This window comes from Ranitomeya imitator, chromosome 5 (assembly GCF_032444005.1).
Source record: "Ranitomeya imitator isolate aRanImi1 chromosome 5, aRanImi1.pri, whole genome shotgun sequence".
In the NCBI taxonomy this organism is placed as follows: domain Eukaryota; kingdom Metazoa; phylum Chordata; class Amphibia; order Anura; family Dendrobatidae; genus Ranitomeya; species Ranitomeya imitator.
In genome coordinates, this window is record NC_091286.1 from 5,701,551 (window position 1) to 5,823,446 (window position 121,896).

The 121,896-nt window shown below is 53.4% G+C and overlaps 1 protein-coding gene across 3 annotated transcripts; it reads left to right on the forward strand.

Moving 5' to 3' along the window:
• Positions 1 to 49,231: 49,231 nt before the first annotated feature.
• On the forward strand, positions 49,232 to 114,087 carry SLC29A1 (solute carrier family 29 member 1 (Augustine blood group)). Of its 3 annotated transcripts, XM_069768253.1 has the most exons (13): positions 49,232 to 49,338; positions 86,982 to 87,038; positions 87,131 to 87,212; positions 92,838 to 93,064; positions 93,140 to 93,279; positions 95,961 to 96,095; positions 96,628 to 96,725; positions 97,054 to 97,147; positions 97,272 to 97,339; positions 103,878 to 103,986; positions 104,220 to 104,305; positions 105,128 to 105,327; positions 111,500 to 114,087. In XM_069768253.1, exons 2-13 carry the CDS (start codon positions 87,016 to 87,018, stop codon positions 111,609 to 111,611), a joined length of 1,374 nt encoding a protein of 457 aa, XP_069624354.1. In that variant the 5' UTR covers positions 49,232 to 49,338; positions 86,982 to 87,015; the 3' UTR covers positions 111,612 to 114,087. The 3 variants fall into 3 exon arrangements, with proteins under 3 accessions (XP_069624354.1, XP_069624355.1, XP_069624353.1); XM_069768254.1 differs by lacking the exon at positions 49,232 to 49,338 and having other exon boundaries at positions 86,741 to 87,048; XM_069768252.1 differs by lacking the exon at positions 49,232 to 49,338 and having other exon boundaries at positions 86,741 to 87,038.
• The last annotated feature ends 7,809 nt before the right edge of the window (positions 114,088 to 121,896 follow it).

Consider the following 121,896-nt stretch of genomic DNA (forward strand, 5'->3'; position numbering starts at 1 on the left):
TATATACACTGCACAGTACCACTCCTCCTGTATATATACACTGCACAGTACCACTCCTCCTGTATATATACACTGCACAGTACCACTCCTCCTGTATATATACACTGCACAGTACCACTCCTCCGGTCCTGTATATATACACTGCACAGTACCACTCCTCCTGTCCTGTATATATACAATGCACAGTACCACTCCTCCTGTATATATACACTGCACAGTACCACTCCTCCTGTATATATACACTGCACAGTACCACTCCTCCTGTATATATACACTGCACAGTACCACTCCTCCTGTATATATACACTGCACAGTACCACTCCTCCTGTATATATACACTGCACAGTACCACTCCTCCTGTATATATACACTGCACAGTACCACTCCTCCTGTCCTGTATATATACACTGCACAGTACCACTCCTCCTGTATATATACACTGCACAGTACCGCTCCTCCTGTATATATACACTGCACAGTACCACTCCTCCTGTATATATACACCGCACAGTACCACTCCTCCTGTATATATACACTGCACAGTACCACTCCTCCTGTATATATACACTGCACAGTACCACTCCTCCTGTATATATACACTGCACAGTACCGCTCCTCCTGTATATATACACTGCACAGTACCACTCCTCCTGTATATATACACTGCACAGCACCAATCCTCCTGTATATATACACTGCACAGTACCGCTCCTCCTGTCCTGTATATATACACTGCACAGTACCGCTCCTCCTGTATATATACACTGCACAGTACCACTCCGCCTGTATATATACACTGCACAGTACCACTCGTCCTGTATATATACACTGCACAGTACCACTGCCCTGTATATATACACTGCACAGTACCACTCCTCCTGTATATATACACTGCACAGTACCACTCCTCCTGTATATATACACTGCACAGTACCACTCCTCCTGTATATATACACTGCACAGTACCGCTCCTCCTGTATATATACACTGCACAGTACCACTTCTCCTGTATATATACACTGCACAGTACCACTCCTCCTGTATATATACACTGCACAGTACCACTCCTCCTGTATATATACACTGCACAGTACCACTCCTCCTGTCCTGTATATATACACTGCACAGTACCACTCCTCCTGTATATATACACTGCACAGTACCACTCCTCCTGTATATATACACTGCACAGTACCACTCCTCCTGTCCTGTATATATACACTGCACAGTACCACTCCGCCTGTATATATACACTGCACAGTACCACTCGTCCTGTATATATACACTGCACAGTACCACTCCTCCTGTATATATACACTGCACAGTACCACTCCTCCTGTATATATACACTGCACAGTACCACTCCTCCTGTATATATACACTGCACAATACCACTCCTCTTGTATATATACACTGCACAGTACCACTGCCCTGTATATATACACTGCACAGTACCACTCCTCCTGTATATATACACTGCACAGTACCACTCCTCCTGTATATATACACTGCACAGTACCACTCCTCCTGTATATATACACTGCACAGTACCGCTCCTCCTGTATATATACACTGCACAGTACCACTTCTCCTGTATATATACACTGCACAGTACCACTCCTCCTGTATATATACACTGCACAGTACCACTCCTCCTGTATATATACACTGCACAGTACCACTCCTCCTGTCCTGTATATATACACTGCACAGTACCACTCCTCCTGTATATATACACTGCACAGTACCAATCCTCCTGTATATATACACTGCACAGTACCACTCCTCCTGTATATATACACTGCACAGTACCACTCCTCCTGTATATATACACTGCACAGTACCACTCCTCCTGTATATATACACTGCACAGTACCACTCCTCCTGTATATATACACTGCACAGTACCACTCCTCCTGTATATATACACTGCACAGTACCACTCCTCCTGTATATATACACCGCACAGTACCACTCCTCCTGTATATATACACTGCACAGTACCACTCCTCCTGTATATATACACTGCACAGTACCGCTCCTCCTGTATATATACACTGCACAGTACCACTTTTCCTGTATATATACACTGCACAGTACCACTCCTCCTGTATATATACACTGCACAGTACCACTCCTCCTGTATATATACACTGCACAGTACCACTCCTCCTCCTCTATATATATACACTGCACAGTACCACTCCTCCTCCTGTATATATACACTGCACAGTACCACTCCTCCTGTATATATACACTGCACAGTACCACTCCTCCTCCTGTATATATACACTGCACAGTACCACTCCTCCTGTATATATACACTGCACAGTACCACTCCTCCTGTATATATACACTGCACAGTACCAATCCTCCTGTATATATACACTGCACAGTACCGCTCCTCCTGTCCTGTATATATACACTGCACAGTACCACTCCTCCTGTATATATACACTGCACAGTACCACTCCTCCTGTATATATACACTGCACAGTACCAATCCTCCTGTATATATACACTGCACAGTACCGCTCCTCCTGTCCTGTATATATACACTGCACAGTACCACTCCTCCTGTATATATACACTGCACAGTACCACTCCTCCTGTATATATACACTGCACAGTACCACTCCTCCTGTATATATACACTGCACAGTACCACTCCTCCTGTATATATACACTGCACAGTACCGCTCCTCCTGTATATATACACTGCACAGTACCACTCCTCCTGTATATATACACTGCACAGTACCACTCCTCCTGTATATATACACTGCACAGTACCAATCCTCCTGTATATATACACTGCACAGTACCGCTCCTCCTGTCCTGTATATATACACTGCACAGTACCACTCCGCCTGTATATATACACTGCACAGTACCACTCGTCCTGTATATATACACTGCACAGTACCACTCGTCCTGTATATATACACTGCACAGTACCACTCCTCCTGTATATATACACTGCACAGTACCACTCCTCCTGTATATATACACTGCACAGTACCACTCCTCCTGTATATATACACTGCACAGTATCACTCCTCCTGTATATATACACTGCACAGTACCACTCCTCCTGTATATATACACTGCACAATACCACTCCTCCTGAATATATACACTGCACAGTACCACTTCTCCTGTATATATACACTGCACAGTACCACTCCTCCTGTATATATACACTGCACAGTACCACTCCTCCTGTATATAGACACTGCACAGTACCACTCCTCCTGTATATATACACTGCACAGTACCACTCCTCCTGTATATATACACTGCACAATACCACTCCTCCTGAATATATACACTGCACAGTACCACTCCTCCTGTATATATACACTGCACAGTACCAATCCTCCTGTATATATACACTGCACAGTACCACTCCTCCTGTATATATACACTGCACAGTACCACTCCTCCTGTATATATACACTGCACAGTACCACTCCTCCTGTATATATACACTGCACAGTACCACTCCTCCTGTATATATACACTGCACAGTACCACTCCTCCTGTATATATATATACACTGCACAGTACCACTCCTCCTGTATATATACGCTGCACAGTACCACTCCTCCTCCTGTATATATATATACACTGCATAGTACCACTCCTCCTCCTGTATATATACACTGCACAGTACCACTCCTCCTGTATATATACACTGCACAGTACCACTCCTCCTCCTGTATATATACACTGCACAGTACCACTCCTCCTGTATATATACACTGCACAGTACCGCTCCTCCTGTATATATACACTGCACAGTACCACTCCTCCTGCATATATATACACTGCACAGTACCACTCCTCCTGTATATATACACTGCACAGTACCAATCCTCCTGTATATATACACTGCACAGTACCACTCCTCCTGTCCTGTATATATACACTGCACAGTACCACTCCTCCTGTATATATACACTGCACAGTACCACTCCTCCTGTATATATACACTGCACAGTACCACTCCTCCTGTATATATACACTGCACAGTACCACTCCTCCTGTATATATACACTGCACAGTACCGCTCCTCCTGTATATATACACTGCACAGTACCACTCCTCCTGTATATATACACTGCACAGTACCACTCCTCCTGTATATATACACTGCACAGTACCAATCCTCCTGTATATATACACTGCACAGTACCGCTCCTCCTGTCCTGTATATATACACTGCACAGTACCACTCCGCCTGTATATATACACTGCACAGTACCACTCGTCCTGTATATATACACTGCACAGTACCACTCCTCCTGTATATATACACTGCACAGTACCACTCCTCCTGTATATATACACTGCACAGTACCACTCCTCCTGTATATATACACTGCACAGTACCACTCCTCCTGTATATATACACTGCACAATACCACTCCTCCTGTATATATACACTGCACAGTACCACTGCCCTGTATATATACACTGCACAGTACCACTCCTCCTGTATATATACACTGCACAGTACCACTCCTCCTGTATATACACACTGCACAGTACCACTCCTCCTGTATATACACACTGCACAGTACCACTCCTCCTGTATATATACACTGCACAGTACCACTCCTCCTGTATATATACACTGCACAGTACCACTCCTCCTGTATATATACACTGCACAGTACCACTCCTCCTGTATATATACACTGCACAGTACCACTCCTCCTGTATATATACACTGCACAGTACCACTCCTCCTGTATATATACACTGCACAGTACCACTCCTCCTGTATATATACACTGCACAGTACCACTCCTCCTGTATATATACACTGCACAGTACCGCTCCTCCTGTATATATACACTGCACAGTACCACTCCTCCTGTATATATACACTGCACAGTATCACTCCTACTGTATATATACACTGCACAGTACCACTCCTCCTGTATATATACACTACACAGTACCCTCCTCCTGTATATATATACACTGCACAGTACCACTCCTCCTTTATATATACACTGCACAGTACCCTCCTCCTGTATATATATACACTGCACAGTACCACTCCTCCTGTATATATACACTGCACAGTACCACTCCTCCTGTATATATACACTGCACAGTACCACTCCTCCTGTATATATACACTACACAGTACCCTCCTCCTGTATATATATACACTGCACAGTACCACTCCTCCTGTATATATACACTGCACAGTACCACTCCTCCTGTATATATACACTGCACAGTACCACTCCTCCTCCTGTATATATACACTGCACAGTACCACTCCTCCTGTATATATACACTGCACAGTACCGCTCCTCCTGTATATACACACTGCACAGTACCACTCCTCCTGTATATATACACTGCACAGTACCACTCCTCCTGTATATATACACTGCACAGTACCAATCCTCCTGTATATATACACTGCACAGTACCACTCCTCCTGTCCTGTATATATACACTGCACAGTACCACTCCTCCTGTATATATATACTGCACAGTACCACTCCTCCTGTATATATACACTGCACAGTACCACTCCTCCTGTATATATACACTGCACAGTACCACTCCTCCTGTATATATACACTGCACAGTACCGCTCCTCCTGTATATATACACTGCACAGTACCACTCCTCCTGTATATATACACTTCACAGTACCACTCCTCCTGTATATATACACTGCACAGTACCAATCCTCCTGTATATATACACTGCACAGTACCGCTCCTCCTGTCCTGTATATATACACTGCAGAGTACCACTCCGCCTGTATATATACACTGCACAGTACCACTCGTCCTGTATATATACACTGCACAGTACCACTCCTCCTGTATATATACACTGCACAGTACCACTCCTCCTGTATATATACACTGCACAGTACCACTCCTCCTGTATATATACACTGCACAGTACCGCTCCTCCTGTATATATACACTGCACAGCACCACTCCTCCTGTATATATACACTGCACAGCACCACTCCTCCTGTATATATACACTGCACAGTACCCCTCCTCCTGTATATATACACTGCACAGTACCACTCCTCCTGTATATATACACTGCACAGTACCACTCCTCCTGTATATATACACTGCACAGTACCCCTCCTCCTGTATATATACACTGCACAGTACCACTCCTCCTGTATATATACACTGCACAGTACCCCTCCTCCTGTATATATACACTGCACAGTACCCTCCTCCTGTATATATACACTGCACAGTACCACTCCTCCTGTATATATACACTGCACAGTACCCCTCCTCCTGTATATATACACTGCACAGTACCACTCCTCCTGTATATATACACTGCACAGTACCCCTCCTCCTGTATATATACACTGCACAGTACCACTCCTCCTGTATATATACACTGCACAGTACCCTCCTCCTGTATATATACACTGCACAGTACCGCTCCTCCTGTATATATACACTGCACAGTACCACTCCTCCTGTATATATATACACTGCACAGTACCACTCCTCCTGTATATATACACTGCACAGTACCCCTCCTCCTGTATATATACACTGCACAGCACCACTCCTCCTGTATATATACACTGCACAGTACCACTCCTCCTGTATATATACACTGCACAGTACCACTCCTCCTGTATATATACACTGCACAGTACCACTCCTCCTGTATATATACACTGCACAGTACCACTCCTCCTGTATATATACACTGCACAGTACCCCTCCTCCTGTATATATACACTGCAAAGTACCACTCCTCCTGTATATATACACTGCACAGTACCCCTCCTCCTGTATATATACACTGCACAGTACCCTCCTCCTGTATATATACACTGCACAGTACCCCTCCTCCTGTATATATACACTGCACAGCACCACTCCTCCTGTATATATACACTGCACAGTACCACTCCTCCTGTATATATACACTGCACAGTACCACTCCTCCTGTATATATACACTGCACAGTACCACTCCTCCTGTATATATACACTGCACAGTACCACTCCTCCTGTATATATACACTGCACAGTACCACTCCTCCTGTATATATACACTGCACAGTACCGCTCCTCCTGTATATATACACTGCACAGTACCACTCCTCCTGTATATATACACTGCACAGTACCACTCCTCCTGTCCTGTATATATATATACACTGCACAGTACCGCTCCTCCTGTCCTGTATATACACTGCACAGTACCACTCCTCCTGTATATATACACTGCACAGTACCACTCCTCCTGTATATATACACTGCACAGTACCACTCCTCCTCCTGTATATATACACTGCACAGTACCACTCCTCCTGTATATATACACTGCACAGTACCACTCCTCCTGTATATATACACTGCACAGTACCACTCCTCCTGTATATATACACTGCACAGTACCACTCCTCTTGTATATATACACTGCACAGTACCACTCCTCCTGTATATATACACTGCACAGTACCGCTCCTCCTGTATATATACACTGCACAGTACCACTCCTCCTGTATATATACACTGCACAGTACCACTCCTCCTGTATATATACACTGCACAGTACCAATCCTCCTGTATATATACACTGCACAGTACCGCTCCTCCTGTCCTGTATATATACACTGCACAGTACCACTCTGCCTGTATATATACACTGCACAGTACCACTCGTCCTGTATATATACACTGCACAGTACCACTCCTCCTGTATATATACACTGCACAGTACCACTCCTCCTGTATATATACACTGCACAGTACCACTCCTCCTGTATATATACACTGCACAGTACCACTCCTCCTGTATATATACACTGCACAGTACCACTCCTCCTGTATATATACACTGCACAGTACCGCTCCTCCTGTATATATACACTGCACAGTACCACTCCTCCTGTATATATACACTGCACAGTATCACTCCTACTGTATATATACACTGCACAGTACCACTCCTCCTGTATATATACACTACACAGTACCCTCCTCCTGTATATATATACACTGCACAGTACCACTCCTCCTTTATATATACACTGCACAGTACCCTCCTCCTGTATATATATACACTGCACAGTACCACTCCTCCTGTATATATACACTGCACAGTACCACTCCTCCTGTATATATACACTGCACAGTACCACTCCTCCTGTATATATACACTACACAGTACCCTCCTCCTGTATATATATACACTGCACAGTACCACTCCTCCTGTATATATACACTGCACAGTACCACTCCTCCTGTATATATACACTGCACAGTACCACTCCTCCTCCTGTATATATACACTGCACAGTACCACTCCTCCTGTATATATACACTGCACAGTACCTCTCCTCCTGTATATACACACTGCACAGTACCACTCCTCCTGTATATATACACTGCACAGTACCACTCCTCCTGTATATATACACTGCACAGTACCAATCCTCCTGTATATATACACTGCACAGTACCACTCCTCCTGTCCTGTATATATACACTGCACAGTACCACTCCTCCTGTATATATATACTGCACAGTACCACTCCTCCTGTATATATACACTGCACAGTACCACTCCTCCTGTATATATACACTGCACAGTACCGCTCCTCCTGTATATATACACTGCACAGTACCACTCCTCCTGTATATATACACTTCACAGTACCACTCCTCCTGTATATATACACTGCACAGTACCAATCCTCCTGTATATATACACTGCACAGTACCGCTCCTCCTGTCCTGTATATATACACTGCACAGTACCACTCCGCCTGTATATATACACTGCACAGTACCACTCGTCCTGTATATATACACTGCACAGTACCACTCCTCCTGTATATATACACTGCACAGTACCACTCCTCCTGTATATATACACTGCACAGTACCACTCCTCCTGTATATATACACTGCACAGTACCACTCCTCCTGTATATATACACTGCACAATACCACTCCTCCTGTATATATACACTGCACAGTACCACTGCCCTGTATATATACACTGCACAGTACCACTCCTCCTGTATATATACACTGCACAGTACCACTCCTCCTGTATATATACACTGCACAGTACCACTCCTCCTGTATATACACACTGCACAGTACCACTCCTCCTGTATATATACACTGCACAGTACCACTCCTCCTGTATATATACACTGCACAGTACCACTCCTCCTGTATATATACACTGCACAGTACCACTCCTCCTGTATATATACACTGCACAGTACCACTCCTCCTGTATATATACACTGCACAGTACCACTCCTCCTGTATATATACACTGCACAGTACCACTCCTCCTGTATATATACACTGCACAGTACCGCTCCTCCTGTATATATACACTGCACAGTACCACTCCTCCTGTATATATACACTGCACAGTACCACTCCTCCTGTATATATACACTGCACAGTACCACTCCTCCTGTATATATACACTGCACAGTACCGCTCCTCCTGTATATATACACTGCACAGTACCACTCCTCCTGTATATATACACTACACAGTACCCTCCTCCTGTATATATACACTACACAGTACCCTCCTCCTGTATATATACACTGCACAGTACCACTCCTCCTGTATATATACACTGCACAGTACCACTCCTCCTGTATATATACACTGCACAGTACCCTCCTCCTGTATATATATATACACTGCACAGTACCACTCCTCCTGTATATATACACTGCACAGTACCACTCCTCCTGTATATATACACTGCACAGTACCCTCCTCCTGTATATATATACACTGCACAGTACCACTCCTCCTGTATATATACACTACACAGTACCCTCCTCCTGTATATATATACACTGCACAGTACCACTCCTCCTGTATATATACACTGCACAGTACCACTCCTCCTGTATATATACACTGCACAGTACCACTCCTCCTGTATATATACACTGCACAGTACCGCTCCTCCTGTATATATACATTGCACAGTACCACTCCTCCTGAATATATACACTGCACAGTACCACTTCTCCTGTATATATACACTGCACAGTACCACTCCTCCTGTATATATACACTGCACAGTACCACTCCTCCTGTATATATACACTGTACAGTACCACTCCTCCTGTATATATACACTGCACAGTACCACTCCTCCAGTCCTGTATATATACACTGCACAGTACCACTCCTCCTGTATATATACACTGCACAGTACCACTCCTCCTGTATATATACACTGCACAGTACCACTCCTCCTGTCCTGTATATATACACTGCACAGTACCACTCCTCCTGTATATATACACTGCACAGTACCAATCCTCCTGTATATATACACTGCACAGTACCACTCCTCCTGTATATATACACTGCACAGTACCACTCCTCCTGTATATATACACTGCACAGTACCACTCCTCCTGTATATATACACTGCACAGTACCACTCCTCCTGTATATATACACTGCACAGTACCACTCCTCTATATATATACACTGCACAGTACCACTCCTCCTGTATATATACACTGCACAGTACCACCCCTCCTGTATATATACACTGCACAGTACCACTCCTCCTGTATATATATACTGCACAGTACCACTCCTCCTGTATATATACACTGCACAGTACCACTCCTCCTGTATATATACACTGCACAGTACCACTCCTCCTGTATATATATACTGCACAGTACCACTCCTCCTGTATATATATACTGCACAGTACCACTCCTCCTGTATATATACCCTGCACAGTACCACTCCTCCTGTATATATACACTGCACAGCACCACTCCTCCTGTATATATACACTGCACAGTACCACTCCTCCTGTATATATACACTGCACAGTACCACTCCTCCTGTATATATACACTGCACAGTACCACTCCTCCTGTATATATACACTGCACAGTATCACTCCTCCTGTATATATACACTGCACAGTACCACTCCTCCTGTATATATACACTGCACAGTACCACTCCTCCTCTATATATACACTGCACAGTACCGCTCCTCCTGTATATATACACTGCACAGTACCACTCCTCCTGTATATATACACTGCACAGTATCACTCCTCCTGTATATATACACTGCACAGTACCACTCCTCCTGTATATATACACTGCACAGTACCACTCCTCCTGTATATATACACTGCACAGTATCACTCCTCCTGTATATATACACTGCACAGTACCACTCCTCCTGTATATATACACTGCACAGTACCACTCCTCCTGTATATATACACTGCACAGTACCACCCCTCCTGTATATATACACTGCACAGTACCACTCCTCCTGTATATATATACTGCACAGTACCACTCCTCCTGTATATATACACTGCACAGTACCACTCCTCCTGTATATATACACTGCACAGTACCACTCCTCCTGTATATATATACTGCACAGTACCACTCCTCCTGTATATATATACTGCACAGTACCACTCCTCCTGTATATATACCCTGCACAGTACCACTCCTCCTGTATATATACACTGCACAGCACCACTCCTCCTGTATATATACACTGCACAGTACCACTCCTCCTGTATATATACACTGCACAGTACCACTCCTCCTGTATATATACACTGCACAGTACCACTCCTCCTGTATATATACACTGCACAGTATCACTCCTCCTGTATATATACACTGCACAGTACCACTCCTCCTGTATATATACACTGCACAGTACCACTCCTCCTCTATATATACACTGCACAGTACCGCTCCTCCTGTATATATACACTGCACAGTACCACTCCTCCTGTATATATACACTGCACAGTATCACTCCTCCTGTATATATACACTGCACAGTACCACTCCTCCTGTATATATACACTGCACAGTACCACTCCTCCTGTATATATACACTGCACAGTATCACTCCTCCTGTATATATACACTGCACAGTACCACTCCTCCTGTATATATACACTGCACAGTACCACTCCTCCTGTATATATACACTGCACAGTACCACCCCTCCTGTATATATACACTGCACAGTACCACTCCTCCTGTATATATATACTGCACAGTACCACTCCTCCTGTATATATACACTGCACAGTACCACTCCTCCTGTATATATACACTGCACAGTACCACTCCTCCTGTATATATATACTGCACAGTACCACTCCTCCTGTATATATATACTGCACAGTACCACTCCTCCTGTATATATACCCTGCACAGTACCACTCCTCCTGTATATATACACTGCACAGCACCACTCCTCCTGTATATATACACTGCACAGTACCACTCCTCCTGTATATATACACTGCACAGTACCACTCCTCCTGTATATATACACTGCACAGTACCACTCCTCCTGTATATATACACTGCACAGTATCACTCCTCCTGTATATATACACTGCACAGTACCACTCCTCCTGTATATATACACTGCACAGTACCACTCCTCCTCTATATATACACTGCACAGTACCGCTCCTCCTGTATATATACACTGCACAGTACCACTCCTCCTGTATATATACACTGCACAGTATCACTCCTCCTGTATATATACACTGCACAGTACCACTCCTCCTGTATATATACACTGCACAGTACCACTCCTCCTGTATATATACACTGCACAGTATCACTCCTCCTGTATATATACACTGCACAGTACCACTCCTCCTGTATATATACACTGCACAGTACCACTCCTCCTGTCCTGTATATATACACTGCACAGTACGACTCCTCCTGTATATATACACTGCACAGTACCACTCCTCCTGTATATATACACTGCACAGTACCACTCCTCCTGTATATATACACTGCACAGTACCACTCCTCCTGTATATATACACTGCACAGTACCACTCCTCCTGTATATATACACTGCACAGTACCACTCCTCCTGTATATATACACTGCACAGTACCACTCCTCCTGTCCTGTATATATACACTGCACAGTACCACTCCTCCTGTATATATACACTGCACAGTACCACTCCTCCTCTATATATACACTGCACAGTACCACTCCTCCTGTATATATACACTGCACAGTACCGCTCCTCCTGTATATATATACACGGCACAGTACCACTCCTCCTGTATATATACACTGCACAGTACCACTCCTCCTGTATATATACACGGCACAGTACCACTCCTCCTGTATATATACACTGAACAGTACCGCTCCTCCTGTATATATACACGGCACAGTACCACTCCTCCTGTATATATACACTGCACAGTACCACTCCTCCTGTATATATACACTGCACAGTACCGCTCCTCCTGTATATATACACGGCACAGTACCACTCCTCCTGTATATATACACTGCACAGTACCGCTCCTCCTGTATATATACACTGCACAGTACCACTCCTCCTGAATATATACACTGCACAGTACCACTCCTCCTCCTGTATATATACACTGCACAGTACCACTCCTCCTGTATATATACACTGCACAGTACCACTCCTCCTGTCCTGTATATATACACTGCACAGTACCACTCCTCCTGTATATATACACTGCACAGTACCGCTCCTCCTCCTGTATATATACACTGCACAGTACCACTCCTCCTGTATATATACACTGCACAGTACCACTCCTCCTGTATATATACACTGCACAGTACCAATCCTCCTGTATATATACACTGCACAGTACCGCTCCTCCTGTCCTGTATATATACACTGCACAGTACCGCTCCTCCTGTCCTGTATATATACACTGCACAGTACCACTCCTCCTGTATATATACACTGCACAGTACCACTCCTCCTGTATATATACACTGCACAGTACCACTCCTCCTGTCCTGTATATATACACTGCACAGTACCACTCCTCCTGTATATATACACTGCACAGTACCACTCCTCCTGTATATATACACTGCACAGTACCACTCCTCCTGTATATATACACTGCACAGTACCACTCCTCCTGTATATATACACTGCACAGTACCACTCCTCCTGTATATATACACTGCACAGTACCACTCCTCCTGTATATATACACTGCACAGTACCGCTCCTCCTGTATATATACACTGCACAGTACCGCTCCTCCTGTATATATACACTGCACAGTACCACTCCTCCTGTATATATACACTGCACAGTACCACTCCGCCTGTATATATACACTGCACAGTACCACTCGTCCTGTATATATACACTGCACAGTACCACTCCTCCTGTATATATACACTGCACAGTACCACTCCTCCTGTATATATACACTGCACAGTACCACTCCTCCTGTATATATACACTGCACAGTACCACTCCTCCTGTATATATACACTGCACAATACCACTCCTCCTGTATATATACACTGCACAGTACCACTGCCCTGTATATATACACTGCACAGTACCACTCCTCCTGTATATATACACTGCACAGTACCACTCCTCCTGTATATATACACTGCACAGTACCACTCCTCCTGTATATATACACTGCACAGTACCACTCCTCCTGTATATATACACTGCACAGTACCACTCCTCCTGTATATATACACTGCACAGTACCACTCCTCCTGTATATATACACTGCACAGTACCACTCCTCCTGTATATATACACTGCACAGTACCACTCCTCCTGTATATATACACTGCACAGTACCACTCCTCCTGTATATATACACTGCACAGTACCACTCCTCCTGTATATATACACTGCACAGTACCACTCCTCCTGTATATATACACTGCACAGTACCGCTCCTCCTGTATATATACACTGCACAGTACCACTCCTCCTGAATATATACACTGCACAGTACCACTTCTCCTGTATATATACACTGCACAGTACCACTCCTCCTGTATATATACACTGCACAGTACCACTCCTCCTGTATATATACACTGCACAGTACCACTCCTCCTGTCCTGTATATATACACTGCACAGTACCACTCCTCCTGTATATATACACTGCACAGTACCAATCCTCCTGTATATATACACTGCACAGTACCACTCCTCCTGTATATATACACTGCACAGTACCACTCCTCCTGTATATATACACTGCACAGTACCACTCCTCCTGTATATATACACTGCACAGTACCACTCCTCCTGTATATATACACTGCACAGTACCACTCCTCCTGTATATATACACTGCACAGTACCACTCCTCCTGTATATATACACTGCACAGTACCACTCCTCCTGTATATATACACTGCACAGTACCACTCCTCTATATATATACACTGCACAGTACCACTCCTCCTGTATATATACACTGCGCAGTACCACTCGTCCTGTATATATACACTGCACAATACCACTCCTCCTGTATATATACACTGCACAGTACCACTCCTCCTGTATATATACACTGCACAGTACCACTCCTCCTGTATATATACACTGCACAGTACCACTCCTCCTGTATATATACACGGCACAGTACCACTCCTCCTGTATATATACACTGCACAGTACCACTCCTCCTGTATATATACACTGCACAGTACCGCTCCTCCTGTATATATACACGGCACAGTACCACTCCTCCTGTATATATACACTACACAGCACCACTCCTCCTGTATATATACACTACACAGCACCACTCCTCCTGTATATATACACTGCACAGCACCACTCCTCCTGTATATATACACTGCACAGTACCACTCCTCCTGTCCTGTATATATACACTGCACAGTACCACTCCTCCTGTATATATACACTGCACAGTACCACTCCTCCTGTCCTGTATATATACACGGCACAGTACCACTCCTCCTGTATATATACACTGCACAGTACCGCTCCTCCTGTATATATACACTGCACAGTACCACTCCTCCTGTATATATACACTGCACAGTACCACTCCTCCTGTATATATACACTGCACAGTACCACTCCTCCTGTATATATACACTGCACAGTACCACTCCTCCTGTATATATACACTGCACAGTACCACTCCTCCTGTATATATACACTGCACAGTACCACTCCTCCTGTATATATACACTGCACAGTACCGCTCCTCCTGTATATATACACTGCACAGTACCACTCCTCCTGTATATATACACTGCACAGTACCACTCCTCCTGTATATATACACTGCACAGTACCACTCCTCCTGTATATATACACTGCACAGTACCACTCCTCCTGTATATATACACTGCACAGTACCACTCCTCCTGTATATATACACTGCACAGTATCACTCCTCATGTATATATACACTGCACAGTACCACTCCTCCTGTATATATACACTGCACAGTACCACTCCTCCTCTATATATACACTGCACAGTACCGCTCCTCCTGTATATATACACTGCACAGTACCACTCCTCCTGTATATATACACTGCACAGTACCACTCCTCCTGTATATGTACACTGCACAGTACCACTCCTCCTGTCCTGTATATATACACTACACAGCACCACTCCTCCTGTCCTGTATATATACACTGCACAGTACCACTCCTCCTGTATATATATACACTGCACAGTACCACTCCTACTGTATATATACACTGCACAGTACCACTCCTCCTGTCCTGTATATATACACTGCACAGTACCACTCCTCCTGTCCTGTATATATACACTGCACAGTACCACTCCTCCTGTCCTGTATAAATACACTGCACAGTACCACTCCTCCTGTATATATACACGGCACAGTACCACTCCTCCTGTATATATACACTGCACAGTACCACTCCTCCTGTATATATACACTGCACAGTACCGCTCCTCCTGTATATATACACTGCACAGTATCACTCCTGCTGTATATATACACTGCACAGTATCACTCCTCCTGTATATATACACTGCACAGTACCACTCTCCTGTATATATACACTGCACAGTACCGCTCCTCCTGTATATATACACTGCACAGTACCACTCCTCCTGTATATATACACTGCACAGTACCACTCCTGTATATATACACTGCACAGTACCACTCCTCCTGTATATATACACTGCACAGTACCACTCCTGTATATATACACTGCACAGTACCACTCCTCCTGTATATATACACTGCACAGTACCACTCCTCCTGTATATATACACTGCACAGTACCGCTCCTCCTGTATATATACACTGCACAGTACCACTCCTCCTGTATATATACACTGCACAGTACCGCTCCTCCTGTATATATACACTGCACAGTACCACTCCTCCTGTATATATACACTGCACAGCACCACTCCTCCTGTATATATACACTGCACAGTACCACTCCTCCTGTATATATACACTGCACAGTACCACTCCTCCTGTATATATACACTGCACAGTACCACTCCTCCTGTATATATACACTGCACAGCACCACTCCTCCTGTATATATACACTGCACAGTACCGCTCCTCCTGTATATATACACTGCACAGTATCACTCCTGCTGTCCTGTATATATACACTGCACAGTACCACTCCTCCTGTATATATACACTGCACAGTACCACTCTCCTGTATATATACACTGCACAGTACCACTCCTCCTGTATATATACACTGCACAGTACCACTCCTCCTGTATATATACACTGCACAGTACCACTCCTCCTGTCCTGTATATATACACTGCACAGTACCGCTCCTCCTGTATATATACACTGCACAGTACCACTCCTCCTGTATATATACACTGCACAGTACCACTCCTCCTGTATATATACACTGCACAGTACCACTCCTCCTGTATATATACACTGCACAGTACCGCTCCTCCTGTATATATACACTGCACAGTACCACTCTCCTATATATATACACTGCACAGTACCACTCCTCCTGTATATATACACTGCACAGTACCACTCCTCCTGTATATATACACTGCACAGTACCACTCCTCCTGTATATATACACTGCACAGTACCGCTCCTCCTGTATATATACTCTGCACAGTACCACTCCTCCTGTATATATACACTGCACAGCACCACTCCTCCTGTATATATACACTGCACAGCACCACTCCTCCTGTATATATATACACTGCACAGCACCACTCCTCCTGTATATATACACTGCACAGTACCACTCCTCCTGTATATATACACTGCACAGTACCACTCCTCCTGTATATATACACTGCACAGTACCACTCCTCCTGTATATATACACTGCACAGTACCACTCCTCCTGTATATATACACTGCACAGTACCACTCCTCCTGTATATATACACTGCACAGTACCGCTCCTCCTGTATATATACACTGCACAGTACCACTCCTCCTGTATATATACTCTGCACAGTATCACTCCTCCTGTATATATACACTGCACAGTACCACTCCTCCTGTCCTGTATATATACACTGCACAGTACCACTCCTCCTGTATATATACACTGCACAGTACCACTCCTCCTGTATATATACACTGCACAGTATCACTCCTACTGTATATATACACTGCACAGTACCACTCCTCCTGTATATATACACTGTACAGTACCACTCCTCCTGTATATATACACTGCACAGTACCACTCCTCCTGTATATATACACTGCACAGTACCACTCCTCCTGTATATATACACTGTACAGTACCACTCCTCCTGTATATATACACTGCACAGTATCACTCCTACTGTATATATACACTGCACAGTACCACTCCTCCTGTCCTGTATATATACACTGCACAGTACCACTCTTCCTGTATATATACACTGCACAGTACCACTCCTCCTGTATATATACACTGCACAGTATCACTCCTACTGTATATATACACTGCACAGTACCACTCCTCCTGTCCTGTATATATACACTGCACAGTACCACTCTTCCTGTATATATACACTGCACCGTACCACTCCTCCTGTCCTGTATATATACACTGCACAGTACCACTCTTCCTGTATATATACACTGCACAGTACCACTCCTCCTGTCCTGTATATATACACTGCACAGTACCACTCTTCCTGTATATATACACTGCACAGTACCACTCCTCCTGTATATATACACTGCACAGTACCACTCCTCCTGTCCTGTATATATACACTGCACAGTACCACTCCTCCTGTATATATACACTGCACAGTACCACTCCTCCTGTATATATACACTGTACAGTACCACTCCTCCTGTATATATACACTGCACAGTACCACTCCTCCTCTATATATACACTGCACAGTACCACTCCTCCTGTATATATACACTGCACAGTACCGCTTCTCCTGTATATATACACTGCACAGTACCACTCCTCCTGTATATATACACTGCACAGTACCACTCCTCCTGTATATATACACTGCACAGTACCACTCCTCCTGTATATATACACTGCACAGTACCACTCCTCCTGTATATATACACTGCACAGTACCGCTCCTCCTGTATATATACACTGCACAGCACCACTCCTCCTGTATATATACACTGCACAGTACCACTCCTCCTGTATATATACACTGCACAGTACCACTCCTCCTGTATATATACACTGCACAGTACCACTCCTCCTGTATATATACACTGCACAGTACCGCTCCTCCTGTATATATACTCTGCACAGTACCACTCCTCCTGTATATATACACTGCACAGCACCACTCCTCCTGTATATATACACTGCACAGCACCACTCCTCCTGTATATATATACACTGCACAGCACCACTCCTCCTGTATATATACACTGCACAGTACCACTCCTCCTGTATATATACACTGCACAGTACCACTCCTCCTGTATATATACACTGCACAGTACCACTCCTCCTGTATATATACACTGCACAGTACCACTCCTCCTGTATATATACACTGCACAGTACCACTCCTCCTGTATATATACACTGCACAGTACCGCTCCTCCTGTATATATACACTGCACAGTACCACTCCTCCTGTATATATACTCTGCACAGTATCACTCCTCCTGTATATATACACTGCACAGTACCACTCCTCCTGTCCTGTATATATACACTGCACAGTACCACTCCTCCTGTATATATACACTGCACAGTACCACTCCTCCTGTATATATACACTGCACAGTATCACTCCTACTGTATATATACACTGCACAGTACCACTCCTCCTGTATATATACACTGTACAGTACCACTCCTCCTGTATATATACACTGCACAGTACCACTCCTCCTGTATATATACACTGCACAGTACCACTCCTCCTGTATATATACACTGTACAGTACCACTCCTCCTGTATATATACACTGCACAGTATCACTCCTACTGTATATATACACTGCACAGTACCACTCCTCCTGTCCTGTATATATACACTGCACAGTACCACTCTTCCTGTATATATACACTGCACAGTACCACTCCTCCTGTATATATACACTGCACAGTATCACTCCTACTGTATATATACACTGCACAGTACCACTCCTCCTGTCCTGTATATATACACTGCACAGTACCACTCTTCCTGTATATATACACTGCACCGTACCACTCCTCCTGTCCTGTATATATACACTGCACAGTACCACTCTTCCTGTATATATACACTGCACAGTACCACTCCTCCTGTCCTGTATATATACACTGCACAGTACCACTCTTCCTGTATATATACACTGCACAGTACCACTCCTCCTGTATATATACACTGCACAGTACCACTCCTCCTGTCCTGTATATATACACTGCACAGTACCACTCCTCCTGTATATATACACTGCACAGTACCACTCCTCCTGTATATATACACTGTACAGTACCACTCCTCCTGTATATATACACTGCACAGTACCACTCCTCCTCTATATATACACTGCACAGTACCACTCCTCCTGTATATATACACTGCACAGTACCGCTTCTCCTGTATATATACACTGCACAGTACCACTCCTCCTGTATATACACTGCACAGTACCACTCCTCCTGAATATATACACTGCACAGTACCACTCCTCCTGTATATATACACTGCACAGTACCACTCCTCCTGTATATATACACTGCACAGCACCACTCCTCCTGTATATATACACTGCACAGTACCACTCCTCCTGTATATATACACTGCACAGTACCACTCCTCCTGTGTATATACACTGCACAGCACCACTCCTCCTGTATATATACACTGCACAGCACCACTCCTCCTGTATATATACACTGCACAGTACCACTCCTCCTGTATATATACACTGCACAGTACCACTCCTCCTGTATATATACACTGCACAGTACCACTCCTCCTGTATATATACACTGCACAGCACCACTCCTCCTGTATATATACACTGCACAGCACCACTCCTCCTGTATATATACACTGCACAGTACCACTCCTCCTGTATATATACACTGTACAGTACCACTCCTCCTGTATATATACACTGCACAGTACCACTCCTCCTGTATATATACACTGCACAGCACCACTCCTCCTGTATATATACACTGCACAGTACAGAACCTCCTGTATATATACACTGCACAGTACCACTCCTCCTGTATATATACACTGCACAGTACCACTCCTCCTGTATATATACACTGCACAGTACCACTCCTCCTGTATATATACACTGCACAGCACCACTCCTCCTGTATATATACACTGCACAGTACCACTCCTCCTGTATATATACACTGCACAGTACCACTCCTCCTGTATATATACACTGCACAGTACCACTCCTCCTGTATATATACACTGCACAGCACCACTCCTCCTGTATATATACACTGCACAGCACCACTCCTCCTGTATATATACACTGCACAGTACCACTCCTCCTGTATATATACACTGTACAGTACCACTCCTCCTGTATATATACACTGCACAGTACCACTCCTCCTGTCCTGTATATATACACTGCACAGTACCACTCCTCCTGTATATATACACTGCACAGTACCACTCCTCCTGTCCTGTATATATACACTGCACAGTACCACTCCTCCTGAATATATACACTGCACAGTACCACTCCTCCTGAATATATACACTGCACAGTACCACTCCTCCTGTATATATACACTGCACAGTACCACTCCTCCTGTATATATACACTGCACAGTACCACTCCTCCTGTATATATACACTGCACAGCACCACTCCTCCTGTATATATACACTGCACAGTACCACTCCTCCTGTGTATATACACTGCACAGCACCACTCCTCCTGTATATATACACTGCACAGCACCACTCCTCCTGTATATATACACTGCACAGTACCACTCCTCCTGTATATATACACTGCACAGTACCACTCCTCCTGTATATATACACTGCACAGTACCACTCCTCCTGTATATATACACTGCACAGCACCACTCCTCCTGTATATATACACTGCACAGCACCACTCCTCCTGTATATATACACTGCACAGTACCACTCCTCCTGTATATATACACTGTACAGTACCACTCCTCCTGTATATATACACTGCACAGTACCACTCCTCCTGTATATATATACACTGCACAGCACCACTCCTCCTGTATATATACACTGCACAGTACAGAACCTCCTGTATATATACACTGCACAGTACCACTCCTCCTGTATATATACACTGCACAGTACCACTCCTCCTGTCCTGTATATATACACTGCACAGTACCACTCCTCCTGTATATATACACTGCACAGTACCACTCCTCCTGTATATATACACTGCACAGTACCACTCCTCCTGTATATATACACTGCACAGCACCACTCCTCCTGTATATATACACTGCACAGTACCACTCCTCCTGTATATATACACTGCACAGTACCACTCCTCCTGTATATATACACTGCACAGCACCACTCCTCCTGTATATATACACTGCACAGCACCACTCCTCCTGTATATATACACTGCACAGTACCACTCCTCCTGTATATATACACTGCACAGTACCACTCCTCCTGTATATATACACTGCACAGTACCACTCCTCCTGTATATATACACTGCACAGCACCACTCCTCCTGTATATATACACTGCACAGCACCACTCCTCCTGTATATATACACTGCACAGTACCACTCCTCCTGTATATATACACTGTACAGTACCACTCCTCCTGTATATATACACTGCACAGTACCACTCCTCCTGTCCTGTATATATACACTGCACAGTACCACTCCTCCTGTATATATACACTGCACAGTACCACTCCTCCTGTCCTGTATATATACACTGCACAGTACCACTCCTCCTGTATATATACACTGCACAGTACCACTCCTCCTGTATATATACACTGCACAGTACCACTCCTCCTGTATATATACACTGCACAGTATCACTCCTACTGTATATATACACTGCACAGTACCACTCCTCCTGTATATATACACTGCACAGTACCACTCCTCCTGTATATATACACTGCACAGTACCACTCCTCCTGTATATATACACTGCACAGTACCGCTCCTCCTGTATATATACACTGCACAGTACCACTCCTCCTGTATATATACACTGCACAGTACCACTCCTCCTGTATATATACACTGCACAGTACCACTCCTCCTGTATATATACACTGCACAGTACCACTCCTCCTGTATATATATACACTGCACAGTACCACTCCTCCTGTATATATACACTGCACAGTACCACTCCTCCTCCTGTATATATACACTGCACAGTACCGCTCCTCCTGTCCTGTATATATACACTGCACAGTACCACTCCTCCTGTATATATACACTGCACAGTACCACTCCTCCTGTCCTGTATATATACACTGCACAGTACCACTCCTCCTGTATATATACACTGCACAGTACCGCTCCTCCTGTATATATACTCTGCACAGCACCACTCCTCCTGTATATACATACACTGCACAGCACCACTCCTCCTGTATATATACACTGCACAGTACAGAACCTCCTGTATATATACACTGCACAGTACCACTCCTCCTGTATATATACACTGCACAGTACCGCTCCTCCTGTATATATACACTGCACAGTACCGCTCCTCCTGTATATATACACTGCACAGTACCACTCCTCCTGTATATATACACTGCACAGTACCACTTCTCCTGTATATATACACTGCACAGTACCACTCCTCCTGTATATACACACTGCACAGTACCACTCCTCCTGTATATATACACTGCACAGTACCGCTCCTCCTGTATATATACACTGCACAGTACCACTCCTCCTGTATATATACACTGCACAGTACCACTCCTCCTGTCCTGTATATATACTCTGCACAGCACCACTCCTCCTGTATATACATACACTGCACAGCACCACTCCTCCTGTATATATATACACTGCACAGTACCACTCCTCCTGTATATATACACTGCACAGCACCACTCCTCCTGTATATATACACTGCACAGCACCGCTCCTCCTGTATATATACACTGCACAGTACCACTCCTCCTGTATATATACACTGCACAGCACCACTCCTCCTGTATATATACACTGCACAGCACCACTCCTCCTGTGCGATCTTTTCTCCATCTATGACATCTTACCATCCAGGGAAGTTGTGGCCCTTTGTATCTGGGATGTTTGGAGGAGCCGAGGTGAGAGGTGCTTCCTTTCGCCTCCTCCGCAGGCTCTTCCACCGCTCGGCCACTTCCTATTTCTCAGGGAAGTCTGGATCCATGTTTATTTTGAGCGCTGTTGGAGAAGTAGAGCAGCATTCTCCTCCACAGGAGGTAAAGTCACCAGAACAAAGAGGCGGATGCGTATCCAGACTGAGACCTGTCCTGAGCCCGGATGCTGTGCGGTTCACCAGTGGATTACGCTCCTCTAGAAGCACCAGATAATAATCCCACTATGCTGACATAAGGAACAGGACTTAAAGGAGAACTGTCACATATTTCCCACAACAGAGAGGAGCCAGTAGACCGCAGCGTCTTATTTCTCCTACTCCTGCACTGGTTAGAAGCACTTCACCTTATTAAACAGTGTAAATTTCTTTTGGCAGTCCAGGGGTTAATCTGCTCAGTTGAGAGCTCCTGGAAGCTTCCCTGCATTAAGGCTCTCAGCTGTTCCCTGTTAGCCACTCCCATCTCCTATATAATCCGGGCCCTGGCTAGCACTCATTGTCAGAGATGGCTTATGCTGCATGGCTGGAGGTCGTTTTTGGTTATTATTGGAGAAGGCGTTTGGTGGATTTATTTGTGACTGGTTTTGCTTGTGTGCAAATTCCCCTACTTCTTCTACTTTTTGTTTTACCCCATCCTCCACGCCCCGACACATTCCTCTATTGTCTGAGTATATTTGTATGTTTGGTATTTTCTTATATCCCTGTTTTTTACCTTCCTCGTCTGGTTGGTGTTTTACGGTGCACTGCTGCTCCCCTCTTCCCTGTATGGGGGAAGGGTACAGACTGAGGGCAGATTCAGGAGCTAAGGCAAGTTACGTGGTCATGGCACCTTCATCATCAGAAGTAATCCGGGGAACAGGGTGAGCTAAGGCGCCCCTAGTGAGTCGTCCACTAGGGCAGTGGGTATACTCGGTACCGGGTCCGGTCACAACTAAAGGGGTGGTTACAGTGGCAGCGACCCGATCCGTGGCCCTGGGTGCCCAAGTAAAAGGGAAATTCTTTAAAGGGGTTGGGGAAATAATGAAAGTTTGTGACGCCACTTGTGGATCTCGGTCAGAGGTGACCGACGTTGCTTAAGGGGGTCCTCTGGGGGTGATGGTGCTGCAGCAAAGATGGTGTCGCTTCCCACAGGTGAAGCGGGGTCTCTGTTATGATCCGGTGGTTTAGGAACAACATGAGACAAGCTCTGAAGGAGGTGGTATCTGTACTGACCGCAAACCCTGAACCTAGCAGCGCAACTAAATATAGCCGTGGGGGGTACCTGACGCTCCCTAGACCCATCGGCACAGCCTAAGATCTAACTTCCCCTAAAGATGGAAACAGGAAACCTATCTTGCCTCAGAGAAAATCCCCAAAGGAAAGATAGCCCCCCACAAATATTGACGGTGAGAGGAGGGGAAAATAACATACGCAGAGATGAAATCAGATTTTAGCATAGGAGGCCAGTCTAGCTTGATAGATAGGACAGGAAAAGATACTGTGCGGTCAGTATAAAAACTACAAAACAATCCACACAGAGTTTACAAAATCTCCACACCTGACTAAAGGTGTGGAGGGTAAATCTGCTTCCCAGAGCTTCCAGCTAACAGAAAAAATCCATACTGACAAGCTGGACAAAAATAGAATGCACAGAACAATAAGTCCACAACATGTGGACTGAAATGAGCAAAGCCAGAACTTATCTTAGCAGAACTGGTCAGGAAACCAGGAGAATCCAAGCAGAGATGTGAATCCAGCCAGAGAACATTGACAAGTGGCATAGGCTGAAGACTAGAGCCAGGTTAAATAGCAGAGCCAGGAGAGACGATTAGTGAAAGCAGCTGTTAAAGCTAAACCCAAGGAGCGGCAGTTCCACTCAAAACCACCAGAGGGAGCCCAAGGGCAGAATTCACAAAAGTGCCATTTACAACCACCGGAGGGAGCCCAAGAACGGAATTCACAACAGGTCTCCAGGTGTGTTTGGCAGGGATGGTGAATGCCGGCAAATAAATGGAGGACACAGGGTTGCAGTCTTTACCTGGTTTACTGATGTTAAACAGCCTCAGGCCAGGGTACCGGCAACAGGCGTCAATGATGTCCAAGCAGCCTCAAGACTAGAGGAAATCCCTTTGCCAGGTCAGTTTGGGAGCCTTCCACTTTGCACTGATTACTAGTCTCTTGCTGCCTGTGGCGTCCTGACAAGGTCCTCGGTTACTCTTTGTCCTGGGACAGTTCCTGCATGGTAGGCATTTTGAGCCGTCTCTTTGGGGTCTCTATACACGGTGACTCCGGGCTCTGGATGCTGCTGTACCTCAGGTGTAATCTGGACAAGTCCCTTTTAGTTTCCTGCCCTCTGGTTCTGCCGTGGGACTTGTAGTTCCTCACGACCTTGTGCTCCTGGTTCTTGCGCTCTAGCTTAGAAGGACCCAATCGCAGCCCTACTCTAGCTCAAGTTCCTCTGTGCTCCTTCACTGTCTGCTACCAACTGACCTAACACCTCCTCCAGACCAGGATCTATATAGAGAAGTTCCCCTTAAACCGGGTTTAGAGCTCCCCCTTCTGGCCTGGAGTCAGAAAGTGTTGCATGTAAGATTACCTGCCAAAGGGATCCCACCTGTCTCCAGACATGGCATCACCCTCCCCGAGAGGAAGGCAGCACCACTGTGGTACCCGGACTCCTGAGGTGCCACACTAGCATTAGGGACAGGGAAGGAGCCCGTTCCCGGGATGCCCAACATCAGAGTTGTGATATTAGCGCTGACCGAAACCATTTTCTGATCCATTATGGATCCTATCATTGCTCTGACAGGGCAACTGCAGCAGCTCAGCCTGGAAATGGGAGATCTACACACTATTGTTTTGCAGCTTCCGAACACATCAGGTTTGGGGACCATGACTGCCAGTCAAACCATACTGGGGCCCAAGGTCGCTTTGCCTGACAGGTTCTCTGGGGGTGAGACACGTTTGTTGCTTTCAGGGAGGCCTGTAAACTGTACTTCAGGTTATGTCCTTGTTCCTCAGGAACCGATGGAAGGCTTGGGTCACGGAAAACCTGGTCTGAGTCATCGGAGGAACCTATGCAGTTGGGTGGGGTGACTCGTTCTGGAAGGAAGTCTGTTCTTTGATGCAAAGGGGAGTGTGTTTTTACTGTGGTTGAAAGGGCCATTTTGTGGGCATGTGTCCTTCCTGATCTCACTGTAAACAGCTGCCAGAAAACTAAGGAGCCTGGGTTGCGGGGAGGTTAGCAACCCGGGTGTACTCATAACCTCTGTGGGTAGGACACAATTTTTTCTGCCAGCCAAGATTCATCTGGAAGAAAATAAGGTGCTTATTTTGGCCTTTCTGGGCTAGGTTTATCCAGGTCTGAGGCCTCTAACTAGATACACTGCCCAGACCCACACCCATAATCACCATTGACTTCACTCACATATAACAGAGGAATCCACCAGGGTGTGAAGGTAGGGGAAGAAGCAAAAGCAGAGAAGGATAAGGAATTACCACCCATACAAACCAAGCAACAGTCACAGATAACTCCTTCAACTCTCCTTCTCATAAGAACTCCTCTCCCTCCGTTAACCATGCAGCAAATGCTAGCTTTGACAAGGATTAGTAACAAAGCCCAGATTATATAGGGAAAAGGAGTGCCTAACCGAGCTCAGCTGTGAGCACAGGAATCTCCTACATGGCCGATTAACCCCTGTTCTGACAGAATAAACATTTAAAATGAAGAAGTGCTTCTTCTCAGCGGAGTAGGAGCAATCAGACGCTGCGTTCTTCTGGCTCCACACTGTCGCGGTAACCCCGTGACACTCACTCTGCACAACCCTGTGGTAGATTGGCAGACTCAGGAGGTGGTAAAGTGGAGTGAGCATTGACACATCTTGGTCAGCCGGCTTGATCGGCTGGATGCACAGTCTCTGCCTACTTGATCAAGAACTATAATAGGTTGAAACATTACATCAACGGTGGAATAAAACATCTTTAATTTTTCACCTGGACTGGACGCTGTTCTCAATTTTCTTGATTGCTGTGCCTAAATTCCTGTCTGACTTTGGGGATGTGTTCTCGGAGCAGGGGTGCCAACAACTTCCTCTCCATCGTCTTTATGACTGCGCCGTTAATCTTGTTCCCGATGCCAAGCTGCCGAAAAGCAGACTGTACATCATCTCTGGTCCAGAGAGAAAGGCAATGAAGAACTATATCATGGAAAGTTTGAAAAAGGGTCATATCAGACCATCGTCATCCCCCATTGCTGCAGGGTTTTTCTTTGTAAAGAAGAAAGATGGAGGGTTACGCCCCTGCCTAGATTTCCGCGAACTCAATCAGATCACAGTCTGGGATCCATATCCGCTCCCTCTCATCCCGGATCTCTTTAATCATATTATAGGAGCAAAATGGTTTTCAAAACTGGATCTCAGGAAGGCGTATAATCTCATTTGTATTAACGAGGGGGATGAGTGGAAAACAGCTTTCAATACTCCTGAGGGACACTATGAGAACCTGGTGATGCTATTTGGGTTGATGAACACGGCCGCCATCTTTCAGCACTTTGTAAATTACATCTTTAGTCACCTGGTAGGTAGATTTGTTATCTATCTTGATGGCATATTAATTTATTCATCTGACTTTGAGTCACATCAGGTTCAGGCAGGTCTTACAAAACCAGAGAAATGTATATTCTCGGTTGAGGAGATTACTTTTCTAGGATATGTGCTATCGTCCACTGGTTTCACATGGATCCAGTAAAAGTCCAGGCGGTACTGGATTGGGATCGTCCAGAGGATTTGAAGGTTTTTGGGCTTCGCCAACTACTATCGTAAGTTCATCAAAAACTTTTCATATCTGACAGATATGTCTTGGAAGGGCATGGACTTTTCCAATTGGTCCAGTCTGGTAAGCCAGCCATTTGATACCTTGAAGGAGTGTTTTGCATCTGCCCCGATCCTTATACCGCCTGACGTCACTCAGCCCTTTATTGTTGAAGTTGACGAGTCTGAAGTGGGGAAACAAGAAAAAAAAGGCTTGGTATCGTGTTAGCCAGATTTAAAAAGAACGATTTCAGTGGGAAAAACAATATACGGTAATCTTGTATTTATGATACCTTTTAATGGCCAACAAAAATAAAAACAATGTTACACGCCAGCTTTCAAGACATTTAGGTCTCTTCCTCAAGCATGGTAGAACAAAATTTCTGAAGGAGCACAAATATATGCACAAAAAATACAAACAAGAAAACAGAGGCATGGCATAATAAATGTACATTTACTATGAATAAAGGCTGTTATTTGCAGCCTGCCGACTATCCTCTATTTGCAGCCTGCCAACTGTCCGCTATTCGCAGTCTGCCAACTGTCCGCTATTCGCAGCCTGCAGACTATCCTCTATTCGCAGCATGCCGACTGTCATTCTTAGCATGCCTACCATCCTCTATTCGCAGCCTGCAGACTATCCTCTATTCTCAGCATGCCGACTGTCATTCTCAGCATGCCTACCATCCTCTATTTGCAGTGGGCCGACTGTCCTCTATTTTCAGCCCAGTGACTTGGTCATCAGCATTCTTCCCTTTATCTGTGATGCTGGAATGAAGCACACTTGTTAACCCCTTCCCGACCTTTGACGCATACGCTGCGTCATGAAAGTCGGTGCCATTCCGACCCATGACGCAGCATATGCGTCATGGAAAGATCGCGTCCCTGCAGGCCGGGTGAAAGGGTTAACTCCCATTTCACCCGATCTGCAGGGACAGGGGGAGTGGTAGTTTAGCCCAGGGGGGGTGGCTTCACCCCCTCGTGGCTACGATCGCTCTGATTGGCTGTTGAAAGTGAAACTGCCAATCAGAGCGATTTGTAATATTTCACCTAAAAAACTGGTGAAATATTACAATCCAGCCATGGCCGATGCTGCAATATCATCGGCCATGGCTGGAAACACTTATGTGCACCCACCCCACCCCTCCGATCGCCCCCCCAGCCCCCCGATCTGTGGTCCGCTCCCCTCCGTCCTGTGCTCCGCTCCCCCGTCCTCCTGTCCGCTTCCCCGTGCACCAATCACACCCCCTGTGCTGCAATCAAACCCCCCCGCACTCCGATCCCCCCCCCGCACACAGCGACCCCCCCCGTGCTCCGATCCACCCCCCCCGCACAGCGATCCCTCACCCCGTGCTCCAATCCTTCCCCGTGCTCCAATCCTCCCTCCCGTGTTCCGATCCACCACCCCCCATGATCCGATCCACCCCCCCGTGCTCCGACGCCCCCCCCGTGCCCTGATCTCCCCCCCCTTATACTTACCTGGCCGCCCGAGGTCCGTCCGTCTTCCTTCCTGGGCGCCGCCATCTTCCAAAATGGCGGGCGCATGTGCAGTGCGCCCGCCGAATCTGCCGACCGGCAGATTCGTTCCAGAGTGAATTTTGATCACTGAGATATATCCTATCTCAGTGATCAAAATAAAAAAAATAGTAAATGACCCCCCCTTTGTCACCCCCATAGATAGGGACAATAAAAAAAATAAAGAATTTTTTTTTTTTTCACTAAGGTTGGGGTAAGAACTAGGGTTAGGGTTAGGGGTAGGGTTAGGGGTAGGGTTAGGGGTAGGGGTAGGGTTAGGGCTAGGGTTAGGGGTAGGGGTAGGGTTAGGGCTAGGGTTAGGGTTAGGGGTAGGGTTAGGGCTAGGGTTAGGGTTTCGGTATGTGCACACGTATTCTGGTCCTATGCGGATTTTTCCGCAGCGGATTTGAAAAATCCACAGTGCTAAACCGCTGCCGATTTATCGTGGATTTACCGCGGTTTTTCTGCTCATTTCACTGCGGTTTTACAACTGCGATTTTCTATTGGAGCAGTTCTAAAACCGCTGCGGAATCCGCAGAAAGAAGTGACATGCTGCGGAATGTAAACCGCTGCGTTTCCGTGCAGTTTTTCCGCAGCATGTGTACAGCGATTTTTGGTTCCCATAGGTTCACATTGAACTGTACACTCATGGGAAACTGCTGCGGATCCGCAGCGTTTTCCGCAGCGTGTGCACATACCTTTAGAATTAGGCTATGTGCACACGGTGCGGATTGGCCGCTGCGGATCCGCAGCAGTGTTCCATCGGGTTTACAGTACCATGTAAACATATGGAAAACCAAATCCGCTGTGCCCATGGTGCAGAAAATACCGCGCGGGAACGCTGCGTTGTATTTTCCGCAGCATGCCAATTCTTTGTGCGGATTCCGCAGCGTTTTACACCTGTTCCTCAATAGGAATCCACAGGTGAAATCCGCACAAAAAACACTGGAAATCCACGGTAAATCCACAGGTAAAACGCAGTGCCTTTTACCCGCGGATTTTTCAAAAATGATGCTGAAAAATCTCATACGAATCCGCAACGTTGGCACATAGCCTTAGAGTTGGGTTGGAATTAGGGTTGTGGTTAGGGTTAGGGGTGTGTTGGGGTTAGGGTTGTGGTTAGGGGTGTGTTGGGGTTAGGGTTGTGATTAGGGTTACGGCTACAGTTGGGATAAGGGTTGGGGTGTGTTGGAGGTAGAATTGAGGGGTTTCCACTGTTTAGGCACTTCAGGGGGTCTCCAAACGCAACATGGCGCCACCATTGATTCCAGCCAATCTTGTATTCAAAAATTCAAATGGTGCTCCCTCACTTCCGAACCCCGACGTGTGCCCAAACAGTGGTTTACCCCCACATATGGGGTACCAGCATACTCAGGACAAACTGCGCAACAATTACTGGGGTCCAATTTCTCCTGTTACCCTTGAGAAAATAAAAAATTGCTTGCTAAAACATCCTTTTTGAGGAAAGAAAAATGATTTTTTATTTTCACGGCTCTGCGTTGTAAACGTCTGTGAAGCACTTGGGGGTTCAAAGTGCTCACCACATATCTAGATAAGTTCCTTGGGGGGTCTAGTTTCCAAAATGGGGTCACTTGTGGGGGGTTTCTACTGTTTAGGCACACCAGGGGCTCTGCAAACGCAACGTGACGCCCGCAGACCATTCCATCAAAGTCTGCATTTCAAAAGTCACTACTTCCCTTCTGAGCCCCCACGTGTGCCCAAACAGTGGTTTACCCCCACACATGGGGCATCAGCGTACTCAGGAGAAACTGGACAACAACTTTTGTGGTCCAATTTCTCCTGTAACCCTTGGGAAAATAAAAAATTCTGGGCTAAAAAATTATTTTTGAGGAAAGAAAACGTATTTATTATTTTCACGGCTCTGCGTTATAAACTTCTGTAAAGCACTTGGGGGTTGAAAGTGCTCACCACACATCTAGATAAGTTCCTTTGGGGGTCTAGTTTCCAAAATGGGGTCACTTGTGGGGGGTTTCTACTGTTTAGGCACACCAGGGGCTCTGCAAACGCAATGTGACGCCCGCAGACCATTCCATCAAAGTCTGCATTTCAAAAGTCACTACTTCCCTTCTGAGCCCCCACGTGTGCCCAAACAGTGGTTTACCCCCACACAAGGGGTATCAGCGTACTCAGGAGAAACTGGACAACAACTTTTGTGGTCCAATTTCTCCTGTAACCCTTGGGAAAATAAAAAATTCTGGGCTAAAAAATTATTTTTGAGGAAAGAAAACGTATTTATTATTTTCACTGCTCTGTGTTATGAACTTCTGTGAAGCACTTGGGGGTTCAAAGTGCTCACCTCACATCTAGATAAGTTCCTTTCGGGGTCTAGTTTCCAAAATGGGGTCACTTGTGGGGGGTTTCTACTGTTTAGCCACATCAGGGGCTCTGCAAACGCAACGTGACGCCCGCAGAGCATTCCATCAAAGTCTGCATTTCAAAACGTCACTACTTCACTTCCGAGCCCCAGCATGTGCCTAAACAGTGGTTTACCCCCACATATGGGGTATCAGCGTACTCAGGAGAAACTGGACAACAACTTTTGGGGTCAAATTTCTCCTGTTACCCTTGGGAAAATAAAAAATTGCGGGCTAAAATTCATTTTTGAGAAAATAATTTTTTTTTTTAATTTTCATGGCTCTGCGTTATAAACTTCTGTGAAGCACTTGAGGGTTCAAAGTGCTCACTACACATCTAGATTAGTTCCTTTGGGGGTCTAGTTTCCAAAATGGGGTAATTTGTGGGGGATCTCCAATGTTTAGGCACACAGGGGCTCTCCAAACGCGACATGGTGTCCGCTAATGATTGGAGATAATTTTCCATTTAAAAAGCCAAATGGCGTGCCTTCCCTTCTGAGCCCTGCCGTGCGCCCAAACAGTGGTTTACCCCCACATATGGGGTATCTGCATACTCAGGACAAACTGGACAACAACATTTGTGGTCCAATTTCTCCTATTACCATTGGCAAAATAGGAAATTCCAGGCTAAAAAATCATTTTTGAGAAAAGAAAAATTATTTTTTATTTTCATGGCTCTGCATTATAAACTTCTGTGAAGCACCTGGGGGTTTAAAGTGCTCAGTATGCATCTAGATAAGTTCCTTGGGGGGTCTAGTTTCCAAAATGGGGTCACTTGTGGGGGAGCTCCATTGCATAGGCACACAGGGGCTCTCCAAATGCGACATGGTGTCCGCTAACAATTGGAGCTAATTTTCCATTCAAAAAGTTAAAAGGCGCGCCTTCCCTTCCGAGCCCTGCCGTGTGCCCAAACAGTGGTTTACCCCCATATATGAGGTATCGGCGTACTCGGGAGAAATTGCTCAACAAATTTTAGGATCCATTTTATCCTATTGCCCATGTGAAAATGAAAAAATTGAGGCGAAAATAAATTTTTTGTGAAAAAAAAGTACTTTTTCATTTTTACGGATCAATTTGTGAAGCACCTGAGGGTTTAAAGTGCTCACTAGGCATCTAGATAAGTTCCTTGGGGGGTCCAGTTTCCAAAATGGGGTCACTTGTGGGGGAGCTCCAATGTTTAAGCACACAGGGTCTCTCCAAACGCGACATGGTGTCCGCTATCGATGGAGATAATTTTTCATTCAAAAAGTCAAATGGCGCTCCTTCCCTTCCGAGCCTTACCATGTGCCCAAACAGTGGTTTACCCCCACATGTGAAGTATCGGTGTACTCAGGAGAAATTGCCAAACAAATTTTAGGATCCATTTTATCCTGTTGTCCATGTGAAAATGAAAAAATTGAGGCTAAAAGAATTTTTTTGTAAAAAAAAAGTACTTTTTCATTTTTACGGATCAATTTGTGAAGCACCTGGGGGTTTAAAGGGCTCACTATGCATCTAGATAAGTTCCTTGGGGCGTCTAGTTTCCAAAATGGGGTCACTTGTGGGGGAGCTCCAATTTTTAGGCACACGGGGGCTCTCCAAATGTGACATGGTGTCCGCTAAAGAGTGCAGCCAATTTTTCATTCAAAAAGTCAAATGGCGCTCCTTCCCTTCCAAGTCCTGCCGTGCGCCCAAACAGTGGTTTACCCCCACATATGAGGTATCAGCGTACTCAGGACAAATTGGACAACAACGTACGTGGTTCAGTTTCTCCTTTTACCATTGGGAAAATAAAAAAATTGTTGCTGAAAAATCATTTTTGTGACTAAAAAGTTAAATGTTCATTTTTTCCTTCCATGTTGCTTCTGCTGCTGTGAAGCACCTGAAGGGTTAATAAACTTCTTGAATGTGGTTTTGTGCACCTTGAGGGGTGCAGTTTTTAGAATGGTGTCACTTTTGGGTATTTTCAGCCATATAGACCCCTCAAACTGACTTCAAATGTGAGGTGGTCCCTAAAAAAAATGGTTTTGTAAATTTCGTTGTAAAAATGAGAAATCGCTGGTCAAATTTTAACCCTTATAACTTCCTAGCAAAAAAAAATTTTGTTTCCAAAATTGTGCTGATGTAAAGTAGACGTGTGGGAAATGTTATTTATTAACTATTTTGTGTCACATAACTCTCTGGTTTAACAGAATAAAAATTCAAAATGTGAAAATTGCGAAATTTTCAAAATTTTCGCCAAATTTCCGTTTTTATCACAAATAAACACAGAATTTATTGACCTAAATTTACCACTAACATGAAGCCCAATATGTCACGAAAAAACAATCTCAGAACCGCTAGGATCCATTGAAGCGTTCCTGAGTTATTACCTCATGAAGGGACACTGGTCAGAATTGCAAAAAACGGCAAGGTCTTTAAGGTCAAAATAGGCTGGGTCATGAAGGGGTTAAACATAAAAAGAGGTGATATCCCGCTATGAGACAGAGAGAGCCAGAGACGTAGCCAAGACATCCAAAGGACCAGAGACAGGACAGCAGCCAATACATCATGGCTCCATCACAAGGGAAACAGATTCATTATTTCATTATTCTACTGGATGCTGGCCTAGTGGACATCAGCCCCGGTTGGAAGAATACAGATCTACTCCATTGACGATCGCTGAACTATGGATATGTTTGGAGAAAGCCAGGATTGGGAACTTCCTGTCGCCTGGATCCATGGAGATGTTTGGAAAAGCCAGGTTTTGACCCTCCGGTCAACTGGCCTTGTATCTGAATTCACTGTCATCTTCCTATGTACGTGGGGCTATCACAGCCCACTACACCTGCACCTCGCTCCCCTATTATCCTGTGTGCGCCAATTTTCTTTACCTATCTTCCTATGTTTGTCGTTACCTCCTCTCTGTGCGTACCATAGGTGGGGGTAGATGGCCCTGAAAGCTCTGATGTAACATCTGCCATTATCCCAGCATGTCAGCGGAAGGGTGAGACTCTGTTATGAGCACCATCTTGGGTACTGTACTGGGACTGTTCTACATGTTATCTCCCATTTTGTTGTTCAGTAAAGTATTGCCACACTGTGATACCCTCACCCTGTGTTGTCTTAGTGTTATGTCCACGGTAAAAGAAGAGCGGATGTTTGGTGGGATAATCTCTGGTTCTGTGGATTCGGCTAGCGGACCTGGGTGCCCACCGATTTCCTGTGTCTCCACAGTACCGTGTTGGCTATTGTGAAGAAACCGGATTATATCTTAATTACCCAGATGACTAGTTTTAGCAAACCAAGCAGAATATGCTGTTATTTATACTTTTGCTTGTGTAAGCCTGTGCTAGTGATTTGTAAGTTGATATTTATATAACAAAGTGTGTTTTTATCCTTGATGACTAGTGATGTTTTGCTGATATGCTAATTATGCATTGTATTATGGAGCCAGTTTGTTGACTTCGTAAGCAGAGAGGGAAAAACTATGCAAATAAAGTAAATAATCAAGTAACACTACTTGATGGCATCACCATTGTTCCCCTTATCTGTGATGCTGGACTGAAGGACTCTGGGTATATCTAAAAATAGGTTACATGCCTCTGTATAAAGAGACTCAGAGACAGAGAGACTGGGAGAGAAAGCCATAGATTCTACCAAGACATATACTGTATATCCAAAGGACCAGAGACAGGACATCAGCCAATATCATGGCACCATCATGAGGGACATGGATCTATCATTCTACAGGAAACAACCTAGGGGTTTTTGGCTCAGGTTGGAAGAATACAGATCTTATCCATTGACCATCGCTGGACCATGGATACGATTGGAGAAAGCCAGGATTGGGACCCGCTTGTCGCCTGGCTCCATGGAGGTGTTTAGATAAGCCAGGTTGTGACTCTCGTGTCAACTGACCTTGTACCTGAATGGACTCAATGGACCGTCATCTTCCTACGATTGTCATTACCTCCTCTCTGTGTGTGTACCACAGGTGGGGTCATTATCCCGACTGGTCAGCGGAAGGGTGAGACCCTGTAATGTGCACAATCTTGGGTACTGTGCTGGGAGTGTTCTATGTGTTATCTGCCTGTTTGTGGTACAATAAAGCATTGTCACACTGTGTTACCCTCACCCTGTGTTGTCTGTGTAGTGTTACCCACACGGTAAAGGGAGAGCGGGCGGCTGGCGAGACGATCCCTGGTCCATGCGGTTCCGGATAGTGGACCCCAGGTGCCCGCTGACCCCGGTGTCTCCACAGCTATCCTTTCCCTTATCAGCGCTGGCTATGCTCGTCTCTTAATACGCAATTTTGCAATCGTTGAAGGATGAGAACAGAGCACCAATGAAGGGTCTACAGAATCAGGGAATCTATGAGGGGGTCACAGAGTCGTGTCCCACCTTACGTTACGCCCCAGTGATCAGTGCAGGATGCTGGCTCGGTATCATTGCTGGTCCCGTCCACTCTTTTTCAGTGCATTGTTGATATTTCCTGCCCAGCTTTCATTTCTCACATTTCTTGGCTTCATACTTCGTCAGATTTTGGGTTTTTGCCTTTGGAAACTTGTAATTATTGGAGTCTGCTGTCCCGGTAGAGCCATTATAAAAGCCGCATCCCCTCCCCCGCCCGCACACATTATAATCTATTCCTGCCGGATCTCTGGCCGCAGCTGAAGCTCTGGAGCCGCTCGCCTCCCGGGATCTCAGTCGGAATTCCCGGGACTTTTCTGGTTCCCCATTATTTCTGGTTGCTGTTTCCCCCAGATCAGTTTGGATAAGTTAGGGGTCATCCAGACATTCTGTGGGAGTTCGGTGGTCACTACGACCCAACAAAGATATCATCAGATCATAGACACAGGTGTTATGTTTGCTAATGACAGGTGTTATGAAGGCAATCCAGAAACACAGTGTGCTTAGCGATCAGAGCGCACACAGTGATCTGACAAATACCCAAAAATACAAGAACGAGCTCTGAGACGTGGAAACTCTGTAGACTGCACACCTGATCCTATCCTAAACACAACTAAAAGCGGCTGTGGATTGCGCCTAACAACTACCTAGGCAACTCGGCACAGCCTAAGAAACTAGCTAGCCTGAAGATAGAAAAATAGGCCTGACTTGCCCCAGAGAAATTCCCCAAAGGAAAAGGCAGCCCCCCACATATAATGACTGTGAGTAAGATGAAAAGACAAAACGTAGGGATGAAATAGATTCAGCAAAGTGGGGCCCGATATTCTAGGACAGAGCGAGGACAGTAAAGCGAACTTTGCAGTCTACAAAAAACCCTAAAGCAAAACCACGCAAAGGGGGCAAAAAAAACCCACCGTGCCGAACTAACGGCACGGCGGTACACCCTTTGCGTCTCAGAGCTTCCAGCAAAACAAAAGACAAGCTGGACAGAAAAAAAGCAACAAAAAAGCAAAAAGCACTTAGCTATACAGAGCAGCAGGTCACAGGAACAATCAGGAGAAGCTCAGATCCAACACTGAAACATTGACAAGGAGCAAGGATAGCAGCATCAGGCGGAGTTAAGTAATGAAGCAGTTAACGAGCTCACCAGAACACCTGAGGGAGGAAGCTCAGAAGCTGCAGTACCACTTGTGACCACAGGAGTGAATTCAGCCACAGAATTCACAACAGTACCCCCCCCTTGAGGAGGGGTCACCGAACCCTCACCAGAGCCCCCAGGCCGACCAGGATGAGCCGCATGAAAGGCACGAACAAGATCGGAAGCATGAACATCAGAGGCAAAAACCCAGGAATTATCTTCCTGAGCATAACCCTTCCATTTAACCAGATACTGGAGTTTCCGTCTAGAAACACGAGAATCCAAAATCTTCTCCACAATATACTCCAATTCCCCCTCCACCAAAACCGGGGCAGGAGGCTCAACAGATGGAACCATAGGTGCCACGTATCTCCGTAACAACGAACTATGGAATACATTATGTATGGAAAAGGAGTCTGGGAGGGTCAAACGAAAAGACACAGGATTGAGAACCTCAGAAATCCTATACGGACCAATAAAACGAGGTTTAAATTTAGGAGAGGAAACCTTCATAGGAATATGACGAGAAGATAACCAAACCAGATCCCCAACACGAAGTCGGGGACCCACACGGCGTCTGCGATTAGCGAAAAGTTGAGCTTTCTCCTGGGACAAGATCAAATTGTCCACTACCTGAGTCCAGATCTGCTGCAACCTATCCACCACAGAATCCACACCAGGACAGTCCGAAGACTCAACCTGTCCTGAAGAGAAACGAGGATGGAACCCAGAATTGCAAAAAAAAGGAGAAACCAAGGTAGCCGAGCTGGCCCGATTATTAAGGGCGAACTCAGCCAACGGCAAAAAGGACACCCAATCATCCTGGTCTGCAGAAACAAAACATCTCAGATATGTTTCCAAGGTCTGATTGGTTCGTTCGGTCTGGCCATTAGTCTGAGGATGGAAAGCCGAGGAAAAGGATAGGTCAATGCCCATCCTACCACAAAAGGCTCGCCAAAACCTTGAAACAAACTGGGAACCTCTGTCAGAAACAATATTCTCAGGAATGCCATGCAACCGAACCACATGCTGAAAGAACAAAGGTACCAAATCAGAGGAGGAAGGCAATTTAGCCAAGGGCACCAGATGGACCATTTTAGAAAAGCGATCACAGACCACCCAAATGACTGACATCTTTTGAGAAACGGGAAGGTCAGAAATGAAATCCATCGAAATATGTGTCCAAGGCCTCTTTGGGACCGGCAAGGGCAAAAGCAACCCACTGGCACGAAAACAGCAGGGCTTAGCCCTAGCACAAATCCCACAGGACTGCACAAAAGTACGTACATCCCGTGACAGAGATGGCCACCAGAAGGATCTAGCCACTTAAGGTACTGTCACACTAGACGATATCGCTAGCGATCCGTGACGTTGCAGCGTCCTCGCTAGCGATATCGTCCAGTGTGACAGGCAGCAGCGATCAGGCCCCTGCTGGGAGATCGCTGGTCGGGGAAGAAAGTCCAGAACTTTATTTCGTCGCTGGACTCCCCGTAGACATCGCTGAATCGGCGTGTGTGACACCGATTCAGCGATGTCTTCGCTGGTAACCAGGGTAAACATCGGGTAACTAAGCGCAGGGCCGCGCTTAGTAACCCGATGTTTACCCTGGTTACCATCCTAAAAGTAAAAAAACAAACACTACATACTTACCTACAGCCGTCTGTCCTCCAGCGCTGCGCTCTGCTCTCCTCCTGTACTGGCTGTGAGCGTCGGTCAGCCGGAATGCAGAGCGGTGACGTCACCGCTCTGCTTTCTGGCTGCCCGGCGCTCACAGCCAGACCAGAGAAGCAGAGCGCCGAGGACAGACGGCTGTAGGTAAGTATGTAGCGTTTGTTTTTTTACTTTTTAGGATGGTAACCAGGGTAAACATCGGGTTACTAAGCGCGGCCCTGCGCTTAGTTACCCGATGTTTACCCTGGTTACCGGGGACCTCGGGATCGTTGGTCGCTGGTGAGCTGTCTGTGTGACAGCTCTCCAGCGACCAAACAGCGACGCTGCAGCGATCCGGATCGTTGTCGGTATCGCTGCAGCGTCGCTATGTGTGACGGTACCTTAACTCTCTGGTACCAAAGATTCCAGGATGACGAGCCAACACCGAACAATGAAGTTCAGAGATAAGTTTATTAGTCCACCTATCAGGGACGAACAGTTTCTCTGCTGGACAACGATCAGGTTTATTCGCCTGAAATTTTTGCAGCACCCGCCGCAAATCAGGGGAGATGGCAGACACAATGACTCCTTCCTTGAGGATACCCGCTGGCTCAGATAAACCCGGAGAGTCGGGCACAAAACTCCTAGACAGAGCATCCGCCTTCACATTTTTAGAGCCCGGAAGGTACGAAATCACAAAGTCGAAGCGGGCAAAAAATAACGACCAACGGGCCTGTCTAGGATTCAAGCGCTTGGCAGACTCGAGATAAGTCAAGTTCTTATGATCAGTCAATACCACCACGCGATGCTTAGCTCCTTCAAGCCAATGACGCCACTCCTCGAATGCCCACTTCATGGCCAGCAACTCTCGATTGCCCACATCATAATTACGCTCAGCGGGCGAAAACTTCCTGGAAAAGAAAGCACATGGTTTCATCACTGAGCAATCAGAACCTCTCTGTGACAAAACCGCCCCTGCTCCAATCTCAGAAGCATCAACCTCGACCTGGAACGGAAGAGAAACATCTGGCTGACACAACACAGGGGCAGAACAAAAACGACGCTTCAACTCCTGAAAAGCTTCCACAGCAGCAGAAGACCAATTAACCAAATCAGCACCCTTCTTGGTCAAATCGGTCAATGGTTTGGCAATGCTAGAAAAATTACAGATGAAGCGACGATAAAAATTAGCAAAGCCCAGGAACTTTTGCAGACTTTTCAGAGATGTCGGCTGAGTCCAATCATGGATGGCTTGGACCTTAACTGGATCCATCTCGATAGTAGAAGGGGTAAAGATGAACCCCAAAAATGAAACTTTCTGCACACCGAAGAGACACTTTGATCCCTTCACAAACAAAGAGTTAGCACGCAGGACCTGAAAAACCGTTCTGACCTGCTTCACATGAGACTCCCAATCATCCGAGAAGATCAAAATGTCATCCAAGTAAACAATCAGGAATTTATCCAGATACTCACGGAAGATGTCATGCATAAAAGACTGAAACACAGATGGAGCATTGGCAAGTCCGAACGGCATCACTAGATACTCAAAATGACCCTCGGGCGTATTGAATGCAGTTTTCCATTCATCTCCTTGCCTGATTCTCACCAGATTATACGCACCACGAAGATCTATCTTAGTGAACCAACTAGCCCCCTTAATCCGAGCAAACAAGTCAGATAACAATGGCAAGGGATACTGAAATTTAACAGTGATCTTATTAAGAAGGCGGTAATCAATACACGGTCTCAGCGAACCATCCTTCTTGGCTACAAAGAAGAACCCTGCTCCCAGTGGTGATGACGATGGGTGAATATGTCCCTTCTCCAGGGATTCCTTCACATAACTGCGCATAGCGGCGTGTTCGGGCACGGATAAATTAAATAATCGACCTTTAGGGAATTTACTACCAGGAATCAAATTGATAGCACAATCACAATCCCTATGCGGAGGTAGGGCATCGGACTTGGGCTCTTCAAATACATCCTGATAATCAGACAAGAACTCTGGGACCTCAGAAGGGGTGGATGACGAAATCGACAAAAATGGAACATCACCATGTACCCCCTGACAACCCCAGCTGGATACCGACATGGAATTCCAATCCAATACTGGATTATGGGTTTGTAGCCATGGCAACCCCAACACGACCACATCATGCAGATTATGCAACACCAGAAAGCGAATAACTTCCTGATGTGCAGGAGCCATGCACATGGTCAGCTGGGCCCAGTACTGAGGTTTATTCTTGGCCAAAGGTGTAGCATCAATTCCTCTCAATGGAATAGGACACCGCAAAGGCTCCAAGAAAAACCCACAACGTTTAGCATAATCCAAGTCCATCAAATTCAGGGCAGCGCCCGAATCCACAAACGCCATGACAGAAAACGACGACAAAGAGCATATCAAGGTAATGGACAGAAGGAATTTGGACTGTACAGTACCAATGACGGCAGACCTAGCGGACCGCTTAGTGCGCTTAGGACAATCAGAAATAGCATGAGTGGAATCACCACAGTAGAAACACAGACCATTCAGACGTCTGTATTCCTGCCGTTCAACTCTAGTCATAGTCCTATCGCACTGCATAGGCTCAGGTTTAACCTCAGGCAGTACCGCCAAATGGTGCACAGATTTACGCTTGCGCAAGCGTCGACCGATCTGAATGGCCAAAGACAAAGACTCATTCAAACCAGCAGGCATAGGAAATCCCACCATGACATCCTTAAGAGCCTCAGAGAGACCCTTTCTGAACAAAGCTGCCAGCGCAGATTCATTCCACTGAGTGAGTACTGACCATTTCCTAAATTTCTGACAATATACTTCTATATCATCCTGACCCTGGCACAAAGCCAGCAAATTTTTCTCAGCCTGATCCACTGAATTAGGCTCATCGTACAGCAATCCGAGCGCCAGGAAAAACGCATCGACACTACTCAATGCAGGGTCTCCTGGCGCAAGAGAAAATGCCCAGTCTTGAGGGTCGCCGCGCAAAAAAGAAATAATAATCAAAACCTGTTGAATAGGATTACCAGAAGAATGAGGTTTCAAGGCCAGAAATAGCTTACAATTATTTTTGAAACTTAGAAACTTAGTTCTATCTCCAAAAAACAAATCAGGAATAGGAATTCTTGGTTCTAACATAGATTTCTGATCAATAGTATCTTGAATTTTTTGTACATTTATAACGAGATTATCCATTGAAGAGCACAGACCCTGAATATCCATGTCCACACCTGTGTCCAGAAACACCCAAATGTCTAGGGGGAAAAAAAAAGTGAACACAGAGCTGAGAAAAAAAAAATAAAAAATGATGTCAGAACTTTTTCTTTCCCTCTATTGAGAATCATTAGTTTGGCTCCTTGTACTGTTATGTTTGCTAATGACAGGTGTTATGAAGGCAATCCAGAGACACAGTGTGCTTAGCGATCAGAGCGCACACAGTGATCTGACAAATACCCAAAAATACAAGAACGAGCTCTGAGATGTGGAAACTCTGTAGACTGCACACCTGATCCTATCCTAAACACAACTAAAAGCGGCTGTGGATTGCGCCTAACAACTACCTAGGCAACTCGGCACAGCCTAAGAAACTAGCTAGCCTGAAGATAGAAAAATAGGCCTGACTTGCCCCAGAGAAATTCCCCAAAGGAAAAGGCAGCCCCCCACATATAATGACTGTGAGTAAGATGAAAAGACAAAACGTAGGGATGAAATAGATTCAGCAAAGTGGGGCCCGATATTCTAGGACAGAGCGAGGACAGTAAAGCGACCTTTGCAGTCTACAAAAAACCCTAAAGCAAAACCACGCAAAGGGGGCAAAAAAACCCACCGTGCCGAACTAACGGCACGGCGGTACACCCTTTGCGTCTCAGAGCTTCCAGCAAAACAAAAGACAAGCTGGACAGAAAAAAAGCAACAAAAAAGCAAAAAGCACTTAGCTATACAGAGCAGCAGGTCACAGGAACAATCAGGAGAAGCTCAGATCCAACACTGAAACATTGACAAGGAGCAAGGATAGCAGCATCAGGCGGAGTTAAGTAATGAAGCAGTTAACGAGCTCACCAGAACACCTGAGGGAGGAAGCTCAGAAGCTGCAGTACCACTTGTGACCACAGGAGTGAATTCAGCCACAGAATTCACAACACACAGGCAGGGTGTGTGTTGTGGGTGTCTATTACGGGGGGGGGGGGGGGTATTTCAGGCGTGCGGGGGTGTATTACGGGTGTATATTGCGGGGGTGTTCCAGGTGTCCAGAGTAATATTGCAGGGGTATTTCGGTCGTGCAGAGGAATATTGCAGAGCTATTTCTGGTGTAGGGGGTTGTATTCCGGGGGTGTATTTCGGGCATGCAGGGATGTATTGTGGGTGTATATTGCGGGTGTATTCCGAATATGTATTGGGGCGTGCGGTGATGTATTGCGTGGGTATTCTGGGTGTGCATTGCAGGTGTATATTGCGGGGGTATTTTGGGAATGCAGGGGTCTATTCAGAGTGTGCAGAGGAATATTGTGGGGGTATTTCGGGTGTGCGGTGGTGTATTATGGGATAATCTGGGTGTGTATTGCGGGGATATTCTGAGTGTATAATGCGGGGGTATTCCGGGCGTGCAGGGGTGTATAGCGTTATATTGCGGGGGTATTTCAGGCATGCGGGGGTGTATTGCGGGTGTATTCTGGGTGTACAGAGGAATATTGCAGGGGTATTTCGGGCGTGCAGAAGAATATTGCGGGGGTATTGTGGATGTGTATTGTGGGGTGAATTCTGGGTGTGTGGGGTTGAATTGCAGGGGTGTGTATTGCAGGTGTGTGTGGGTGTATTGCGGGTGTCTGGCGGTGTATTGTGGGTGTGTATTGCAGTGGTGCATTGCGGCTGTGCGGGGGTGTATTGCGGGTGCATATTGCGGGGGGGTGTTTTGCAGGGGTGCATTGTGGGGGTGTATTGCAGGTGCATCCTTTGCGGTTCTGTCTTTGCCCGCTGATCACGTGGCTCCACTGCTGGTGGCTGATTGGGGTCTGGCACTTGTGGTGCCACCGTCCTCGTCCTCTGGGTGCCGCCGCTCCTCGTCCTGTGAGTGGCTCCGCTGCTCGTCCTCTGTGTGCCCGCACTCCTCGTCCTCTGTGTGCCCACGCTCCTCGTCCTCAGTGTGCCCACGCTCCTCGTCCTCAGTGTGCCGCCGCTCCTTGTCCTCTGAGTGGCTTCGCTATTCGTCCTCTGTGTGCCCGCGCTCCTCGTCCTCTGGGTGCCTCCGCTCCTCGTCCTCTGGGTGCCTATGCTCATCCTCTGGGTGCCCACGCTCCTCGTCCTCGGTGTGCCGCCGCTCCTCGTCCTCTGGGTGGCTTCGCTCCTCATCCTCGGTGTGCCCACGCTCCTCGTCCTCGGTATGCTGCTGCTCCTCGTCTTCGGGTGCCGCCGCTCCTCGTCCACTAGGTGGCTCCACTCCTCTTCCTCTGGGTGGCTATGCTCCTCGTCCTCAGTGTGCCGCTGCTCCTCGTCCTCTTGGTGGCTCCGCTCCTCATCCTCTGGGTGGCTCTGCTCCTCGTCCTCTGGGTGGCTCCGCTCCTCGTCCTCTGGGTGGCTATGCTCCTCGTCCTCTGGGTGGCTCCGCTCCTCGTCCTCGGGGTGCCCCCCTCCTCGTCCTCTTGGTGGCTCCGCTCCTCGCCCTCGGTGTGCCCCACTCCTCGTCCTCTGGGTGCCGTTGCTCCTTGTCCTCTTGGTGGCTCCGCTCCTCGCCCTCGGTGTGCCCCGCGCTCCTTGTCCTCTTGGTGGCTCTGCTCCTCGCCCTCGGTGTGCCCCCACTCCTCGTCCTCTGTGTGCCCCCGCTCCTCGCTCTCTATGTGCCGCCGCTCCTCGCCCTCGGTGTGCCCCCGCTCCTCGCCCTCGGTGTGCCCCGCTCCTCGCCGTCGGTGTGCCCCTGCTCCTTGTCCTCTGGGTGGCTCGGCTCCTCGTCCTCGGTGTGCCCCTGCTCCTTGTCCTCTGGGTGGCTCGGCTCCTCGTCCTCGGTGTGCCCCCGCTCCTCGCCCTCGGTGTGCCCCCGCTCCTCGCCCTTGGTGTGCCCCCGCTCCTTGTCCTCTGGGTGGCTCGGCTCCTCGTCCTCGGTGTGCCCCCGCTCCTCACCCTCAGTGTGCCGCCGCTCCTCGCCCTCGGTGTGCCCCCGCTCCTCGCCCTCGGTGTGCCCCTGCTCCTTGTCCTCTGGGTGGCTCGGCTCCTCGTCTTCGGTGTGCCCCCGCTCCTCACCCTCTGTGTGCCGCCACTCCTTGCCCTCGGTGTGCCCCTGCTCCTTGTCCTCTGGGTGGCTCGGCTCCTCGTCCTCGGTGTGCCCCCGCTCCTCGTCCTCTGTGTGCCGCCGCTCCTCGCCCTCGGTGTGCCCCCGCTCCTCGCCCTCGGTGTGCCCCTGCTCCTTGTCCTCTGGGTGGCTCTGCTCCTCGCCCTCGGTGTGCCCCCACTCCTCGTCCTGTGTGCCCCCGCTCCTCGCTCTCTGTGTGCCGCCGCTCCTCGCCCTCGGTGTGCCCCCGCTCCTCGCCCTCGGTGTGCCCCGCTCCTCGCCGTCGGTGTGCCCCTGCTCCTTGTCCTCTGGGTGGCTCGGCTCCTCGTCCTCGGTGTGCCCCTGCTCCTTGTCCTCTGGGTGGCTCGGCTCCTCGTCCTCGGTGTGCCCCCGCTCCTCGCCCTCGGTGTGCCCCCGCTCCTCGCCCTTGGTGTGCCCCCGCTCCTTGTCCTCTGGGTGGCTCGGCTCCTCGTCCTCGGTGTGCCCCCGCTCCTCACCCTCAGTGTGCCGCCGCTCCTCGCCCTCGGTGTGCCCCCGCTCCTTGCCCTCGGTGTGCCCCTGCTCCTTGTCCTCTGGGTGGCTCGGCTCCTCGTCCTCTGTGTGCTGCCGCTCCTCGCCCTCGGTGTGCCCCCGCGCCTTGCCCTCGGTGTGCCCCTGCTCCTTGTCCTCTGGGTGGCTCGGCTCCTCGTCCTCGGTGTGCCCCCGCTCCTCGTCCTCTATGTGCCGCCGCTCCTCGCCCTCGGTGTGCCCCCGCTCCTCGCCCTCGGTGTGCCCCCGCTCCTCGCCCTCGGTGTGCCCCTGCTCCTTGTCCTCTGGGTGGCTCGGCTCCTCGTCCTCTGTGTGCCCCCGCTCCTCGTCCTCTGTGTGCCGCCGCTCCTCGCCCTCTGTGTGCCCCCGCTCCTCGTCCTCGGTGTGCCCCTGCTCCTCGTCCTCGGTGTGCCCCCGCTCCTCGTCCTCTGGGTGGCTCCTCTCCTCGCCCTCGGTGTGCCCCCGCTCCTCGTCCTCGGTGTGCCCCTGCTCCTCGTCCTCGGTGTGCCCCCGCTCCTCGCCCTCGGTGTGCCCCCGCTCCTCTCCCTCAGTGTGCCCCTGCTCCTCGTCCTCGGTGTGCCCCCGCTCCTCGTCCTCTGGGTGGCTCCTCTCCTCGCCCTCGGTGTGCCCCGCTCCTCGTCCTCTGGGTGGCTCCTCTCCTCGCCCTCGGTGTGCCCCCGCTCCTCTCCCTCAGTGTGCCCCTGCTCCTCGTCCTCGGTGTGCCCCCGCTCCTCGTCCTCTGGGTGGCTCCTCTCCTCGCCCTCGGTGTGCCCCCGCTCCTCTCCCTCAGTGTGCCCCCGCTCCTCGTCCTCTGGGTGGCTCCTCTCCTCGCCCTCGGTGTGCCCCGCTCCTCGTCCTCTGGGTGGCTCCTCTCCTCGCCCTCGGTGTGCCCCCGCTCCTCTCCCTCAGTGTGCCCCTGCTCCTCGTCCTCGGTGTGCCCCTGCTCCTCGTCCTCGGTGTGCCCCCGCTCCTCGTCCTCTGGGTGGCTCCTCTCCTCGCCCTCGGTGTGCCCCCGCTCCTCTCCCTCAGTGTGCCCCCGCTCCTCGTCCTCTGGGTGGCTCCTCTCCTCGCCCTCGGTGTGCCCCCGCTCCTCTCCCTCAGTGTGCCCCCGCTCCTCGTCCTCTGGGTGGCTCCTCTCCTCGCCCTCGGTGTGCCCCCGCTCCTCTCCCTCAGTGTGCCCCCGCTCCTCGTCCTCTGGGTGGCTCCTCTCCTCGCCCTCGGTGTGCCCCTGCTCCTCGTCCTCGGTGTGCCCCCGCTCCTCGTCCTCTGGGTGGCTCCTCTCCTCGCCCTCGGTGTGCCCCGCTCCTCGTCCTCTGGGTGGCTCCTCTCCTCGCCCTCGGTGTGCCCCGCTCCTCGTCCTCTGGGTGGCTCCTCTCCTCGCCCTCGGTGTGCCCCCGCTCCTCATCCTCTGGGTGGCTCCTCTCCTCGCCCTCGGTGTGCCCCCGCTCCTCATCCTCGGGTGCCGCCGCTCTTCACTTGCGCTCTGCAGTTTGCAGCCTTTGACCCTTCAGTGTCCCACTCCAGAATTACACTGTACCCGTCCCTTTGGACGCTGGGCCGCGGCTCAGGACCTTATTTCTCTCAGGGTCAGATTTCGGTGTCCAATCCCAGCCCTCGGCACACTGCGGAACAGAACATCGGAGCCTTTATCATGTGAACGCCCGGACTGAGCATCGTGCTCCGCGTACAGGGAGTCCCCGCACCCTGCTGTAGTACGGAGGAAGGAAGCGGAAAACTGCGGAGAATCAGCAGAAGCCACGCGGAAAATGGACGCGGATCAGTGGCAGAAAGTCCAGGACTGCGCGGTGCTCGGGGGGCAGTGGGCGGAGTCTCCGGGGTCCTCGTCTGTGCCTGGGCCCCCCCTGCTCTGCCCTCCGGGGGCCCCGTCCGGGCGGTGGGTGGAGCCGTGCTGCACGAATCACAGCAGAGGGGCGGAGCTGCAGCACGTGAGCGGCGGACGGCAACTCGGACTGACAGAGACTGACAGAGACAGACTCCACCGACCGGCGACTGCAGCGCTGACTTCCAGGAGGTGAGAGCGGGCGGGGGACCGGGGGAGAGGGGGGGGGACAGAGGGGGAGACCGGGGGGGGACAGAGGAGGGGACCGGGGGGGGACAGAGGAGGGGACCGGGGGGGGACAGAGGAGGGGACCGGGGGGGGACAGAGGAGGGGACCGGGGGGGGACAGAGGAGGGGACCGGGGGGGGACAGAGGAGGGGACCGGGGGGGGACAGAGGAGGGGACCGGGGGGGGACAGAGGAGGGGACCGGGGGGGGACAGAGGAGGGGACCGGGGGGGACAGAGGGGGGGACCGGGGGGGACAGAGGAGGGGACCGGGGGAGAGCGGGGGGGGACCGGGGGAGACAGAGGAGGGGACCGGGGGGGACAGAGGGGGGGACAGAGGAGGGGACCGGGGGGGACCGGGGGAGACAGAGGAGGGGACCGGGGGGGACAGAGGGGGGGACAGAGGAGGGGACCCGCACATTGTCACCGCTCTGTGGCAGAGATCACGGGGAGAAAAGTCACCGGAGGAATCATTGGCCGGTACCGGGTCCGGTGTATGTCTGTATACAGCCTGACACACCGCGGGGGATGATGGGGGTTATCGCACTCTGTGTCTCTGTCTCGTGTTCATTGTGCTAGATTGAGTTGAAGAGAACAGTTTGTTGCTGTCAGAATGAGACCCCTGATATGTGCTGAGACCCCCGATATGTGCTGAGACCCCCGATATGTGCTGAGACCCCCGAGACCCCCAATATGTGCAGAGACCCCTGATATGTGCTGAGAGGTCTGAGACCCCCGACATGTGCTGAGACCCCCGACATGTGCTGAGAGGCCTGAGACCCCCAATATGTGCAGACACCCCTGATATGTGCTGAGACCCCCGATATGTGCTGAGGTCTGAGACCCCCAATATGTGCAGAGACCCCTGATATGTGCTGAGAGGTCTGAGACCCCCGACATGTGCTGAGACCCCCGATATGTGCTGAGACCCCTGAGACCCCCAATATGTGCAGAGACCCCTGATATGTGCTGAGAGGTCTGAGACCCCCGACATGTGCTGAGACCCCCAACATGTGCTGAGGTCTGAGACCCCCAATATGTGCAGAGACCCCTGATATGTGCTGAGAGGTCTGAGACCCCCGACATGTGCTGAGACCCCCGACATGTGCTGAGAGGTCTGAGACCCCCGACATGTGCAGAGACCCCCGACATGTGCTGAGAGGCCTGAGACCCCCAATATGTGCAGAGACCCCTGATATGTGCTGAGAGGTCTGAGACCCCCGACATGTGCTGAGACCCCCGATATGTGCTGAGACCCCTGAGACCCCCAATATGTGCAGAGACCCCTGATATGTGCTGAGAGGTCTGAGACCCCCGACATGTGCTGAGACCCCCGATATGTGCTGAGACCCCTGAGACCCCCAATATGTGCAGAGACCCCTGATATGTGCTGAGAGGTCTGAGACCCCCGACATGTGCTGAGACCCCCGATATGTGCTGAGACCCCTGAGACCCCCAATATGTGCAGAGACCCCTGATATGTGCTGAGAGGTCTGAGACCCCCGATATGTGCACAGACCCCTGATATGTGCTGAGAGGTCTGAGACCCCCGATATGTGTTGAGACCCCCGATATGTGCAGAGACCCCTGATATGTGCTGACATGTGCAGAGACCCCCCGATATGTGCTGAGAGGTCTGAGACCCCCGACGTGCTGAGAGGCCTGTGAACCCCGATATGTGCCGAGACCCCCCAATATGTGCCGAGAGGCCCGAGACCCCCAATATGTGCAGAGACCCCCCGATATGTGCTGCCAGCCCCCTCCAGGGATCGCTGCTCCTGCTGGCACACCTGATAGAGGACGGTGCCCAGAGAAAGTCTTCATACCGTGTGGAGATTTCCTGTGATACAAACACAAAGTAACAATGAGATGGTACGGGGTGTACTAATTTATTGTAACGCTATAGATCTGAGCATTGTTCTGTGCATTAGTCTTCACTCCCTGTCGTCTGTTGCCCCTAAATTACTTCCTGAGTGACCAATCGCCCCAGAAGTCGCATCATTAGTGGATTGTGTCCCCTGGGGGTGATTTCTCCTCAGTATAACGACAGCTATTCTGTGACGGCCTCAGAAACCAAGGAGCCCACCAGACAGGTCAGGGATAAAGTGGAGGAGAGGAGGAAAGCAGGGGCTCTGGTCAGAGGAGACCGAAGGAGAACGTTTGGGGCTAAATGCTAAACATTGCCTGGTGGAAAACTAGCACATCACCCTGAAAACAACATCCCCACCGTCACATGTGGCGGGGGCAGCATCCGTCACATATGGTGTAGGCAGCATCCTGCTGTGGAGAGGCTTTTCTACAGCAGAGGCAGGGAAGCTTCTCAGAGGTGATACACTGCAGAGAAAGGTGGAGAGACCCCAGAGGACTGCAGAGCAGAGAAATGGGGAGAGACCCCAAAAGACTGCAGAGAAAGGTGGGAGATGCAGACCCCAAAGGACTGCAGAGAAAGGTGGGAGACACAGACCCCAAAATACTGCAGAGAAAGGAGGAGAGACAGACCCCAAAAGACTGCAGAGAAAGGAAGAGAGACAGACCCCAAAAGACTGCAGAGAAAGGAGGAGAGACAGACCCCAAAATACTGCAGAGAAAGGAGAGACCCCAAAAGACTGCAGAGAAAGGAGGAGAGACAGACCTCAAAATACTGCAGAGAAAGGAGACCCCAAAAGACTGCAGAGAAAGGTGGAGAGACAGATTCCAAAAGACTGCAGAGAAAGGAGGAGAGACAGACCCCAAAATACTGCAGAGAAAGGAGAGACCCCAAAAGACTGCAGAGAAAGGTGGAGAGACAGACCCCAAAATACTGCAGAGAAAGGAGACCCCAAAAGACTGCAGAGAAAGGAGAGACAGACCCCAAAAGACTGCAGAGAGAGGAGGAGATACAGACCCCAAAAGACTGCAGTGAAAGGTGGAGAGAGACCCCAAAAGACTGCAGAGAAAGGAGGAGAGACAGACCCCAAAAGACTGCAGAGAAAGGAGGAGAGACAGACCCCAAAAGACTGCTGAGAAAGGAGGATAGACAGACCCCAAAAGACTGCAGAGAAACGTGGAGAGACAGACCTCAAAAGACTGCAGAGAAAGGTGGAGAGACAGACCCCAAAAGACTGCAGAGGAAGGAGGAGAGACAGACCCCAAAAGACTGCAGAGAAAGGAGGAGAGACAGACCCCGAAAGACTGCAGAGAAAGGAGAGACAGACCCCGAAAGACTGCAGAGAAAGGAGAGACAGACCCCAAAAGACTGCAGAGAAAGGAGGAGAGACAGACCCCAAAAGACTGCAGAGAAAGGAGGAGAGACAGACCCCGAAAGACTGCAGAGAAAGGAGAGACAGACCCCAAAAGACTGCAGAGAAAGGAGGAGAGACAGACTCCAAAAGACTGCAGAGAAAGGAGGAGAGACAGACCCCAAAAGACTGCAGAGAAAGGAGGGAGAGACAGACCCCAAAAGACTGCAGAGAAAGGAGGAGAGACAGACCCCAAAAGACTGCAGAGAAAGGAGGGAGAGACAGACCCCAAAAGACTGCAGAGAAAGGAGGAGAGACAGACTCCAAAAGACTGCAGAGAAAGGAGGAGAGACAGACCCCAAAAGACTGCAGAGAAAGGAGGAGAGACAGACCCCAAAAGACTGCAGAGAAAGGAGGGAGAGACAGACCCCAAAAGACTGCAGAGAAAGGAGGAGAGACAGACCCCAAAAGACTGCAGAGAAAGGGGGAGAGACAGACCCCAAAAGACTGCAGAGAAAGGAGGAGAGACAGACCCCAAAAGACTGCAGAGAAAGGTGGAGGGACAGACCTCAAAAGACTGCAGAGAAAGGAGGAGAGACAGACCCCAAAAGACTGCAGAGAAAGGAGGAGAGACAGACCCCAAAAGACTGCAGAGAAAGGAGGAGAGACAGACCCCAAAAGACTGCAGGAGAGAAAGGTGGAGAGACAGACCCCAAAAGACTGCAGAGAAAGGAGGAGAGACAGACCCCGAAAGACTGCAGAGAAAGGAGGAGAGACAGACCCCGAAAGACTGCAGAGAAAGGAGAGACAGACCCCAAAAGACTGCAGAGAAAGGAGGAGAGACAGACTCCAAAAGACTGCAGAGAAAGGAGGAGAGACAGACCCCAAAAGACTGCAGAGAAAGGAGGGAGAGACAGACCCCAAAAGACTGCAGAGAAAGGAGGAGAGACAGACCCCAAAAGACTGCAGAGAAAGGAGGGAGAGACAGACTCCAAAAGACTGCAGAGAAAGGAGGAGAGACAGACCCCAAAAGACTGCAGAGAAAGGAGGAGAGACAGACCCCAAAAGACTGCAGAGAAAGGAGGGAGAGACAGACCCCAAAAGACTGCAGAGAAAGGAGGAGAGACAGACCCCAAAAGACTGCAGAGAAAGGGGGAGAGACAGACCCCAAAAGACTGCAGAGAAAGGTGGAGGGACAGACCTCAAAAGACTGCAGAGAAAGGAGGAGAGACAGACCCCAAAAGACTGCAGAGAAAGGAGGAGAGACAGACCCCAAAAGACTGCAGAGAAAGGAGGAGAGACAGACCCCAAAAGACTGCAGGAGAGAAAGGTGGAGAGACAGACCCCAAAAGACTGCAGAGAAAGGAGGAGAGACAGACCCCAAAAGACTGCAGAGAAAGGAGGAGAGACAGACCCCGAAAGACTGCAGAGAAAGGAGAGACAGACCCCAAAAGACTGCAGAGAAAGGAGGAGAGACAGACCCCAAAAGACTGCAGAGAAAGGAGGAGAGACAGACCCCGAAAGACTGCAGAGAAAGGAGAGACAGACCCCGAAAGACTGCAGAGAAAGGAGGAGAGACAGACTCCAAAAGACTGCAGAGAAAGGAGGAGAGACAGACCCCAAAAGACTGCAGAGAAAGGAGGGAGAGACAGACCCCAAAAGACTGCAGAGAAAGGAGGAGAGACAGACCCCAAAAGACTGCAGAGAAAGGAGGGAGAGACAGACCCCAAAAGACTGCAGAGAAAGGAGGAGAGACAGACTCCAAAAGACTGCAGAGAAAGGAGGAGAGACAGACCCCAAAAGACTGCAGAGAAAGGAGGAGAGACAGACCCCAAAAGACTGCAGAGAAAGGAGGGAGAGACAGACCCCAAAAGACTGCAGAGAAAGGAGGAGAGACAGACCCCAAAAGACTGCAGAGAAAGGGGGAGAGACAGACCCCAAAAGACTGCAGAGAAAGGTGGAGGGACAGACCTCAAAAGACTGCAGAGAAAGGAGGAGAGACAGACCCCAAAAGACTGCAGAGAAAGGGGGAGAGACAGACCCCAAAAGACTGCAGAGAAAGGAGGAGAGACAGACCCCAAAAGACTGCAGGAGAGAAAGGTGGAGAGACAGACCCCAAAAGACTGCAGAGAAAGGAGGAGAGACAGACCCCAAAAGACTGCAGAGAAAGGAGGAGAGACAGACCCCAAAAGACTGCAGAGAAAGGAGGAGAGACAGACCCCAAAAGACTGCAGAGAAAGGTGGAGAGACAGACCCCAAAAGACTGCAGAGAAAGGAGAGACAGACTCCAAAAGACTGCAGAGAAAGGGGGAGAGACAGACCCCAAAAGACTGCAGAGAAAGGAGGAGAGACAGACCCCAAAAGACTGCAGGAGAGAAAGGTGGAGAGACAGACCCCAAAAGACTGCAGAGAAAGGAGGAGAGACAGACCCCAAAAGACTGCAGAGAAAGGAGGAGAGACAGACCCCAAAAGACTGCAGAGAAAGGAGGAGAGACAGACCCCAAAAGACTGCAGAGAAAGGAGAGACAGACCCCAAAAGACTGCAGGAGAGAAAGGTGGAGAGACAGACCCCAAAAGACTGCAGAGAAAGGAGGAGAGACAGACCCCAAAAGACTGCAGAGAAAGGAGGAGAGACAGACCCCAAAAGACTGCAGAGAAAGGAGGAGAGACAGACCCCAAAAGACTGCAGAGAAAGGAGGAGAGACAGACCCCAAAAGACTGCAGAGAAAGGAGGAGAGACAGACCCCAAAAGACTGCAGAGAAAGGAGGAGAGACAGACCCCAAAAGACTGCAGAGAAAGGTGGAGAGACAGACCCCAAAAGACTGCAGAGAAAGGAGGAGAGACAGACCACAAAAGACTGCAGAGAAAGGAGGAGAGACAGACCCCAAAAGACTGCAGAGAAAGGTGGAGAGACAGACCCCAAAAGACTGCAGAGAAAGGTGGAGAGACAGACCCCAAAAGACTGCAGAGAAAGGAGGAGAGACAGACCCCAAAAGACTGCAGAGAAAGGTGGAGAGACAGACCCCAAAAGACTGCAGAGAAAGGTGGAGAGACAGACCCCAAAAGACTGCAGAGAAAGGAGGAGAGACAGACCCCAAAAGACTGCAGAGAAAGGTGGAGAGACAGACCCCAAAAGACTGCAGAGAAAGGAGGTCCTAAGAAGCACTGACTGGGGGGTGAATACTAATGCACAATGTTCAGATTTACATGTTTAACCCCTTCACGCCCTGTGTAGTGTCGTGCGGACCCCGGCGCTGAGCCCCCTTCCTTCCGGCACATGACGTGATCAGCTGCCCCTGGCAGGTTATATGCTGCTGTCGCATGACTGTCGTCAGAAGACCCCTGTGCTTGTGGTGGCTACACAGCGGGGGCCGATGATCGGACGAGACCCCGTAAGGAGACGATTAGAGAAGTTCCGTTCTCCGCTTCTGTCCCGTTCAGAATCCAACAATAATAATCATTTCTCTCCGATCGTTAACGTCCAATCAGAATCTAAAACAATGAATCCGATTGGTGAACGGCAGAATGAGAAGAAGAATCCGCAACATTAGAATAACAGACGATGAAAACATTGTATCCAGCCCAGAACGGTGTCGATAGAAACCCAGCGCTCCCACGGCCGCACCGATGGGGACAGGGAAGGAAAATGGGAAATCCCGAGGTCGTGAAGGGGTTAACCTGTGCAGCAAACCTCCAGTAGAATCAATACGATTGTGGCTGTAACTGGAAAAGTTCACAGGGTGTCAATACAGGGTGAATGTTCTGCACACGCTGCAGTGTAAAGTCTTCACACCCGCGACCTTTCCACATTTTTATCATGCACCCGAAATGTTGGCGGGATCTATTGGGAATCCCTGACGTGGTCTCTGCTGCTCCGGACCCCTGATGTCTGGAGTGGTCTGGGCCCCATCCGGTGCTGGCTTCAGTGTCGCACAAGAGACCCCACGGCCCCTCTCTGCAGTGACTCTCCGGGGGTCCGGATTGGCAGCAGCGCCACGGATGAGGCTTCGCTCGGGGCCGCTGCACACGGCGCTGCCTCTGCTGTTCGCCTGTGTTGTACCCACCTTACTTCCCCTGTGATGCCCGTCAGGTGGCAGCCCTGCCCTCTTCAGTGGCCCCCGGTGGTGCCCCCTCTCCCCTCTCATTGTGATACGTCGGCTCATTTCCTCCTAAATCCCCTCTCGGCCGCTGCAGTCACCTGCTGGGCCCAGGAATGTGATCACCGGTCCCTGCTTCCGGAGCAGGGAGGAAACGGAGCGCAGGGGTCCCCAAACACCCCCACTAGTAACGGTTAACGGTCCCTGTTGTACAGAAGGCGGCAAGTGCCTGTCAGAGAGTGGGGTCCTCGTAAGCCGGTACTGACTGTCCCGTTAGGGGATTATGGAGCTGAGCCCATCCCATCGTGTGTGGTGCCGCATCGGTGAGGTCGCGGGGCGCCGCCTGGGAGAGGTGCGGAGCTGAGGTCGCGGGGCGCCGCCTGGGAGAGGTGCGGAGCTGAGGTCACGGGCTGCTGCCTGGGAGAGGTGCGGAGCTGAGGTCACGGGCTGCTGCCTGGGAGAGGTGCGGAGCTGAGGTCACGGGGCGCCGCCTGGGAGAGTTCCGGAGCTGAGGTCGCGGGCTGCCGCCTGGGAGAGGTGCGGAGCTGAGGTCGCGGGGCGCCGCCTGGGAGAGGTGCGGAGCTGAGGTCACGGGGCGCCGCCTGGGAGAGGTGCGGAGCTGAGGTCGCGGGCTGCTGCCTGGGAGAGGTGCGGAGCTGAGGTCACGGGGCGCCGCCTGGGAGAGTTCCGGAGCTGAGGTCGCGGGCTGCCGCCTGGGAGAGGTGCGGAGCTGAGGTCGCGGGCTGCCGCCTGGGAGAGGTGCGGAGCTGAGGTCGCGGGGCGCCGCCTGGGAGAGGTGCGGAGCTGAGGTCGCGGGCTGCTGCCTGGGAGAGGTGCGGAGCTGAGGTCACGGGGCGCCGCCTGGGAGAGTTCCGGAGCTGAGGTCGCGGGCTGCTGCCTGGGAGAGGTGCGGAGCTGAGGTCGCGGGGCGCAGCCTGGGAAAGGTGCGGAGCTTAGGTTGCGGGGCGCCCTCTGGGAGAGGTGCGGAGCTGAGGTCACGGGGCGCCGCCTGGGAGAGGTACGGAGCTAAGGTCGCGGGGCACCGCCTGGGAGAGGTGCGGAGCTGAGGTCGCGGGCTGCCGCCTGGGAGAGGTGCGGAGCTGAGGTCGCGGGGCGCCGCCTGGGAGAGGTGCGGAGCTAAGGCCGCGGGCTGCCCCCTGGGAGAGGTGCGGAGCTGAGGCCGCGGGCTGCCCCCTGGGAGAGGTGCGGAGCTGAGGCCGCGGGCTGCCGCCTGGGAGAGGTGCGGAGCTGAGGTCGCGGGGCGCCGCCTGGGAGAGGTGCGGAGCTGAGGTCGCGGGCTGCCCCCTAGGAGAGGTGCGGAGCTGAGGTTGCGGGGCGCCCTCTGGGAGAGGTGCGGAGCTGAGGTCGCGGGGCGCAGCCTGGGAAAGGTGCGGAGCTTAGGTTGCGGGGCGCCCTCTGGGAGAGGTGCGGAGCTGAGGTCACGGGGCGCCGCCTGGGAGAGGTACGGAGCTAAGGTCGCGGGGCACCGCCTGGGAGAGGTGCGGAGCTGAGGTCGCGGGCTGCCGCCTGGGAGAGGTGCGGAGCTGAGGTCGCGGGGCGCCGCCTGGGAGAGGTGCGGAGCTAAGGCCGCGGGCTGCCCCCTGGGAGAGGTGCGGAGCTGAGGCCGCGGGCTGCCCCCTGGGAGAGGTGCGGAGCTGAGGCCGCGGGCTGCCGCCTGGGAGAGGTGCGGAGCTGAGGTCGCGGGGCGCCGCCTGGGAGAGGTGCGGAGCTGAGGTCGCGGGCTGCCCCCTAGGAGAGGTGCGGAGCTGAGGTTGCGGGGCGCCCTCTGGGAGAGGTGCGGAGCTGAGGTCGCGGGCTGCCCCCTGGGAGAGGTGCGGAGCTGAGGTCGCGGGGCGCCCTCTGGGAGAGGTGCAGAGCTGAGGTCGCGGGCTGCCCCCTGGGAGAGGTGCGGAGCTGAGGCCGCGGGCTGCCCCCTGGGAGAGGTGCGGAGCTGAGGTCGCGGGCTGCCGCCTGGGAGAGGTGCGGAGCTGAGGTCGCGGAGCGCCGCCTGGGAGAGGTGCGGAGCTGAGGTCGCGGGCTGCCCCCTGGGAGAGGTGCGGAGCTGAGGTCGCGGGCTGCCGCCTGGGAGAGGTGCGGAGCTGAGGTCGCGGGGCGCCGCCTGGGAGAGGTGCGGAGCTGAGGTCGCGGGCTGCCCCCTGGGAGAGGTGCGGAGCTGAGGTCGCGGGCTGCCCCCTGGGAGAGGTGCGGAGCTGAGGTCGCGGGCTGCCCCCTGGGAGAGGTGCGGAGCTGAGGTCACGGGCTGCCCCCTGGGAGAGGTGCGGAGCTGAGGTCGCGGGCTGCCCCCTGGGAGAGGTGCGGAGCTGAGGTCGCGGGCTGCCCCCTGGGAGAGGTGCGGAGCTGAGGTCGCGGGCTGCCCCCTGGGAGAGGTGCGGAGCTGAGGTCGCGGGCTGCCCCCTGGGAGAGGTGCGGAGCTGAGGTCGCGGGGCGCCCCCTGGGAGAGGTGCGGAGCTGAGGTCGCGGGCTGCCCCCTGGGAGAGGTGCGGAGCTGAGGTCGCGGGGCGCCGCCTGGGAGAGGTGCGGAGCTGAGGTCGCGGGGCGCCCTCTGGGAGAGGTGCGGAGCTGAGGTTGCGGGGCGCCCTCTGGGAGAGGTGCGGAGCTGAGGTCGCGGGCTGCCCCCTGGGAGAGGTGCGGAGCTGAGGTCGCGGGGCGCCGCCTGGGAGAGGTGCGGAGCTGAGGTCGCGGGCTGCCCCCTGGGAGAGGTGCGGAGCTGAGGTCGCGGGGCGCCGCCTGGGAGAGGTGCGGAGCTGAGGTCGCGGGGTGCCCTCTGGGAGAGGTGCGGAGCTGAGGTTGCGGGGCGCCCCCTGGGAGAGGTGCGGAGCTGAGGTCGCGGGCTGCCCCCTGGGAGAGGTGCGGAGCTGAGGTCGCGGGGCGCCGCCTGGGAGAGGTGCGGAGCTGAGGTCGCGGGCTGCCCCCTGGGAGAGGTGCGGAGCTGAGGTCGCGGGGCGCCCCCTGGGAGAGGTGCGGAGCTGAGGTCGCAGGCTGCCCCCTGGGAGAGGTGCGGAGCTGAGGTCGCGGGGCGCCACCTGGGAGAGGTGCGGAGCTGAGGTCGCGGGCTGCCGCCCTGGGAGAGGTGCGGAGCTGAGGTCGCGGGGCGCCCCCTGGGAGAGGTGCGGAGCTGAGGTCGCAGGCTGCCCCCTGGGAGAGGTGCGGAGCTGAGGTCGCGGGGCGCCCCCTGGGAGAGGTGCGGAGCTGAGGTCGCAGGCTGCCCCCTGGGAGAGGTGCGGAGCTGAGGTCGCGGGGCGCCCCCTGGGAGAGGTGCGGAGCTGAGGTCGCAGGCTGCCCCCTGGGAGAGGTGCGGAGCTGAGGTCGCGGGGCGCCGCCTGGGAGAGGTGCGGAGCTGAGGTCGCAGGCTGCCCCCTGGGAGAGGTGCGGAGCTGAGGTCGCGGGGCGCCGCCTGGGAGAGGTGCGGAGCTGAGGTCGCAGGCTGCCCCCTGGGAGAGGTGCGGAGCTGAGGTCGCGGGCTGCCCCCTGGGAGAGGTGCGGAGCTGAGGTCGCGGGCTGCCCCCTGGGAGAGGTGCGGAGCTGAGGTCGCAGGCTGCCCCCTGGGAGAGGTGCGGAGCTGAGGTCGCGGGCTGCCGCCCTGGGAGAGGTGCGGAGCTGAGGTCGCGGGGCGCCCCCTGGGAGAGGTGCGGAGCTGAGGTCGCAGGCTGCCCCCTGGGAGAGGTGCGGAGCTGAGGTCGCGGGGCGCCCCCTGGGAGAGGTGCGGAGCTGAGGTCGCAGGCTGCCCCCTGGGAGAGGTGCGGAGCTGAGGTCGCGGGGCGCCCCCTGGGAGAGGTGCGGAGCTGAGGTCGCAGGCTGCCCCCTGGGAGAGGTGCGGAGCTGAGGTCGCGGGGCGCCGCCTGGGAGAGGTGCGGAGCTGAGGTCGCAGGCTGCCCCCTGGGAGAGGTGCGGAGCTGAGGTCGCGGGGCGCCGCCTGGGAGAGGTGCGGAGCTGAGGTCGCAGGCTGCCCCCTGGGAGAGGTGCGGAGCTGAGGTCGCGGGCTGCCCCCTGGGAGAGGTGCGGAGCTGAGGTCGCGGGCTGCCCCCTGGGAGAGGTGCGGAGCTGAGGTCGCAGGCTGCCCCCTGGGAGAGGTGCGGAGCTGAGGTCGCGGGCTGCCCCCTGGGAGAGGTGCGGAGCTGAGGTCGCAGGCTGCCCCCTGGGAGAGGTGCGGAGCTGAGGTCGCGGGCTGCCCCCTGGGAGAGGTGCGGAGCTGAGGTCGCGGGCTGCCCCCTGGGAGAGGTGCGGAGCTGAGGTCGCGGGGTGCAGCCTGGGAGAGGTGCGGAGCTGAGGTCGCAGGCTGCCCCCTGGGAGAGGTGCGGAGCTGAGGTCGCGGGCTGCCCCTGGGAGAGGTGCGGAGCTGAGGTCGCAGGCTGCCCCCTGGGAGAGGTGCGGAGCTGAGGTCGCGGGCTGCCCCCTGGGAGAGGTGCGGAGCTGAGGTCGCAGGCTGCCCCCTGGGAGAGGTGCGGAGCTGAGGTCGCAGGCTGCCCCCTGGGAGAGGTGCGGAGCTGAGGTCGCGGGCTGCCCCCTGGGAGAGGTGCGGAGCTGAGGTCGCAGGCTGCCCCCTGGGAGAGGTGCGGAGCTGAGGTCGCGGGCTGCCCCCTGGGAGAGGTGCGGAGCTGAGGTCGCGGGCTGCCCCCTGGGAGAGGTGCGGAGCTGAGGTCGCGGGGTGCAGCCTGGGAGAGGTGCGGAGCTGAGGTCGCAGGCTGCCCCCTGGGAGAGGTGCGGAGCTGAGGTCGCAGGCTGCCCCCTGGGAGAGGTGCGGAGCTGAGGTCGCGGGCTGCCCCCTGGGAGAGGTGCGGAGCTGAGGTCGCGGGCTGCCCCCTGGGAGAGGTGCGGAGCTGAGGTCGCGGGCTGCCCCTGGGAGAGGTGCGAAGCTGAGGTCGCGGGCTGCCACCTGGGAGAGGTGCGGAGCTGAGGTCGCAGGCTGCCCCTGGGAGAGGTGCGGAGCTGAGGTCGCGGGCTGCCCCTGGGAGAGGTGCGGAGCTGAGGTCGCGGGCTGCCCCCTGGGAGAGGTGCGGAGCTGAGGTCGCAGGCTGCCCCTGGGAGAGGTGCGGAGCTGAGGTCGCGGGCTGCCCCTGGGAGAGGTGCGAAGCTGAGGTCGCGGGCTGCCCCCTGGGAGAGGTGCGGAGCTGAGGTCGCGGGCTGCCCCCTGGGAGAGGTGCGGAGCTGAGGTCGCGGGCTGCCCCCTGGGAGAGGTGCGGAGCTGAGGTCGCGGGCTGCCCCTGGGAGAGGTGCGGAGCTGAGGTCGCAGGCTGCCCCTGGGAGAGGTGCGGAGCTGAGGTCGCAGGCTGCCCCTGGGAGAGGTGCGAAGCTGAGGTCGCGGGCTGCCCCTGGGAGAGGTGCGGAGCTGAGGTCGCGGGCTGCCCCCTGGGAGAGGTGCGGAGCTGAGGTCGCGGGCTGCCCCCTGGGAGAGGTGCGGAGCTGAGGTCGCGGGGCGCCGCCTGGGAGAGGTGCGGAGCTGAGGTCGCGGGGCGCCCTCTGGGAGAGGTGCGGAGCTGAGGTCGCGGGCTGCCCCTGGGAGAGGTGCGGAGCTGAGGTCGCAGGCTGCCCCCTGGGAGAGGTGCGGAGCTGAGGTCGCGGGCTGCCCCCTGGGAGAGGTGCGGAGCTGAGGTCGCGGGCTGCCCCCTGGGAGAGGTGCGGAGCTGAGGTCGCGGGCTGCCCCTGGGAGAGGTGCGAAGCTGAGGTCGCGGGCTGCCACCTGGGAGAGGTGCGGAGCTGAGGTCGCAGGCTGCCCCTGGGAGAGGTGCGGAGCTGAGGTCGCGGGCTGCCCCTGGGAGAGGTGCGGAGCTGAGGTCGCGGGCTGCCCCCTGGGAGAGGTGCGGAGCTGAGGTCGCAGGCTGCCCCTGGGAGAGGTGCGGAGCTGAGGTCGCGGGCTGCCCCTGGGAGAGGTGCGAAGCTGAGGTCGCGGGCTGCCCCCTGGGAGAGGTGCGGAGCTGAGGTCGCGGGCTGCCCCCTGGGAGAGGTGCGGAGCTGAGGTCGCGGGCTGCCCCCTGGGAGAGGTGCGGAGCTGAGGTCGCGGGCTGCCCCTGGGAGAGGTGCGGAGCTGAGGTCGCAGGCTGCCCCTGGGAGAGGTGCGGAGCTGAGGTCGCAGGCTGCCCCTGGGAGAGGTGCGAAGCTGAGGTCGCGGGCTGCCCCTGGGAGAGGTGCGGAGCTGAGGTCGCGGGCTGCCCCCTGGGAGAGGTGCGGAGCTGAGGTCGCGGGCTGCCCCCTGGGAGAGGTGCGGAGCTGAGGTCGCGGGGCGCCGCCTGGGAGAGGTGCGGAGCTGAGGTCGCGGGGCGCCCTCTGGGAGAGGTGCGGAGCTGAGGTCGCGGGCTGCCCCTGGGAGAGGTGCGGAGCTGAGGTCGCGGGCTGCCCCCTGGGAGAGATGCGGAGCTGAGGTCGCGGGCTGCCCCTGGGAGAGGTGCGGAGCTGAGGTCGCGGGGCGCCCTCTGGGAGAGGTGCGGAGCTGAGGTCGCGGGGCGCCACCTGGGAGAGGTGCGGAGCTGAGGTCGCGGGCTGCCCCCTGGGAGAGATGCGGAGCTGAGGTCGCGGGCTGCCCCTGGGAGAGGTGCGGAGCTGAGGCCGCGGGCTGCCGCCTGGGAGAGGTGCGGAGCTGAGGTCGCGGGCTGCCCCTGGGAGAGGTGCGGAGCTGAGGCCGCGGGCTGCCGCCTGGGAGAGGTGCGGAGCTGAGGTCGCGGGCTGCCCCCTGGGAGAGGTGCGGAGCTGAGGTCGCGGGCTGCCCCCTGGGAGAGATGCGGAGCTGAGGTCGCGGGGCGCCCCCTGGGAGAGGTGCGGAGCTGAGGTCGCGGGCTGCCCCCTGGGAGAGGTGCGGAGCTGAGGTCGCGGGCTGCCCCCTGGGAGAGATGCGGAGCTGAGGTCGCGGGGCGCCCCCTGGGAGAGGTGCGGAGCTGAGGTCGCGGGCTGCCCCCTGGGAGAGGTGCGGAGCTGAGGTCGCGGGCTGCCCCCTGGGAGAGATGCGGAGCTGAGGTCGCGGGGCGCCCCCTGGGAGAGGTGCGGAGCTGAGGTCGCGGGCTGCCCCCTGGGAGAGGTGCGGAGCTGAGGTCGCGGGCTGCCCCCTGGGAGAGATGCGGAGCTGAGGTCGCGGGGCGCCCCCTGGGAGAGGTGCGGAGCTGAGGTCGCGGGCTGCCCCCTGGGAGAGGTGCGGAGCTGAGGTCGCGGGCTGCCCCTGGGAGAGATGCGGAGCTGAGGTCGCGGGCTGCCCCCTGGGAGAGATGCGGAGCTGAGGTCGCGGGCTGCCCCCTGGGAGAGATGCGGAGCTGAGGTCGCGGGCTGCCCCCTGGGAGAGGTGCGGAGCTGAGGTCGCGGGCTGCCCCCTGGGAGAGGTGCGGAGCTGAGGTTGCGGGGCGCCCTCTGGGAGAGGTGCGGAGCTGAGGTCGCGGGCTGCCCCCTGGGAGAGGTGCGGAGCTGAGGTCGCGGGCTGCCCCTGGGAGAGGTGCGGAGCTGAGGTCGCGGGCTGCCCCCTGGGAGAGGTGCGGAGCTGAGGTCGCAGGCTGCCCCCTGGGAGAGGTGCGGAGCTGAGGCCGCGGGCTGCCCCCTGGGAGAGGTGCGGAGCTGAGGTCGCGGGCTGCCCCCTGGGAGAGGTGCGGAGCTGAGGTCGCGGGCTGCCCCCTGGGAGAGGTGCGGAGCTGAGGTCGCGGGCTGCCCCCTGGGAGAGGTGCGGAGCTGAGGTCGCGGGCTGCCCCCTGGGAGAGGTGCGGAGCTGAGGTCGCGGGCTGCTGCCTGGGAGAGGTGCGGAGCTGAGGTCGCGGGCTGCCCCTGGGAGAGGTGCGGAGCTGAGGTCGCGGGCTGCCCCCTGGGAGGGGTGCGGAGCTGAGGCCGCGGGCTGCCCCCTGGGAGAGGTGCGGAGCTGAGGTCGCGGGCTGCCGCCTGGGAGAGGTGCGGAGCTGAGGTCGCAGGCTGCCCCCTGGGAGAGGTGCGGAGCTGAGGTCGCAGGCTGCCCCCTGGGAGAGGTGCGGAGCTGAGACCGCGGGCTGCCCCTGGGAGAGGTGCGGAGCTGAGGTCGCGGGCTGCTGCCTGGGAGAGGTGCGGAGCTGAGGTCGCGGGCTGCCCCTGGGAGAGGTGCGGAGCTGAGGTCGCGGGCTGCCCCCTGGGAGAGGTGCGGAGCTGAGGCCGCGGGCTGCCCCCTGGGAGAGGTGCGGAGCTGAGGTCGCGGGCTGCCCCTGGGAGAGGTGCGGAGCTGAGGTCGCGGGCTGCCCCTGGGAGAGGTGCGGAGCTGAGGTCGCGGGCTGCCCCTGGGAGAGGTGCGGAGCTGAGGTCGCGGGCTGCCGCCTGGGAGAGGTGCGGAGCTGAGGTCGCGGGCTGCTGCCTGGGAGAGGTGCGGAGCTGAGGTCGCGGGCTGCCCCCTGGGAGAGGTGCGGAGCTGAGGTCGCGGGCTGCCCCTGGGAGAGGTGCGGAGCTGAGGTCGCGGGCTGCTGCCTGGGAGAGGTGCGGAGCTGAGGTCGCAGGCTGCCCCCTGGGAGAGGTGCGGAGCTGAGGTCGCGGGGCGCCCTCTGGGAGAGGTGCGGAGCTGAGGTCGCGGGCTGCCCCCTGGGAGAGGTGCGGAGCTGAGGTCGCGGGGCGCCCTCTGGGAGAGGTGCGGAGCTGAGGTCGCGGGCTGCCCCCTGGGAGAGGTGCGGAGCTGAGGTCGCGGGCTGCCCCCTGGGAGAGGTGCGGAGCTGAGGTCGCGGGCTGCCCCCTGGGAGAGGTGCGGAGCTGAGGTCGCGGGCTGTCCCCTGGGAGAGGTGCGGAGCTGAGGTCGCAGGCTGCCCCCTGGGAGAGGTGCGGAGCTGAGGTCGCGGGCTGCCCCTGGGAGAGGTGCGGAGCTGAGGTCGCAGGCTGCCCCCTGGGAGAGGTGCGGAGCTGAGGTCGCGGGCTGCCCCCTGGGAGAGGTGCGGAGCTGAGGTCGCGGGCTGCCCCCTGGGAGAGGTGCGGAGCTGAGGTCGCGGGGTGCAGCCTGGGAGAGGTGCGGAGCTGAGGTCGCGGGCTGCCCCCTGGGAGAGGTGCGGAGCTGAGGTCGCAGGCTGCCCCCTGGGAGAGGTGCGGAGCTGAGGTCGCAGGCTGCCCCCTGGGAGAGGTGCGGAGCTGAGGTCGCGGGCTGCCCCTGGGAGAGGTGCGGAGCTGAGGTCGCAGGCTGCCCCCTGGGAGAGGTGCGGAGCTGAGGTCGCGGGGTGCCGCCCTGTGGCCTCCTCACGTTTCTTGCAGGGTTGTGTATGCGGCCGGTCACCAGGGCGGGAGATTACAGCCTGTAACGAGGGGACTTTGCCCGACACTGTTGAGCGGAGCGTCCTGCACGTCCGCCCCAGCGATGGTCGGATATAGGGGTGTTCACGTGCGGTCTCCGGACTGGCTGATAACAGAGGACACTGGCTGTTGCCGCCCTGCAGACTGCCAGTCTTGGGTGTATAGTGCTCCTGTCCCTTTAAGGCAGTGATAATCTGCAGGTGTCGTTGACTTCTGATCAGCGGCTAATTGCTCGTTAGCCGCTTCAGAGACTGATAAGCGGATTACTGCGGCCCCTGGAAATCCTGGCTGAGGCCGCGCTCCGCACTGATCCGCTGCCTGAGCTCAGGGATCGGCCCTTACAGCACAAGCCGGCTGATACCAGAGAGCAGCAGCGGGGCAGCAGGGAGGCTGGGGGGTAGCGGGGTCCTCTGTGGGTCCTGGCAGGGATATGTCACATGGACGCTCTGCCGCCAGCTGTGCCCCCTCACCTCTGCACCACCCTTCCTTCTGTTAACCTGTTCATGCCCGATCCTGGGTGGGCACCCGGCATTAACCCATTGTTGCTCTCCTATAGCAGGTGATATTAGCCCGTTTCCGGGGGTCTCGTTCGCCGCTCTCTCTAGGTGACGCCTGGTCCCGGATTTCAGGCATTGCCTCTGTTATTTGTGAAAGGGACGATTCCAAGTTCACAGCAGACAAATGGTGTGTGGCTGTGTGAGCGCTGGCATCGCGGAGGGGGCACGTAACCCTGGACTATGGCTGCCGCACAGTGCTGATATCCTAGAATTGTGCAGTGTCCGCCTGGTGCCACCGCGCAGTGCTGATATCCTAGGATTGTACATTGCCCCCCTGGTGCCACCGCTCAGTGCTGATATCCTAGGATTGTACATTGTCCACCTGGTGCCACCGCGCAGTGCTGATATAGGATTGTACATTGCCCCCCTGGTGCCACCGCTCAGTGCTGATATCCTAGGATTGTGCAGTGTCCCCCTGGTGCCACCGCTCAGTGCTGATATCCTAGGATTGTACATTGCCCCCCTGGTGCCACCGCTCAGTGCTGATATCCTAGGATTGTACATTGTCCACCTGGTGCCACCGCACAGTGCTGATATAGGATTGTGCAGTGTCCCCCTGGTGCCACCGCACAGTGCTGATATAGCATTGTGCAGTGCCCCCCTGGTGCCACCGCTCAGTGCTGATATCCTAGGATTGTACATTGTCCACCTGGTGCCACCGCACAGTGCTGATATAGGATTGTGCAGTGCCCCCCTGGTGCCACCGCACAGTGCTGATATCCTAGGATTGTGCGGTGCCTGCCTGGTGCCATTGCACAGTGCTGATATCATGGGATTGTGCAGTGCCCCCCTGGTGCCACCACACAGTGCTGATATCATAGGATTGTGCAGTGCCCCCCTGGTGCCACCGCGCAGTGCTGATATCCTAGGATTGTGCAGTGCCCGCCTGGTGCCACTGCGCAGTGCTGATATCATGGGATTGTGCAGTGCCCCCCTGGTGCCACCGCACAGTGCTGATATCCTAGGATTGTGCAGTGTCCGCCTGGTGCCACCGCACAGTGCTGATATCCTAGGATTGTGCAGTGTCCGCCTGGTGCCACCGCGCAGTGCTGATATCCTAGGATTGTACATTGCCCACCTGGTGCCACCGCGCAGTGCTGATATTATGGGATTGTGCAGTGCCCCCCTGGTGCCACCGCGCAGTGCTGATATCCTAAGATTGTGCAGTGCCACTGCACAGTGCTGATATCATGGGATTGTGCAGTGTCCGCCTGGTGCCACCGCACAGTGCTGAATATCATGGGATTGTGCAGTTCCCGTCTGGTGCCACCGCGCAGTGCTGATATACGATTATACATTGCCCGCCTGGTGCCACCGCTCAGTGTTGATATAGGATTGTGTAGTGCCCGCCTGGTGCCACTGCGCAGTGCTGATATGATTGTGCAGTGCCCGCCTGGTGCCACCGCGCAGTGCTGATATCCTAGGATTTTACATTGCCCACCTGGTGCCACCGTGGAGTGCTGATATCCTAGGATTGTGCAGTGCCCGCCTGGTGCCACCACACAGTGCTGATATCCTAGGATTGTACATTGCCCGCCTGGTGCCACCGTGCAGTGCTGATATCCTAGGATTGTTCAGTGCCCGCCTGGTGCCACCGTGCAGTGCTGATATCCTAGGATTGTTCAGTGCCCGCCTGGTGCCACCGCGTAGTGCTGATATAGGATTGTACATTGCCCGCCTGGTGCCACCGCTCAGTGCTGATAAAGGATTGTGCAGTGCTGATATCCTAGGATTGTGCAGTGCCCGCCTGATGCCACCACGCAGTGCTGATATCGTAGGATTGTGCAGTGCCCACCTGGTGCCACCGCGCAGTGCTGATATCCTAGGATTGTGCAGTGCCCACCTGGTGCCACCGCGCAGTGCTGATATCCTAGGATTGTGCAGTGTCCGCCTGGTGCCACCGCGCAGTGCTGATATCCTAGGATTGTACATTGCCCGCCTGATGCCACCACGCAGTCCTGATATCCTAGGATTGTGCAGTTACCGCCTGGTGCCACCGCGTAGTGCTGATATCATAGGATTGTGCATTGCCCGCCTGGTGCCACCGTGCAGTGCTGATATAGAATTGTACAGTGCCCGCCTGGTGCCACCGCGCAGTGCTCCGATAATTAACACCATATAGTGCACACATGATGCCACCCCGGATTATGTGGCATCCGGTAATTATACGATTTATAATGGTCGTCCTTGGAATTCCTCCCTTATCCAGGAATGAGGCGCGGGGGAGGTGACGCCTCCTGGACAGAATCCACCGACTCCCCGGCTCGATCTGTAAGATTGCAGCATTCATCTTCTGCTCAACCCCAACCTCGCGTCCTGCGGATGCCTCGGTCCTGGCCCTCGGTGGAGGCCTCGCGTCCTGCGGATGCCTCGGTCCTGGCCCTCGGTGGAGGCCTCGCGTCCTGCGGATGCCTTGGTCCTGGCCCTCGGAGGCTTCGCGTCCTGCGGATGCCTCGGTCCTGGCCCTCGGTGGAGGCCTCGCGTCCTGCGGATGCCTCGGTTTTGGCCTTCGGTGGAGGCCTCGCGTCCTGCGGATGCCCCGGTCCTGGCCCTCGGTGGAGGCCTCGCGTCCTGCGGATGCCTCGGTCCTGGCCCTCGGTGGAGGCCTCGCGTCCTGCGGATGCCTCGGTTTTGGCCTTCGGTGGAGGCCTCGCGTCCTGCGGATGCCCAGGTCCTGGCCCTCGGTGGAGGCCTCGCGTCCTGCGGATGCCCCGGTCCTGGCCCTCGGTGGAGGCCTCGCGTCCTGCGGATGCCCCGGTCCTGGCCCTCGGTGGAGGCCTCGCGTCCTGCGGATGCCCCGGTCCTGGCCCTCGGTGGAGGCCTCGCGTCCTGCGGATGCCTCGGTCCTGGCCCTCGGTGGAGGCCTCGCGTCCTGCGGATGCCTCGGTCCTGGCCCTCGGTGGAGGCCTCGGTCCTGGCCCTCGGTGGAGGCCTCGGTCCTGGCCCTCGGTGGAGGCCTCGATCCTGGCCCTCAGTGGAGGCCTCGGTCCTGGCCCTCGGTGGAGGCCTCGCGTCCTGCGGATGCCTCGGTCCTGGCCCTCGGTGGAGGCCTCGCGTCCTGCGGATGCCTCGGTCCTGGCCCTCGGTGGAGGCCTCGCGTCCTGCGGATGCCTCGGTCCTGGCCCTCGGGGGAGGCCTCGCGTCCTGCGGATGCCTCGGTCCTGGCCCTCGGGGGAGGCCTCGCGTCTTGCGGATGCCTCGGTCCTAGCCCTCAGTCACAAACTTAGTAGGAAGTTGCAGCTCTCTGGCGCCCCCTTACCCTGCTGGCTAATAACGGTATTGACAGAGGATAAGAGAATGGGTGCAGCTGCTCTAACTTATGTTGAATATTGCGGCACGTGATGTGACAGGATGTATATACTACCGATTCCTGGTAGGAACATATACATACCTCGATCCAGTCACCATCAAGTCCCTAACACCACATATATACGACAACTATGCTGCCACCACCAACCTCTTATCTGTGGGTCGGACACCCGTTTGGTAGCGTGAATTTGCGCTGAGTATGTGGCGGATCGCTCATAGAACAAGAACGAAGCTAGCAAATGTATAAGTTTACTCCGGAATAATCGGCAGTGTTTACAAGAGACAAAATACAAGTATGTACAAACCGTTATGAAATAAAACGGGATGAAAATACGAAACTTATTAAATCTCAGTTACAGGTATGACGTGTCGATAAAGGGGAGGAGAGATCGCAGAGAAATGATCCAGTACCACAGCATCATGTTCAGCTGTCTCTCCTGGCTCTGAATGAATGCCAAAGATGGACATACTTGTTTTATGCTTCGGCCATAAAGCTAAGGCTTCCCACTTTGCTGACCTCACATATGGGCTGTTTTCTGGGAAGTACACATAGCTTTGAAAGTTATCAATAACTCCTTTTCTTCCTATCTTTGGCCTGGAAGCTCGCAGGCCAACAATACTGGCATTATTTTTTCCTTTGCGATTTTTTTTTTTTTTTTTTTTGGGTGCAAGCACAGTATGTCTGTGATTTGCAGGTGGGCAGAAATTCATTTCCCAGGTTTCTGATAGCCCTAAATGCCGCAAAATGCTGCCATGCTTAACCCCAAGTGCCCAGATCCTGGAAATCTACCATATATACTCGGGTACATTTTATTTTGTGCTGAAAATGCCCCCCTCGACTTATACACGAGTCATTGTCCAGAAAGCTGGCTGGGGGAGTGAGAGCAGCAGAGCAGTGGCAGAAGCTGGCGGCTGTGGCACAATGACAGCTGCAGCCACCGGCTAACAGAAGATATCATACTCGCCCTCCTCGCACCGTAGCTGCATCTCCATTATCCTGGCGCCAGCAGCGATCCTGTGCTGATCGGTCACGTGGTGCGGCTAATTAAGGTAATGAATATGTACGCGTCTCCACTCCCATAGGCGTGGAGCGCATTTTCATTACCTTTATGAGCAGTACCACGTGACTGCTCAAGAGAGGAGAGCTGCCGGCGGAGATGCAGCAACGGCGCGAGGAGGGTTAGTAGGATGGGAGGGGTGTGAGCCATGCATATAACGATGGGACGGGGGGAGGCGAGCCATGCGGGACCTGAGGAGCCGAGCCATGCATACAACAGAGGTGGAGCAACACATACCAGAACAGGACAGGAGGAGCCATGCATAGCAGGACAGGGATGAGGGGACAATGCATACCCGGCTTATACTCGAGGCAATAAGATAACCCTGTTCACTGTGGCAAAAGTAGGTGCTTCGGCTTATACTCGGGTGGGCTTATACTCGTGAATATACTGTGTCTTATTGAATTTGACTTGAAGTGTTTTGCTTAGAAGACAGAGTTTTTTTTGGAGGGAAAAACATTCAGCTCTGCAAGTCCTGGCAGGCAATAAAACTCAGCATTCCAGCTGACCATTTGCTTGCAAAGAGGGGGGTGGAAAGTCAAAGAGAGGGAGAGGGGCTGTATGTGGGATTTGGTCCTACAGAAACCAATGGTGCGAAGAGTAGTAGGCCAGCTCTGATTGTGGCCCCAACACAATGGAAAATAATTCATATTTTCCTGACACCTCCCCCTTTTTAACTGCGCTACAGAGGCAGGACCTCTCGGTACTCCTCTAGGCGCATCTCTCGCCTCCGGCATAACCTATCTGCATTGCCAAACTCAGTCTTTTCTGTGTTGAACGGTAAAGTTGTACTGCTGGAGGGTGAGGCGCCAGCATAGCAACCTTCTGTTGGTACCGGACACTGTGTGCAGCCAACTCAGGGTTGTGGTTGGTCACGACGGTAAAGGTGCACCTATACAAGTAGGGCTGCAAGCGTTGCAGGGCCCATACAGTTGCCAGGCACTCCTCTATAGTGGAATAGGCCACTTTCCTCGGCAGGAGTTTCCGGCTTAGGTACAACACGGGGTGCTCTTAGTTCCCCAAGTCGACCTGGCAAAGCATAGTCCAGTACAAAAAAGGAACAGCATCCCATCCAGGTGATGAAAGATTAAAAGAGCTTTATTCTGCCATGATGCAACATTTCGACCCTTATAGGTCTTTATCAAGTGCTTTTAATCTTTTATCACCTGGATGGAATGCTGTTCCCTTTTTGTACTGGACTGTTTTCTTTCCAATTGGGCCATTGGACTGGAGCGTGCACCCCTGCATTGAAGTGCTGTCGGCTGCTACCTATTTTTACTTGACCTGGCTAAGCACAGCACTGAGGTAAAACTCGCTGGCGTCGGTCTGTACTAAGAATGGCCCCCTGCAGTCGACCGCCCTAAGCACAGGGGAGCTACTCAGGGCAGTCTTCAAAGTCCGAAAGGCCACCTCATAGTCATTTGTCCAATCGACTGTATGGGGTAGATTCCTCTTGGTGAGGTCCGTCAAGGGCTTTGCAAGGCTACTGTAGTTTTGTACAAATCGCCTATAGTACCCTGCAGTGCCCAAGAAGGACATCACCTTTTTCCTGGGGGTGGGCCAGGATGCTATAGCGTCTACTTTCCCAGGCTCTGGCTTCAGAGTACCCCTGTCTACCCGGTGCCCCAGGTAGTGGACCTCGCTCATGCCCATCTGGCACTTCTCCCAGCTTGATGGTCAGGCCAAATTGGTGGATGCGCCCGAGCACCTGCTGCAGATGCTGGAGGTGATCCTCCCAGGTGGGACTGAAGACGGCAATGTCATCCAGGTACACCACCGCGTACCTCTCCAGTCCCTGGAGCAGGTCGTTGACCATCCTTTGGAAAGTGTCAGGAGCATTATTCATGACAAAAGGCAAGACACTGGACTCGTACAGTCCAAAGGGTGTGATAAAGGCAGATTTTTGCTGTGCCTCGGGGCTCAGGGGAATCTACCAATATCCCCAGCTCAGATCCATAATGGATAGATAGCTCGCGCCAGCTAACCGCTCAAGCAGTTCCTCGGTGTGTGGTATTGGGTGTGCATCGGAGGCCGTTATGGCTTTGAGTCCCCTGTAGTCCACTCAGAACTGGGTGGTCCGATCCTTCTTTGGCGCCAGGGCTACAGGTAAGGCCCAAGCGCTCTTAGACCGTTAAATAATCACCAACTTTAGCATCTCATTGACCTCCTGGCGCATAACGTGCTGCACCTTGTCCAAGATCCGATAGGTTGTCCGCCATATTGGGGTTTGATTCCCGGTGTCCACCTCATGGACTGCTACATCAGTCCTTTCAGGCATGTTGGTAAACATGGCCTGGAAGGATTTTAGCAGTGCGCGCAGCTGACACCACTGGGGTTCGGTTACCAAGGCGCTTATCTCCACATTCTCGATGGACCCACCAGCCTTGGCTTGGGCCAGTATGTCCAGGAGGGGGTCTTCCTCCCCATCCTCGGGCAGGTTGCAGACCGGTAGGATGCAGGCTCCACTTTCTTGATGAGCCTTCATCATATTAACGTGGAAGGCCTTTTGCCTTCTCTGAGCATGGTTGAGGGACCACATAGGTGACCGGGTTGAGCCGTCCCTTTGGTACGGGGACCAGCACCCACACCTTCTGACCCACCTGGTAGGTCTTCTTCCGGGCGTTCTGGTCGTACCAGTGCTTCTGGTCAGCCTCAGCCTGCGTCATGTTGTCATGCACCAACTGCGTCAATGTCTGCATCTTGTCACGGAAGCGCATGACATACTCCACTATGGACACTTCAGAAGGGTTCCGCTCCTCTTCCCAGGACTCTTACCAACCCCAGGGGTCCCCGGACTCGCCTGCCATACAGGAGCTCGAAGGGGGAGAACCCCGTCGAGGCCTGCGGAACCTCTCGGTAAGCGAACAGCAGGTGTGGGAGGTACTGCTCCCAGTCGCGCCCTTGAGTCTCAACCAGCATGCGTAGCATCTGTTTGAGGGTACCATTGAAGCATTCACACAAGCCATTGGTCTGTGGGTGACAAGCACTCGATACCAGGTGCTTAACCTGCATTCTCTTACAGAGAGCCTCCATTAGGCGAGACATAAATTGGGTCCCTTGATCAGTAAGCATTTCCCTGGGAAACCCTACACGTGAAAAGATAGCCAACAGGGTATCCGCCACCTTATCTGCCCTAGTTGACGACAGAGCTACTGCCTCTGGGTACCGGGTAGCGTAGTCTACCACAGTAAGGATGTATTGCTTTCCAGAGCTGCTGGGGACGGCCAGTGGGCCCACAATGTCCACCGCGATCCTCTGGAAAGGCTCCTCTATCACTGGCATAGGGATCAGGGGAGCCTTAAGAGCAGGCCTCATCTTCCCCACTCTCTGACAGGTGACACAGGAGCGGCAGTAGTTTGTCACATCGGTCTCCCTGCTGTATTCGCACCCCTGGGTCGCACAGTTGTGTCCTGCGAATGCCTCGGTCCGGGCCCTTGGTGGAGGTGCACTGTGAGGGCATATAGGGCCTTTATTTGCCGTGTCCCTGGGCTCTGGTGTCACCGGTGTCGGCACATATGGCGTGGGTGTTGTAGTCAGAGCTCCGGCACTGCTCCTGTGCACAGTACCACTTCTCCTGTCCTGTATATACACTGCACAGTACCACTCCTCCTGTATATATACACTGCACAGTACCACTCCTCCTGTATATATACACTGCACAGTACCACTCCTCCTGTATATATACACTGCACAGTACCACTCCTCCTGTCCTGTATATACACTGCACAGTACCACTCCTCCTGTATATATACACTGCACAGTACCACTCCTCCTGTCCTGTATATATACACTGCACAGTACCACTCCTCCTGTCCTGTATATATACACTGCACAGTACCACTCCTCCTGTCCTGTATATATACACTGCACAGTACCACTCCTCCTGTCCTGTATATATACACTGCACAGTACCACTCCTCCTGTCCTGTATATATACACTGCACAGTACCACTCCTCCTGTCCTGTATATATACACTGCACAGTACCACTCCTCCTGTCCTGTATATATACACTGCACAGTACCACTCCTCCTGTCCTGTATATATACACTGCACAGTACCACTCCTCCTGTCCTGTATATATACACTGCACAGTACCACTCCTCCTGTCCTGTATATATACACTGCACAGTACCACTCCTCCTGTCCTGTATATATACACTGCACAGTACCACTCCTCCTGTCCTGTATATATACACTGCACAGTACCACTCCTCCTGTCCTGTATATATACACTGCACAGTACCACTCCTCCTGTCCTGTATATATACACTGCACAGTACCACTCCTCCTGTCCTGTATATATACACTGCACAGTACCACTCCTCCTGTCCTGTATATATACACTGCACAGTACCACTCCTCCTGTATATATACACTGCACAGTACCACTCCTCCTGTCCTGTATATATACACTGCACAGTACCACTCCTCCTGTCCTGTATATATACACTGCACAGTACCACTCCTCCTGTATATATACACTGCACAGTACCACTCCTCCTGTATATATACACTGCACAGTACCACTCCTCCTGTCCTGTATATATACACTGCACAGTACCACTCCTCCTGTCCTGTATATATACACTGCACAGTACCACTGCTCCTGTATATATACCCTGCACAGTACCACTCCTCCTGTATATATACCCTGCACAGTACCACTCCTCCTGTCCTGTATATATACACTGCACAGTACCACTCCTCCTGTCCTGTATATATACACTGCGCAGTACCACTCCTCCTGTCCTGTATATATACACTGCACAGTACCACTGCTCCTGTATATATACCCTGCACAGTACCACTCCTCCTGTATATATACCCTGCACAGTACCACTCCTCCTGTCCTGTATATATACACTGCACAGTACCACTCCTCCTGTATATATACACTGCACAGTACCACTCCTCCTGTATATATACACTGCACAGTACCACTCCTCCTGTATATATACACTGCACAGTACCACTCCTCCTGTATATATACACTGCACAGTACCACTCCTCCTGTCCTGTATATATACACTGCACAGTACCACTGCTCCTGTATATATACCCTGCACAGTACCACTCCTCCTGTCCTGTATATATACACTGCACAGTACCACTCCTCCTGTCCTGTATATATACACTGCGCAGTACCACTCCTCCTTTCCTGTATATATACACTGCACAGTACCACTCCTCCTGTCCTGTATATATACACTGCACAGTACCACTGCTCCTGTATATATACCCTGCACAGTACCCCTCCTCCTGTATATATACACTGCACAGTACCCCTCCTCCTGTATATATACACTGCACAGTACCACTCCTCCTGTATATATACACTGCACAGCACCGCTCCTCCTGTATATATACACTGCACAGTACCGCTCCTCCTGTATATATACACTGCACAGTACCGCTCCTCCTGTATATATACACTGCACAGTACCACTCCTCCTGTCCTGTATATATACACTGCACAGTACCACTCCTCCTGTATATATACACTGCACAGTACCACTCCTCCTGTATATATACACTGCACAGTACCACTCCTCCTGTATATATACACTGCACAGTACCACTCCTCCTGTATATATACACTGCACAGTACCACTCCTCCTGTCCTGTATATATACACTGCACAGTACCACTGCTCCTGTATATATACCCTGCACAGTACCACTCCTCCTGTATATATACCCTGCACAGTACCACTCCTCCTGTCCTGTATATATACACTGCACAGTACCACTCCTCCTGTCCTGTATATATACACTGCGCAGTACCACTCCTCCTTTCCTGTATATATACACTGCACAGTACCACTCCTCCTGTCCTGTATATATACACTGCACAGTACCACTCCTCCTGTCCTGTATATATACACTGCACAGTACCACTGCTCCTGTATATATACCCTGCACAGTACCCCTCCTCCTGTATATATACACTGCACAGTACCCCTCCTCCTGTATATATACACTGCACAGTACCACTCCTCCTGTATATATACACTGCACAGTACCGCTCCTCCTGTATATATACACTGCACAGTACCACTCCTCCTGTCCTGTATATATACACTGCACAGTACCACTCCTCCTGTATATATACACTGCACAGTACCGCTCCTCCTGTATATATACACTGCACAGTACCGCTCCTCCTGTATATATACACTGCACAGTACCACTCCTCCTGTCCTGTATATATACACTGCACAGTACCACTCCTCCTGTCCTGTATATATACACTGCACAGTACCACTCCTCCTGTATATATACACTGCACAGTACCGCTCCTCCTGTATATATACACTGCACAGTACCGCTCCTCCTGTCCTGTATATATACACTGCACAGTACCACTCCTCCTGTATATATACACTGCACAGTACCACTCCTCCTGTATATACAGGTCCTTCTCAAAAAATTAGCATATAGTGTTAAATTTCATTATTTACCATAATGCAATGATTACAATTAAACTTTCATATATTATAGATTCATTATCCACCAACTGAAATTTGTCAGGTCTTTTATTGTTTTAATACTGATGATTTTGGCATACAACTCCTGATAACCCAAAAAACCTGTCTCAATAAATTAGCATATTTCACCCATCCAATCAAATAAAAGTGTTTTTTAATAACAAACAAAAAAACCAACAAATAATAATGTTCAGTTATGCACTCAATACTTGGTCGGGAATCCTTTGGCAGAAATGACTGCTTCAATGCGGCGTGGCATGGAGGCAATCAGCCTGTGACACTGCTGAGATGTTATGGAGGCCCAGGATGCTTCAATAGCGGCCTTAAGCTCATCCAGAGTGTTGGGTCTTGCGTCTCTCAACTTTCTCTTCACAATATCCCACAGATTCTCTATGGGGTTCAGGTCAGGAGAGTTGGCAGGCCAATTGAGCACAGTAATACCATGGTCAGTAAACCATTTACCAGTGGTTTTGGCACTGTGAGCAGGTGCCAGGTCGTGCTGAAAAATGAAATCTTCATCTCCATAAAGCATTTCAGCCGATGGAAGCATGAAGTGCTCCAAAATCTCCTGATAGCTAGCTGCATTGACCCTGCCCTTGATGAAACACAGTGGACCAACACCAGCAGCTGACATGGCACCCCACACCATCACTGACTGTGGGTACTTGACACTGGACTTCAGGCATTTTGGCATTTCCTTCTCCCCAGTCTTCCTCCAGACTCTGGCACCTTGATTTCCGAATGACATGCAAAATTTGCTTTCATCAGAAAAAAGTACTTGGGACCACTTAGCAACAGTCCAGTGCTGCTTCTCTGTAGCTCAAAAGTGGCTTTACCTGGGGAATGCGGCACCTGTAGCCCATTTCCTGCACACGCCTGTGCATGGTGGCTCTGGATGTTTCCACACCAGACTCAGTCCACTGCTTCCTCAGGTTCCCCAAGGTCTGGAATCGGTCCTTCTCCACAATCTTCCTCGGGGTCCGGTCTCCTCTTCTCGTTGTACAGCGTTTTCTGCCACATTGTTTCCTTCCAACAGACTTACCATTGAGGTGCCTTGATACAGCACTCTGGGAACAGCCTATTTGTTGAGAAATTTCTTTCTGGGTCTTACCCGCTTGCTTGAGGGTGTCAATGATGGCCTTCTTGACATCTGTCAGGTCGCTAGTCTTACCCATGATGGGGGTTTTGAGTAATGAACCAGGCAGGGAGTTTATAAAAGCCTCAGGTATCTTTTGCATGTGTTTAGAGTTAATTAGTTGATTCAGAAGATTAGGGTAATAGGTCGTTTAGAGAACCTTTTCTTGATATGCTAATTTATTGAGACAGGTTTTTTGGGTTATCAGGAGTTGTATGCCAAAATCATCAGTATTAAAACAATAAAAGACCTGACAAATTTCAGTTGGTGGATAATGAATCTATAATATATGAAAGTTTAATTGTAATCATTACATTATGGTAAATAATGAAATTTAACACTATATGCTAATTTTTTGAGAAGGACCTGTATATACACTGCACAGTACCACTCCTCCTGTCCTGTATATATACACTGCACAGTACCACTCCTCCTGTATATATACACTGCACAGTACCACTCCTCCTGTATATATACACTGCACAGTACCACTCCTCCTGTATATATACACTGCACAGTACCCCTCCTCCTGTATATATACACTGTACAGTACCACTCCTCCTGTATATATATATACACTGCACAGTACCACTCCTCCTGTATATATACACTGCACAGTACCACTCCTCCTGTATATATACACTGCACAGTACCACTCCTCCTGTATATATACACTGCACAGTACCACTCCTCCTGTATATATACACTGCACAGTACCACTCCTCCTGTATATATACACTGCACAGCACCACTCCTCCTGTATATATACTGCACAGTACCGCTCTTCCTGTATATATACACTGCACAGTACCGCTCCTCCTGTATATATACACTGCACAGTACCGCTCCTCCTGTATATATACACTGCACAGTACCGCTCCTCCTGTCCTGTATATATACACTGCACAGTACCACTCCTCCTGTATATATACACTGCACAGTACCACTCCTCCTGTATATATACACTGCACAGTACCACTCCTCCTGTATATATACACTGCACAGTACCACTCCTCCTGTATATATACACTGCACAGTACCACTCCTCCTGTATATATACACTGCACAGTACCACTCCTCCTGTATATATACACTGCACAGTACCGCTCCTCCTGTATATATACACTGCACAGTACCACTCCTCCTGTCCTGTATATATACACTGCACAGTACCACTCCTCCTGTATATATACACTGCACAGTACCACTCCTCCTGTCCTGTATATATACACTGCACAGTACCACTCCTCCTGTATATATACACTGCACAGTACCGCTCCTCCTGTATATATACACTGCACAGTACCACTCCTCCTGTATATATACACTGCACAGTACCACTCCTCCTGTCCTGTATATATACACTGCACAGTACCAATCCTCCTGTATATATACACTGCACAGTACCGCTCCTCTTGTATATATATACTGCACAGTACCACTCTTCCTGTATATATATACACTGCACAGTACCACTCCTCCTGTCCTGTATATATACACTGCACAGTACCACTCCTCCTGTATATATACACTGCACAGTACCACTCCTCCTGTCCTGTATATATACACTGCACAGTACCACTGCTCCTGTATATATACCCTGCACAGTACCACTCCTCCTGTATATATACACTGCACAGTACCGCTCCTCCTGTATATATACACTGCACAGTACCGCTCCTCCTGTATATATATACTGCACAGTACCACTCTTCCTGTATATATATACACTGCACAGTACCACTCCTCCTGTCCTGTATATATACACTGCACAGTACCACTCCTCCTGTATATATATACATTGCACAGTACCACTCCTCCTGTCCTGTATATATACACTGCACAGTACCACTCCTCCTGTCCTGTATATATACACTGCACAGTACCACTCCTCCTGTATATATATACATTGCACAGTACCGCTCCTCCTGTCCTGTATATATACACTGCACAGCACCACTCCTCCTGTATATATACACTGCACAGTACCGCTCCTCCTGTATATATACACTGCACAGTACCGCTCCTCCTGTATATATACACTGCACAGTACCAATCCTCCTGTATATATACACTGCACAGTACCGCTCCTCTTGTGTATATATATACTGCACAGTACCACTCTTCCTGTATATATATATATACACTGCACAGTACCACTCCTCCTGTCCTGTATATATACACTGCACAGTACCACTCCTCCTGTATATATACACAGTACCGCTCCTCCTGTATATATACACTGCACAGTACCACTCCTCCTGTATATATACACTGCACAGTACCGCTCCTCCTGTATATATATACTGCATAGTACCACTCCTCCTGTATATATATATACACTGCACAGTACCACTCCTCCTGTATATATACACTGCACAGCACCACTCCTCCTGTATATATACACTGCACAGTACCACTCCTCCTGTATATATACACTGCACAGTACCACTCCTCCTGTATATATATACACTGCACAGTACCACTCTTCCTGTATATATATACACTGCACAGTACCACTCCTCCTGTCCTGTATATATACACTGCACAGTACCACTCCTTCTGTATATATACACTGCACAGTACCACTCCTCCTGTATATATACACTGCACAGTACCGCTCCTCCTGTATATATATACACTGCACAGTACCGCTCCTCCTGTATATATATACTGCATAGTACCACTCCTCCTGTATATATATATACATTGCACAGTACCGCTCCTCCTGTCCTGTATATATACACTGCACAGTACCACTCCTCCTGTTTATATACACTGCACAGTACCACTCCTCCTGTATATATACACTGCACAGTACCACTCCTCCTGTATATATATACACTGCACAGTACCGCTCCTCCTGTCCTGTATATATACACTGCACAGTACCACTCCTCCTGTATATATACACTGCACAGTACCGCTCCTCCTGTATATATACACTGCACAGTACCGCTCCTCCTGTATATATACACTGCACAGTACCGCTCCTCCTGTATATATACACTGCACAGTACCGCTCCTCCTGTATATATACACTACACAGTACCACTCCTCCTGTCCTGTATATATACACTGCACAGTACCACTCCTCCTGTCCTGTATATATACACTGCACAGTACCACTCCTCCTATATATATATATATACACTGCACAGTACCACTCTTCCTGTATATATATACACTGCACAGTACCACTCCTCCTGTCCTGTATATATACACTGCACAGTACCACTCCTCCTGTATATATACACTGCACAGTACCACTCCTCCTGTATATATACACTGCACAGTACCACTCCTCCTGTCCTGTATATATACACTGCACAGCACCACTCCTCCTGTATATATACACTGCACAGTACCACTCCTCCTGTATATATACACTGCACAGTACCACTCCTCCTGTATATATACACTGCACAGCACCACTCCTCCTGTATATATACACTGCACAGCACCACTCCTCCTGTATATATACACTGCACAGCACCACTCCTCCTGTATATATACACTGCACAGTACCACTCCTCCTGTATATATACACTGCACAGTACCACTCCTCCTGTATATATACACTACACAGTACCACTCCTCCTGTATATATACACTGCACAGTACCACTCCTCCTGTATATATACACTACACAGTACCTCTCCTCCTGTATATATACACTGTACAGTACCACTCCTCCTGTATATATACACTGCACAGTACCACTCCTCCTGTATATATACACTACACAGTACCACTCCTCCTGTCCTGTATATATACACTGCACAGTACCACTCCTCCTGTCCTGTATATATACACTGCACAGTACCGCTCCTCCTGTATATATACACTGCACAGTACCACTCCTCCTGTCCTGTATATATACACTGCACAGTACCACTCCTCCTGTCCTGTATATATACACTGCACAGTACCACTCCTCCTGTCCTGTATATATACACTGCACAGTACCACTCCTCCTGTATATATATATATATATATATACACTGCACAGTACCACTCCTCCTGTATATATACACTGCACAGTACCACTCCTCCTGTATATATACACTGCACAGTACCACTCCTCCTGTATATATACACTGCACAGTACCACTCCTCCTGTATATATACACTGCACAGTACCACTCCTCCTGTATATATACACTGCACAGTACCACTCCTCCTGTATATATACACTGCACAGTACCACTCCTCCTGTATATATACACTACACAGTACCACTCCTCCTGTATATATACACTGCACAGTACCACTCCTCCTGTATATATACACTGCACAGTACCACTCCTCCTGTATATATACACTGCACAGTACCACTCCTCCTGTATATATACACTACACAGTACCACTCCTCCTGTATATATACACTGCACAGTACCACTCCTCCTGTATATATACACTGCACAGTACCACTCCTCCTGTATATATACACTACACAGTACCACTCCTCCTGTATATATACACTGCACAGTACCACTCCTCCTGTATATATACTCTGCACAGTACCACTCCTCCTGTATATATACACTGCACAGTACCACTCCTCCTGTATATATACACTGCACAGTACCACTCCTCCTGTATATATACACTACACAGTACCACTCCTCCTGTATATATACACTGCACTCTGCAGGTCCCGGTATATTTTTAGCGCCCCGTGCTGTAATCGATGCCGCACTGTGTCACATGCTGGTGACGGGTTCAGGCTGGCTGCTCGGTGTAGATATTGGATTAACCCCTCTGAGTCCGGTGTCTCCTCCTCTCGCCCTCCATCCGCTCGCCCTCCATCCGCTCGCCCTCCGTCCGCTCGCCCTCCGTCCGCTCGCTTTCCGTCCGCTCGCCTTCCGTCCGCTCGCCCTCCGTCCGCTCGCCCTCCGTCCGCTCGCCCTCCGTCCGCTCGCCTTCCGTCCGCTCGCCCTCCGTCCGCTCGCCCTCCGTGCGCTCGCCTTCCGTCCGCTCGCCCTCCGTCCGCTCGCCCTCCGTCCGCTCGCCTTCCGTCCGTTCGCCCGCCCTCCGTCCGTTCGCCCGCCCTCCGTTCGCCCGCCCTCCGTCCGTTCGCCCGCCCTCCGTCCGTTCGCCCGCCCTCCGTCCGTTCGCCCGCCCTCCGTCCGTTCGCCCGCCCTCCGTCCGTTCGCCCGCCCTCCGTCCGTTCGCCCGCCCTCCGTCCGTTCGCCCGCCCTCCCTCCGTTCGCCCGCCCTCCGTCCGTTCGCCCGCCCTCCCTCCGTTCGCCCGCCCGCCCTCCGTCCGTCCGCCCGCCCGCCCTCCGTCCGTCCGCCCGCCCTCCGTCCGTCCGCCCGCCCTCCGTCCGTCCGTCCGCCCGCCCTCCGTCCGTCCGTCCGCCCTCCGTCCGTCCGTCCGCCCGCCCTCCGTCCGTCCGCCCGCCCGCCCTCCGTCCGTCCGCCCGCCCGCCCTCCGTCCGTCCGCCCGCCCTCCGTCCGTCCGCCCGCCCTCCGTCCGTCCGCCCGCCCTCCGTCCGTCCGTCCGCCCGCCCTCCGTCCGTCCGCCCGCCCTCCGTCCGTCCGTCCGCCCGCCCTCCGTCCGTCCGTCCGCCCGCCCGCCCTCCGTCCGTCCGCCCGCCCTCCGTCCGTCCGTCCGTCCGCCCTCCGTCCGTCCGCCCGCCCGCCCTCCGTCCGTCCGCCCGCCCGCCCTCCGTCCGTCCGCCCGCCGTCCGTCCGCCCGCCCTCCGTCCGTCCGCCCGCCCTCCGTCCGTCCGTCCGTCCGCCCGCCCTCCGTCCGTCCGCCCGCCCGCCCTCCGTCCGTCCGCCCGCCCGCCCTCCGTCCGTCCGCCCTCCGTCCGTCCGTCCGCCCGCCCTCCGTCCGTCCGTCCGCCCGCCCTCCGTCCGCCCGCCCTCCGTCCGCCCGCCCGCCCGCCCTCCGTCCGTCCGCCCGCCCGCCCTCCGTCAGCCCGCCCTCCGTCCGTCCGCCCGCCCGCCCTCCGTCCGTCCGTCCGCTCGCCCTCCGTCCGTCCGTCCGCTCGCCCTCCGTTCGCTCGCCCTCCGTCCGATGAGGGGCACGGTGGCCCTGGGTATGTGGCCCTCATCTGTACACACAGCCATAAGGGCCCCTCTCGGGAATGTTCAGGGCCAGTCTGAGAGAAGAACCTGTGGTCACATGACCAGACTGCGAAAAGCCAGCAGCCAATCACAAGGTGGATAGATAATAGAACCTGCACACTGATTGGTTTGTTTTACAGTGATAGAAATCTGGGCCCAGACGCGTCCGGCTCCCCACATCCTGCCACTGACTCTCCTCAGCCGTCACCTCTCATCATACTGGTCACGTGACTGCGAAAGCCCACCCCTGATCAAAGCAGCCAATCAGAGCCCAGCACTCAGGTCAGCAGCTGCTCGGTAGAAATGAAAGCTGCTCTGCGATTGGCTGCTGTGGAGAAATGAAAGCTGTTCTGTGATTTGTTGCTCTGTAAAAATGAAAGCTGTTCTGCGATTGGCTGCTGTAGTTAATGGTGAGACAGATGACGAGTCTGTACAGGATCCTGTTTGGTTCTGGTGTCGTCCCATAGCCAATACCAGAGCAAGAGCCTCACCGGGCGCAACCGTCCGAGCTGGGGGCACAGCCTGAACATGGGGGGTCACGGTCTGATATTGAGCGGGGGGAGGTGTGTGGATCTGGGGGGGAGGGTCTCAGCCTTATCTTCTGGTGTGGGGTGGTATCACGGCCTGAATTGAGGGTGGTGGAGGTGGTGTCACAGCCTGATTTGGGGGTCGGGGGTGGTGTCACGGCCTGATTTGAGGGGGGTGGTGTCACGGCTTAATTTGGGGGGCGGTGGTGGTGTCACGGCCTGATTTGCAGGGGGTGGTGTCACAGCCTGATTTGAGGGACGGGGGTGATATCACGGCCTGATTTGGGGGTGGTGTCACGGCCTGATGTGGGGGATGGGGCCACGGCCTGATTTGGGGGGTGGGGGTGGTGTCACGGCCTGGGCTTGGGGGGAGGGGGTGGTGTCACGGTTTCCAGAGCTGCAGATTTCGTGTTTTCTTCACATTCCTCTGGCTCAGGTTTTTGGCTCCAGAACGTTTATCAGTTTTTATGAGGAATTTTATGGACTTTGTTCAGCACAAATATGTAAAGTCAGCGCCGGCGAGCAAAGATTACACGAGGGGGGAGGGGTGGGGGTGATGCCTGGATTACACAAGGGGGAGGGGCCATGCTTGGATTACAGAAGGGGGAGGGGCCATGCTTGGATTACAGAAGGGGGAGGGGCCATGCTTGGATTACAGAAGGGGGAGGGGCCATGCCTGGATTACACGAGGAGGGGGAGGGGCGATGCTTAGATGTCATCAGTTTACCTCCCAACTTTGAAAGTTAGGAAAAAGGGACACTGCGTACCCTTCCCTAACCTCCCCGAGTCCATTATATCCACATACATATGGTACCCTTTTCATGCCCCCACGCACACAGTATGGTGCCCCCCAGGTACACAATACGCTGCCCCCCCCACGCACACAGTAAGGCAGTAAGGTGCCCCCCCGCGCGCACAGTACGCTGCCCCCCCACGCGTACAGTACGCTGCCCCCCCCACGCGCACAGTACGCTGCCCCCCCACGCGTACAGTACGCTGCCCCCCCCCACGCGCACAGTACGCTGCCCCCCCACGCACACAGTACGCTGCCCCCCCACTCACACAGTACGCTGCCCCCCGCGCGCACAGTACGCTGCCCCCCCACGCGCACAGTACGCTGCCCCCCACGCGCACAGTACGCTGCCCCCCCCACGCGCACAGTACGCTGCCCCCCCCACGCGCACAGTACGCTGCCCCCCCCCCCACGCGCACAGTACGCTGCCCCCCACATACTTCCCTGTCATGTGACCAGAAGGATTTTGCAGACTGACCGGTGGATCTGACCTTTCCCTTCTCCAACTCTGTTCAGTTGTAACTGGGTCCTGAGGAGACGCCGACCTCCCGACCGTGCTCGAAATTCAGGACCGTATCACTGGTTGGGGGGTGAGGTAGAGCAGATGGGGAATTGGGGTGATAAATGAGATGGGTCTGATGGGGGCGGGGAGGAGCACGACAGGGGTCTGATGGGGGCGGGGAGGAGCACGACAGGGGTCTGGCGGGGGGCGGGGAGGAGGATGACGGGTCTGGTGGGGGGCTGGGGAGGAGGATGACTGGGTCAACAGGGGTCTGGTGGGGGGCGGGGAGGAGCACGACAGGGGTCTGGCGGGGGGCGGGGAGGAGGATGACGGGTCTGGTGGGGGGCGGGGGAGGAGGATGACTGGGTCAACAGGGGTCTGGTGGGGGGATGAGGAGCAGGAGGATGACTGGTCTGGCTGGAATGGGAGGAGAACAGAGAGGTCTGGCTGGAGGAGGAGGACAGTGGGATTTGGCAGTGGTTCCTCATGACTGCTGGGCTGTGCTCTCCTGGGTGTGCGGCTCTCGTGGTCCGTGCTGACCGCCAGCCGTTGTGGGGTCTGACACCAGGGCGGCCTCCACCCTCCCGCTTTTTGGGGCGGTCACTCATGCTTTCTGTGTAACTTACAGGCTTCAGTTCCCGTAGCTCACGTCCTGCGAGACCATGATGGCGCCCCCTACAGACAGGTGAGAGCACGTATGTACTGCTGCCCCCGGGGAGATTAACCACTCGCTCCTCTGTGGATTGTAGAGGACTAAATCGCGTCTCTCCCCCTCAGGTACAATGGCGTCTGGCTGATATTCTTCATGCTCGGCCTCGGCACCTTATTACCGTGGAATTTCTTCATGACCGCGACCATGGTGAGTAATAACCAGGGGCCCCAGACAGAGCACCAGCTCCAGGGCCAAACTTCTGCTCAACACCACGTCTCCGAGGTCATATCATATCCCATAGTAATGTAACCGCCCCACCCACATATCTCCCCCAGCAGAATAGTGAGTGCAGCTCTGGGGTATAATACAGGATGTAACTCAGGATCAGTAATGTATGTACACAGTGACTGCACCAGCAGAATAGTGAGTGCAGCTCTGCAGTATAATACAGGAGGTAACTCAGGATCAGTAATGTAATGTATGTACACAGTGACTGCACCAGCAGAATAGTGAGTGCAGCTCTGGAGTATAATACAGGAGGTAACTCAGGATCAGTAATGTAATTTATGTACACAGTGACTGCACCAGCAGAATAGTGAGTGCAGCTCTGGGGTATAATACAGGAGGTAACTCAGGATCAGTAATATATATACACAGTGACTGTACCAGCAGAATAGTGAGTGCAGCTCTGGAGTATAATACAGGAGGTAACTCAGGATCAGTAATGTATGTACACAGTGACTGCACCAGCAGAATAGTGAGTGCAGCTCTGGAGTATAATACAGGATGTAACTCAGTAATGTAATGTATGTACACAGTGACTGCACCAGCAGAATAGTGAGTGCAGCTCTGGAGTATAATACAGGATGTAACTCAGGATCAGTAATGTAATGTATGTACACAGTGACTGCACCAGCAGAATAGTGAGTGCAGCTCTGGAGTATAATACAGGATGTAACTCAGGATCAGTAATGTAATGTATGTACACAGTGACTGCACCAGCAGAATAGTGAGTGCAGCTCTGGAGTATAATACAGGATGTAACTCAGTAATGTAATGTATGTACACAGTGACTGCACCAGCAGAATAGTGAGTGCAGCTCTGGAGTATAATACAGGATGTAACTCAGTAATGTAATGTATGTACACAGTGACTGCACCAGCAGAATAGTGAGTGCAGCTCTGCAGTATAATACAGGAGGTAACTCAGGATCAGTAATGTATGTACACAGTGACTGCACCAGCAGAATAGTGAGTGCAGCTCTGGGGTATAATACAGGATGTAACTCAGGATCAGTAATGTAATGTATGTACACAGTGACTGCACCAGCAGAATAGTGAGTGCAGCTCTGCAGTATAATACAGGAGGTAACTCAGGATCAGTAATGTAATGTATGTACACAGTGACTGCACCAGCAGAATAGTGAGTGCAGCTCTGCAGTATAATACAGGAGGTAACTCAGGATCAGTAATGTAATGTATGTACACAGTGACTGCACCAGCAGAATAGTGAGTGCAGCTCTGCAGTATAATACAGGAGGTAACTCAGGATCAGTAATGTAATTTATGTACACAGTGACTGCACCAGCAGAATAGTGAGTGCAGCTCTGGGGTATAATACAGGAGGTAACTCAGGATCAGTAATATATATACACAGTGACTGTACCAGCAGAATAGTGAGTGCAGCTCTGGAGTATAATACAGGAGGTAACTCAGGATCAGTAATGTATGTACACAGTGACTGCACCAGCAGAATAGTGAGTGCAGCTCTGGAGTATAATACATGATGTAACTCAGGATCAGTAATGTATGTACACAGTGACTGCACCAGCAGAATAGTGAGTGCAGCTCTGCAGTATAATACAGGAGGTAACTCAGGATCAGTAATGTATGTACACAGTGACTGCACCAGCAGAATAGTGAGTGCAGCTCTGGGGTATAATACAGGATGTAACTCAGGATCAGTAATGTAATGTATGTACACAGTGACTGCACCAGCAGAATAGTGAGTGCAGCTCTGCAGTATAATACAGGAGGTAACTCAGGATCAGTAATGTAATGTATGTACACAGTGACTGCACCAGCAGAATAGTGAGTGCAGCTCTGCAGTATAATACAGGAGGTAACTCAGGATCAGTAATGTAATGTATGTACACAGTGACTGCACCAGCAGAATAGTGAGTGCAGCTCTGCAGTATAATACAGGAGGTAACTCAGGATCAGTAATGTAATTTATGTACACAGTGACTGCACCAGCAGAATAGTGAGTGCAGCTCTGGGGTATAATACAGGAGGTAACTCAGGATCAGTAATATATATACACAGTGACTGTACCAGCAGAATAGTGAGTGCAGCTCTGGAGTATAATACAGGAGGTAACTCAGGATCAGTAATGTATGTACACAGTGACTGCACCAGCAGAATAGTGAGTGCAGCTCTGGAGTATAATACATGATGTAACTCAGGATCAGTAATGTATGTACACAGTGACTGCACCAGCAGAATAGTGAGTGCAGCTCTGGGGTATAATACAGGATGTAACTCAGGATCAGTAATGTAATGTATGTACACAGTGACTGCACCAGCAGAATAGTGAGTGCAGCTCTGGGGTATAATACAGGATGTAACTCAGGATCAGTAATGTAATGTATGTACACAGTGACTGCACCAGCAGAATAGTGAGTGCAGCTCTGGGGTATAATACGGGATGTAACTCAGGATCAGTAATGTAATTTATGTACACAGTGACTGCACCAGCAGAATAGTGAGTGCAGCTCTGGGTTATAATACAGGAGGTAACTCAGGATCAGTAATATATATACACAGTGACTGTACCAGCAGAATAGTGAGTGCAGCTCTGGGGTATAATACAGGATGTAACTCAGGATCAGTAATGTAATGTATGTACACAGTGACTGCACCAGCAGAATAGTGAGTGCAGCTCTGGAGTATAATACAGGATGTAACTCAGGATCAGTAATGTAATGTACACAGTGACTGCACGAGCAGAATAGTGAGTGCAGCTCTGGGGTATAATACAGGGTGTAACTCAGGATCAGTAATGTAATGTACAGGTCCTTCTCAAAAAATTAGCATATAGTGTTAAATTTCATTATTTACCATAATGTAATGATTACAATTAAACTTTCATATATTATAGATTCATTATCCACCAACTGAAATTTGTCAGGTCTTTTATTGTTTTAATACTGATGATTTTGGCATACAACTCCTGATAACCCAAAAAACCTGTCTCAATAAATTAGCATATCAAGAAAAGGTTCTCTAAACGACCTATTACCCTAATCTTCTGAATCAACTAATTAACTCTAAACACATGCAAAAGATACCTGAGGCTTTTATAAACTCCCTGCCTGGTTCATTACTCAAAACCCCCATCATGGGTAAGACTAGCGACCTGACAGATGTCAAGAAGGCCATCATTGACACCCTCAAGCAAGCGGGTAAGACCCAGAAAGAAATTTCTCAACAAATAGGCTGTTCCCAGAGTGCTGTATCAAGGCACCTCAATGGTAAGTCTGTTGGAAGGAAACAATGTGGCAGAAAACGCTGTACAACGAGAAGAGGAGACCGGACCCTGAGGAAGATTGTGGAGAAGGACCGATTCCAGACCTTGGGGAACCTGAGGAAGCAGTGGACTGAGTCTGGTGTGGAAACATCCAGAGCCACCGTGCACAGGCGTGTGCAGGAAATGGGCTACAGGTGCCGCATTCCCCAGGTAAAGCCACTTTTGAACCATAAACAGCGGCAGAGGCGCCTGACCTGGGCTACAGAGAAGCAGCACTGGACTGTTGCTAAGTGGTCCCAAGTACTTTTTTCTGATGAAAGCAAATTTTGCATGTCATTCGGAAATCAAGGTGCCAGAGTCTGGAGGAAGACTGGGGAGAAGGAAATGCCAAAATGCCTGAAGTCCAGTGTCAAGTACCCACAGTCAGTGATGGTGTGGGGTGCCATGTCAGCTGCTGGTGTTGGTCCACTGTGTTTCATCAAGGGCAGGGTCAATGCAGCTAGCTATCAGGAGATTTTGGAGCACTTCATGCTTCCATCGGCTGAAATGCTTTATGGAGATGAAGATTTCATTTTTCAGCACGACCTGGCACCTGCTCACAGTGCCAAAACCACTGGTAAATGGTTTACTGACCATGGTATTACTGTGCTCAATTGGCCTGCCAACTCTCCTGACCTGAACCCCATAGAGAATCTGTGGGATATTGTGAAGAGAAAGTTGAGAGACGCAAGACCCAACACTCTGGATGAGCTTAAGGCCGCTATTGAAGCATCCTGGGCCTCCATAACCTCTCAGCAGTGTCACCGGCTGATTGCCTCCATGCCACGCCGCATTGAAGCAGTCATTTCTGCCAAAGGATTCCCCACCAAGTATTGAGTGCATAACTGAACATTATTATTTGATGGTTTTTTTGTTTGTTATTAAAAAACACTTTTATTTGATTGGATGGGTGAAATATGCTAATTTATTGAGACAGTTTTTTTGGGTTTTTAGGAGTTGTATGCCAAAATCATCAGTATTAAAACAATAAAAGACCTGACAAATTTCAGTTGGTGGATAATGAATCTATAATATATGAAAGTTTAATTGTAATCATTACATTATGGTAAATAATGAAATTTAATACTATATGCTAATTTTTTGAGAAGGACCTGTATGTACACAGTGACTGCACCAGCAGAATAGTGAGTGCAGCTCTGCAGTATAATACAGGATGTAACTCAGGATCAGTAATGTAATGTATGTACACAGTGACTGCACCAGCAGAATAGTGAGTGCAGCTCTGGGGTATAATACAGGATGTAACTGAGGATCAGTAATGTAATGGATGTACACAGTGACTGCACCAGCAGAATAGTGAGTTCAGCTCTGGGGTATAATACAGGATGTAACTCAGGATCAGTAATGTAATGTATGTACACAGTGACTGCACCAGCAGAATAGTGAGTGCAGCTCTGGGGTATAATACAGGATGTAACTCAGGATCAGTAATGTATTGTATGTACACAGTGACTGCACCAGCAGAGTAGTGAGTGCAGCTCTGGGGTATAATACAGGATGTAGCTCAGGATCAGTAATGTAATGTATGTACACAGTGACTGCACCAGCAGAATAGTGAGTGCAGCTCTGGGGTATAATACAGGATGTAACTCAGGATCAGTAATGTAATGTATGTACACAGTGACTGCACCAGCAGAATAGTGAGTGCAGCTCTGGAGTATAATACAGGAAGTAACTCAGGATCAGTAATGTAATGTATGTACACAGTGACTGCACCAGCAGAATAGTGAGTGCAGCTCTGGAGTATAATACAGGATGTAACTCAGGATCAGTAATGTAATGTATGTACACAGTGACTGCACCAGCAGAATAGTGAGTGCAGCTCTCTGGTATAATACAGGATGTAACTCAGGATCAGTAATGTAATGTATGTACACAGTGACTGCACCAGCAGAATAGTGAGTGCAGCTCTGGAGTATAATACAGGATGTAACTCGGGATTAGTAATGTACTGTATGTACACAGTGACTGCACCAGCAGAGTAGTGAGTGCAGCTCTGGGGTATAATACAGGATGTAACTCAGGATCAGTAATGTATGTACACAGTGACTGCTCCAGCAGAATAGTGAGTGCAGCTCTCTGGTATAATACAGGATGTAACTCAGGAATACAGTACAGATATAAGGTGTTCCTGTTTGATGTGGCCCCGGGCCCTCTCCCTGCCTGTATTGCTTAGCTGAGGCGGGGTGTACCCTCGCCCTGCTGGTCAGTTATGGTATAGCAGCAGAGTGTTGTCCTCTTCAGTATTTCACCAGTCGTCTGGCGGAGCCCACCAGTGACAGATCGACCGCCGTTGATAGCGATGACGATGACTCTGCCCCATTCAATGTCTCGCTGGGTAATAACACCAGGATGAGATTTCTGGACCCCCCTCGAACCCAACTGCAGAGCAAGTTCAATAATGTGATGACGCTCTGCGCCATGTTACCGCTGCTCATCTTCACCTGCCTGAACTCCATCCTGCACCGCCGGTGAGTGGTGGATACACGAGTAAAACAGCTGGGGCCGTGCCGCCTCCTCACTGACCGCTTCTCTCTTCTGGCCAGAATCTCTCAGAACATTCGTATCGCTGGCAGCCTGGGCGCCATCTTCCTTGTCTTCCTGCTGACCGCCATATTTGTGAAGATCGAGTTCTCACCGATCACTTTCTTCACCCTAACTATGATCAAGATCGTCTTCATCAACTGTGAGTAATGGTGTGTGTGTGGGGGGGGGGTTGGAGGTGAGCTGAAGATGGGGGAGCGGAGGTGGAGGAGGGGAGCTGGAGGCTGTAGGTGGGGGAAGGGATGTTGAGAGGAGGGGAGGTGGGGGAAAAGGAGAGGAGCCGGAGTTGGGGAAGGGCAGCTGGAGGATGTAGGTAGGTGGGGGAACAGGGGAAGGGGAGGAGAACAAGCACCCAGACGTGATGAGGAGGAGGGGAGCGAGACCAGGGATTGTCCCGCCAAACGCCTGCTCTCTCTTTAACGTGGGCGTAACGCTACTCAGATGACACACGGTGAGGGTAACACAGTGTGGCAATTCTTTATTGAGCCACAAAACTGGCAGATAACACATAGAGCAGTCCCTGCAAATACATCAAGATGGTGCACATTAGAAACTCGCCCTTCCGCTGACTCGCTGGTATAATGGCAGCTGTTACTTCAGAGCTTCCAGGGCCGACTACCCCACCTGTGGCACGCACTGAGAGGATGTAAAGACAAGCATAGGAAGATGACAGTCCATTCAGGTGCAAGGCCAGGTGACCGGAGGGTCACAACCTGGTTTCTCCGAACATCTCCCTTGAGGCAGGCGACTGGTGGGTCCCAGTTAGAGTTAAGCGAATTTGTTTGGGTTCCATCTTATTCGACAAGCTGTAGCGCTTACCGAATAAGCTGCAGAGGGAAACCAGATACCTGGAGCGTGCCAGCTGATCGGCGCCGCAGCTGCATGTGTCAGGCTGTGTGACAGTCAACACATGCATGGAGAGCCTGTTTGTTGCCAAATAAGAGGGAACCCAAACAAATTCGCTCAATTCTATTGTCAATCCTGGCTTTCTCCAAACGTATCCGTGGTTCAGCGATGGTAAATGGAGCAGATCTGTATTCTTCCAACCGGGGCCAAGGTCGCCTAGGTGGTTTCCTGTAGAATGATAGATCCATGTCCCTCGTGATGGAGTCATGATGTATTGGCAGCAGTCCTGTAGAGTCCCCTGGATGTTTGGATGTCTTGGCAGAATCTCTGACTGTCTCCCCGAACACAGGCAGATTCTCCTTTTTATATGTCACAACATCTCATTCAGTCTTTCCACCACAGGCTTGGGGGAAGGTGGTAGGATGCCATCCCTCACTGCTGGAGTGTGCAAGCAACTTGCATAGATTGTCCTTCATATTGCAGAGCACCAATGGGTCATCAACATATTAACAACATTCAAACATTGTGCCTTTGTTTCCCAAAGATAGTAGAACAATACTAGGACAGATACAATAGGTAAGGGTCAGAGGTGGGGAGGGGAGTTGTGAAGAGGGAAGCTGGCAACCAGAGGTGGGGAAGAGAGGTGTGGGGGAGGGGAGTTGTGGGGACAGGAGGGGGCAGATGGGGGTGGGGGAGGAAAGTTGTGGGGAGCAGGCGGACAGAGGTGGGGGAGGGCAGTTGTGGGGAGAGGATGGGGAGGGGAGTTGCTGGGAGAGGATGGAGGAGAGTTGCAGGGAGAGGAAGGACGGAAGAGAGGAGGGGAGTTGCGGGGAGAGGACGGAGGAGAGGAGGGGAGTTACGGGGAGAGGATGGGGAGGGGAGTTGTGGGGAGAGGATGGAGGTGAGGAGGGGAGTTGCGGGGAGAGGACGGAAGAGAGGAGGGGACTTACGGGGAGAGGATGGAGGTGAGGAGGGGAGTTGCGGGGAGAGGATGGAGGAGAGTTGCAGGGAGAGGAAGGACGGAAGAGAGGAGGGGAGTTGCGGGGAGAGGCTGGAGGTGAGGAGGGGAGTTGCGGGGAGAGGATGGAGGGGAGAGGATGGAGGGGAGCTGCGGGGAGAGGATGGAGGTGAGGAGGGGAGTTTCGATGAGAGGAAGGAGGCGAGTTGCAGGGAGAGGATGGAGGTGAGGAGGCGAGTTGCGGGGAGAGGATGGAGGTGAGGAGGGGAGTTGCGGGGAGAGGACGGAAGAGAGGAGGGGACTTACGGGGAGAGGATGGAGGTGAGGAGGGGAGTTGCGGGGAGAGGATGGAGGAGAGTTGCAGGGAGAGGAAGGACGGAAGAGAGGAGGGGAGTTACGGGGAGAGGATGGAGGTGAGGAGGGGAGTTGCGGGGAGAGGATGGAGGGGAGTGGATGGAGGTGAGGAGGGGAGCTGCGGGGAGAGGATGGAGGTGAGGAGGGGAGTTGCGGGGAGAGGATGGAGGGGAGAGGATGGAGGGGAGCTGCGGGGAGAGAATGGAGGTGAGGAGGGGAGTTTCGATGAGAGGAAGGAGGCGAGTTGCATGGAGAGGATGGAGGTGAGGAGGCGAGTTGCGGGGAGAGGATGGAGGTGAGGAGGGGAGTTGCGGGGAGAGGACGGAAGAGAGGAGGGGACTTACGGGGAGAGGATGGAGGTGAGGAGGGGAGTTGCGGGGAGAGGATGGAGGAGAGTTGCAGGGAGAGGAAGGACGGAAGAGAGGAGGGGAGTTACGGGGAGAGGATGGAGGTGAGGAGGGGAGTTGCGGGGAGAGGATGGAGGGGAGTGGATGGAGGTGAGGAGGGGAGCTGCGGGGAGAGGATGGAGGTGAGGAGGGGAGTTTCGATGAGAGGAAGGAGGCGAGTTGCGGGGAGAGGATGGAGGTGAGGAGGCGAGTTGCGGGGAGAGGATGGAGGTGGGGGAGGGGGCCGGTGTCCGTCATTGACCTCTTGGGTCTCCGCAGCGTTCGGCGCTCTGCTCCAGGGCAGTCTCTTTGGATTGGCCGCTCTCTTCCCAGCAAGTTACACAGCTCCGATAATGAGTGGTCAGGGTCTGGCAGGAACCTTCGCTGCGTTCTCCATGATCTGTGCATTGGCCAGTAAGTATGGACCATCGATCATCTGTAGGAAGTAAATCGGCCCCCGTGTAATCCCTCCACTGGGTGTTATAATAATCCCCTCCTCCCCTGGTATAATCTTTCCATGGGGTGTTATAATTTTCCCTTGGTATAATACCTCCACGGGGTGTTAAAATAATCCTCCCCCTCCTGGATATAATCCCTCCACTGGGTGTTATCGGTAATCCTCTCCTCCCCCGGTATAATCCGTCCACGGGGTGTTATAAAAATCCTCCCCCCCCAGTATAATCCTTCCACGGGGTGCTATAATAATCCCCTCCTCCCCTGGTATAATCCCTCCACTGGGTGTTATAATAATCCTTCCCTCCCCGGTATAATCCCTCCACGGGGTGCTATAATAATCCTCCCCCCGGTATAATCCCTCCACTGGGTGTTATAATAATTCCCTCCTCCCCCGGTATAATCCCTCTGCAGGGTGTTATAATAATCCTCCTCCCCCGGTATAATTCCTCCGCGAGGCAGTGCCATAATACGGTGTACTCCGTTCCCACAGGTGGCTCGGCGCTGGAGGACAGTGCGTTCGGATACTTTATCACTGCCTGCGCTGTCATCCTCCTCGCTCTCCTCTCCTACTTGGCGCTCAATAAACTGGTGAGTGTTGGGGGCTTTATATTGTCCTGGAGATTTTAGGGTGAAACTGGACCCCGTCCTGATCACAGCTGATGACCTCGTTACACTATCGCAGTGCAGATGCTTTACAGTACAGCACATCTGTCACATGACTCTGTAATGTGCTCCCAGCATCCTCTGCTCCATCCACACTGAGGTTAGGATGAGTTCTTGGTCTCCATTATTGTCACTGACAACAAGCAGAGGTCTTGTAACTGGTTTATTAGAAAAGTCCCACATGTGGTTAGAAGTCGGGGTCCTACATCTACGGGGGTCACCGGTCCAATACTCACATCACACGTCATTGCAGGAGTTCTACCAGTTTTACACAGTGGAGAATCTGAGGAGCGCCGCCATAAGCAACGCCAACAATGTGGAGCTGAAGAAGGACCTGTTGCAGGCGGGTGAGGAGTCTGCAAGCGGGCGTAGGAGGGGTTAAGGTTTAGGGGTGGGGGAGTTGCACTAGTCTGTGACGTGGGAGGGGTAGTTTTCTGTCCCGGGGATATATAATGTTCTTGCCCCCATCAGGTGACCACAGGACAGAGTCCGGGGTCAGGACGAGCGAAAAACAGTCTATCATCAGGATCCTGAAGAAGGTGAGTTTTGGCGCCGTCCCTTCCTGTCCCTCATGCCCCGTCCCTTCCCAGGTCCTGTCCATTTCCAGACACCGTTCCTCATCCCCTATCCTTCATCCCCCGTCCTTCGCAGGCCCCATCTCCCGTCTCCCTTCCTCTCCCGTCTCCCTTCCTCTCCCGTCTCCCTTCCTCTCCCGTCTCCCTTCCCCTCCCGTCTCCCTTCCCCTCCCGTCTCCCTTCCCCTCCCGTCTCCCTTCCCCTCCCGTCTCCCTTCCCCTCCCGTCTCCCTTCCCGTCCCGCCTCCCGTCCCGCCTCCCTTCCCGTCCCGCCTCCCTTCCCGTCCCGCCTATCTTCCCGTCCCGCCTATCTTCCCGTCCCGCCTATCTTCCCGTCCCGCCTATCTTCCCGTCCCGCCTCCCTTCCCGTCCCGCCTCCCTTCCCGTCCCGTCTCCCTTCCCGTCACGTCCCGTCTCCCTTCCCGTCACGTCCCGTCTCCCTTCCCGTCACGTCCCGTCTCCCTTCCCGTCCCGTCCCCCTTCCCGTCCCGTCTCTCGTCCAGTCTCCCTTCCCGTCCCGTCCCGCCTATCTTCCCGTCCCGCCTCCCTTCCCGTCCCGCCTCCCTTCCCGTCCCGCCTCCCTTCCCGTCACGTCCCGTCTCCCTTCCCGTCACGTCCCGTCTCCCTTCCCGTCACGTCCCGTCTCCCTTCCCGTCCCGTCCCCCTTCCCGTCCCGTCTCTCGTCCAGTCTCCCTTCCCGTCCCGTCTCCCTTCCCGTCCCGCCTCCCTTCCCGTCCCGCCTCCCTTCCCGTCCCGCCTCCCTTCCCGTCACATCCCGTCTCCCTTCCCGTCCCGTCCCGTCTCCCTTCCCGTCCCTTCCCGTCCCGTCCCCCTTCCCGTCCCGTCTCTCGTCCAGTCTCCCGTCCCGTCTCCCTTCCCGTCCCGTCCCCCTTTCCGTCCCGTCCCCCTTCCCGTCCCGTCCCCCTTCCCGTCCCGTCTCCCTTCCCGTCCCGTCTCCCTTCCCGTCCCGTCTCCCTTCCCGTCCCGTCTCCCTTCCCGTCCCGTCTCCCTTCCCGTCCCGTCTCCCTTCCCGTCCCGTCTCCCTTCCCGTCCCGTCTCCCTTCCCGTCCCGTCTCCCTTCCCGTCCCGTCTCCCTTCCCGTCCCGTCTCCCTTCCCGTCCCGTCTCCCTTCCCGTCCCGTCTCCCTTCCCGTCCCGTCTCCCTTCCCGTCCCGTCTCCCTTCCCGTCCCGTCTCCCTTCCCGTCCCGTCTCCCTTCCCGTCCCGTCTCCCTTCCCGTCCCGTCTCCCTTCCCGTCCCGTCTCCCTTCCCGTCCCGTCTCCCTTCCCGTCCCGTCTCCCTTCCCGTCCCGTCTCCCTTCCCGTCCCGTCTCCCTTCCCGTCCCGTCTCCCTTCCCGTCCCGTCTCCCTTCCCGTCCCGTCTCCCTTCCCGTCCCGTCTCCCTTCCCGTCCCGTCTCCCTTCCCGTCCCGTCTCCCTTCCCGTCCCGTCTCCCTTCCCGTCCCGTCTCCCTTCCCGTCCCGTCTCCCTTCCCGTCCCGTCTCCCTTCCCGTCCCGTCTCCCTTCCCGTCCCGTCTCCCTTCCCGTCCCGTCTCCCTTCCCGTCCCGTCTCCCTTCCCGTCCCGTCTCCCTTCCCGTCCCGTCTCCCTTCCCGTCCCGTCTCCCTTCCCGTCCCGTCTCCCTTCCCGTCCCGTCTCCCTTCCCGTCCCGTCTCCCTTCCCGTCCCGTCTCCCTTCCCGTCCCGTCTCCCTTCCCGTCCCGTCTCCCTTCCCGTCCCGTCTCCCTTCCCGTCCCGTCTCCCTTCCCGTCCCGTCTCCCTTCCCGTCCCGTCTCCCTTCCCGTCCCGTCTCCCTTCCCGTCCCGTCTCCCTTCCCGTCCCGTCTCCCTTCCCGTCCCGTCTCCCTTCCCGTCCCGCCTCCCTTCCCGTCCCGTCTCCCTTCCCGTCACGTCCCGTCTCCCTTCCCGTCACGTCCCGTCTCCCTTCCCGTCACGTCCCGTCTCCCTTCCCGTCCCGTCCCCCTTCCCGTCCCGTCTCTCGTCCAGTCTCCCTTCCCGTCCCGTCCCGCCTATCTTCCCGTCCCGCCTCCCTTCCCGTCCCGCCTCCCTTCCCGTCCCGCCTCCCTTCCCGTCACGTCCCGTCTCCCTTCCCATCACGTCCCGTCTCCCTTCCCGTCACGTCCCGTCTCCCTTCCCGTCCCGTCCCCCTTCCCGTCCCGTCTCTCGTCCAGTCTCCCTTCCCGTCCCGTCTCCCTTCCCGTCCCGCCTCCCTTCCCGTCCCGCCTCCCTTCCCGTCACATCCCGTCTCCCTTCCCGTCCCGTCCCGTCTCCCTTCCCGTCCCTTCCCGTCCCGTCCCCCTTCCCGTCCCGTCTCTCGTCCAGTCTCCCGTCCCGTCTCCCTTCCCGTCCCGTCCCCCTTCCCGTCCCGTCCCCCTTCCCGTCCCGTCTCCCTTCCCGTCCCGTCTCCCTTCCCGTCCCGTCTCCCTTCCCGTCCCGTCCCCCTTCCCGTCCCGTCTCCCTTCCCGTCCCGTCTCCCTTCCCGTCCCGTCTCCCTTCCCGTCCCGTCTCCCTTCCCGTCCCGTCTCCCTTCCCGTCCCGTCTCCCTTCCCGTCCCGTCTCCCTTCCCGTCCCGTCTCCCTTCCCGTCCCGTCTCCCTTCCCGTCCCGTCTCCCTTCCCGTCCCGTCTCCCTTCCCGTCCCGTCTCCCTTCCCGTCCCGTCTCCCTTCCCGTCCCGTCTCCCTTCCCGTCCCGTCTCCCTTCCCGTCCCGTCTCCCTTCCCGTCCCGTCTCCCTTCCCGTCCCGTCTCCCTTCCCGTCCCGTCTCCCTTCCCGTCCCGTCTCCCTTCCCGTCCCGTCTCCCTTCCCGTCCCGTCTCCCTTCCCGTCCCGTCTCCCTTCCCGTCCCGTCTCCCTTCCCGTCCCGTCTCCCTTCCCGTCCCGTCTCCCTTCCCGTCCCGTCTCCCTTCCCGTCCCGTCTCCCTTCCCGTCCCGTCTCCCTTCCCGTCCCGTCTCCCTTCCCGTCCCGTCTCCCTTCCCGTCCCGTCTCCCTTCCCGTCCCGTCTCCCTTCCCGTCCCGTCTCCCTTCCCGTCCCGTCTCCCTTCCCGTCCCGTCTCCCTTCCCGTCCCGTCTCCCTTCCCGTCCCGTCTCCCTTCCCGTCCCGTCTCCCTTCCCGTCCCGTCTCCCTTCCCGTCCCGTCTCCCTTCCCGTCCCGTCTCCCTTCCCGTCCCGTCTCCCTTCCCGTCCCGTCTCCCTTCCCGTCCCGTCTCCCTTCCCGTCCCGTCTCCCTTCCCGTCCCGTCTCCCTTCCCGTCCCGTCTCCCTTCCCGTCCCGTCTCCCTTCCCGTCCCGTCTCCCTTCCCGTCCCGTCTCCCTTCCCGTCCCGTCTCCCTTCCCGTCCCGTCTCCCTTCCCGTCCCGTCTCCCTTCCCGTCCCGTCTCCCTTCCCGTCCCGTCTCCCTTCCCGTCCCGTCTCCCTTCCCGTCCCGTCTCCCTTCCCGTCCCGTCTCCCTTCCCGTCCCGTCTCCCTTCCCGTCCCGTCTCCCTTCCCGTCCCGTCTCCCTTCCCGTCCCGTCTCCCTTCCCGTCCCGTCTCCCTTCCCGTCCCGTCTCCCTTCCCGTCCCGTCTCCCTTCCCGTCCCGTCTCCCTTCCCGTCCCGTCTCCCGTCCCGTCCCGTCTCCCTTCCCGTCCCGTCTCCCGTCCCGTCCCGTCTCCCTTCCCGTCCCGTCTCCCGTCCCGTCTCCCTTCCCGTCCCGTCTCCCTTCCCGTCCCGTCTCCCTTCCCGTCCCGTCTCCCTTCCCGTCCCGTCTCCCTTCCCGTCCCGTCTCCCTTCCCGTCCCGTCTCCCTTCCCGTCCCGTCTCCCTTCCCGTCCCGTCTCCCTTCCCGTCCCGTCTCCCTTCCCGTCCCGTCTCCCTTCCCGTCCCGTCTCCCTTCCCGTCCCGTCTCCCTTCCCGTCCCGTCTCCCTTCCCGTCCCGTCTCCCTTCCCGTCCCGTCTCCCTTCCCGTCCCGTCTCCCTTCCCGTCCCGTCTCCCTTCCCGTCCCGTCTCCCTTCCCGTCCCGTCTCCCTTCCCGTCCCGTCTCCCTTCCCGTCCCGTCTCCCTTCCCGTCCCGTCTCCCTTCCCGTCCCGTCTCCCTTCCCGTCCCGTCTCCCTTCCCGTCCCGTCTCCCTTCCCGTCCCGTCTCCCTTCCCGTCCCGTCTCCCTTCCCGTCCCGTCTCCCTTCCCGTCCCGTCTCCCTTCCCGTCCCGTCTCCCTTCCCGTCCCGTCTCCCTTCCCGTCCCGTCTCCCTTCCCGTCCCGTCTCCCTTCCCGTCCCGTCTCCCTTCCCGTCCCGTCTCCCTTCCCGTCCCGTCTCCCTTCCCGTCCCGTCTCCCTTCCCGTCCCGTCTCCCTTCCCGTCCCGTCTCCCTTCCCGTCCCGTCTCCCTTCCCGTCCCGTCTCCCTTCCCGTCCCGTCTCCCTTCCCGTCCCGTCTCCCTTCCCGTCCCGTCTCCCTTCCCGTCCCGCCTCCCTTCCCGTCCCGTCTCCCTTCCCGTCACGTCCCGTCTCCCTTCCCGTCACGTCCCGTCTCCCTTCCCGTCCCGTCCCCCTTCCCGTCCCGTCACGTCCCGTCTCCCTTCCCGTCCCGTCTCCCTTCCCGTCCCGTCTCCCTTCCCGTCCCGTCTCCCTTCCCGTCCCGTCTCCCTTCCCGTCCCGTCTCCCTTCCCGTCCCGTCTCCCTTCCCGTCCCGTCTCCCTTCCCGTCCCGCCTCCCTTCCCGTCCCGTCTCCCTTCCCGTCACGTCCCGTCTCCCTTCCCGTCACGTCCCGTCTCCCTTCCCGTCCCGTCCCCCTTCCCGTCCCGTCACGTCCCGTCTCCCTTCCCGTCCCGTCTCCCTTCCCGTCCCGTCTCCCTTCCCGTCCCGTCTCCCTTCCCGTCCCGTCTCCCTTCCCGTCCCGTCTCCCTTCCCGTCCCGTCTCCCTTCCCGTCCCGTCTCCCTTCCCGTCCCGTCTCCCTTCCCGTCCCGCCTCCCTTCCCGTCCCGTCTCCCTTCCCGTCACGTCCCGTCTCCCTTCCCGTCACGTCCCGTCTCCCTTCCCGTCCCGTCCCCCTTCCCGTCCCGTCACGTCCCGTCTCCCTTCCCGTCCCGTCTCCCTTCCCGTCCCGTCTCCCTTCCCGTCCCGTCTCCCTTCCCGTCCCGTCTCCCTTCCCGTCCCGTCTCCCTTCCCGTCCCGTCTCCCTTCCCGTCCCGTCTCCCTTCCCGTCCCGTCTCCCTTCCCGTCCCGTCTCCCTTCCCGTCCCGTCTCCCTTCCCGTCCCGTCTCCCTTCCCGTCCCGTCTCCCTTCCCGTCCCGCCTCCCTTCCCGTCCCGTCTCCCTTCCCGTCACGTCCCGTCTCCCTTCCCGTCCCGTCCCCCTTCCCGTCCCGTCACGTCCCGTCTCCCTTCCCGTCCCGTCTCCCTTCCCGTCCCGTCTCCCTTCCCGTCCCGTCTCCCTTCCCGTCCCGTCTCCCTTCCCGTCCCGTCTCCCTTCCCGTCCCGTCTCCCTTCCCGTCCCGTCTCCCTTCCCGTCCCGTCTCCCTTCCCGTCCCGTCTCCCTTCCCGTCCCGTCTCCCTTCCCGTCCCGTCTCCCTTCCCGTCCCGCCTCCCTTCCCGTCCCGTCTCCCTTCCCGTCACGTCCCGTCTCCCTTCCCGTCACGTCCCGTCTCCCTTCCCGTCCCGTCCCCCTTCCCGTCCCGTCACGTCCCGTCTCCCTTCCCGTCCCGTCTCCCTTCCCGTCCCGTCTCCCTTCCCGTCCCGTCTCCCTTCCCGTCCCGTCTCCCTTCCCGTCCCGTCTCCCTTCCCGTCCCGTCTCCCTTCCCGTCCCGTCTCCCTTCCCGTCCCGTCTCCCTTCCCGTCCCGTCTCCCGTCCCGTCCCGTCTCCCGTCCCGTCCCGTCTCCCGTCCCGTCCCGTCTCCCGTCCCGTCCCGTCTCCCGTCCCGTCTCCCTTCCCGTCCCGTCTCCCTTCCCGTCTCCCTTCCCGTCCCGTCTCCCTTCCCGTCCCGTCTCCCTTCCCGTCTCCCTTCCCGTCCCGTCTCCCTTCCCGTCCCGTCTCCCGTCCCGTCCCGTCTCCCGTCCCGTCTCCCGTCCCGTCCCGTCTCCCGTCCCGTCCCGTCTCCCGTCCCGTCCCGTCTCCCGTCCCGTCTCCCTTCCCATCCCGTCTCCCTTCCCGTCTCCCTTCCCGTCCCGTCTCCCTTCCCGTCCCGTCTCCCTTCCCGTCTCCCTTCCCGTCCCGTCTCCCTTCCCGTCTCGTCCCGTCTCCCTTCCCGTCTCGTCCCGTCTCCCGTCCCGTCCCGTCTCCCGTCCCGTCTCCCGTCTCGTCCCGTCTCCCGTCCCGTCTCGTCCCGTCTCCCGTCCCGTCTCCCGTCCCGTCTCCCTTCCCGTCCCGTCTCCCGTCTCGTCCCGTCTCCCGTCCCGTCCCGTCTCCCGTCCCGTCTCCCTTCCCGTCTCCCGTCTCGTCCCGTCTCCCGTCCCGTCTCGTCCCGTCTCCCGTCCCGTCTCGTCCCGTCTCCCGTCCCGTATAATGGCCTGTCTCCGGCTCTAGATCTGGGTGCTGGCGCTCTCCGTCTGCCTCGTCTTCACTGTCACTATCGGAATCTTCCCATCCGTCACCGCAGATGTCAAGTCCACCATCGCAGGCGACTCTGAGTGGGGTGAGCGCAAAGGGGCAAATTACCCACAGTTCCTCCCCTTGTTTTGAGACTGTTGGGGAGGGGCTAGAGATAGGTGGGACGTGCTATCTGTTATGACCTATCTCCATACAATATAGAGGGGTTTGAGCGCTCCATGGTCATGTGACCTGTGTAGTGTAAGACCCTCAACCAGCAGTAGCAGAGAGGTTGGGGTCCCTGATAATCCCCAAGTGACCCCGGTATGCTGTTCACAGGGAAATACTTCATCCCGGTGTCGTGTTTTCTACTCTTCAACCTTTTCGATTGGGCCGGACGAAGCCTGACCACCCTCGTCATGTGGGTGAGTATGAAGGGCGACCAATGCTCTGCAGAGAGGTCAATGGTGTAATAATCTGCAGGATATATCACTATGTATCTGTCAGGAGGTGGAGGAGAGATGCTCTGCAGAGGTCAGTGGTGTAATAATCTGCAGGATATATCACTATGTATCTGTCAGGAGGTGGAGGAGAGATGCTCTGCAGAGAGGTCAGTGGTGTAATAATCTGCAGGATATATCACTATGTATCTGTCAGGAGGTGGAGGAGTGATGCTCTGCAGAGAGGTCAGTGGTGTAATAATCTGCAGGATATATCACTGTGTATCTGTCAGGAGGTGGAGGAGAGATGCTCTGCAGAGAGGTCAGTGGTGTAATAATCTGCAGGATATATCACTATGTATCTGTCAGGAGGTGGAGGAGCGATGCTCTGCAGAGGTCAGAGGTGTAATAATCTGCAGGATAGATCACTATGTATCTGTCAGGAGGTGGAGGAGTGATGCTCTGCAGGGAGGTCAGTGGTGTAATAGTCTGCAGGATATATCACTATGTATCTGTCAGGAGGTGGAGGAGCGATGCTCTGCAGAGAGGTCAGTGGTGTAATAATCTGCAGGATATATCACTGTATCTGTCAGGAGGTGGAGGAGCGATGCTCTGCAGAGGTCAGTGGTGTAATAATCTGCAGGATAGGTCACTGTTGGTGATGAGGAGGAGTGATGCTCTGCAGAGGTCAGTATTGTAGTAATCTGGAGGATCCAGCACCGTTATAAGGTGGAATACTCTGCAGATGTGGTCTGTTGCTGCCCTCTGCTGGTGGCTCAGTGTATGACGGCCTCTGTGTCCCCGCAGCCTAGTAAGGACAGTAAGCTGCTGCCCGTCATGGTGGCCGCCCGCCTGGTCTTCCTGCCACTCTTCATGCTGTGTAACGTGAAGCCTCGCAGTCATCTGCCCATCCTGCTCGCCCACGACGCCTGGTACATCTGTATCATGGTGCTGTTCGCCTTGTCCAACGGCTACCTGGCCAGTCTCTGCATGTGCTTCGGCCCCAAGTAAGTTCAGCTGCCTCCCAAATCTGCCACGCTGTGCCCTCATACGTGGCAGTGGGGGGCGCTATATATCCTCATTCTCTGGGGGTGGCAGTGGGGGGCGCTATATATCCTCATTCTCTGGGGGTGGCAGTGGGGGGCGCTATATATCCTCATTCTCTGGGGATGGCAGTGGGGGGCGCTATATATCCTCATTCTCTGGGGGTGGCAGTGGGGGGCGCTATATATCCTCATTCTCTGGGGGTGGCAGTGGGGGGGGGTGCTCTGTCCTCATTCTCTGGGGGTGGCAGTGGGGGGCGCTCTCTGTCCTCATTCTCTGGGGGTGGCAGTGGGGGGCGCTATATATCCTCATTCTCTGGGGGTGGCAGTGGGGGGCGCTCTCTGTCCTCATTCTCTGGGGGTGGCAGTGGGGGGCGCTATATATCCTCATTCTCTGGGGGTGGCAGTGGGGGGCGCTATATATCCTCATTCTCTGGGGGTGGCAGTGGGGGGCGCTATATATCCTCATTCTCTGGGGGTGGCAGTGGGGGGGGGGTGCTCTGTCCTCATTCTCTGGGGGTGACAGTGGGGGGCGCTCTCTGTCCTCATTCTCTGGGGGTGGCAGTGGGGGGCGCTCTCTGTCCTCATTCTCTGGGGGTGGCAGTGGGGGGCGCTCTCTGTCATTCTCAGGGGGTGGCAGTGGGGGGCGCTCTCTGTCCTCATTCTCTGTGGGGGGCGCTCTCTGTCCTCATTCTCTGGGGGTGGCACTGGGGGGCGCTCTCTGTCCTCATTCTCTGGGGGTGGCACTGGGGGGCGCTCTCTGTCCTCATTCTCTGGGGGTGACAGTGGGTGGCGCTCTCTGTCCTCATTCTCTGGGGGTGGCACTGGGGGGCGCTCTCTGTCCTCATTTTCTGTGGGTGGCGCTCTCTGTCCTCAATCTCTGGGGGTGGCACTGGGGGGCGCTCTCTGTCCTCATTCTCTGGGGGTAACAGTGGGGGGCGCTCTCTGTCCTAATTCTCTGGGGGTGACAGTGAGGGGCGCTCTCTGTCCTCATTCTCTGGGGGTGGCACTGGGGGGCGCTCTCTGTCCTCATTCTCTGGGGGTGGCACTGGGGGGCGCTCTCTGTCCTCATTCTCTGGGGGTGGCACTGGGGGGCGCTCTCTGTCCTCATTCTCTGGGGGTGGCACTGGGGGGCGCTCTCTGTCCTCATTCTCTGGGGGTGACAGTGGGTGGCGCTCTCTGTCCTCATTCTCTGGGGGTGACAGTGGGGGGCGCTCTCTGTCCTCATTCTCTGTGGGTGGCGCTCTCTGTCCTCATTCTCTGGGGGTGGCACTGGGGGGCGCTCTCTGTCCTCATTCTCTGGGGTGGCACTGGGGGGCGCTCTGTCCTCATTCTCTGGGGGTGACAGTGGGGGGCGCTCTCTGTCCTCATTCTCTGGGGGTGGCACTGGGGGGCGCTCTCTGTCCTCATTTTCTGGGGGTGACAGTGGGTGGCGCTCTCTGTCCTCATTCTCTGGGGGTGGCAGTGGGGGGCGCTCTCTGTCCTCATTCTCTGGGGGTGGCAGTGGGGGGCGCTCTCTGTCCTCATTCTCTGGGGGTGGCACTGGGGGGCGCTCTCTGTCCTCATTTTCTGGGGGTGACAGTGGGTGGCGCTCTCTGTCCTCATTCTCTGGGGGTGGCAGTGGGGGGCGCTCTCTGTCCTCATTCTCTGGGGGTGGCAGTGGGGGGCGCTCTCTGTCCTCATTCTCTGGGGGTGGCACTGGGGGGCGCTCTCTGTCCTCATTCTCTGGGGGTGGCAGTGGGGGGCGCTCTCTGTCCTCATTCTCTGGGGGTGGCAGTGGGGGGCGCTCTCTGTCCTCATTCTCTGGGGGTGGCACTGGGGGGCGCTCTCTGTCCTCATTTTCTGGGGGTGACAGTGGGTGGCGCTCTCTGTCCTCATTCTCTGGGGGTGGCACTGGGGGGCGCTCTCTGTCCTCATTCTCTGGGGGTGGCAGTGGGGGGCGCTATATATCCTCATTCTCTGGGGATGGCAGTGGGGGGCGCTATATATCATTCTCTGGGGGTGGCAGTGGGGGGCGCTATATATCCTCATTCTCTGGGGGTGGCAGTGGGGGGCGCTATATATCCTCATTCTCTGGGGGTGGCAGTGGGGGGGGGGGTGCTCTGTCCTCATTCTCTGGGGGTGGCAGTGGGGGGCGCTCTCTGTCCTCATTCTCTGGGGGTGGCAGTGGGGGGCGCTCTCTGTCCTCATTCTCTGGGGGTGGCAGTGGGGGGCGCTCTCTGTCCTCATTCTCTGGGGGTGGCACTGGGGGGCGCTCTCTGTCCTCATTCTCTGGGGGTGGCACTGGGGGGCGCTCTCTGTCCTCATTCTCTGGGGGTGACAGTGGGTGGCGCTCTCTGTCCTCATTCTCTGGGGGTGACAGTGGGTGGCGCTCTCTGTCCTCATTCTCTGGGGGTGGCACTGGGGGGCGCTCTCTGTCCTCATTCTCTGTGGGTGGCGCTCTCTGTCCTCATTCTCTGGGGGTGGCACTGGGGGGCGCTCTCTGTCCTCATTCTCTGGGGGTGACAGTGGGGGGCGCTCTCTGTCCTCATTCTCTGGGGGTGACAGTGAGGGGCGCTCTCTGTCCTCATTCTCTGGGGGTGGCAGTGGGGGGCGCTCTCTGTCCTCATTCTCTGGGGGTGGCACTGGGGGGCGCTCTCTGTCCTCATTTTCTGGGGGTGACAGTGGGTGGCGCTCTCTGTCCTCATTCTCTGGGGGTGGCACTGGGGGGCGCTCTCTGTCCTCATTTTCTGGGGGTGACAGTGGGTGGCGCTCTCTGTCCTCATTCTCTGGGGGTGGCACTGGGGGGCGCTCTCTGTCCTCATTCTCTGGGGGTGGTAGTGGGGGGCGCTCTCTGTCCTCATTCTCTGGGGGTGGCAGTGGGGGGCGCTCTCTGTCCTCATTCTCTGGGGGTGGCACTGGGGGGCGCTCTCTGTCCTCATTCTCTGGGGGTGGCACTGGGGGGCGCTCTCTGTCCTCATTCTCTGGGGGTGGCAGTGGGGGGCGCTCTCTGTCCTCATTCTCTGGGGGTGGCACTGGGGGGCGCTCTCTGTCCTCATTCTCTGGGGGTGACAGTGGGTGGCGCTCTCTGTCCTCATTCTCTGGGGGTGGCACTGGGGGGCGCTCTCTGTCCTCATTCTCTGGGGGTGACAGTGGGGGGCGCTCTCTGTCATTCTCTGGGGGTGGCAGTGGGGGGCGCTCTCTGTCCTCATTCTCTGGGGGTGGCACTGGGGGGCGCTCTCTGTCCTCATTCTCTGGGGGTGGCAGTGGGGGGCGCTCTCTGTCCTCATTCTCTGGGGGTGGCAGTGGGGGGCGCTCTCTGTCCTCATTCTCTGGGGGTGGCACTGGGGGGCGCTCTCTGTCCTCATTCTCTGGGGGTGGCACTGGGGGGCGCTCTCTGTCCTCATTCTCTGGGGGTGACAGTGGGTGGCGCTCTCTGTCCTCATTCTCTGGGGGTGGCACTGGGGGGCGCTCTCTGTCCTCATTCTCTGGGGGTGGCAGTGGGGGGCGCTCTCTGTCCTCATTCTCTGGGGGTGGCACTGGGGGGCGCTCTCTGTCCTCATTCTCTGGGGGTGGCAGTGGGGGGCGCTCTGTCCTCATTCTCTGGGGGTGGCACTGGGGGGCGCTCTCTGTCCTCATTCTCTGGGGGTGGCAGTGGGGGGCGCTCTCTGTCCTCATTCTCTGGGGGTGGCAGTGGGGGGCGCTCTCTGTCCTCATTCTCTGGGGGTGACAGTGGGGGGCACTCTGTCCTCATTCTCTGGGGGTGGCAGTGGGGGTTGCTCTGTCCTCATTCTCTGGGGGTGGCACTGGGGCGCTCTCTGTCCTCATTCTCTGGGGGTGGCAGTTGGGGGCAATCTCTGTCCTCATTCTCTGGGGGTGGCAGTGGGGCGCTCTCTGTCCTCATTCTCTGGGGGTGGCAGTGGGGGGGGTGCTCTGTCCTCATTCTCTGGGGGTGGCACTGGGGGGCGCTCTCTGTCCTCATTCTGTGGTGGTGGCAGTGGGGGACGCTCTGTCCTCATTCTCTGGGGGTGGCAGTGGGGGGCGCTCTGTCCTCATTCTCTGGGGGTGGCAGTGGGGGGCGCTCTGTCCTCATTCTCTGGGGGTGACAGTGGGGGGCGCTCTCTGTCCTCATTCTCTGGGGGTGGCAGTGGGGGGCGCTCTGTCCTCATTCTCTGGGGGTGGCAGTGGGTGGCGCTCTCTGTCCTCATTCTCTGGGGGTGGCAGTGGGGGGCGCTCTCTGTCCTCATTCTCTGGGGGTGGCACTGGGGGGCGCTCTCTGTCATTCTCTGGGGGTGACAGTGGGTGGCGCTCTCTATCCTCATTCTCTGGGGGTGGCACTGGGGGGCGCTCTCTGTCCTCATTCTCTGGGGGTGGCAGTGGGGGGCGCTCTCTGTCCTCATTCTCTGGGGGTGGCAGTGGGGGGTGCTCTCTGTCCTCATTCTCTGGGGGTGGCAGTGGGGGGCGCTCTCTGTCCTCATTCTCTGGGGGTGGCACTGGGGGGCGCTCTCTGTCATTCTCTGGGGGTGGCAGTGGGGGGCGCTATATATCCTCATTCTCTGGGGGTGGCAGTGGGGGGCGCTATATGTCCTCATTCTCTGGGGGTGGCAGTGGGGGGCGCTCTCTGCCCTCATTCTCTGGGGGTGGCAGTGGGGGTTGCTCTGTCCTCATTCTCTGGGGGGAGGCACTGGGGCGCTCTCTGTCCTCATTCTCTGGGGGTGGCAGTGGGGGGCGCTCTGTCCGCATTCTCTGGGGGTGGTAGTGGGGGGGCGCTCTCTGCCCTCATTCTCTGGGGGTGGCAGTGGGGGTTGCTCTGTCCTCATTCTCTGGGGGGAGGCACTGGGGCGCTCTCTGTCCTCATTCTCTGGGGGTGGCAGTGGGGGGCAATCTCTGTCCTCATTCTCTGGGGGTGGCACTGGGGGGCGCTCTGTCCTCATTCTCTGGGGGTGGTAGTGGGGGGCAATCTCTGTCCTCATTCTCTGGGGGTGGCACTGGGGCGCTCTCTGTCCTCATTCTCTGGGGGTGGCAGTGGGGGGCGCTCTGTCCTCATTCTCTGGGGGTGGCAGTGGGGGGGTGCTCTGTCATTCTCTGGGGGTGGCAGTGGGGGGCGCTCTGTCCTCATTCTCTGGGGGAGGCAGTGGGGGGCGCTCTGTCCTCATTCTCTGGGGGAGGCAGTGGGGGGCGCTCTGTCCTCATTCTCTGGGGGAGGCAGTGGGGGGCGCTCTGTCCTCATTCTCTGGGGGAGGCAGTGGGGGGCGCTCTGTCCTCATTCTCTGGGGGTGGCAGTGGGGGGCGCTCTGTCCTCATTCTCTGGGGGAGGCAGTGGGGGGCGCTCTGTCCTCATTCTCTGGGGGAGGCACTGGGGCGCTCTCTTTCCTCATTCTCTGGGGGTGGCAGTGGGGGGCGCTCTCTGTCCTCATTCTCTGGGGGTGGCACTGGGGCGCTCTCTGTCCTCATTCTCTGGGGGTGGCAGTGGGGGGCGCTCTCTTTCCTCATTCTCAGGGGGTGGCACTGGGGTGCTCTCTGTCCTCATTCTCTGGGGGTGGCACTGGGGTGCTCTCTGTCCTCATTCTCTGGGGGTGGCACTGGGGCGCTCTCTGTCCTCATTCTCTGGGGGTGGCACTGGGGGGTGCTCTGTCCTCATTCTCTGGGGGTGGCAGTGGGGGGCGCTCTCTGTCCTCATTCTCTGGGGGTGGCACTGGGGCGCTCTCTGTCCTCATTCTCTGGGGGTGGCAGTGGGGGGCGCTCTCTTTCCTCATTCTCAGGGGGTGGCACTGGGGCGCTCTCTGTCCTCATTCTCTGGGGGTGGCAGTGGGGGGCAATCTCTGTCCTCATTCTCTGGGGGTGGCACTGGGGTGCTCTCTGTCCTCATTCTCTGGGGGTGGCACTGGGGCGCTCTCTGTCCTCATTCTCTGGGGGTGGCAATCTCTGTCCTCATTCTCTGGGGGTGGCACTGGGGTGCTCTCTGTCCTCATTCTCTGGGGGTGGCACTGGGGCGCTCTCTGTCCTCATTCTCTGGGGGTGGCACTGGGGGGTGCTCTGTCCTCATTCTCTGGGGGGTTCTCTTCGTCCTCATTCTTGGGGGGGGGGGTCAGCCATGCGTGATGTTGTGATCTGTCTGCCATGTTGCCCACCTCATGTTCCTCTCTTGTCCCTGCAGGAAGGTGAATGTCCATGAGGCTGAGACCGCCGGCGCCATCATGGCGTTCTTCCTGTCGCTGGGGCTGGCGCTCGGCGCTGGACTCTCTTTCCTGCTGCGGATTCTGGTCTGACTCCTCCCCTGCGGAGCCTCGCGGAGTCCTGTGCTACCTCGCGTGTACTCAGCGCTCGCCATGTGACTCCTCTCTGCGGAGTCGCCCTTTATATCATGTCTGGCCGCTCCTGCACCGCTGCCGCTTTTCTCTCTGATATTCCTAACGTATCAGTGAAAGTGCATTTCTTGCTATGGGCCCCGAGATCGAGGGGCCAGAATTGCATAACAAGACCACGGACTTAACATTAATCTCATTGCTTGGGGTGAAGACTTCCTCTATTCACAGTGGCCCCGGGGCCGTACCTCCAGCAAACTTCATTCATGACCCGAGCCCATGCCTGAAGGAAACCCTACAGGTAGTCGCTGGGCTAGGTTTGGAATAAGCTCTACATGTGGCCCCGGACTGTCTGCAGCTCACCCTATTCATGGCCTCAGGACCGAGTTTTCAGTGAACTCTGCTGTGCCTGCAATAAACACTACATGTGGCCCCCGGGGCTGTGCCTGCAGTAAACACTACATGTGGCCTCGGGGCTGTGCCTGCAGTAAACACTACATGTGGCCTCGGGGCTGTGCCTGCAGTAAACACTACATGTGGCCTCGGGGCTGGGCCTGCAGTTAACGCTACATGTGGCCTCGGGGCTGTGCCTGCAATAAACACTACATGTGGCCCCGGGGCTGTGCCTGCAGTAAACACTACATGTGGCCCCGGGGCTGTGCCTGCAGTAAACGCTACATGTGGCCCCGGGGCTGTGCCTGCAATAAACGCTACATGTGGCCCCGGGGCTGTGCCTGCAGTAAACGCTACATGTGGCCCCCGGGGCTGTGCCTGCAGTAAACACTACATGTGGCCCCGGGGCTGTGCCTGCAGTAAACGCTACATGTGGCCCCCGGGGCTGTGCCTGCAATAAACACTACATGTGGCCCCGGGGCTGTGCCTGCAGTAAACGCTACATGTGGCCTCGGGGCTGTGCCTGCAGTAAACGCTACATGTGGCCTCGGGGCTGTGCCTGCAATAAACACTACATGTGGCCCCGGTGCTGTGCCTGCAGTAAACACTACATGTGGCCCCCGGGGCTGTGCCTGCAGTAAACACTACATGTGGCCCCGGGGCTGTGCCTGCAGTAAACGCTACATGTGGCCCCGGGGCTGTGCCTGCAGTAAACACTACATGTGGCCCCCGGGGCTGTGCCTGCAGTAAACGCTACATGTGGCCCCCGGGGCTGTGCCTGCAATAAACACTACATGTGGCCCCGGGGCTGTGCCTGCAGTAAACGCTACATGTGGCCTCGGGGCTGTGCCTGCAGTAAACACTACATGTGGCCTCGGGGCTGTGCCTGCAGTAAACCCTACATGTGGCCTCGGGGCTGTGCCTGCAGTAAACACTACATGTGGCCTCGGGGCTGTGCCTGCAGTAAACACTACATGTGGCCTCGGGGCTGTGCCTGCAGTAAACACTACATGTGGCCTCGGGGCTGTGCCTGCAGTAAACACTACATGTGGCCCCGGGGCTGTGCCTGCAGTAAACGCTACATGTGGCCCCCGGGGCTGTGCCTGCAATAAACACTACATGTGGCCCCGGGGCTGTGCCTGCAATAAACACTACATGTGGCCCCCGGGGCTGTGCCTGCAGTAAACACTACATGTGGCCTCGGGGCTGTGCCTGCAGTAAACACTACATGTGGCCTCGGGGCTGTGCCTGCAGTAAACATTACATGTGGCCCCGGTGCTGTGCCTGCAGTAAACCTCACTCGTGGCCCTGGGGCTGTGCCTGCAGTAAACATTACATGTGGCCCCGGTGCTGTGCCTGCAGTAAACCTCACTCGTGGCCCTGGGGCTGTGCCTGCAGTAAACACTACATGTGGCCTCGGGGCTGTGCCTGCAGTAAACGCTACATGTGGCCCCGGGGCTGTGCCTGCAATAAACACTACATGTGGCCCCCGGGGCTGTGCCTGCAGTAAACACTACATGTGGCCTCGGGGCTGTGCCTGCAGTAAACATTACATGTGGCCCCGGGGCTGTGCCTGCAGTAAACCTCACTCGTGGCCCTACGGCTGTGCCTGCAGTAAACACTACATGTGGCCCCGGGGCTGTGCCTGCAGTAAACTCCACAAAGTGCATTATGCCCAATGTACCCTCTTCAGTGCCAGAGGGGGAGACGCCTGGTGATTGGCCGTGCAGCTAGCACTACAATTATATGTATCATTGTATTAATAGCTTGGTAGCCCCTCCCCCGCGGAGCCAGTGGAGCGTTTACAGTGGGAGGGGCCTGCCTTTGCAGATCGCAGTGTCTTCCACTGATATTTAGAGGGTTTTCTGATTTTTTTTTATTTTTTTTTAGTAAATATTTTCTTTTACATTTTATTTCTGAGCTGTAAAAAAAGAACAAAAACCTGAACAATGTTTGTTTTTTATGAAACTAACAGTATTTCAGTTAATTCATAAAATAATAATTTGTTTGTTTCTCATTTACAATTAAGTCCTTGCTGGAAAGTAAATCCAGTCTCCGTGAGCGTGTTCTTTTACGTAGCAGAGCGGCAGTGTAAAGCATGGGGGATCGATGTAGGCCCTGCAGCTCAGCTGGAGTTACAGCTGTAACTGATCCCATGTAGGTGAAAGGCGTCACTGGTCCCCCGCTCCCATCCGCACGGGCTAATTTGGGGTAGCACCCGTTGACCCCTGCAAGGAGCCCCACACTGCCCCCTGAACATTCAGATGTGCAGATCAGGTACAAGCAGGAGTTCATAAACAGGAAGGGAGTTAAAGTAAGGGTTAAACCAAAAACGTAGTCAGAGGTGGAGCCCAGAGGTCAGGACTGTGTGACTGTGACTAACACGGAATTGGACAAGGTCAAACTGAAGAGCACAGCAAGTCCCAGCAGGCAAGGACCAGGGCAGTAGATGATGCAGCACAATGTATAGAGAACACCTTAATCAGCAAGCAGCGGGTGAGACTGGCTGCAGTGGTGCAGCGAAGACTGGAACCAGATGTTTGCAGGAGCGACACGTACCTGTCCTTCAGGTGACTTCAGAATAATCTGTCCTGTGTGTACACGAGGCTAACGCGATGCCGGGACTTGTATCCGGCAATGTTCACCAGTTTTCCCTCTGCAGCCTCCATTGTCAGTCTTCCCTGAGCTAGTGGGGGAGACCAGCTGCTGTGTCTTGCATACAGGACACAGACATGAAGGATTGCTACTCTACTGCCTCTGTATAGCACATGCAGCAACAGCATGGAGGTCATTATGCAGTAGTATTGAGAAGTGTAGCTGTGAATACAGTTAGAAAGCATATTATACAGCAGTGTACCTGGGAATCCAACAGTGATATAAAGCACTAAAGATTAGCCGCATAAAAGACCTTATACAGCCATACTGAGCAGTGCAGCTGTGCATTACTGATTTGATATAATGTACTTGCTCAAAGTAGCATCATGGAAGATGTTATACAGCAATGTGCTGAGCATTGTAGCTATCAATCCAGCACTTAGGGTAAGATAAACACTGACAAACTCTTAAGATAACATTATACAGCAGTACAGAGCATTGTAGATGTGAATCCAGCACTGGAGTGAGATTTAACTCTTATTTTTTAAGAGGGTTTTGAATGGATTAGCTCTAAAAATCAAAAAAGGCTCATCCCCTTCATTTGTTGTCAGTATTCACACCGTGCAGCCAACACTATGTCACGGATCCCAGCAGTATGTCAGGGATACCGGGGAGGATACCTATATCGTCCCCACTAACACCAATTTGTCATGAACCGGGGTTGTTTGGTTGCCCCTGGTTCCTTCTGAAGGGGATTTATCTATATCCCACTTCCCAGGTCCGGTTTGGAACTTGCAGCTCTCTGGCGCCCCCTTACCCTCAGGTCAGACAGGGTGCTGCACCTAGGATAATTAGTCGCCAGAAAGGCTGCCTGCTATGTACTGGCTATTGGGCACACTGCAGCGAGGGCTATATAAGTACTCCCACACAGGCGGGTACAATAATTATCAACGCTGCCGGTCGCTACAGAGATTCCCAATTTGACAGAACAAGTATGCTGCCACCAGCTCCAATTTAACGGGTCCGAAGCCAACCCTGAACAGTAGTGCAATTCACTTCAGAGGACGCACAGTTCATATAGAGCAGAAGAGATAAGCTTAGTAAAATTATATATTTTACTCCATAAAAGATAGGCAGTATTTACAAAAATATTAAAAAGATATTATAAAGGAGACGAGTCATGTGAATTTTTCAATTACAAATAAACGAGGATTAACAGTGAAAATTGACTTACGATTCTTTCATATCATTCCATGGTATGCAGTGTGCTGGCTGGGGGAGGGGACCTTCCCCACTTTCCTCAGGTCAGATTGCACAGCCTGTCTCCAGCTGAATCCTCCGGCAAAAAGACCCCCCCAAGCATCCTGCCTTACTATGCTAGTCTAGCCCCAATCCCAGGCACTCCCCTTGTAGTGACATCGCTTAGAAGCTGAGACCTCCTTTTTACTTACACTTAAGGAAACTACTCCGCACATCTCGCTGTATGAATTTTATATCTGGAATACACCCGGATCTCTAGGTGCGCCACTTCGGGGCGATTCTTTTAAGTGTAAATATGGAGCAATTACATGAACTGCTTAGGGAGAAATCCGCACTTTGCATGCGCTGTGTCTAGCAGCTTGCGCTTTCAGTGGAAGATAGGTCTACCGATGGACATCTAAAATATGAAACTGGTGTATTTCTAGCCCAACTCGGTGCTGCGATATATCACTTTACAAGAACAATGGAAATCCATGCCTTTGAGAGTGACTTAGACCAGTTTTAGCTAGTACTAGATGGGAGGATTGTCTACCGCAGCTACAGGAGAAATAAACATTCTTTTGGTGGGGGCAATGAGATGTTTGGGATTCACACACACCCACACACGTATCAGCTGGCAGAAGCACAGCGAGAAGGGGTCAGAGCCCACAGCATGTGTGCTAACAAGGAAAACTAAAAATCATATACATTAACGTGACATTTGTGTTGTACATCTTTGCTGTTCACATGTTCAGTCTTTTGTGTAGTTTTCTTCCACTTCAGGTTTTGAAAAGGAAGGGGTTGATGTCAAGGTCTCTCAAGTGGCTCCTGCTGCAATCCGCCACACACTCGTCCTTGTAGGTCCTCTACAGTGGCGTGAGATGGACTCTACAACCCACACAAGTGGCTCAGGTAGCGCAGCTCATCCAGGATGGCACATCAATGCGAGCTGTGGCAAGAAGGTTTGCTGTGTCTGTTAGTGCAGAGGCTGGAGGCGCTACCAGGAGACAGGCCAGTATATCAGGAGCCTTGAAGGGGCCATAGGAGGGCAACAACCCAACAGCAGGACCGCTACCTCCTCTGTGTAAGGAGGAGCAGTGCCAGAGCCCTGCAAAATTACCTCCAGCGGCCACTAACATCCATGTGTCAGCACATGTGACAGTGGAGAACGTTCTGCTGCCTGCAACATCCTCCAGCATGACCGGTTTGGCAGTGGGTCGGGTGGCATTTCTTTGGAGGGCCGCACAGCCGTCCATGTGCTAGCCAGAGGTATTCCTGTAGGCGAGGTGCTCCTGTGAGCAAGACAGGGTGGGTGAGATAGGATAGGCAGGGACCCCACTCCTGACACTGGAAATGAAGTGGCAGCAGTTTACAGTAGTCAATCATAGCTCCGTCTTCATCAGTCCCAGTGACATGAGACGTTAACTGGGGTCTCATGAATGTGGGAGCAAATGGGGCAAAACAATGTACAGAATGGAGATGTAGCACATGGGCAGAATCCAAACAAGAATTACTTGGCTTCTGTACATTGCTAACCACTGAGCCAACATACTTACCAATGATCCATCATACTAACCACTGAGCCTCCATACTAACCACTCAGACACCATACTGACTACTGAACCTCCATACTAATGTCTGATCCACGATGCTAACCGCTGAGCCTCCATACTAACTGCTAAGCCTCCATACTAACCATGGAGCTACTATACTAACCACTGAGCCTCTGCTAACCAGTCTTCATACTGATCACTGAGCCATGACACTAACCACTGAGCCTCCATACTAACCACTGAGCCACCATACTAACCACTGAACCATGATCCTAACCACTGAGCCTACATACTAACTACAGAGCCTTGATACTAATCACTAAGTCTCCATACAAACCCCTGAGACACAATACTGAGCCTCCATGCTGTGACGAGACAGCATTTGTTCTTGGTTAGGCCAGACTTGTTTTTCTTCGGTGGATCAAGAGATATAGGACATTGTTCACGTGAGCCTAAATGTTGACTCTTGAATTGATTATTATGTTGCTATCCTTGGAGAACAGGGACACTGGGTAATTGAACAATTGATATTTGCTAATGTGTTGGTTACCCATTGTACCAGGTCAGTTTGTTGACCTGCAAGCATTGACCTCATCCCACCTTCCTCCTGATCTGTGGATGATGGCCTCAATTATAAAAGGGGATCTGCCTCTGGTCCCAGAGACATTCTACAGGATGCCAGTTTAGGGGACCGCTTTAAGGGCCCTAGCTGGAAGAATACAGATCTGCTCCATTGACTACTGAACCTTCAGAGACGTCTTGAAAAATCCAGGTTGGGACAATTGGGTCACCTGGCCACATACCTCACTGCACTCAACTTCCTGTGATTGCCGCTACCTCCAGACTGGGTGCCCGCCAAAAGCGGGGTGCTACTGATTTTGGCAGTGTCACATACCTGCTTCTCATCATGTGACTCGGGGTTGCGCCTGCAAGGGTTAATCTACCCTTTCCCAGTCCAACATTCAGCCTCTGTCCTATACTGTAATGGGAGCATAATTCACACCCCAACATGGACCACGCACCCCGCTCATGCACGCTGCCACCACTCACCGAACACACGGGCGATGAGTACCGGAAATATTACTACTATTTGCCAATCACCAGGATGACACACTCTAAGGCTATGGATTCTTTAGAGCATACAAGGTTCAAACTTATTAAAGTTTTAATAGAATAGGTACAGTGCTTACAATAAGAGGATATAAAAATATGGAAATAAAAAGTGACATACAAATATGCAAAACAGCTATAAAAATAAAGGGAGAAAACTTACAGAAATATCTAAACTTTGCAGTCCGGCATTCTGCTCCCAGAGGGGGGGATGAATATGCAATGGCTCACATCAGCTTGGCTGCCCCTCAGTCTGAACGTGTTTCTATGTGTAAAGGCCTAATTTATAGCGTTAACCTGGGGGTCTGATTTCTAGACCAGCCTGTCAGGTTAATCCAATCTTTGGCTTGTGACTGGATCCTGGCTATTTTACCAATGAATACATTATTTTTCTTTGAACACTCCGTGTAATCTTTCTTGGAGTAAATATACAGTGTTAGGCTGCAATTTGGCGTCTTCCCATCAAAGGCAGTAGGAGGTGTAAAGTGTTTCCAATTCTGTGTATTTTCTAGCAATCCCCCTGGGGTGGCTGGAGACCAGGAGACTGCCTGCTCAGGATAACATAGGTCATGACCTTTGTGAGAGCTGCAGTCTAAGGACAGATGTTAATTTACTGCTGGTCATACATCCATACATATACATATTTCACTACAGGTAGTAGGCCCTGGTTGCCTTAAAGTTGCAGCTGCTCTAATCCCAGCGGAAGTGAGACTATGTCTTTTGCACCATCTTATGTACTTGCTGGGAATGTTCTATATGATACTGTCTGTTGGCGGTTCAATAAAATATTGGCACGCTGTTTTACCCTCACCCTGTGTTGTCTGTGTAGTGTTCTGCCCACTGGAAAGGAGCGTGGACGTTCAGTGGTATGAGCCTTGGTCCATGCGGTCTTTCTAAAGACAGCCGGGCCAGTGGACGAGAGCACCCATTGACCCCCGTGTCACCATATTACTCAGCACGGCTGATCCATTGTAGCTGCAGGGAACCAGTGTTCGTGAACACCGTTCAAGGGCTCCACAACCCGGAATGAATATAGACAGTCGGCAGGTTTCAGAAGCCACGATGTACAACCCAACCAGCTCGGCCTTGGGAAGAGGACCAGACTGGATGTATATCCGCAACAAGAAACAGCAACTACAGGAGCTGTGCCATTTGATGGATTGAATACTGGACCACCGACACTCAATCGGATTTGATCCAGTAATTTGTCCGTTGGGATGGCCAGAACTTCATGGAGGACCCAGAGAAATTAAACTTCTTGCCAGAGCAAGGATCCAGTGGCAGTATGGAATCAACCCAGTCCAAAGCATCCCGAATCCTGGAGTTGTTGGTTGCATTGGGACCAGGAGCCTCAAGTGGAGAAAGAGCTTGTGTTATGGAATCAGTTTTGGGAATTCCAGTACCCCTACCACCAGCATTTGACCCTACCCCCATGATAGTCACCCTCCAGGGAACTCTTCTCTGCTACAGATATGTGACAGTGTTTAATGAGTACAGCACCAAAGTCGATGAACATCTGCAAGATTTTGAGACTGATACTGATGAACCAGGTTCCCATAGCTGATTGGGCTAAATACCTGTGGACTAGATTGACTGGCCGAGCACCGGATGCTCTCTGGGACTGCCCACACTATGGAACTATTAAATAAAACCCTGTTGGCCCCTTTTTTCCATCACCCCTGAAAGATATTGCACCAAGTTCCGGACATTGTCTTGCCAGGGGGTCTCCTATGTAGAATTTGGCAATTAACCCTGATGCCACTGCTACCGCTGACTCAATGGTTGTGCTGCCCACTCCACTTCTGCCTTCCGGGACGTGATCATGCTCGAGCAACTTATGGAGAAAAGGACCCCAAAAATGTGGGTAGCCGACCGGAAGCCCAATACGCTAGGGCAAGCAGCCCGATTGGCTGATGACTTTACAGCCATCCGACTCCGCTGGAGACCCGATATGACCACCGATCCGATAAGACCCCTCAAACAAAAATTTCAACCAGCCACCAATCACTCAAGCAGGACTATCCCACTACCCCGCAGAAAATCCACCAGAACAAAGGGTTGCCAATGAAACCCATGATTTGCCCAACCCATGGCGCTGTTATACGTGCAGGTGCTTTGGATACATGGCCAAAGATTATCCCCGGGGCCGGGGCCCCATGCATGGAGCCTGTTCACTGGCCCAGACAGTCAACATCTGCCAAAATGAGCCAGTAAAGCCTGAGGGATGCTACCCCCGGCATACACCAGCATCAGAGGAAATTGTATATCACGTCCATACTCTACGGCAGATTGGCCAACCTCCATCGCCACATCCAGTCAGTCAAGGTCGGTGATATCCAAGCCCCAGGACTTTGGGACACTGGGTGTTCCATCACCCTGGTCAGTCCAGATATTGAACCCCAGAACACAATTTGCCAGGCTGCCAAGTGACCATCACCCAGACTGGAGGTCAGTACTCGCACATCCCTCTAGCACGTGGGCAGGTGGACTGGGGTACCAACCAAGGAGAGGTCTAAGTGGGACTCATGGACAGCCTCTCCACGCCAGTTATTTAGGGGAACAACCTAGGACAACGACTGTCCAATTTGTCACAGTCAACATCCGCAGCCAAACCAAGCAACACACTGATGTGGAACCTTCTGCTACTACTCCCGAGGATCACGGACACTGCAGCCTCCTCTGAGCCGAAGAGCACACCTCATCAGACTGTGACCATTGACTGGGGGGAGATAGATGGCAAGGAGTTTAGGGAAGCCCAACTTACGGACCCCCAACCTAGAGCTTGTCCGCAGTACAGCCGCTCGACCTGAGGAACAGCAAGTGCTGCATTGGGAGGCGCTCTGTATAGGGGGAACATGTGCTGTATAAGGGGGCACTCTGTATAGGGGGAGCACATGCTATATAGGGGGCAGTCTGTATAGGGAGGGGCTCTGTATAGGGGAGCATGTGCTGTATAAGGGGGCACTCTGTATAGGGGGAGCACATGCTATATAGGGGGCAGTCTGTATAGGGAGGGGCTCTGTATAGGGGAGCATGTGCTGTATAAGGGGGCAGTCTGTATAAGGAGGGGCTCTGTATAGGGGAGCACGTGCTGTATAAGGGGGCAGTCTGTATAGGGAGGGGCTCTGTATAGGGGAGCACGTGCTGTATAGGGGGCACTCTGTATAGGGAGGCGCTCTGTATAGGGGGAGCACGTGCTGTATAAGGGGGCAGTCTGTATAGGGAGGCGCTCTGTATAGGGGGAGCACGTGCTGTATAAGGGGGCAGTCTGTATAGGGAGGCGCTCTGTATAGGGGAGCACGCGCTGTATAGGGGAGAACGTGCTATATAGGGGGCAGTCTGTATAGGGAGGGGCTCTG

What these genes read in the sequence shown, in the direction of transcription:
- SLC29A1 (XM_069768253.1), top strand. Translation starts at nt 87,016, where the DNA reads ATGATGGCGCCCCCTACAGACAG. An exon ending in TCTTCATGACCGCGACCATG is followed by an intron (nt 87,213 to 92,837) that starts GTGAGTAATAAC and finishes TGTCCTCTTCAG; the next exon opens with TATTTCACCAGTCGTCTGGC. An exon ending in CAAGATCGTCTTCATCAACT is followed by an intron (nt 93,280 to 95,960) that starts GTGAGTAATGGT and finishes GGGTCTCCGCAG; the next exon opens with CGTTCGGCGCTCTGCTCCAG.